This window comes from Spinacia oleracea, chromosome 2, assembly GCF_020520425.1.
Source record: "Spinacia oleracea cultivar Varoflay chromosome 2, BTI_SOV_V1, whole genome shotgun sequence".
NCBI classification, from domain to species: domain Eukaryota; kingdom Viridiplantae; phylum Streptophyta; class Magnoliopsida; order Caryophyllales; family Amaranthaceae; genus Spinacia; species Spinacia oleracea.
This window is the reverse complement of record NC_079488.1, coordinates 27,613,402-27,757,580: the sequence shown is the minus strand read 5'-3', so window position 1 is coordinate 27,757,580 and position 144,179 is coordinate 27,613,402. Positions and strand designations below refer to the sequence as shown.

Here is a 144,179-nt window from a genome sequence, read left to right as displayed (position 1 = left end):
ATCTAGACTTGGGCCTTAGTTTGTTGAATAACAAACACTAAGCTCCCACTGAGTTTAGCAACTCTTTAGATATATATAATTGAAAAGATATCCTGAAATTACTTTTCAATAGCTTTGACGAATTTGGTTTAGTTTGGTGGTAGTTGAGCATTTTGTTTTAGAAATTATAGGAAAAGTCTTTATGATTCATCATTGATCGAATCAAGTACTAATTGACTTCGATTATTCCAACTAAGATATGCCATATCTTATGGACCTAGATTGTGAAATTACAACACACAATCATTGATGATCATATTTGGTCTCAAGTAATCATCAACATGATCTAACCTAGATCTTTATGATTTCTTGCCAAGTGGATTTTATACTTCTGAATCTTTGAACTAGCCAAATAGATTCAACTTATATCATTTGAGTAAATAAACCTATATTCACTCAAATACATGTGAAATAATAAAGTCATAAAATCTTTCTTTAGCTTTGAACTCTATTGTCTAGGCGTTCTAACAATAGTTCATATCTTTTGTTACTTTCAACAAGTAAGACTAGTTGTCTTAAAATGATCTAGAAATCAATCAACTTTCAAAAGTCCATCAAAATAGAGCTTATGAATGTTAACTTGTTGATATGGTCTTAGCAACAATGCCAAAGATTAGTGGAACTCAAATCAAGGGGTTGATTTGAACCTAGTAAAGTTCTTTAAAGAGTTGTTTGTTTTAATCAAGCATATTGACTCAACCTATAATTGACCATTTCATTCAAATAAACAAACAAACATTGTTTTTTGTTTTCTTGAATGTGAGTCTTTCTGTGTTTGAAAACAGAAATTTAGGTATGTTGATTATGGAACAAAATAGCCATTAAGTTCCAGCCTTTGAAAGGACTTAAAACAAACTAGATGACCCTACAACTAATGTAGCATTGCCATGCTTCATTTCCCACTTGTAGGTCATTAGTGTAGCCTAGCTTCCATTGTTTGAGTTATTACCGAAGTAAGAACCTTAAGCGGTATATGATACCAAGGAAGTTTGATTGCTAGGTCACTTCTCTTTAAACATAAACTTATAGGTAGAAACAGAATCGTAAATTCCTTTCATTTGTTCCTCGTTTTCCTATTTCTTGTACCCTTTCTTATAATCTTAAGAATTGAATTCTTTAGTGTTGACTTTTATACTTTGTTAGACATGTCCAATGTCACCAACAAGGTTCTTTACCATTTTAATTTATGTTGAATATTTTGTTTCAACTAGATGATCTTACCAGAAGCTTCTAAAGTTCTCTAAGTATCGATCTATTCGAATGTCTAGGGACTAGACTCATTCGAGAATTAAATGGACAAAGATATTAGGTTGTTAACCATTGGTAAAGCTGAGCGTATTAGACTCAATGCTTTATGATCTCAAAACTACAGTGTATTTTGAATTCACAAGCACCAATTGGTTTGCCATTCGACTTTGATATTCGAAAACAACCATAAAAGTCGCTATAAGAAACGTACATTTTAAATTGCTCACTTTCTCTCATTTCCGTGAATCGTTCTTGGATTCACTACCAATCGAGGAAATTTACTGTTACCTTTCTAAAAGGATTTACTGCAGTGCAAGATATTTAATTATAAACAATAATTAAAACATTCATTGAAGCATGCAAAGTCTAAACATTTATCATGAATAATAACTTGAAATTAAAGCAACCATGCAATTCAAACAAGTCATTAGCATTTTATTCGAATTATGTGTTCCAGCAGGTGTGAATAAAATGATTCCAAGATCCTAAAATCATTGAAGAACTAAGCACAGTTTGTCGACTTAATCCTAAAACATCTTAGGTAAGCAAAAGCCTTTTGCTAATAGTCTAGAAACTATTCTTGGTTGATAGGTACGTCTAAGAACTTATTAGGTAAACCTATCGATTTTGCCACGACATAAAAGGACTCCTTACTTATATCGTTGAGTTTCACCAAAACTAACATGTACTCACAATTATTTGTGTACCTTGCCCCTTTAGGACCAATAAGTAACACCTCGCTGAGCGAAAACTATTACTAGATTGATGTAAAGGATATCCAAGCAAGTGTATATTTTGGCATGGCACCTTTTAACTCAATTTTTAAGTTTGGAACTTAAGGCTCTTACTATGTTGGTTAGATTTTAAGTGAACTAAAATCCTTAATCATGCAACATAATCAAGCCACAATCTTATGCATAATTAAGACATATTTAAAGAAATAAATAACTTAAAGCATGCATAAGATAAATATGATCTAGTATGGCCCGACTTCATTTTGAAGCTTTGACTTCAAATTCCGTCTTGAAAATCTCCGTGGGAGGCACCATTTTCTTCAAATAGGATAAGCTATAACTAATTACAACTATTTGATGGTACGCAGACCATATTTGAATTGAAAAATAACTTTGGTACTTTAGACCAATTACATTCAAATTAATGGTACGCAGACCATAATTTCTATCCTATTTGGGCCATACTAGTCACTTCATAACCTGCAAAACAGTACATATACAATATATACCATTCACCCATTCATTATCATGAATGGCCCACATAGCTGGTTAGTAAAACACATTATGCATCACGTAAACATTTGCAGCAATTAATCAAGGGCACCAATAATCTACCAATTATTCAGTCCTTATTAATTCTAATCAAGTTGTTTTAACCTTAAGGATTTGTAGACCTAATCAAGAGTTTATGACTAAAAGGGCTCCCACTTAAACCAATAAATTTATATGCTTTACTAATTTTAAACATAAAAATGTATTTCTAGTCTAACCGGAAACATACAAATTTAATTAAAATTTAAAGCTCATATGAATTTATAATTGAATCCAAAAAGTTTAATTTAATTTCAGTCGTATTTAAATTAATTCATGATTTTAATTTTAGTAAAATAATTAGAATAAATAAAATTTATTATAATTACAATATACAAAATTAAAATCCAAGAAAATAATTTAAATTATTAATTTTAAAATTAATTAAAATTACGTAAACTGAAAAATTTCAAATTAAACATTCAAAACGATCTAATCGCAACGCAAACACCCTACGCATCGCACGCCCATGGGCCGCACGCACACAGCCATCGCTGGCCATGTGCGCGCAGCCCATGCGCTCGTCGCATAGCTGCTGCATCTCCATCGCAAGCCATCGCACGCTGTGGTGCTTGCTGTGCGCGCGCCAGCGCTCGACGCACGCGAGCCATCGCTCGCTGTGCGCGCTCGCCAGCGCACGCTGCGCGCGCTCCATCGCTCGCTGTGCGCGCGAGCCATTGCTCGCTGTGCGCGCGAGCCATCGCTCGCTGTGCGCGAGCAATTGCGCGCGTTCAACGCTGGGCGCAGCGCTCGTGGCACGCGAGCTTGCGCTCGCTGCGCGCGAGGCTGCGCGCGCTTGCGCGAGGCAGTGCGCGTTGTGGCGCAGCTCGCTTGCTGCCCACACGCGACTGCCTTGGCTTGCCTTTCGCCCATGCCCATTTGTTCATAGCTCGTGACCCACGACACAAGGCAGGGCTGCTGCCTTGTGCTCGTGCACCACGCCCTTGCTCATTGCATTCGTGCCGCACGGGCGACGAGCTCCCTTGCTCGTTGTCGCATGCCCGCACTATACAACACCCCTTAAGGGTAACACGAAGCGTCCATTGCTTTGTGCGTGCAAGTTATATGAACGAATCGCATAGAAATTTAAAATTTATATTTAAAATTAATGACAAATTAATAAATAATATTAATTTCATAATTTTAGGGCGAAAAATCGAAAATTTATTATTCAATTGATTTCCGATTTACATGGATTCAAGTCTAGGTCATAAAAATTTAAAATTTATCATAAATTTACAATTTTTATGGTGGTTTTTAATCATAGGTTTCTAATTAAATTAAAATTAATTATGAAAATCAAATTAGTTCTAAATTATTCTAATTTTCAACAATTAATCATAATTACAAATTAGATTGCATAATTAACAAGGCTAGGCATTCAAACTTGTTAAACATATACAGTAGGTCAATCAAAAATTCAAGATTTATCAACAAGAATCGCAAATATTTAATTTAACATCTTAAATTTACGAAATTTTGCGTTCGAAAAACTAAAACCTTCGAAAAGTCATAGTTAGGCTTCGAATTTGAGAATTCTGGGTTCGGCAGAAAAAAAAAAAATTTGTCAAAATTTTAGAATGCCTTTTACATGCGGAATTGACACAAAAATCACTCGATTTGGATGAGTAACGAAGAAACTGCCGAAAAACTGCGTACGTATAATTAAATAAACGCAATTTGCAATTAATTAACAATTACGAAAATTAATCACCCCTTTTAATTCTTGCAAATTTGTAATATTTAACCATGTTCATGCAATTTAGATTATGAAAATAATAAGGGGCTCGTGATACCATTGTTAGGTTATGATACATATGATATTACATAAATCATGCGGAAACAACCATTAACCCAGGAATACATATTATTTACACATAATCATATAGCATAATTTAGATGCATACTCTTTGTTGCGTGCCTTCCCTAGCTGCGCCCGAACCGAACAAGAACAAGTCTTTAGGACTCCAAGTGTCGTCCCTCCGTAGATAGTCCACAGCACGTCCGGATCCGCCTTAAGATTGACCAACTAGAATCGCCCTTAAGGTACTAGAATTTTCGGCACTTTTGAGCAAGGAATGTGGCTGAATTTTTCTCTCAAAACTCACTTTGAATACTTGAATTAATCTCTGAAAATATGTGACCCTAGGCACGTATTTATAGAGTTATGGAAAGGGAATTGTAATCCTAGTAGGACACGAATTAATTAAACTTAGAATCCTACAAGAACTCTAATTAATTAATTTATCCTTTTAGGAATAGGAATTTAATCATATACTAACTCTAATAGTTTTAGGAATCATGCATGAACACAAACTCACACACACACGGCAGCCACAAGGGCCGCCCATGCGCGTGCGTGCGAGCAGCAGCCCACGCAGTGAGGCCCACGCAGCCGTACGTGGCCTTGGCGCGCGCTGGGCCTGCCTTGCGGTAGGCCTGGGCGCTGCCTTGGCTGGGCTTGTGGCGCGCGTTTGGCTTGCTGGGCGATGGCCCGGCTTCGTGCTGGGCCTTCGTCCGGCAGGCCTCGTCCGATGCTAATTCGTACGATACGCTTCCGATTAAATTCCCGGTTCCGGAATTCATTTCCGATACGAACAATATTTAATATTTCCGATTCCGTAATCAATTTCCGTTTCGAACAAATATTTAATATTTCCGTTTCCGGAATTATTTTCCGATTCCGATAATATTTCCGATTCTGACAATATTTCCGTTTCCGGCAATATTTCCGATTCTGGGAATATTTCCATTTCCGATAATATTTTCCGATACGTACCATGTTTCCGTTTCCGGCAACATCTACGACTTGGATAATATTTATATTTCCGATACGATCCATATTTCCGTTTCCGGCAATATCATCGTTTCCGGAGTATTCATTTCTTGCCTGTGACGATCTCAGCTCCCACTGAAACCAAGATCCGTCGATTCCGAATATCCATAGATGGAGTATCTAATGCCATTAAATACTTGATCCGTTTACGTACTATTTGTGTGACCCTACGGGTTCAGTCAAGAGTAAGCTGTGGATTAATATCATTAATTCCACTTGAATTGAAGCGGCCTCTAGCTAGGCATTCAGCTCACTTGATCTCACTGAATTATTAACTTGTTAATTAATACTGAACCGCATTTATTAGACTTAACATAGAATGCATACTTGGACCAAGGGCATTATTTCCTTCAATTACTCTAATAGTCATATAAAAACTTTTGATGTCATTTTGATACGAATCCAATTATTTTATTATCTATACACAAAGATATTGACTGTTTTATATCATATAGTAAATATTTCTATCGTATAAAAATAGTTATTCTTCTATATCATATAGTAACTCTTATAGTTACTATTGTATATCATTAATGTTATCAAAAAGAGTAACTATAAAAATAAAAAAAGAGTGATTATATATTCATTCTTGCAGACAAAAAGAGTGAATTATAGAACTATATGTTCAATAAAGTAACTATATCTTCAGAATAGTAAATATGAAAAAAAAATATATAGCCATTTCAATAAGAATAACTATACAATCCGAAAAGTAACTGTATAATATAAAAAATTAATTTTAACTATAGAACAATTAATATATTATAAAATAAACAATATGATATAGATGCTTTAGAGGTCATATAGTAACTTTTTTTGTTATATAGTTACTATTATATATCATATAATTTCTAAAATAAAAAAGAGTAAGTATATAAAAAATAAGAGTAATTATAACTCTTGAACAATAATTATGAAAAACATTAACTACGTAGTTAGTTGTTTTAGCTACGACATTCTAATTATTTGCATCTATTAAATAAACCACATTAAACCCCAAATATTTTTTTAACTAAAAAATATTAATCACCACGTCCACGTCCCTTCCTTCCACCAGCACGTCCTCTCCTTCCATGTCCGTGTTCTCTCCTTCCTCTACCGCGCCCTTGGTTTTCATTGTTGTCAGAATTTTCTTCTTCTTCTTCTCCTGCTTTTGTTTTCCTTGCAAAAGTTATTCTTTGCCCGACTTCAATTCTGAATGCATCATCTTTGTATTTTTGAATCAATAACATATAAACTAAGTTAATAATAACATAGTAACTATGTAAAACATATAGTAACTTTTAGAATTAATGATGGTAAGATACTCGCATACTCACATAATTGCAGATATAGTTATTGTTATAGTCATTTAGTTACTGTCATAATAATATAGTCATTCTTATTACTAATAACATTTTTTTTTTGACATAGGATAAAGTTACTTAATATGAACAACAATCACAAAACAAAAAGCTAATTAACCATGAGGCCTAACACTAAATGGTGAAGAGAATTGCAATCCTTCCTTTGCTGCCCTTTTTGCCAGGTCATGAGCAGAATGTATATCACTTCGATCTACCTTATTAATCATGCAACTCCTGAAATCTTTACCTATCTCGAGAATCGCATTCACCGTCCAACGAACACAGATATGGGACTTATCTTTTCCTTGCAAGAAAGAAACTAAGGTCGCTGAGTCAGTATATACTTCTATATCATTCAATGACGAAGTCAATGCCCATTGTAAAGCATGCAGACAAGCCATAGATTCCACATGTAAATCTGAATGCCCTAGACCATAGTCACAGCCCCCAATAATTCATGTCTCAACTTTTGTGGTTGTTGAAGGACCCAAGCCATTCCAGCTCTTGAAGTGATTTTGTCCCACGCTCCATCAATGTAAATAACCGTACCTGGCATATAAGCGATTTTCTTACCTATATTCGCGAAGAAAAACCATTGTGGGTAGAATTACATGTGCTCTGGGGGGGTAAAAAAAACCCAAATTTTCACTATCTTTCTGCCTGTAGATTGCATTCTGCTTCAAAGCTAAATTAACATGGTTTTGAACTGTTTGAATGTCCCCAATCTCATAACGAAATAGTCTTGCATTTCGCGTAACCCATAATGCTCACAAGATCCCTATGAAAGTAACTACTCGATCACCGTACTTGCCATCCTCGCTAATAAATAGCTGGATACAGTTAGAATCCATTGTTGAAGTGAATGATTCTCATTAAAATTTGAGTATATGCCTAGCATACTACTCCTCCACACATCTTGTGCCAATTTACAATGGCGAAACGTGTGTTGCGCATCCTCAGAAAAGTCATTGCATAAGTCACACGAAACATCTAACGAAATTCCTCTCCACTCCAGACTAGCTTTCATTGGCAGGCCTTCAACCATAATCTTCCAGATAAAAAGCTTCCACTTAGGAAGTATTTTAAGAGCCTAAAGTAATAATTTAAAAAATGGAACCAACCTATTTTGCCTAAAACCTAAACTAGCATCTTGGTCAATGAGTTGCTCTTGTAAAAAAGCATAACAAGTTTTGACTGTGAAATTCCCAGCATTGTATTTAGGCCAATATAGTCAATCTGGAACTGAACCAGAACCAGAACCAGAACCAGATGGAAGCTCAACCGACATGATAGAATTTACGTCATTATTTTCAAAGGAGTTTCTGATTAAAGCTGCATTCCATCGAAGTTCCGAAGCCTAAATAAAATGATGGACTCTCCACAACTTAGCATCTGTTAAACGAATATGGGAAGCAAAAACAGGAACCTTTCAATGAACCCAGTTATCCCTTCCTGCTATGATAATTCTTCCATCTCCAACCTTCCAAGCACAACCCTGAAGTAATAAGTTTTCTTCTCGGCAAAGTCCTCGCATTCCACATGAAATACGACCTTCACGTCCATTTGGCTTGCCTGTAGATAAAGCAAATTTCCCCTTTGCAGCATAAACTCTTGAAATGAGTAGCTGGGGCTTTTGTTGCATTTACCACACTTGTTCCATCAAGAAAGCCTCATTAAGCGTCGATAAATAACGAATATCTGTAGACACCTACTTTTGTCCCCATTCCCGAAAGGGAAGGTTCGATGATGAGAACATAAATCTCCACTTGGCAACGCATCTCCTATAAAATAACGAATCTCGATCACCCTTTTCATTTCAGCCGAACCTGCTATTTATAGAAACCTGCTAAAAATAGTAACTGCCGTAACGGGTAGTTGCTAAAAGTGGCAAGACATAAAAGATGGAAACCTGTCAGAATTAGGTGTTGCACTCCAACATAAATCTTAAAAGAGATAGAATTTGCAAGAGGAATCCTATTCCTAGTATAATTCGAAAATAAGAGTTACGTATTAATTAAAATCCTAACGAACCTAGAGTTCGTAACGGGCCCAGACGCATTCCGTCATAAAGTTAATACGCACTAAAAGACTCGGATAAGTCTCAAAGACTCCGTATTCCACGAATCCAAATCTGAAAGGAAATACGGCCCATACCCTATTTTCAACGCCTGGCTCTGGGCGCAGAAATCTTCGGCGCCCAGCCCCTGGGCGCTGAAATTACCTGGGTACGTGTTCTCTCCTAATTCTTCTTGGATTAGTGCTCTAAAATTCTATCTTTCCACGAACTCTTTTCTATAAATACAGCCCCAAATTCTACGTGAAACCGACACACAATTCATATTCGGAGTATTGACTCCAACCCCCTAAGCCTAAGCCTCACGCTGCGAAATTGATCCCGCATTCTGTCGCAATCGATCAAAAAATCGAACAGAACGTATCCTGACCCTTGTAGATGAATAATTAAGCCCGGATATTGGAACCTTGCCCGGAAACTTGAGATTCGTTAAATAAAAGGAGAAATAGCAAAGCCAAAGTGGTTAGTTTTCTGAGAACCGTGACGCACCTCTCAAGGGTGCGTCGTAATGTGTCCCTTTGCATGATTTAATCGCTTTCATCACCCTTTTATAAAACTGTTAAACTATTAAATCTGATTGTTCTATCACGCCTAATAAAGATAATATCCTGGACAATTGAACTATCATGCTAGGTCCCTTAAATCAATCTAAACAAGATAATCACGATCGATCTAGTATTATGTGTTGCATATTGCTAAAATCAATTCAGATTAGTTTAATAGTTAACGGATGTCCCTTCAATTATTTATGCTGAGCTAGTAAGGATATCCTGCCTCTGGAGTTATCGAAGAGCGAGTACTCCTCTCAGTAGTTACAGTGACCCGAATCCTCAATCTCTGCCATGCGGGTGTACGTTGAGGGGTCCCCACACCAGGGATCACAAGGGAACCTATGGTCGTCGTGGTCAAACATAATTGCACTCCCTTTATGTCACGATAAGCGGGTTTTGTCAGTTTTTCTCATTGTCGTTAAAAACTGAATGGCGACTCCTATATTACTAGTCACTTGGGTGTAAACTCGCAGGAAATCCAATTACACTTGATTTGACAAAAAGAAACGTCACGCCCACGAGGGACGAGGTCACGCATTAGCCTCGTGCTTTTTCGACCCCCTCACAGTGGCGACTCTACTGGGGCAAGTGAAGGAAATACTCGTGCTCGTAGGTAATCAAAATAGCCGAAGGGTGAAACGATCCTACCCCGCGTTTATTTCCCCATCAAGTTGGGACGACCTGAAAATCAGCATATTAATGTGAACGGGCAGAACCGCATAACGAATCTTGGCTCCCTTGGTATGTTTCATCTCGGGAGTTGGGACTAAGGATACCCATCGCCAACCGGGGGGTACATACGCTTCGAATGTTGTCCACTCGGAACTTGTCGCTAGTAGTACACCCGTCCCAAACCCAATCGCTCGCCCACTAGGTCCCTCTCATTGGTGCATGCCCCCTTGGCTTACATCGTGATTGGCCTCTTGGGCGAAATTCGTCTGTTGAAGGCACTACCTCGACCGGGGCATGTGTTGGATCTGCGATAGAAGCGGTACCAAGCCGGCGCAAATATTACCCATAGAAGCCTATCATAAACTACATGACATATTATTATTTTGCCTCATGTTGTAATGTTAGTTATGTGTAGCGAATTATGTGATTGTGTGTGCAAATAATGCTAGAAAACCAACGACCTTAAAAAATTTCCCAAACATTCATAACCACCAATTGGCCAAAGAGTTATACCAAAATACATGTTCCGCAACCCCGAACGATCGCCACAAAAACAAGCGACGCTTAGGATGGCCCGTAACGAATCCCACAACGCTGCATAACGCGTAAAGGACGTTATTAGGCAAACACGCAAAATTAAGTCGCATGTACAAAAAAGGATACGCGAATAGAAAATGAGTACCAGTCAGGGACGCATTTTCAGCGCCCCTAGCTGGGCGCCAATATTTTCCGACGCCCTACGCTGGGCGCAGAAGTTGCTGCCTGGCCTTTTGGTCAGGCGCAGCAGCCTCGGTGCCCGCGCATAAAGTATACGTAGCAATAAAAAATTCGTAACAAATCTGCTACGAGGACGTATGGAAAAAGGCACTCGATTCTAAGAACGACTTATAAAATAAACAACTCCTTGTGTCGTCATTAGGCCTCCTTTGACGACAATGTTCGACACCAAAACTGAGGATGCTAATTAAAATAACCTTGAATGTCACATGGGCAAAGTATTCAAAAAATAATGTTGAAATAGAGTTTTCAAAGAAAAATAATGTTCGAATAAAAAATAAAAAAATCCGAGTCTAGACTAGGCTATGCCAAAGTACAATCTAAAACCTAAGTCTTAGTTGTCTTATCCATAGAATCGGTACTAATGCTTGGTGTCGTTCTGCAAGTTAAAAGGTTAAACCATATTGAGTCTCCCTTCCTAACATTTAAAAGAAATCAATAAGCACCCATATGTAATTGTCATCCCTTGCTAAGAATCTACGGCCTCAATACTCTCTCTCACCAATAAAAAGAATATATTATGTAATTCAAGTATTTGCAAAATGGAAATAGTCACATTCTGAAAATCATTACTCCATAGTCGCACAACCCCCAAAGTGAGCCTAAGGTGTCAATACCATTGGCAAACAAAAAAAAATTATTGCCTCAAGGCTTATGATCACATTGGGTCACGACTATCATAGTCCTCTCGAGCCACTCGCTCCTTGAAATACTCCTAAGTACGGACTAAAAGATTTTCCATGAATGCAACATGACGAACCATGAAAATACCCAAATCGGCATGCCATAAGGCTACCATCGGGGTAAAGCAATATACACTAAGAGGGAAACCGCACTAATGATTCTAGTCTCGCAAAAAAGAAAATTCGATCTCCCCAACTAACTACTTTGCCAACATTAAGAAAAATGGCGCGTGACAAATGAACACCAAAGGGTTAAAATCTAAAGTGTCAACCAACGAAAGTTATGGTCCAATTAGCCTAAGTCTGAAAGTTGCTTGGTCAAGTATTATAGGCTTACGCCACGTCATTATTTTGAGTCTAGGTCACCTCCTTATATTCATACACGGGTTATAATCAGAAAGATTAATGAAAGTTCGAGTCTAAATCACAACTTCCAATTAAATCCCAGAAACTGGAGTCTAAAAAGAAACAAAAAATTATTTTCGATGTAATTCTTTCCTTAAATTTCAATAAAGTAAAAACAACATTTTGAATCTACGCTATTTTCACATTTTAAGAAACGACTAAATACGCTTACAAAGTAAGACAATTTAAAGGTCCACCCTAGGCCTACTAAAGCTAAAGGTCCACCCTAGGCCTACTAAAGTTAAAGGTCCACTATAGGCCTACCAAACGAGGCTCACTTAGTCTCGCCTCGTGACTCAAAGACCACAACCATCTACCTTTTAGCCCAAATAAAAAAAAATTGAAGGATTTATGTTGGGGAGAAATCCCAAGCAAAAAGAAAAAATAGAAAGAGAAAATGGAGAGCGAAAAGAACGAGCCATGAAATACTTAGCCCGTACCTCCCAAAGTGCGAAATTTACCCAAGTAAACGAAGGGAAAAGAATTGAGTCAACCAATCCAAATCATGCCACAAAAACTACATAAAGTTCTACGATGTCTACCCTTTCCAATGCTTATGTTCTTAGACGCCTTCGCTCTGGGGCCCCTGTTCAGCTCATTTAACCCATCCATGTTCTCATTGCCATAACCCAAGAAACCATTACCTTGACTCTTGTTCTTGAACTTGTTATCAACTGCAAACCACGTATGGCCATTGACACGTGTGTCATACCCATTATTTCCAAAGCCCAAACCTGCTCTTACACCACCATTAGCATAATGACCATATAACTTGTTTGGATACATCCTGTTGAAATACCCTTGAGCCGTCCCCATGCTACTCATTGGCCTTGGTTGATGTAAACTCATGACCCTAGCTTGAGGCTGCAAATTGTGAGTCTTAGCAGATGTAATCCTCATGCTTGACCAATACCTATACAAATTATCCTATCTCATTCAACCCATCTTTCAAGCCGTCTTGAGTCACAAATAAATAAATAAAGAGACAAATGAAAAGTACATTCTACGCTTAACGTAAAAAAAAGTATAAAAAATAAAATATAATAATACAAAAGAAACTTTGCAAAACACCTTTAAAGTTCGTCTAAAAAAAAAAGCATTTAGCGCACCAAAAAAGATCCGCCCAGAAATCATTTTCAGCGCCCAGAGCTGGGCGCCGAAATCTTTAACGCCCCAGCCTGGGCGCTGAATCTCTCTGCTTGCCAAATTTTGTCCAGAAGTGCTCGTCATTTTATCCGCACATGCACGGAAAAATAACGAACACTTGGAGGGGTGTAGACACCTACTTTTGTCCCCATTCCCGCAAGGGAAAGATTCGATGATGAAAGCATAAAAACTCCACTTGACAACACATCTCCTATAAAATAAACGAATCTCGATTCCCTATTTCATTTCACCCGAAACCTGCTATTTATGGAAACCTGCTAAAAATAGTAACTGCCGTAAAAGGTAGCTTCTAAAAGTGGCAAATCATAAAAGATAGAAACCTGTCAGAATTAGGTGTTGCATTCCAACATAAATCCTAAATGAGATAGAAAACCGCGAGAATCCTATTCCTAATAGGATTCGGAAATAAGAGTTACGTATTAATTAAAATCCTAGCGAGCCTAGAGTTCGTAACGGGCCCAGACGCATTCCGTCATGAAATTGATACGCGCTAAAAGACTCGAATTAAATCTCAAACTCTACGGATTTTAGGAGTCCGAATCTGACTAAAACAAAGCTGCCCAGACCCTATTTTCAACGCCCGGCTCTGGGCGCTGAAAATACCTAGGTACGTCTCTTTTCCTAATTCTTTGCGGATTAGAACTTTGCGATTCTATCTTTCCACGAACTCTTCCCTATAAATAGGCCCCTAGTTTTCGACGTGAAACAACAACACATAATATACTCTGAGTATTGACTCTAAACCCCTTAGCCTAAGCCTCTCGCTGCGAAACTGTTCACGCGTTCTGTCGCAATCGATCCATAAATCGAACAGAACGTATCCTGTCCCATAATCGAGATTCGTTAAATAAAAAGGAGAAATAGCAAAGTCAAAGTGGTTAGTTTTCTGAGAACCGTGACGCACCTCTCAAGGGTGCGTCGTAATATGTCCCTTTTCGATGATTTAACTGCTTTCCTCGCCCTTTTTATGAACTGTTAAACTAACCTAATATGATTGTTCTATCACGCCTAACAAATATAATATTTTTGGGAAATCGGATTATCATGCTAGGTCCCTTAATGTTATTTAAATCAGATAATCACGATCGGATTAGTATTGTATGTTGCATATTACTAAAATCAACTCAGATTAGTTTAATAGTTAACGCATGTCCCTTCAATTATTTATGCTAAGCTAGTAAGGATATCCTGCCTCTGGAGTTATCGACCAGCGAATTACTCCTCTCGGTAGTTACAGTCCCCCGAACCCTCAATCTCTACCTTGCGGGTGTATATTGAGAGATCCCCACACCAGGGATCACAAGGGAACCTACGACCGTCGTGGTCAAACATAATTGCACTCCCTTTATGTCACGATAACCGGGTTTTGTCAGTTTTTCTCATTGTCGTTAAAAACTGAATGGCGACTCCTATATTACTAGTCAATTGGGTGTATACTCACAGGAAATCCAATTACACTTGATTGAATAAAAAGAATCGTCACACCCACGAGGGACAAGGTCACGCATTAGCCTCGCGCTTTTTCGACCCCCTCACAGTGGCGACTCCATTGGGGATAGTGAAGGAAATACTCGTGCTTGTAGGTAATCAAAATAGCCGAAGGGTGAAACGATCCTACCCCGCGTTTATTTCCCCATCAAGTTGGGACGACCTGAAAATCAGCATATTAATGTGAACGGGCAGAACATCATAACGAATCTCGGCTCCCTCAGGGAGTTGGGACTAAGGATACCTTTTTCGCCAATAGGGGGGTGCATACGCCGCGCATGTTTCCCACTCGGTACTTGTGCAGGTAGTACACCTATCCCGAACCCAATCGCCCTCCCATTAGGTCCCTCTCGCCTGCATGCCCCCTTTGCTTGCACTTGCGGGTTGGCCTCTTGGGCGAAATTCGTCTGTTGAAGACACTACCTCGACCGGGGCATGTGTTGGATCTATGATAGAAGCGGTACCAAGCCAGGCGCAAATAAACTACCCATAGAAGCCTATCATGAACTATGTGGCATATTTAATTTTCAAATCCATGTTTTTAATGTAGTTATGTGTAGCGAAATATGTGATTGTGTGTGACAAACTATCCTAGAAAACCAATGACCTTAAAATTGCCCAAACATTCATAGACTAATTTGCCAAAGAGTTATACCGAAACACGTGTTCCGCAAACCCGAATGATCGCCACAAAATAAGCGACGCTCGGGATGGCCTATAACGAATCCCACAAACGCTGTTACGCGTAAAGGACGTTATTAGGCAAGCACGCAAATCGAAGTCGCATAAACAGAAAACAGAAAACGAGAACCAGGCAGGGACGCATTTTCAACGCCCCTGGCTGGGCGCCAAAATTTCTCACGCCCACTGCTGGGCGCTAAAGTTGCTGCTTGGCTTTCTGGTCAGGCGCAGCAGCCCCTGTGCCCAAGCAAAAAGAAAATACGAAGCAAAAAATATCCATAAAAAAGGAATTGCTACGAGGGCGTAAGAAAAGCACTCGATTTCAAAAGCGACTCGCGAAAATTAATAACTCTTTGCGTCGTTGTTAGGCCTCCTACGACGGTAATGCTCGACACTAAAAGTCGACCATGCAAATAATCATGAATGTCACACGGGCAGAGATTTTCAAAAACATAAAGAGTTCAGAGTGCACACATAACAGTCCAAATATACTAGTCCGACTTAAGGGTAGTCATAGAATGCCTAAAAAAAACCGACTCACGAAACAAACTAATGTGTCTCCTACTCCACAACAATAATGCAGGGCCCCTGAGTACTTGCCCGTGATAACCATCAAGAAACACGATGGAAGAAGCATATCCCGAACATCTGTACCTAGAGGTCGCACAAACCCAAGAGATGCATGCTCTGGGACACGACCCTTTACGTTCTCAAAGGCCACTCGCCCCAAAGAACCATGCTATGCCAAAAACGCTCCCCAACTCACATGCTTTCGGGCTATTGTTTGGGTTAGAAAAGAAAAAAGCGAAGAAAGAAACAGAAATTATGGCACTAGCTCTCCAAGATGAAGTGTTCGATCCTACTAAGTTGATCGCTCCATCACCCTCAAAAGATGACCAAATCCAACGAGGGTGGCGCAAGACTTTCAAATGGACTAATGCTCGTGGGATAAAGTTCAAGATATCTGCGGGAGAGGGTCCGATGTACGAAGAATTAGAGTCTGAATCCGAGTCTGACTCCGAGTCCGAACCTAGCAAAATTGTAACCCCTCCCAAAAATAGTTAGACCCGGAAATCTCTACTCCGGGAGATCTTTTTGATGTAATGCTTCATGACTTTAATAAGATAAACAAAACTTTTGAGTATGTGCATGCAGAATGTCTCGCCACTAATGAGCACGAAAAAGAGCCAGAAGAGGAATATACCGAACTAATAAAAGCTGTAAATGAACAAGAACTCAAAACTCCTATAATTGAAGACACGTAATCGGTAAATATTGGAACAGAAGAAAATCCTAAAATTATTAAAATTGGCCTCACCTTAACTCCCACTGAAAACGCCAATCTAATCTCCACTTTGCGGGAATTCGAGGGTGTCTTTGCTTGGTCCTACAAAGACATGCCGGGAATAGATCGAGAAATCGCTGAGCATAAAATTCCGCTAGATCCCAAAATGACGCCAGTAAAACAAAAGCTACGGCGGCTCAAACCAGAGATAACCTTGAAAATAAAAGAAGAAGTCACTAAACAATTAGACGCCGGCTTTATAAAAGTCTCCAACTACCCAGAATGGGTGGCCAATATTGTCCCCATAGCTAAAAAAGATGGACGAGTGCGAATGTGCGTAGACTTTCGAGACCTCAATAAAGCCAGTCCTAAAGATATTGTTACACTGTACCTCACATTGACATTGACATACTAGTAGACAACACCGCAGAACACGCGCTCCTCTCCTTTATGGACGGGTACGCCGGATATAACCAAATACTCATGGCAGAAGAAGACATGGAAAAAACAACTTTCATTACCCCTAAGGGAACATATTGTTACACTGTAATGCCCTTTGGTTTGAAAAACGCGGGGGCACCTATCAAAGAACAGCCACCACGTTACTCCATGACATGATACATAAAGAAATCGAGGTCTACGTGGACGACATGATCGTCAAATCTAAAGACCGGCGCGGTCACCTCCCGGCACTTAAAAAGTTCTTCACCCGAATCTTGAAATATAACATGAGACTAAACCCACAAAAATGTGTGTTCGGGTTAACCTCGGGAAAATTGCTAGGATATGTTGTTAGTACGCGAGGAATCGAGATTGACCCATCTAAGATCAAAGCCATTACCGAAATGCCCCCACCAAAAACTGAAAAAAAGATAAGGGGCTTCCTAGGAAAGCTGCAATACATTAGTAGGTTCATTTCCAAGCTTACTATGACTTGTGAGCCAATATTCAAAAAATTAAGAAAAGAAGAAAAAGCCGAATGGGATGAACAATGCCAAACTGCCTTCGATAAAATCAAAGAATACCTAAGCAAGCCACCCGTCCTCTCCCCACCTTTGCCTGGAATCCCTTTACGCCTATACCTAACCGTCACGGATACTGCAGCAGGAGCTATGCTCTCACAATGTGTACATGGATCCGAGTGAGCCATTTACTACTTGAGCAAGAAGTTCATACAGTACGAGATGAGATACACAGAACTTGAGAAAACCTATCTCGCCCTCGTCTGGGCATCCAAAAAACTCAGACATTACCTATTGGCCCACACTGTTCATATAGTGTCACAACTAGATCCCTTAAAATACGTGTTCGAAAAGCCCGCCCTGAGTGGTCGCCTGTCCAGGTGGCTAGTCACGCTCTCAGAATTCGACCTAAAATTCATGCCGGAAAAAACAATCAAAGGAAGAGCGGTAGCCGAATTCCTGGCCGAACATGCCACGAATGAGGAAACCCCGGAAGCTTACCTCCTCCCCGACGAGGAACTTCTGATGATACAAGACGACTATTGGACACTATACTTCGATGGCGCATCCAACCAAAAAGGATGCAGCGTCGGAGTTCTCCTAGTCAGTCCCGAAGGAGCCCATATACCAATTTCCGTCAAACTTGACTTCGAGGCCACAAACAATGCCGCCGAATACGAGGCCTGCATAGTTGGGCTAGAGGCCGCAGTTAGCCTCGGAGTCAAATACCTACAAGTCTTCGGGGATTCTTCCCTAATAATCAACCATATATCCAAAAGATGGAAGGTCCGAAGCACTAGTCTCTCAAAATATCAAGCTCACTTGGACCAAATAGTCGAGCAATTTGAAAAAATCGAGTATACGTACTTGCCAAGAGACGACAACCAATTCGCGGATGCACTAGCGAAGCTAGCTTCAATGCTCAACATCCCGAATGAATGGGACGGAATGACCCTTCGGGTCGAGCGAAGGAAAGAGCCGGCTTATTGTTGTGCCATAGACTCCGAACCTGAAAACACCGAGGAAGAACCATGGTACACGGACATCCTTCGTTACAAAACAAGTGGGGAATTCCCCCCAAACACTTCCCCGCGAGCACAAAAGGCCCTGCGCCTCCTCGCTTCACAATATAGCATAATTCTGGGAGAACTGTACAAATACACGCCGAATAAAATCAAGTTACTTTGTGTCCATCAAAACCAAGCCCAACGACTAATGGAAGAATACCATAACGGCGTGTGCGGACCCCATATGAACGGAAAAATGCTATCTCGAAAAATATCCCGCTCAGGGTACTATTGGACCACTATGGAAACCGATTGCCATCACTTTGTAAAAACTTGCCCAAAATGCCAAATCTTCAGTAACCTTAACCATTTACCTCCCTCAGAACTATACACCTTCACTTCTCCATGGCCCTTTTCCACCTGGGGTATAGATATAATCGGCAAGGTAACACCAACAGGCGTAGGGGGACACGAGTACGTTTTAGTTGCAATTGATTACTTCACTAAATGGGTAGAGGCAGTCTCCTATGCAAAGTTAATAGCCAAACATGTCGCCCGATTCCTAGAAAAGAACATATTCTGTCGATACGGGGTTCCACATGAAATCATAAGTGACCAAGGTTCCCACTTCAGGGCCGAAGTCCAAGACCTGCTCAAAAAATATCATGTCAAACACCATAAATCCTCTCCCTACAGGCCGCAAATGAACGGCGCGGTAGAGGCGGCCAACAAAAATATTAAAGTCATAATCGAAAAAATGGCCGAAAATTATAAGGATTGGCCCAACAAATTACACTTCGCATTATGGGGCTATCGAACCTCAATCCGCACCTCCATTGGAGTAACACCCTACTCCTTGGTATACGGAATGGAAGCAGTCCAACCGGTCGAGTTGGAGATTCCCTCCCTCCGGATCGTCCTAGAAAGCAAGCTACCCGAAGCTGATTGGGTTCAAGCTAGGTACGACGAACTCGTCCTTTTAGACGAACGGAGGTTGAGAGCTCTACATCACGTGCAAGTGTATCAAAAGCGCATCGCAAGGCAATTCAACAAAAGAGTCAAACCTCGAAACATCAAAGAAGGCGATTTTGTATTAAAAGAAGTCCGCGCACCTACTACGGACCCTCGAGGAAAATTCCTGCCTAAATGGACAGGACCATATTTTGTAAAGACCATCCTACCTGGCGGAGCAGTTCAACTAGCCGACATAGATGGAGCGGAATTCGCTAGCCTCACGAACTTAGACCAATTGAAAAAGTACTATATTTAATAAAATCCAGTCCGGAGTTAAGGCATCTAATAAAACACATTAAAACTCATAAGCAAACATTCTGCGCATTACTCTAAACAAACGGCATAAAACTCGATAAAGTAGAAAAAGCGAAGGACAAAACTTCAACGCCCAGGACTGGGCGCTGTTATTTCTAACGCCCAGGCCTGGGCGCCGATATTTCCTTCGCCCTAAATGGGGCGTTGTTCTCTCTTGCCACCTACCCTCCCGCTTCTACAAAGTGTTCGTACTCCTTTTTCTAACACTCAAAAGAACCACGAACACTTGGGGGGGAAGCAGACGAGTAATGAACACCCTTTCAAAAGTTTTTTTTAAAAAGCTAGAACTACGCGCGACCTGATTCTGACAAGATACGTAGGCAATCCTTCTCAAGGATTCGGTCCAATAAAAAATTATAAAATAATAAAGTCATGCAACGCATCAAGAAGGAAAGATATCGCAAAGGGCACTCTACCCTAACCCATGCACGGGCAAGACCAAATAAAATGAAAAAGCCACAAGAGTTTCCAGGAACAAGCCCAACAAAGGAGTATGACACGAGTCGGCAAAAAACAAAAATAGTGAACATGCATATGTAATACCCCAAGTAGTCGGTTAGTCTAAAAATATATGTGCACTCTTATATGAACTCATTATTTTTACGAAAGTCTTTTCCTTTTAAAAATTCGTCGTTGGTTTAGGAAGCTAATATTGCTATAATATGCTAAAACAAAGCCCACGGAAGGCTCAAAACATTCTTGCACCAAAAATCGCAAAAAAAATATATATATACATGCGGAACACAAGAATGAATATGTATAAAACAGGAGGTAAGCCTAAGACTCGTCATCGGCTCCATGTCTCCAAGCCTCGCCGGTCCATCCACTCCACTCCCCGTGGTATGAGGGACCCCAGCCAGAGTCACCCCAACAATGAGGTTGCGACTGCAACTCGGGGCTAAGCTCTCGGGCCACCGACACAGAACGCCGCCTACGCTCCGGCTCGGACCTCTCCCCGGAAGAACTCACCCCCGCGTCAGAACGGCGATGCCGTAGGGGCGAGTGCTGTGCTCTCTCTCTCTCGCGACGACCGTGTCCCCAGCCCGAGGGACCCGCGCCGTCGGCCCCAGCACGCCCAGTAGCCGTCTGCAAAAAGGGATAAAAAAAAGAGTGAATAACCGAAAGCAAAACCAAAGGTACAGATCAAAAGAAAAAAAGAGAGGGCACATTACCCGAGTAGAGTGAGGGCTCCTTCAAGAAAGTGCAGACCGAGCTCGAACCAACGCGGACTTCAACCGGTTGATCACCCCCACCATCGCATTGGCCGTACGGGCCGGAACCTAAAACAAGAATGTCAGTAAAAAAGAAAGAAAAAATATAAAGAAGAGTACACAAATGAAAGGTGCATACCGCCTCTACTCCCTCAGGGAGCGGAGCATGGAAAACCCGGTCTTCCGGGAAAGTCTCCACAATCTCGGATCCACTCTCTCCGGTATACGAGATCCGAGCATCGGGAAGCACCCATCCCCCCAACAAAGGGTCAGGACCCTCCTGCACAAAACACAGTAGGCATAAACACATGGGCACGAACATGAAAACACTAAAATCAATACAAAGAGAGGAGGCAACTTACAGCGCCAGGCTCCGGGAGACGAAGAGAATCCTGGATAAACTAGTAATAGCTAGCTCCCTCTATCTCCAACTCTGTCGCCGGCACACCAGTCCTCGAGTGGACCCTCCACGACTCGCCTATCAAGCGAGTAGACAGCATGGTCGCAGGCGGAGGCCTGGGCACCGAAAAAACCCCGACCGTCTGCATACGTACCCGCTCTCCCAGGTACCAAACAGGGTCCCGGCGGCCAACGAACAAGACCCGCATCTGGCTCATGGCATAACTCTCCCTGACCGAAGCATGGGCACCCCTAAAAGAGAGCCATGGGGTCCAAACCACCTGTTTTCGTACAAAACGCAGTCAGATCTCGCACATAAAAAGAATGACGAAATACGAGATAGAAGATAAGATTCTGTACATGCTCAGGGTTCCCGTCCCGGATAAGATCCCACACGGTATCGGGCGGCGGACGCACTGTCAGCTTCTTCTTCCAACCCCAACGGCGACCGGCAGGGAACTCCAAAGGCCTCTGCCCCTTTCGGGGAGCCAGCCAGGGTAAGTGCTCAAAGGCCCACAGCTGCAAAAGAAAAGGATAATAAAACGTTAAAAAAAAGGGGGGCCGGGTAAAAGCGAGAAAAACAAAAGAAAGTCTAGGCACATACCTCGATCAAACGCGGCACTCCCGCTAATGTAATCACAAAGTGACGTATACTCGGGTCCGAGACGCGCACCGACAAACTCATTTGGCCGACAAGCGTCGCATAGCCCAAATCGCCCCAGCGATAGTCACCCAGTGTAGACACGTCCTCCACCATGCCTATCCACCTCGGGTCAAAGGTGTCAGTCGGACCCGATAGAAAAGTGGAAGTAATAAAATGGAGGTAGAACAACCGAGCCTGTCTCGAAGGCGACTCCTCTACCCTGTGCTCCAAAGCCCACATCAGGTCAGCGAAAGGTATCCCACGAGGCTGGTACGAAGGTAACCTACTACCCATCCACGAGCCCAGGAGCCTGGTACCCTCAGCAACAGTCGGCGATGGGCCGTCCGACCTCAGACGAACGGGGTTCCCTGTAAAGGTCAAACCCGTCAAAGCTGTGTAGTCCTCAGGAGTGATCGTCATCTCGCCCCAAGGAAAATGGAAGGTGTTGGTGGTATCCCACCACCACCTCATGAACGACCGCAGAAAGGACAGGGAGATGTTGAGCCGCAGTATCTCCCAGAAGGTCTCAACCACCGGAAACAGTGAGCGCGCCCTCACCAAGGCCTGGGCGTCCGAGCTCAGATAGCTAAAAAGGGTCTCACTCGTCGGGGCGCCATAGCCGCGAACCGTAGTCTCTCTCCTCGAGTGAAGGCGGGAAGTCACATGGTGCTCTAGGTCGTAGTGCAGATCACGACCATCGTAAAGCTCAGGGCCCACCCATAGGGGACCCGGGCCAGTCGACTGACGCGTCATGCCACGCACCTCGTGGCCACCAGGAGGGGGTAACGACTCGTCAGACATGCTGATCAACAATACAACAAGGCATTATACCTTTGACAAAATCGGCACTCATACCGATCCCTAAAAAGAGTGCATTTCACTCATGAAATGGAGTCATACAATTTTTGTTCCCTAAAAAACATGATACTAAGTTCATACTTAGCAAAATTCCCTAAGTAAAAATTAACTCCAGCAAAATCAAAATTCTCCCATAATTTGTCATTCATGAATTATGAGGAACGCAAGCAATATACCAAGAACACCTACATTATAAGAAAATACTAGATTCGTAGGTATACTTGGGGGCTAGCATGAAAATGCCCAAATTCAACAAAAATCAACATACTTGCAAAAATTAACATGCACAAACTAATTAACATGTTATGTGGAACATTTCCAACTATCTAATTGGAGAAAAGGGGCACAAAATCAAAAACCCCCAAATCAATTTCATGCACGAAAATACTTGACAAAAATACTGAAATTGACAGAAAAGCTCAAAATTATTGAAAATTACTTACATTGGGAAGATTGGGAAGTAATTTGGAGTAGAATTCGTGAAGGAAAGTGAAGGAAACGAGCAAAAATCAGTAGAGAGAAGTGAAGAAGTTTGAGCGAAAATGGTGGAAATGGGAAAGGAAGGAGACGGTCCGCGAATTTAAAGACCAGCCCCCCCTTCGCATTTTCAACGCCCAGCTCTGGGCGTTAGAAATTCTCGCGCCCACTGCTGGGCGCTGAAAATGCTTCCTAGACAGCGAATATTCGTTGTCGGGCACGCGTACTCCCCTATTTTGTGTAAGATATCCGTTATCTTGATATTTCTATCCCAAAAAAAAAAGAAAAATATATAAACAAAAATATTGTTAAACAAAAAATACACAATGTGGACCCACTTATAGGACACATCTAATCAGGAAATATTACGGCCCACCAACAGGTTGTAATCACAAAAGCCCTTCTACATAGGCAAAATAAGAAATTCAAAATGGGCTCGCCCACCCTCAGCGGGCGGGGTCTGCGTCACTAGCCGCGCAGGTCCTCAGTTTTCGAAAAATAAAGTCTTCAAATTTAAAATAGGCTCGCCATCTTCAGCCGGCGGGGTCTACGGCGCAAACCACGTAGGTCCTTATTTTCAAAAAAAAAAACAAAAAAAAATTTCAAAACAGATTTGTCCACTTCTATCGGACGGGGGGTCCACCCTCAGCGGACAGGCTCGCCATCTTCAGCCGGCGGGGTCTACGTCACAAACCGCGTAGGTCCTTATTTTCAAAAACATCAAACATATTCGTCCACTTCTATCGGACGGGGGGTCCACCCTCAGCGGACAGGCTCGCCATCTTCAGCCGGCGGGGTCTACGTCACAAACCGCGTAGGTCCTTATTTTCAAAAACATCAAACAGATTCGTTCACTTCTATCGGACGGGGGGTCCACCCTCAGCGGACAGGCTCTCCCACCTTCAGCGGGCGGGGTCTGAGTCACTAACAGCGCAGGTCCTTAGTCTCAGCAGCGATAACTTTTATTGGTTTTCCCTTTTTCCAAAAATTAAAGGATTGGTTTGTTGGATTTTCCTTCGTTTTACGTCCTATAAAAACAAGGGGGTTTTCTCGTTTAGCTAGCCCTGAAAATGAGAATCTTTAAAAACGTTTTACCTCGTGATTGGGCTTGGCCAGTCCCAATTACACTTTACAGCTTTAATTTCAAAAACATCTGTAGTTACTCCCAATGACAAAGTGAGGGAGTTTCTACGCATGTTTAGATCCTTCCAGTGACAAAGTGAGGAAGTTTCTATACTATCAGTTGACAAATCCCAATGACGCGTGAGGGATATGACGACACTTCAAGTGATGACCCTTAAGTCAAATGTTATCACTCGGGGGCTCGTGAGACCCTCGCAAAACAGGTCACGTACACCATGGCTTGTGTGACGCACTCCGTCTAATACTTTGACCATCGTCTTACTCCAAGACTCAGTCAAAGTGGGGGCTAACTGTAGACACCTACTTTTGTCCCCATTCCCGCAAGGGCAAGGTTCGATGATGAAAGCATAAAAACTCCACTTGACAATGCATCTCCTATAAAATAAACGAATCTCGATTCCCTATTTCATTTCACTCGGAACCTGCTATTTATGGAAACCTGCTAAAAATAGTAACTGTCGTAAAAGGTAGCTTCTAAAAGTGGCAAATCATAAAAGATAGAAACCTGTCAGAATTAGGTGTTGCATTCCAACATAAATCCTAAATGAGATAGAAAACCGCGAGAATCCTATTCCTAATAGGATTCGGAAATAAGTGTTACGTATTAATTAAAATCCTAGCGAGCCTAGAGTTCGTAACGGGCCCAGACGCATTCCGTCATGAAATTGATACGCGCTAAAAGACTCGAATTAAATCTCAAACTCTACGGATTTTAGGAATCCGAATCTGACTAAAACAAAGCTGCCCAGACCCTATTTTCAACGCCCGGCTCTGGGCGCCGAAATCTTCGGCGCCAAGGCCTGGGCGCTGAAAATACCTGGGTACGTCTCTTTTCCTAATTCGTTGCGGATTAGAACTCTGCGATTCTATCTTTCCACGAACTCTTCCCTATAAATAGGCCCCTAGTTTTCGACGTGAAACAACAACACATAATATACTCTGAGTATTGACTCTAAACCCCTTAGCCTAAGCCTCTCGCTGCGAAACTGTTCACGCGTTCTGTCGCAATCGATCCATAAATCGAACAGAACGTATCCTGTCCCATAATCGAGATTCGTTAAATAAAAAGGAGAAATAGCAAAGTCAAAGTGGTTAGTTTTCTGAGAACCGTGACGCACCTCTCAAGGGTGCGTCGTAATGTGTCCCTTTTCGATGATTTAACTGCTTTCCTCGCCCTTTTTATGAACTGTTAAACTAACCTAATATGATTGTTCTATCACGCCTAACAAATATAATATTTATGGGAAATCGGATTATCATGCTAGGTCCCTTAATGTTATTTAAATCAGATAATCACGATCGAATTAGTATTGTATGTTGCATATTGCTAAAATCAACTCAGATTAGTTTAATAGTTAACGCATGTCCCTTCAATTATTTATGTTGAGCTAGTAAGGATATCCTGCCTCTGGAGTTATCGACGAGCGAATTACTCCTCTCGGTAGTTACAGTCCCCCGAACCCTCAATCTCTACCTTGCGGGTGTATATTGAAAGATCCCCACACCAGGGATCACAAGGGAACCTACGGCCGTCGTGGTCAAACATAATTGCACTCCCTTTATGTCACGATAACGAGGTTTTGTCAGTTTTTCTCATTGTCGTTAAAAACTGAATGGCGACTCCTATATTACTAGTCAATTGGGTGTATACTCACAGGAAATCCAATTACACTTGATTGAATAAAAAGAATCGTCACACCCACGAGGGACAAGGTCACGCATTAGCCTCGCGCTTTTTCGACCCCCTCACAAGGGGTACAACACGTATTCAGATATACGTACCAAAAAACACATGAAAAGATTTTTGTGCAAATACATGTACTTAAAAAATAAAACAAAATTTTGGCTTACGGCAAAGCAGCAATCAAATAATAATGAACTTCACTTATCTCATCCTATTTCAAACATTACTATTCCACCTCATAACGTACTTGTTTTAAATCGGCATTCTAAGAAACCATTTTCTGGCTAAGGACTACGCAAGACCTGATTCCAAATTAAATTTATTTAAGGCGCATACGTAGGAATCCATGATTCGGTCCAACCAATTTGCAAAAACGTTAAAGCCTATAGAATAACAAGAATAAGAAATAGAGTCCCTTATTGAAATTTAATTACTTGCAACCCAAGTCGAAAAAAAAATTTAAGTCAAAGGAAGAATCCAAGTCATCAAGATGCCAAAACGAGCACACATCGAAAAATAATAAGGGCACGTACCCTTGCCAGAAGGAGCACTCACACTCCTAGGCACTTAGCCAAGACTCAAAAGATCGCTTTGCCTCAATTGAATGGGGGCTAGCGCAAGCGTCCATGACCTCTAAAGTACTCGACTTAACCCTCCCTAAAGCAAAGTAACTCACTTAAAGACCTTCTTTCACCACTAGACACAGTCATAACCGCCAACAAGTAGTAAAGGCAGTAAGCTTGCAATAAAGAGGATTGTTCTACGGCATCGCCCCATCGTTCCTTCGAACTCAGGGCACCCGTTCATGGTAATTCGAATGCTTGCGAATCCCCTTTGAAAAAATCAGACATTGTCAATAGGACTTGGCACTTAACCAAGGCTCACCCTACTCAGACATATGACACGGGCATCTAAAATCGAAATCTGAAAGCATCATTAATGAGAAGACATAATAGCAACTGGGGGCTAAAGATTGAAATGAAAGAACTAGGGAAAGAACTAAGTATACCTTGACCTTTTGTACAGACATACACCAGGTAAATCTAAGTCAATTTGAAAGCGGTTTATATTCTCGCAATTCTGGAAATGATGGCCCTAAAAACCTAAAGCACGTGCCACACGGGCACAAGTAATATCTTGACGCCTGCACCCTGGCTTCCAGCAAATCCTTAGACAGCATTCCAAAAATCGTAACAGTATTTTGATTCACTCATGTAATCTGTACGAACCCTTCTATAATTCAACTTACTTAGGACACCTCGGATTGTACACAGTTGGACTCGGATAATTTTCAAAGACCTCTTCGAACATAATAAAGTGTCATTGGTTTAAGCTAAATATGCGTTTATCTCGATGTTGCAAGTGAGTCAAAGATATTTCTAAATATGATTATGGGTAAAAAAAGGCACCTAGCTTTTGGTCAAGGCACACTTCAACATGTGACTACCTTGACCATGGCAATGTCGCACAATACGATATTTACAAGAGAAGTAGAAAATCACTACTCGAACGTACCTCGCACTAAACGAGTCTGGTTCAAACTATTCATGATCCATGTCACCATGAACGCATAAAAACGTATGCCAAGCATTATAGCACCAAGCCAATCCCGTAGCTACAATTGGGGGCTTGAGAAAAACACTCTAAAAATGCTCGAAATGACGATTTTATCGCAAATTCTCGACGCTAATGCTATACACACGTCATAGGGGCATAATCCTAAGGTTTGATCGTGTAAATCGAAACTTAGAATGGCTACAACCCCTCCCAAATTCTAAGCGCTACTTAGAATATATAAAGTCACCCCACTAACAAGGGTAACTGAAAATCGCGAGTCACCAAAACTCCGATCAAACTACTGCACATAACGCTCGCCCTACAAGCGCCCGTTACACATTCTACGCCGTTCCAAAGCAAAAGCGAAAGAAAACTCAAGGATAAACAAAAAAAAGGAACATCTATGAATCCTCGCATCGAACGAAGTAATAAGCCGTGCACACCCACGCAGAAGGTGCTACACTTGTTCGAGGACCTGAACGAGGCGTGATGAAGTACTCCAATGCAAAAAATAATAATGATATCCCAACACTTGGAGGAATGTTCTAAGACACGCCGTTAGGCCACACAAGCCTACGTCGCACCATAAGTTCAACCGTCCCACGGTACAAGTCTAAAAAAAAAAAAAGAGTAAGGCATATCGCACTAATGCGGGCACGACCAAGAGCATGTGTAAAAGAGGCAAAGACTACTTATCGCCCAAATTCCAAATGCAAGCCACACGACTTCTACATTAAGGATTAAAGGTAGCAAATCATTACCTACCATGGAAGGGATAGCTCGCACCTACACGAGCGGAACCCCAAGGCATCTTTCTGGAAAGAACCTACAAAAATCGTACGCCAGAAGGAAGCGTCCCAACATGCATACTTGGGGGCTTCAAGCTACGAAACGACCATAGCAAAATAAAAAAAAAAAGGTCTTAAAACAAATGTTTGAACAATAAAAAAAGGGCACGATGCTTGAGCCCACTTCATGAATGGGCCTGAACCCTATCAAGCTTCTAAGCAAACTATTCAACATCAGTCATTGCTCAAAAAAAAAAATGATTCAAGCGAACTGATTAATGGACCGCACGCAACGGCCATTCTATGAACGCTCGTTCGCACATACATTCTAAGTATCGAACATTCACGAACACGTTCAAAAGAAAAAAAATATATACGTTCAAAATAACAACAAGAGCGATCAAAGTCTTACGCCTCAAGGTATGTTCCTCGGGCCATATAGACTCGCCCGACTATTGCAATAACTGTACGCCTTAAGAGCGACAAACACCGTAGTCCACCAATCGGCTACGGCTTCTCGAGAAATCATCACGAGAGAGTCCTCCCTGGGACGCACTTTCAACGCCAAGGACCAGGCGCCAGATATTCCGACGCCCAGCCCTGGGCGCTGAAAATCAGCTCAACTCATTGCGATCTCCAAAATTCTACGTTCCAAAAAAAAGGAAAAAAACAAAAGAGAAGAGAATACGTAGAATTTCCAAGTAAAAAAGAGGCCAACTGTGTCATCAAAAGACCAGCCCAAACAACATTTTCAACGCCCAACCTAGGGCGTGAATTATTTCAACGCCCAGGCCTGGGCGCCGAAAATGAACCCAGGCTCAAGAAAGGCCCTAACTTCTATAGGCCCCTGTCGTATCCATTCGACTCGAAAATTGCCGATTTCTTTACTGAAAGTCGCACCTCACGGCTTTGTTAAGAGTAGCACACCACTTCAAAGATCGCTCGCACTTACGAGCACGATCCCAAACACAATCAAGGACATTAGAAAATGCGTATCCCCAAAGAACCTCTTTGACAAGAACTGACCGTCAAGCACGAGTGCTTGGGGGCTCGAAAGAAAATATATATCTCAAAGGAGAGTATGCAAGGTTAAAACAATATTCCCAGACTATGCTGTACGAAGTCCCATGTTTGGATAATCTTAAAAAAATAAAACCGGATTACGACCTCAAGACAAAGGTCGCCGTTGATACTTATACATAGTTCCCTAATCAAGGACCCAGGTAGTGGAAAAATTGAGCCATAAAGACTAGCTCAAAACCATGAAAGATGATGACCACAAGACAATGGTCCGTCTAAGCCCGTTGTCAACCCACATTGAGGTTGCAACTAAGTCCGAGCATCCCTCGAAAGAATTCGCTCCTGCGAGAATGAATAAGAAAAGAAATTCTCAAAAGAAATCACGATGAACAAAAGAAATAGGAACTTGCCCATCTTCAGCGGGCAAGATCGGGTCACGAACCACGCAAGTTCCAAATCGAAAAAACGAATTCAGGGACGTCCACCCTCAGCTGACAGGGCTCGCCCACCTTCAGCGGGCGGGGTCTGCGTCACTAGCCGCGCAGGTCCTTAGTTTTCGAAAAAAAAATCTTCAAAACAAATTTCAAAATAGATTCGTCCACTTCTATCGGACGGGGTGTCCACCCTCAGCGGACAGGCTCGCCATCTTCAGCCGGCGGGGTCTACGTCACAAACCGCGTAGGTCCTTATTTTCAAAAAAAAGCACAAACAAATTTCAAAATAGATTCGTCCACTTCTATCGGACGGGGTGTCCACCCTCAGCGGACAGGCTCGCCATCTTTAGCCGGCGGGGTCTGCGCCACTAACCGCGCAGGTCCTTAGTCGCCGTAGCGATAAATTTTTTCAGTTTTCCCTTTTTCCAAAAATTAAAGGATCGGTTTTCCCTTTTTCCAAAAATTAAAGGATTGGTTTTCCGTTTTTCCAAAAAAGAACGATGTGCCGGATTTTCCTTCGTTTTACGTCCCATGAAAACAAGGGGGTTTTCTCGTTTAGCTAACCCTGAAAATGAGAATCTTTAAAAACATTTTTACCTCGTGATTGGGCTTGGCCAGGCCCAATTATACTTTATAGCTTTGATTTCGAAAACATCTGTAGCTACTTCCAATGACAAAGTGAGGGAGTTTCTACGCATCTTTAGATACTTCCAATGACAAAGTGAGGGAGTTTCTATACTATCCGTTGACAAATCCCAATGACACGTGAAGGATATGTCGACACTTCAAGTGATGACCCTTAAGTCAAATGTTATCACTCGGGGGCTCGTGAGACCCTCGCAAAACAAGTCATATACACTATGGCTTGTGTGACGCGCTCCGTCTAGTACTTTGACCATCGTCTCATCTCGAGACTCAGTCAAAGTGGGGGCTAACTGTAGACACCTACTTTTGTCCCCATTCCCGAAAGGGAAGGTTCGATGATGAGAACATAAATCTCCACTTGGCAACGCATCTCCTATAAAATAACGAATCTCGATCACCCTTTTCATTTCAGCCGAACCTGCTATTTATAGAAACCTGCTAAAAATAGTAACTGCCGTAACGGGTAGTTGCTAAAAGTGGCAAGACATAAAAGATGGAAACCTGTCAGAATTAGGTGTTGCACTCCAACATAAATCCTAAAAGAGATAGAATTTGCAAGAGGAATCCTATTCCTAGTATAATTCGAAAATAAGAGTTACGTATTAATTAAAATCCTAACGAACCTAGAGTTCGTAACGGGCCCAGACGCATTCCGTCATAAAGTTAATACGCACTAAAAGACTCGGATAAGTCTCAAAGACTCCGTATTCCACGAGTCCAAATCTGACAAGGAAATACGGCCCAGACCCTATTTTCAACGCTTGGCTCTGGGCGCCGAAATCTTCGGCGCCCAGCCCTGGGCGCTGAAATTACCTGGGTACGTGTTCTCTTCTAATTCTTCTTGGATTAGTGCTCTAAAATTCTATCTTTCCACGAACTCTTTTCTATAAATACAGCCCCGAATTCGACGTGAAACCGACACACAATTCATATTCGGAGTATTGACTCCAACCCCCTAAGCCTAAGCCTCACGTTGCGAAATTGATCCCGCGTTCTATCGCAATCGATCCAAAAATCGAACAGAACGTATCCTGACCCTTGTAGCTGAATAATTAAGCCCGGATACTGGAACCTTGCCCGAAAACTTGAGATTCGTTAAAAAAAAGGACAAATAACAAAGCCAAAGTGGTTAGTTTTCTGAGAACCGTGACGCACCTCTCAAGGGTGCGTCGTAATGTGTCCCTTCGCATGATTTAATCGCTTTCATCACCCTTTTATAAAACTGTTAAACTATTAAATCTGATTGTTCTATCACGCCTAATAAAGATAATATCCTGGACAATTGAACTATCATGCTAGGTCCCTTAAATCAATCTAAACAAGATAATCACGATCGATCTAGTATTATGTGTTGCATATTGCTAAAATTAATTCAGGTTAGTTTAATAGTTAACGCATGTCCCTTCAATTATTTATGCTGAGCTAGTAAGGATATCCTGCCTCCGGAGTTATCGAAGAGCGAGTACTCCTCTCGGTAGTTACAGTCCCCCGAACCCTCAATCTCTGCCCTGCGGGTGTACGTTGAGCGGTCCCCACACCAGGGATCACAAGGGAACCTATGGCCGTCGTGGTCAAACATAATTGCACTCCCTTTATGTCACGATAACCGGGTTTTGTCAGTTTTTCTCATTGTCGTTAAAAACTGAATGGCGACTCCTATATTACTAGTCAATTGAGTGTAAACTCACAGGAAATCCAATTACACTTGATTTGAGAAAAAGAAACGTCACGCCCACGAGGCACGAGGTCACGCATTAGCCTCGTGCTTTTTCGACCCCCTCACAATATCCAAGCCTCCCCTCCCTCGAGGAAAATGTAAAGTACTCTTACAGATCCAATGCATTCCATTATGACCTTGTTTTTCCCAGACAAAAGTAGCAATCATTGAATCAATTTTATTCGAAATTGATATAGGAATGTCCAAGCTCATCAACACATGAGAAACCGTTGCAACGATGATTGTATTAATTAAAACTAACTTTTGCGCCTGGGAAATCAACACTCCATTCCATGAGGTTAACAGATCAAACATCTTATCATTAAGTAATTAAAATGTGAACGTTTAGAACCCATACCATCAATAGGAACACCTAGATGTTGTCCAAAGTGTGCTACTTGAATTGTGGCATTCGTAAAATAGATTTGAAAAGTTGTTGTTGCGGGAGAGAAGTATTTGGACTGAAATTGATAAAATACTTAGCAAGATTAAGTTGTTGACCTGATATCCGATAGTAGCGATCAAGAATACTACCTATATTCTCGCAAGATTTTTTTGTTGCTCGAAAAAAGATCATAGCATCATCGGCAAAGAACAAATGCGAAATATTTGGCGCTTCCCTTGCAAGTTTAATCCCTTGAAATAACCTAATATCTTGACCAAACGATAACATTCTCCCTAGAATATCCATGTAGAAGAGGAATAAATACGGAGACAAAGGATCCCCTTTCCTTAAACCACACTTAGGTTTAAAAGGCGGCGAAGTTCTCCCATTAATAAGAACCTTGAAAGAAACAGTACGTTGAAATGCATTGGTATATTAGATGAATCTATTTAGGTGGGAAATCATAAGCTTTAAGAACACGCAACAGAAAACCCCAGTGTATTCAATCATAAATTTTGCTCATGTCAATCTTGGCTGCATCCAACTTTGGACCTGCAACCTTCCTTCCATTTATAAAATGAAGAATATCGTGGCTGAGTAATAAATTGTCACTCATGTAACGTCCCGGTATAAAGGCATGTTGGGCCGGGGTTCATCAATGAGTGCATTGAGATTAACCTTTAGACGATTAACCAGACATTTTGACGCACACTTGTAAATAGTGTTACACAAGCTAATGGGGCGGAGATGATTTGTCTCTTATGGGGAGGCGAGCTTTGGAATCATAACTAGCAGCGAATGATTCCATTCTGTTAACAATAAACCAATCCTGAAAAAACTTTGAATTCCTTCAATAACAGAGCCACCCACTGTCTGCCAATTTTTCTTGAAAAAATCAACTGACATTCCATCTGGTCCAGGAGATTTACAACCTTTCATATCAAACATAGATTTTGTAATCTGCACTGTTGAAAATGTAGTTGTAAGCCTAGATATATCATTTGTTGAGAGTTGAGGCAAATCCATTTCCCGAAGAACGTAATCCACTTCATCATAATCTATCTCTGGATCATCTGATTTGAAAACCATTTTAAGATTGTCGACCACTAATTGTTGAACATTGTCTTGTCCCTCCTTAAAAATCCCTTGGTTATCTTTCAAACGCAAAACTTCATTTCTTTTTTGTCTTTTTTTAACCTTGGAAAATAGCAGCTTTGACGGGCAATCCCCACTTTTTATCCATAATTCCTTCATTCTCAGAGACCAATATTGATAGCTTAGCTTTAATTGCTTGCTCATCTGTCTGTTGAATAATAGTATTGTAGTGGTTTCCTTTCTGTAAATTATCAACAGCAAGTCCTTCTGAAGCAAGTTTATCCGTAAAATGATGCCAATTAATACCCCATAATTTTTTATTTTCCAAACACCACTTTCGCAAAACCTTTCAAATAGTATTCTTCCTACGAGATAAGGAATACATTGGTGAACCCTAAATATGAAGGTTCCAGAAATACTGAATCGAACTTTTATCCTCTGGAAAAGAAAAACACCAATTTTCTAACTGATAAGGGTGATTCCTTGAAAAGGTAGGTTCCTCAGTTTATAAAATAATGGCAGCATGATCAGATACTAAAATTGGTTGATTGATAATCCTTGTATCTGGGTATTTTGTGAACCATGAGTATGTCATATAAGATCAGTCTAACCTTTTCATAATTAGGGATGTTGACTCTCTTTTGTTTGTCCAAGTGAAAGGTGATCCCGAAAAAGGAACCTCGGCTAAATTAGTATCTAATCTCCATTGTGAAACCACCTCCCAACCTTTAATAACTGAGGAACCTCCTAAATTATCAGAATAAAATTCAACTTTATTAAAATCTCTAATTAATAAACAAGTAGGGGATGACATCAATAGGTTTAAAATTTGATTCCATGCTTCTTCCCTATCTTCTACTATTGGAGCACCGTAAACAAACATTACTACCCATATATTTCCATTAGGTTCTAAAATTCTACAAAGAACAATATGTGAAGAAACAAAGAGACAACTAACATCAAATGATGTCCACCAAAAAGCTACTAAACCACCACTAGAGCCCACACTATCTATACTAAAAATACAAGTAGGGTTACAACCCCCTAACAAACTAGACACATTAGCAAAATATTCTTAGTTACTGAAACAAACAAAAACATTGGCAAAAAGGTTTTAACCAACCAAGTAGCATAGGGTCGAACTAACGATATAGGATTATTTACACCTCTACAATTCCACGAGATCACTTTCATTTAACACTCGGGAGCTGTGAGAGGCCAGCTGGCGAACCTGATTTGGATTGAGAAGAAGGTTTGCTAGAGAACCCAGGAGAGAAACCTGAACTGGTATCACTGTTGGTGGAAAGAAAGTCCCCTGCAAATAAACCAAGAGAACCAGACTGATTCTTTGGCCTTTTACCAGCTGAAAACAGATTATAATCATAATAATGCTTATTTCCTCTTTCTGTTTGTTGCATCTTAAAACTGACACCATATGCACCCTTACCACAATCATAAGGACTCTTAGAAGGACTAGAAAACTGAGCCTGAAATCTGGTTGGAATATGTTGCATAGAGTTTGTCCCATATGAAGACAACAACCCGAAATTATCAAAGCTTTTATGTCTCTTGTAAGTCCAAGAGCAACTTGAATAGCCTTGTTGTAGCATATTATCATAGGATCTTGAACGCGCGAAATGGTGTGGTTTTTTTTCGTTTCTTAGACACCAGTTGAGAAATTCTCTGAGTTGAAAAGACCATAGCTGGACAAGCAGTCAACTTAACATGTGTGTCATTGACATCCTTTGCAGACTGAAACTCGCAAACTGATGGCGTTGATGGATCAGTAGACAATTCATTAAGATCATCTCCAACAATTGATATACGTACCTAGAATTTTTAAACTAGGAGGAGGTTCTTTGAACAGCAGTAGAACGTTTCTGAAATGAATCTGAAAACCCTCGAGAAGGGATATAAGTCTTTGCACGATCAGAAGTTCCAAAATTCCCACCAGAAAAGGCTTCAACATTTCCCAACTCATCATCAATTGGCTGAGTAGAAGTCGAAGGCCTAGAATCTGGACCAAGAAAACCAAAGGGAGCAACTGATATAGTAGAAAACACATTATCCCTAAACACTTGTGGCTTGCCTTCAACAAATACTTCTGAATAATAAGACATAGCTGCCACTGAAACTGCTTGATCAGGTTGGTTCGAATGAGAAACCTGTTGAACTAAATGTGATGGCTCCCCTACTTCGACAGTGGAGTTTAAATCAGTCCTATTCAGCCTCAGAAATGTTGCTACCACTGCTATCACTACGCATTGAAGGAGCTCGCGTATGGAAACTGGGATTAAAATGTTGATTTTGAGAAGGATAATAGGGCTGGTATGGGTCACTAGGAAAAGTAGAGGGTGGTGTTGTGGGCCTGTGCACATTAAAATGCACTAGATGATGATAATTTACATGTGTAAGAGGATCTGACTCTTCAAGCATAAGACCACCATTCCCTAACTCAGCTTCATCATCTTCTTCAGTAGAAATTTCTTCTACACTAGCATGACTTTTCGAGCCAGAACTACCAACTAATACTTCTGTTGAATTATCCGACACAACTTGAAGAAATTCATCCTCAAGTGGACCATTCTGAGCCTCCCCCACGTTCATCTCATTGAACCCATCATGAACCTCATTGTGACCAGGACCATGTGGAAGGTTAACATCACCATTCTGATAGACTACATTCTGCAAATCACCCCCACCTCCATATTATTATCATCCAAAGAGTTACCACTATCTTGATTGTCATCACCAACATCAGGCTCTCCTCCATCATCCTCATCTTTATTCCCTAACTCCGTATCTAACCCAAGTAATAAAAAATTGACTCGGAAATTCCTATTCCTATATCTATCAGAAAGGCCTTCTATCATGTTCGAATATAATGGTGTTTCCATAGGACCATGAATCACAGTTAAACCAGCAGATTCAAAACCCTCTATTCTATCAGTATTAAACGAAAAGCATGGTAAGCTGTGTAATCACAATTACACATATAATGACCCACCAAACCACATTTCTTACAGAATTTGTAAACCCCCTCATAGCGAAAATAAACCCACACAAGATGCCCTTAGGAACAGGAACAAAACAACCAAGAATTAATGGTTTTGTCAAGTCTAACCATACCTTTGCTCTGAATTCTGGGATTGAGGGAAGAGCATCACCATCCTGCTCCATCATCTCTACATGACCAATGAGATTAAGGCATTTCAATGCCCATTCAGGGTCCAGCAACCCAAGAGGCAGGCGTACAATTCGAATCAATAGCCATGCTTTGCTGAAGTCAATATTAGGCAGAATGGTACTCACACTTCCTCTGCAAAAAGTGATGACTCTACCGTCGATTATGGTAGAATGGAGCTCAATTAGGGCTTTAACATCAGCTTGATGAGAGCAAACAAAAACATACTACTCCCCTGTACGGTAAACAATTATAATTTTTCTTTTCATCCATCTAGAATCCACCAGATGTTGAACCATGGATTGACTTGGAGGATTGGTATCAAAGAAATGACCCACGACTGACTTATCCCAACTTATTTCCTCCATATTAAATTCATGAGGAGGGTCAACACGAGGACCCATCCTATAGGTTTGCCAAGGATGTACTTGATGTTAGGTTATAATACATATGACAATACATAAATCATGCGGAAAAAACCATAAAGCCAGGAAAGCATATTATTTACACATAATCATTTAGCATAGTATAGATGCATACACTTTGTAGCGTGCCTTCCCTAGCTGCGCCCGAACCGAACAAGAACAAGTCTTTAGGACTCCAAGTGTCGTCCCTACGTAGATAGTCCATAGTACGTCCGGATCCGCCTCAAGATTGACCAACTAGAATCGCCCTTAAGGTGCTTAGGAATTTTCGGCTATTATTGTGCAAGAGTGTGGCTGAATTTTCTATCAAAACTTACCCTTTTGAATACTTCAATCGTGTTTATAAATTATGACCCTAGGCCCATATTTATAGAGGTTTGGAAAGGGAATTGGAATCCTAGTAGGATACGATTTAATTAAACTTAGAATCCTACAAGGACTCTAATTAATTAAATAATCCTAATAGGAATAGGAATTTAATCATACACCAAATCCTAATAGATTTAGGAATTGTGCATGGACACAAACACACACGCACGGAGCCACGAGGGCGCCCGCACGCGTGCTCTCGGCCCATGCAGCCCACGCTGGGCAGCCTTGCCTTGGCGCGCTGGGCCTGCCTTGCGGTGGGCCTGGCGCTGCCTTGGGCTCGGCGTTGGCGCGCGTCTTTGCTTGCTGGGCGATGGCCTGGCTTCGTGCTGGGCCTTCGTCCGGCAGGCCTCGTCCGATGCTTATTCGTACGATACGCTTCCGATTAAGTTACCGGTTCCGAAATTCATTTCCGATACGAACAATATTTAATATTTCCGAATCCGAAATTAATTTCCGTTTCGAACAAATATTTAATATTTCCGTTTCCGGAACTATTTTCCGTTTCCGATAATATTTCCAATTCTGACAATATTTCTGTTTCCGGCAATATTTCCGATTCCGGCAATATTTCCATTTCCGATAATATTTTCCGATACGTACCATGTTTCCGTTTCCGGCAACATCTACGACTTGGATAATATTTATATTTCCGATACGATCCATATTTCCGTTTCCGGCAATATCATCGTTTCCGGAGTATTCATTTCTTGCTTGTGACGATCTCAGCTCCCACTGAAACCAAGATCCGTCGATTCCGAATATCCATAGATAGAGTATTTAATGCCATTAAATAATTGATCCGTTTACGTACTATTTGTGTGACCCTACGGGTTCAGTCAAGAGTAAGCTTGTGGATTAATATCATTAATTCCACTTGAACTGAAGCGGCCTCTAGCTAGGCATTCAGCTCACTTGATCTCAATGAATTATTAACTTGTTAATTAATACTGAACCGCATTTATTAGACTTAACATTGAATGCATACTTGGACCAAGGGGACAAGTGTGCATTTCCTAATTCCTTTGTCACTCGATGCTTGCTCTTGAACATAAGGTAAGAGTTGTCATCCTTATTATGTACAGAGGTGTTTCTCGGTTTCAGAGTTCAACTGATCAAATAAAACAGATAAACATAGCCTATGATTCATCTGAGAACGGCCATGCATTTTACAGTTTCTAGCTCTCCGAGTGGCCTTGTACAACTTTCAGCATCTCATCCCGATTTATGGGAGGACAATCCCAATCTTGCGATCTTGAGATTAGACTTCGTTTGATAGGTCATTACCTGAGCGTTGCCTTTATAGCCTCCTTTTACGGTGCGACGGTTGGTCAACGTCAAAGTAACCAGTTCTCAAACAAGTAATCTCAAATCACTCAGGTATTGAGGATTTAGTGTTTAATAATTTTAATGAAATTTACTTATGACAGATTTACATCTCTTACAGTAAAGTTTCATAGGTCTGTCCGATACTAGTCTTCCCAAAGTAAGTATCTATGCAAATGATTACGACATTGCCATGTCCACATAGTTCAAGAAACAGAACTACTAGTCATCTTGCATTCTAGTCGTCTAACGTTTTCTATGCGTCCAATTTTATAGAAAACTCCGACCAGGGACCATTTTCAACCTTTGACATTCAAGTTCACTTGATAGACATTTCTTAGTCACAGGACTGGTCCTGACAGTCTATCTTGAATATATCGTCAAATTGAAGGGACTCATCATTTAATACTAAACCAAGATTAAATGGAATATGAAATAACATTTCATATATGATAAATGTTCAACCCCAATGTTTTACAACCATGGGCCTCAAACCCATCTTTAAAACAGTTCATGGAATTCAAAGCTATGCTTGATTTCCAGTGCTACGATGTGAGTGTTGCTTTTCACTTGTTTCATAGGTTTAGTTATCATGCTTTGCCAATCTTAATATCCTTTTCATCGAATTTCTTTTCGAGATAGGATGATAAGATCTTTCGAGTGTGTTTAGTTTGTGATCTATTCTTTCTAGCTACAAGAGTGGTTCTACGCATTTTGCAATGAAGAACTATCAAGTCAGCAGACATATGATCCACCCAAGTTCAGTAAAGAACTCTTTAACATAAACAACCCTGTTTTATTGCTTTCTTAGGCAATAAGTACTTTTACTTCAACTGTTTAGGTTGCTAGTGATGCTTTGTTTGGATTTACTTATCCAAGTAGTTCACAGATATGTGGAAGTCTTTCCAGCTGTATCTTTAGAACATAGAAATTAATATTTAATTTCTCACGCAACAACTCATGGTCTCCAATCCATGTTGCCATTTCAAAACACGATGCTCTATAGCTCGTCCTTGTCAATGGTTAACTCCAAAGGGATCTTGCTTGATCCTTTGCCAGTGTTTTATGCGTGTAGCATCAAAGATTAGCATATCTTTATTTCCTTGAATCAAGAACTAATCCTATGTACCTTTTCAAGTACCATAAGTTTTTCTTGATCTCAATTCTAGTTGATCTTTACTTAGGCCAATAGAGATTGGTATATGTTCGTCATGCCTAAAGTCATACGATACGTTTTTGGCGATACTCATATTATATCATACATGATAAATTCTTTTGCAGAATAATTCCCAATTGAATTCTATTCATGTAACTTTAGCTCATTCATTTTCAATAGATACTGAATCCAGCTAAATTCTTTGACATATAATATAGGTGAAGAATCTCATTAAATTCTTTGATGTTAACTTAGTAAATGCTTATACATAGTTCAAACATTCTTTTACTTAGATTTATTCACATGGGTCAAATATCTCCAATGGAGTATTTCGTGTTTGATTTAGTAAATGCCATTACTTAATCCAAAACAATATTAGGTTGTTAACCATTGGTAAAGCTCAGTGTTTAAACTCAATGCTTTATGATCTCAAAACTACATTGTATTTTGAATTCACAAGCACCAATCGGTTTGCCATTCGACTTTGGTACTCGAAAACAACCATAAAAGTCGCTATAAGAAATGTACATTTAAATTGCTCATTTTCTCTCTTTTCCGTGAATCGTTCTTGGATTCACTACCAATCGAGGAAATTTACTGTTACCTTTCTAAAAGGATTTACTGCAGTGCAAGATATTTAATTATAAGCAATAATTAAAACATACATTGAAGCATGCAAAGTCTAAACATTTATCATGAGTAATAACTTGAAAATTAAAGCAATCATGCAATTTGAACAAGTTATTGGCATTTTATTCGAATTTATTGTTCCGGCAGGTGTGAATAAAATGATTCCAAGACCCTAAAACCATTGAAGAATTAAGCACAGTTTGTTGACTCAATCCTAAAACATTTTAGGTAAGCAAAAACCTTTTGCTAATAGTTTAAAAACTACTCTTGGTTGATAGATACGTCTAAGAACTTATTAGGTAAACCTATCGATTTTGCCACGACATAAAAGGACTCCTTACTTATATCGTTGAGTTTCACCAAAACTAACGTGTACTCGCAATTATTTGTGTACCTTGCCCCTTTAGGACCAATAAGTAACACCTCGCTGAGAGAAAACTATTACTAGATTGATGTAAAGGATATCCAAGCTAAGAAAGTGTATATTTTGGCATGGCACCTTTTAACTCAATTTTTAAGTTTGGAACTTAAGGCTCTTACTATGTTGGTTAGATTTTAAGTGAACTAAAATCCTTAATCATGCAACATAATCAAGCCACAATCTCATGCATAATTAAGACATATTTAAAGCAATAAATAACTTAAAGCATGCATAAGATAAATGTGATCTAGTATGGCCCGACTTCATCTTGAAGCTTCAACTTCAAAGTCCGTCTCGAAAATTCCGTGGGAGGCACCATTTTCTTCAAATAGGATAAGCTATAATTAAACTAATTACAACTATTTGATGGTACGCAGACCATATTTGAATTGAAAAACAATTTTGGTACTTTAGACCAATTACATTCAAATTAATGGTACGCATACCATATTTTCTATCCTATTTGGGCCATACTAGTCACTTCATAACCTGCAAAACAGTACATATACAATATATACCATTCACCCATTCATTATCATGAATGGCCCACATAGCTGGTTAGTAAAACACGTTATGCATCACATAAATATTTGCAGCAATTAATCAAGGGCACCAATAATCTACAAATTATTCAGTCCTTATTAATTCTAATCAAGTTGTTTTAACCTTAAGGATTTGTAGACCTAATCAAGAGTTTTATGACTAAAAGGGCTCCCACTTAAACCAATAAATTCATATGCTTTACTAATTTTAAACATAAAAATGTATTTCTAGTCTAACCGGAAACATACAAATTTAATTAAAATTTAAAGCTCATATAAATTTATAATTGAATCCACATATTTAATTTATTTTCAGTCGTATTTAAATTAATTCATGATTTTAATTTTAGTAAAATAATTAGAATAAATGAAATTTATTATAATTATAATATTCAAAATTAAAATCCAAGAAAATAATTTAAATTATTAATTTTAAAATTAATTAAAATTACGTAAACAGAAATTTTCAAATTAAAATTTTAAAACGATCTAATCGTAACTCAAGGCACGCAACATCACCACGCAACGCACAGCCATAGGCCACACGCACGCAGCCATCGCTGGCCATGTGCGCGCAGCCTATGTGCTGCGTCGCATCTGCTGCTGCTCACCATCGCAAGGCATCATCGAAGCACGCTCGCTGCTCACCATCGCTGGGCGCGCGCCAGCGCTCGTCGCACGCGAGCCAGCGCTCGCTGCGCACGATGCTTCGATGCAGTCGTAGCGCTCGTCGCACGCGAGCCAGCGCTCGCTGCGCGCGAGGCTTCGATCACTGCGCGAGGCAGTGTGCATTGCACGCGACTGCTCGCTGCCTTGCTCTCGCCCTTGCCCACTCGCCCAACGCACACAGCACACGACACAAGGCAGGGCTGCTGCCTTGTGCTCGTGCACCATAGCCTTGCTCATTGCATTCGTACCGCATGGGCGACGAGCTCCCTTGCTCGTCGTCGCATGCCCGCACTATACAACACCCCTTAAGGGTAACACGTAGCGTCCATTGCTTTGTGCGTGCAAGTTATATGAGCGAATCGCATAAAAATTAAAAATTTTATTTTCAAAATTAATGACAAATTAATAAATCATATTAATTTTATAATTTTAGGGCGAAAAATCAAAAATTTATTAATTAATTGATTTCCGATTAACATGGATTCAAGTCTAGGTCATAAAAATTTAAAATTTAACACAAATTTACAATTTTTATGGTGGTTTTTAATCATAGGTATCTAATTAAATTATTAACTAATTATGAAAATCAAATTAATTCTAAATTATTCCAATTTTCAACAAATTAATCATAATTACAAATTAGATTGCATAATTAACAAGGCTAGGCATTCAAACTTGTTAAACATATACTGTAGGTCAATCAAAAATTCAAGATTTAACAACAAGAATCGCAAATATTTAATTTAACATCTTAAATTTACGAAATTTTGCGTTCGAAAAACTAAAACCTCCGAAAAGTCATAATTAGGCTTCGAATTTGAGAATTCTGGGTTCGGCCGAAAATTACTATTTTTGTCAAAAATTTAGAATGCCTTTTACATGCGGAATTGACACAAAATTCACTCCATTTGGATGAGTAACGAAGAAACTGCCGAAAAACTGCGTACATATAATTAAATAAACGCAATTTGCAATTAATTAACAATTACGAAAATTAATCACCCCTTTTAATTCTTGCAAATTTGTAATATTTAACCATGTTTATGCAATTTAGATAATGAAAATAATAAGAGGCTCTTGATACCACTGTTAGGTTATGATACATATGACAATACATAAATCATGCGGAAAAAACCATAAAGCCAGGAAAGCATATTATTTACACATAATCATTTAGCATTGTATAGATGCATACACTTTGTAGCGTGCCTTCCCTAGCTGCGCCCGAACCGAACAAGAACAAGTCTTTAGGACTCCAAGTGTCGTCCCTCCGTAGATAGTCCACAGTACGTCCGGATCCGCCTCAAGATTGACCAACTAGAATCGCCCTTAAGGTGCTTAGGAATTTTCGGCTATTATTGTGCAAGAGTGTGGCTGAATTTTCTTTCAAAACTTACCCTTTTGAATACTTCAATCGTATTTATAAATTATGACCCTAGGCCCTTATTTATAGAGGTTTGGAAAGGGAATTGGAATCCTAGTAGGATACGATTTAATTAAACTTAGAATCCTACAAGGACTCTAATTAATTAAATAATCCTAATAGGAATAGGAATTTAATCATACACCAAATCCTAATAGATTTAGGAATTGTGCATGGACACAAACACACACGCACGGAGCCACGAGGGCGCCCGCACGCGTGCGCTCGGCCCACGCAGCCCACGCTGGGCAGCCTTGCCTTGGCGCGCTGGGCCTGCCTTGCGGTGGGCCTGGCGCTGCCTTGGGCTGGGGGTTGGCGCGCGTCTTTGCTTGCTGGGCGATGGCCTGGCTTCGTGCTGGGCCTTCGTCCGGCAGGCCTCGTCCGATGCTTATTTGTACGATACGCTTCCGATTAAGTTCCCGGTTCCGGAATTCATTTCCGATACGAACAATATTTAATATTTCCGATTCCGGAATTAATTTCCGTTTCGAACAAATATTTAATATTTCCGTTTCCGGAACTATTTTCCGATTCCGATAATATTTCCGATTCTGACAATATTTCCGTTTCCGGCAATATTTCCGATTCCGGCAATATTTCCATTTCCGATAATATTTTCCGATACGTACCATGTTTCCGTTTCCGGCAACATCTACGACTTGGATAATATTTATATTTCCGATACGATCCATATTTCCGTTTCCGGCAATATCATCGTTTCCGGAGTATTCATTTCTTGCTTGTGACGATCTCAGCTCCCACTGAAACCAAGATCCGTCGATTCCGAATATCCATAGATAGAGTATTTAATGCCATTAAATACTTGATCCGTTTACGTACTATTTGTGTGACCCTACGGGTTCAGTCAAGAGTAAGCTTGTGGATTAATATCATTAATTCCACTTGAACTGAAGCGGCCTCTAGCTAGGCATTCAGCTCACTTGATCTCACTGAATTATTAACTTGTTAATTAATACTGAACCGCATTTATTAGACTTAACATTGAATGCATACTTGGACCAAGGGCATTATTTCCTTCACTTGATTCATGAAGGAACAAACAATAACATAGAGGACAACAAAAAACATAAAAAGAACATTATAATATACATAATAAGTATACCAAACATATAGTTACTACTTTATAGTACCTATAAATATTATTGATGGTCATTTAGTCACAGAGTGGCAGACATAGTTGGTGTGATAATAATATAGTAACTCTATCACTAAAAATATATAATAGCATAAAAAACATGCACAGAACATAATAAAGTAACATATTAACTATTTCAAACATATAGTAATTTAGCAACTGGGGAATTTGTAGGCCCAATCCTTTTCCGAATTCTTGCATCGATTTGTAGAAGAGCACAAACCTTCTGGATTATAGTCACATAATCATGAAATTTATATTCAAATATAGTCGATAAATCATTATAACATATGATAAGCAAATGTTATAGTTAAATCGCATAGAAACTCTAAAAATCACATAGTACCTCTTTAAACCATAAAGTTACTATTTAAAATCGTGAAATCACTGATCAAATTCGCGAAGTGAAAACGATATTTCAGCAAAACACAATCGTTAATTAATTTCTCCAAAACAACAAATATTTTCAATTTTAAACAAAAATATACTTAAAATATTTTGAGAAACAATGAACCGAGATATGATCTCTCAAATTTCTTTCGATGATTTGTAGACGAGTGCAAATTCTTTGATTCGGTTTTGGTAACGACGAATTGAACCTCCTTCTTGATCTACAACTTCCTCCATTTTTTCCTTATCTAATAGATCCAATTATTAGAATTAGAAGATAATTACGAAGAAAATCGAACAAAATTGAACAAACCCTAGAAATTTGGGCAAAAATCTGAAAAGTATAGAGAGAAATAAAGAAAAAGAAATGAACAGACACTACAAAAAAAACCTTATATAGAGGGATTTATAGAGACGGATTTATACCCGTTTCTAATTTAGAGACGGAATACTCATCATCCGTCTCTAAAATTATTTAGAGACGGATATTGTAAATCCGTCGTTACTTTTATCAAGGGATTTATAAATCCATCTCTAAGTTAGGGACGGATTTCAAAATTCGTCTCTAAATTAGTAACGGATTTTAAAATCCGTCTCTAAATTAGGGGCGGATTTTAAAATCCGTCCCTAATGTTTTTTAGCAATTTCTCTTACACTCTTCGTAGAAAGTTAGATCTAAATTAGATACAGAATTTTAAATCCGTCCCTAATGTGTTTTAGCAATTTCTCTAAATTAGAGACGGAATTTTAAATATGTCTAAATTAGGGACGGAATTTTAAATCTGTCCCTGATTCTAGATTTGTTTCTAATATTTCTTTTAACTAGTTTTGGACCGTGCGCTAGCGCGCACGATCCCCCAAGGTTTACAAAATTATTTTGTAGAAATATTGCGTAAAAGATCGATATTTACAAAATTATGGTAAATTCTATAAAAAAAAAAAAGTTTGATTTGCATATAATTGATAATACAAAATCATAATATGTTTACAATAAACATTAGCAACGTGTTTCTAAGGAAAAATTTATGAGTACATTGTGTTAATCAAACTATTCAATGAGAAAGGCCATAAATTTTACAACTGGTCAAATGAAAACTAAAAATAAGTCGAAAAATCATGTGATTATAGTAATAAGATCGCGTCCTTGAGTGTGGTACACCAAAATTTAAGCGGCTACCATTTCTCAAAAGAAAGTGGAAATACTATAGCTCTGAGAAGATGGAGGTAAAACACCATTGTTTGTACGAGCATGCCTTTGAGAAGAAGTCCATGGTCTTGCTTTAGCATGGGAATTATTTTCTTCACGGGCATCAGCAATCTCAAAATCCAAGGATTGCATTTGAATCTTGCTGTCATCCACAGATTGTGCTAATGCTACCTTCTGCCAAAATATTTTGGTCAAGAAACCTAATTATTAACAAAGTTTTAACAATCAATGGAAAAGTAATTTGAACAATGTTCACATTACCTTGATATTGTATACACACTGTATTTTATTCCACATCAGTTATCATTTATTTCTATGTCCCAAACATTAACCATCATTGAATAAAAAAAAAAACTCCTGAATCATTTTATGAAAATATCATTGTAATACAGAGCATAAGCACGAGAAAAACAATGCCCATGTTTTCTGAAATTTGATAACAAGTCCATGCCATAAACATATCCCGAGACCTGAGCCAAACAAAGAATCAGGCCTGCGAATCGTATCCACACTCTATAATCATGTTTTCCAAAAGTCTTAACACATTTTAGAAAAGTCAAATATAATAAACACAGTTTATGTTGTTACCCCTAGAATTAAAAAAAATATTATAATTTGTGAAATGCAATAGATGAGGGCTTGGTTTGAAAATGAAAGGGGTTGAGGAGGTGAATATCTCATCTGATCATCCCAAAGAAAGAGAAAAACGTGTCAACATCAATAAGCCAAAAGTTATAAACGTAAGTACACTATTCTTAAGGAAAAGACAAAAAAATAAATATGAAGGAAATTGAGGGCAATACAGGTAATTCACTATTGTGTGAATAGTAATTAAAGTGTGAAGCTTTATAAGTGTTAGGATTATTATCAATTTCACACATAGAACTATAGAAGCATACAAGTTATACTTGGTGTAGTTGACTGGAGTTTCTTCTTGTGACTTTGAGGTCAAAAGTTTGATTCCCCTTATCCTTTCCCCCTGCAAAACTGGACCGGGTTGACCTAAGAGAGATTCTGAACCAGTAATGGGACCCATTGAACTGAACATCTAAAAATAGGTAGCAACTATTTTTAGTTGCTAAATTTAGAGGCGGATTCAAAAATCCGTTCCTAAATTCTAGAGACGGATTCAAAAATCCGTCCGTAAATATTAAATACGGATTTTATGGAATCAGTCCCTAACTTGAATTAGCGGTAAGGTTTTTAATAACGGATGTAATCCGTCCCTAAATCCGTCGCTAAATCCGTCCCTAAGCACATACAACGACGGGTTTGGTCAATTTAGAGACGGATTTGGTCCGTCGCTATATGAGTTTTTTTTTTTAGTGAGAATACGGATGTTAAATTTTGAAAAATATAAAAAGTAAATAAAATAGGCTAGACACAAATCGCATATGAGTTGTACAAAATATATAGTAACTCTTTAAAACACATAGTTACTGTAATACGCATATAGTTACTATTTAAAAATACTCTACTACCAATTAACACCTATTAAATAATAAGTCAATTCAAATGTCTTAAACTCCGTACCGAGTATTGAGGGATGGGGAGTAAGAGATAGCTCCACATTAATAATCGGGTACCATCAAGTCTATGAAGAAAAATAGGTGTCGAAACTCAATTTGGTATCAACATCACAATCGACAATCTTATGTCGACACGTGTTAGACTAAAATAGATGAGGCAATCACCAGATTTTAACCAACCAAATCTGTCGTTAAAATTCATAAACTTTCTCTGTTTTTGTAACTAGTATAAATAAACGAAAAAACAAAAACAAAAAGAACAAACAAATCTGCTGCCACATTTTCATTTTCTCATCTCCAAATAAATTAGCTCACCAAAGACGCGAAAAACAGAAACACCAAAATATCGCTCATATACTCCGTAGTTGAGGAGAGAGAAAGAAAATCCTCCGTAGATTCAACATTCCGTTGACTCATCGCCGGAAAACGAGAAATGTTCCGGCGAAAAATCCGATCATATTGAAAGCAGAGTTAGGGAGAGATGAGCCGCAGAGTAGTTAATCGAAGAGAGAGAATCGGGCAAGTTTCGATGATGACGGCAATAGGGATAGAGAAGAAGGCGGAGAAGAGATTAAAGAAGTACGAGGAGTTGCCGGAGTATTTAAAGGATAATGAGTTTATATTAGATTATTATCGCTGTGAATGGCCGTTGAAAGATACGTTTCTTAGCGTTTTTGCTTGGCACAATGAAACGCTCAACATTTGGACGTTAGTAACTAATTTCGTTTCTATTTCAATCATTTTTTTTTTGCAATTATAATTGAATTTTGATTGAATTTTTTTTGGCGATTTTTTTGATTGAGTGATGATATGAAACAGGCATTTAGGAGGCTTTTTGATATTTGCGATAATGGCGGTGGCGAGTATGACGGAGAACGCAAAGGGCCAGAAGTCCGCTAGATCGAGAGTAAGACATGCCGGGAATAGATCGAGAAATCGCTGAGCATAAAATTCCGCTAGATCCCAAAATGACGCCAGTAAAACAAAAGCTACGGCGGCTCAAACCAGAGATAACCTTGAAAATAAAAGAAGAAGTCACTAAACAATTAGACGCCGGCTTTATAAAAGTCTCCAACTACCCAGAATGGGTGGCCAATATTGTCCCCATAGCTAAAAAAGATGGACGAGTGCGAATGTGCGTAGACTTTCGAGACCTCAATAAAGCCAGTCCTAAAGATGACTTCCCTCTACCTCACATTGACATACTAGTAGACAACACCGCAGAACACGCGCTCCTCTCCTTTATGGACGGGTACGCCGGATATAACCAAATACTCATGGCAGAAGAAGACATGGAAAAAACAACTTTCATTACCCCTAAGGGAACATATTGTTACACTGTAATGCCCTTTGGTTTGAAAAACGCGGGGGCACCTATCAAAGAACAGCCACCACGTTACTCCATGACATGATACATAAAGAAATCGAGGTCTACGTGGACGACATGATCGTCAAATCTAAAGACCGGCGCGGTCACCTCCCGGCACTTAAAAAGTTCTTCACCCGAATCTTGAAATATAACATGAGACTAAACCCACAAAAATGTGTGTTCGGGGTAACCTCGGGAAAATTGCTAGGATATGTTGTTAGTACGCGAGGAATCGAGATTGACCCATCTAAGATCAAAGCCATTACCGAAATGCCCCCACCAAAAACTGAAAAAAAGATAAGGGGCTTCCTAGGAAAACTGCAATACATTAGTAGGTTCATTTCCAAGCTTACTATGACTTGTGAGCCAATATTCAAAAAATTAAGAAAAGAAGAAAAAGCCGAATGGGATGAACAATGCCAAACTGCCTTCGATAAAATCAAAGAATACCTAAGCAAGCCACCCGTCCTCTCCCCACCTTTGCCTGGAATCCCTTTACGCCTATACCTAACCGTCACGGATACTGCAGCAGGAGCTATGCTCTCACAATGTGTACATGGATCCGAGTGAGCCATTTACTACTTGAGCAAGAAGTTCATACAGTACGAGATGAGATACACAGAACTTGAGAAAACCTATCTCGCCCTCGTCTGGGCATCCAAAAAACTCAGACATTACCTATTGGCCCACACTGTTCATATAGTGTCACAACTAGATCCCTTAAAATACGTGTTCGAAAAGCCCGCCCTGAGTGGTCGCCTGTCCAGGTGGCTAGTCACGCTCTCAGAATTCGACCTAAAATTCATGCCGGAAAAAACAATCAAAGGAAGAGCGGTAGCCGAATTCCTGGCCGAACATGCCACGAATGAGGAAACCCCGGAAGCTTACCTCCTCCCCGACGAGGAACTTCTGATGATACAAGACGACTATTGGACACTATACTTCGATGGCGCATCCAACCAAAAAGGATGCAGCGTCGGAGTTCTCCTAGTCAGTCCCGAAGGAGCCCATATACCAATTTCCGTCAAACTTGACTTCGAGGCCACAAACAATGCCGCCGAATACGAGGCCTGCATAGTTGGGCTAGAGGCCGCAGTTAGCCTCGGAGTCAAATACCTACAAGTCTTCGGGGATTCTTCCCTAATAATCAACCATATATCCAAAAGATGGAAGGTCCGAAGCACTAGTCTCTCAAAATATCAAGCTCACTTGGACCAAATAGTCGAGCAATTTGAAAAAATCGAGTATACGTACTTGCCAAGAGACGACAACCAATTCGCGGATGCACTAGCGAAGCTAGCTTCAATGCTCAACATCCCGAATGAATGGGACGGAATGACCCTTCGGGTCGAGCGAAGGAAAGAGCCGGCTTATTGTTGTGCCATAGACTCCGAACCTGAAAACACCGAGGAAGAACCATGGTACACGGACATCCTTCGTTACAAAACAAGTGGGGAATTCCCCCCAAACACTTCCCCGCGAGCACAAAAGGCCCTGCGCCTCCTCGCTTCACAATATAGCATAATTCTGGGAGAACTGTACAAATACACGCCGAATAAAATCAAGTTACTTTGTGTCCATCAAAACCAAGCCCAACGACTAATGGAAGAATACCATAACGGCGTGTGCGGACCCCATATGAACGGAAAAATGCTATCTCGAAAAATATCCCGCTCAGGGTACTATTGGACCACTATGGAAACCGATTGCCATCACTTTGTAAAAACTTGCCCAAAATGCCAAATCTTCAGTAACCTTAACCATTTACCTCCCTCAGAACTATACACCTTCACTTCTCCATGGCCCTTTTCCACCTGGGGTATAGATATAATCGGCAAGGTAACACCAACAGGCGTAGGGGGACACGAGTACGTTTTAGTTGCAATTGATTACTTCACTAAATGGGTAGAGGCAGTCTCCTATGCAAAGTTAATAGCCAAACATGTCGCCCGATTCCTAGAAAAGAACATATTCTGTCGATACGGGGTTCCACATGAAATCATAAGTGACCAAGGTTCCCACTTCAGGGCCGAAGTCCAAGACCTGCTCAAAAAATATCATGTCAAACACCATAAATCCTCTCCCTACAGGCCGCAAATGAACGGCGCGGTAGAGGCGGCCAACAAAAATATTAAAGTCATAATCGAAAAAATGGCCGAAAATTATAAGGATTGGCCCAACAAATTACACTTCGCATTATGGGGCTATCGAACCTCAATCCGCACCTCCATTGGAGTAACACCCTACTCCTTGGTATACGGAATGGAAGCAGTCCAACCGGTCGAGTTGGAGATTCCCTCCCTCCGGATCGTCCTAGAAAGCAAGCTACCCGAAGCTGATTGGGTTCAAGCTAGGTACGACGAACTCGTCCTTTTAGACGAACGGAGGTTGAGAGCTCTACATCACGTGCAAGTGTATCAAAAGCGCATCGCAAGGCAATTCAACAAAAGAGTCAAACCTCGAAACATCAAAGAAGGCGATTTTGTATTAAAAGAAGTCCGCGCACCTACTACGGACCCTCGAAGAAAATTCCTGCCTAAATGGACAGGACCATATTTTGTAAAGACCATCCTACCTGGCGGAGCAGTTCAACTAGCCGACATAGATGGAGCGGAATTCGCTAGCCTCACGAACTTAGACCAATTGAAAAAGTACTATATTTAATAAAATCCAGTCCGGAGTTAAGGCATCTAATAAAACACATTAAAACTCATAAGCAAACATTCTGCGCATTACTCTAAACAAACGGCATAAAACTCGATAAAGTAGAAAAAGCGAAGGACAAAACTTCAACGCCCAGGACTGGGCGCTGTTATTTCTAACGCCCAGGCCTGGGCGCCGATATTTCCTTCGCCCTAAATGGGGCGTTGTTCTCTCTTGCCACCTACCCTCCCGCTTCTACAAAGTGTTCGTACTCCTTTTTCTAACACTCAAAAGAACCACGAACACTTGGGGGGGAAGCAGACGAGTAATGAACACCCTTTCAAAAGTTTTTTTTAAAAAGCTAGAACTACGCGCGACCTGATTCTGACAAGATACGTAGGCAATCCTTCTCAAGGATTCGGTCCAATAAAAAATTATAAAATAATAAAGTCATGCAACGCATCAAGAAGGAAAGATATCGCAAAGGGCACTCTACCCTAACCCATGCACGGGCAAGACCAAATAAAATGAAAAAGCCACAAGAGTTTCCAGGAACAAGCCCAACAAAGGAGTATGACACGAGTCGGCAAAAAACAAAAATAGTGAACATGCATATGTAATACCCCAAGTAGTCGGTTAGTCTAAAAATATATGTGCACTCTTATATGAACTCATTATTTTTACGAAAGTCTTTTCCTTTTAAAAATTCGTCGTTGGTTTAGGAAGCTAATATTGCTATAATATGCTAAAACAAAGCCCACGGAAGGCTCAAAACATTCTTGCACCAAAAATCGCAAAAAAAATATATATATACATGCGGAACACAAGAATGAATATGTATAAAACAGGAGGTAAGCCTAAGACTCGTCATCGGCTCCATGTCTCCAAGCCTCGCCGGTCCATCCACTCCAATCCCCGTGGTATGAGGGACCCCAGCCAGAGTCACCCCAACAATGAGGTTGCGACTGCAACTCGGGGCTAAGCTCTCGGGCCACCGACACAGAACGCCGCCTACGCTCCGGCTCGGACCTCTCCCCGGAAGAACTCACCCCCGCGTCAGAACGGCGATGCCGTAGGGGCGAGTGCTGTGCTCTCTCTCTCTCGCGACGACCGTGTCCCCAGCCCGAGGGACCCGCGCCGTCGGCCCCAGCACGCCCAGTAGCCGTCTGCAAAAAGGGATAAAAAAAAAGAGTGAATAACCGAAAGCAAAACCAAAGGTACAGATCAAAAGAAAAAAAGAGAGGGCACATTACCCGAGTAGAGTGAGGGCTCCTTCAAGAAAGTGCAGACCGAGCTCGAACCAACGCGGACTTCAACCGGTTGATCACCCCCACCATCGCATTGGCCGTACGGGCCGGAACCTAAAACAAGAATGTCAGTAAAAAAGAAAGAAAAAATATAAAGAAGAGTACACAAATGAAAGGTGCATACCGCCTCTACTCCCTCAGGGAGCGGAGCATGGAAAACCCGGTCTTCCGGGAAAGTCTCCACAATCTCGGATCCACTCTCTCCGGTATACGAGATCCGAGCATCGGGAAGCACCCATCCCCCCAACAAAGGGTCAGGACCCTCCTGCACAAAACACAGTAGGCATAAACACATGGGCACGAACATGAAAACACTAAAATCAATACAAAGAGAGGAGGCAACTTACAGCGCCAGGCTCCGGGAGACGAAGAGAATCCTGGATAAACTAGTAATAGCTAGCTCCCTCTATCTCCAACTCTGTCGCCGGCACACCAGTCCTCGAGTGGACCCTCCACGACTCGCCTATCAAGCGAGTAGACAGCATGGTCGCAGGCGGAGGCCTGGGCACCGAAAAAACCCCGACCGTCTGCATACGTACCCGCTCTCCCAGGTACCAGACAGGGTCCCGGCGGCCAACGAACAAGACCCGCATCTGGCTCATGGCATAACTCTCCCTGACCGAAGCATGGGCACCCCTAAAAGAGAGCCATGGGGTCCAAACCACCTGTTTTCGTACAAAACGCAGTCAGATCTCGCACATAAAAAGAATGACGAAATACGAGATAGAAGATAAGATTCTGTACATGCTCAGGGTTCCCGTCCCGGATAAGATCCCACACGGTATCGGGCGGCGGACGCACTGTCAGCTTCTTCTTCCAACCCCAACGGCGACCGGCAGGGAACTCCAAAGGCCTCTGCCCCTTTCGGGGAGCCAGCCAGGGTAAGTGCTCAAAGGCCCACAGCTGCAAAAGAAAAGGATAATAAAACGTTAAAAAAAAGGGGGGCCGGGTAAAAGCGAGAAAAACAAAAGAAAGTCTAGGCACATACCTCGATCAAACGCGGCACTCCCGCTAATGTAATCACAAAGTGACGTATACTCGGGTCCGAGACGCGCACCGACAAACTCATTTGGCCGACAAGCGTCGCATAGCCCAAATCGCCCCAGCGATAGTCACCCAGTGTAGACACGTCCTCCACCATGCCTATCCACCTCGGGTCAAAGGTGTCAGTCGGACCCGATAGAAAAGTGGAAGTAATAAAATGGAGGTAGAACAACCGAGCCTGTCTCGAAGGCGACTCCTCTACCCTGTGCTCCAAAGCCCACATCAGGTCAGCGAAAGGTATCCCACGAGGCTGGTACGAAGGTAACCTACTACCCATCTGAAGGAAATAATGCCCTTGGTCCAAGTATGCATTCTATGTTAAGTCTAATAAATGCGGTTCAGTATTAATTAACAAGTTAATAATTCAGTGAGATCAAGTGAGCTGAATGCCTAGCTAGAGGCCGCTTCAGTTCAAGTGGAATTAATGATATTAATCCACAGCTTACTCTTGACTGAACCCGTAGGGTCACACAAATAGTACGTAAACGGATCAAGTATTTAATGGCATTAAATACTCCATCTATGAATATTCGGAACCGACGGATCTTGGTTTCAGTGGGAGCTAAGATCGTCACAGGCAAGAAATGAATACTCCGGAAACGATGATATTGCCGGAAACGGAAATATGGATCGTATCGGAAATATGAATATTATCCAAGTCGTAGATGTTGCCGGAAACGGAAACATGGTACGTATCGGAAAATATTGTTGGAAATGGAAATATTACCAGAATCGGAAATATTGCCGGAAACGGAAATATTGTCAGAATCGGAAATATTACCGGAATCGGAAAATAATTCCGGAAACGGAAATATTAAATATTTGTTCGAAACGGAAATTAATTCCGGAATCGGAAATATTGAATATTGTTCGTATCGGAAATAGATTCCGGAAATGGAATTTTAATCGGAAGCGTATCGTACGAATTAGCATCGGACGAGGCCTGCCGGACGAAGGCCCAGCACGAAGCCAGGCCATCGCCCAGCAAGCACGCACGCCACAGCCCAGCGCGCACAAGGCCACGCATGCGTGGGCCGCGCTGCGTGGGCTGCTGCTCGCATGCGTGGGCAGCCCTTGTGGCTGCCGTGTGTGTGTGAGTTTGAGCTCATGCGAGATTCCTGAATCTGCAAGAGTCAGTGTATGATTAAATGTCTATTCCTATTGGATAAATTGATTAAGTAGAATTCATGTAGAATTCTAATTCCAATTAATTCGCATCCTACTAGGATTACGATTCCTTTTCCATAACTCTATAAATAAAGGCCTAGGGGTCATAATTTATACACAAGTTTCAAAGTATTCAAAAGTGAGTTTTTTGAGAGAAAATTCAAACACCCATCTTGCCCCAAAAGTGCCGAATTTTCTGAGTACCTTAAGGGCGATTCTAGTTGGTCAATCTTAAGGCGGATCCGGACGTGCTGTGGACTTTCTACGGAGGGACGACACTTGGAGTCCTAAAAAGACTTGTTCTTGTTCGGTTCGGGCGCAGCTAGGGAAGGCACGCAACAAAGAGTATGCATCTAAACTATGCTAAATGATTATGTGTAAATAATATGTTTCCTGGGTTAATGGTTGTTTCCGCATGATCTATGTAAATGTCATATGTATCATAACCTAACAGTGGTATCACGAGCCCCTTATTATTTTCATAATCTAAATTGCATGAACATGGTTAAATATTACAAATTTGCAAGAATTAAAAGGGGTGATTAATTTTCGTAATTGTTAATTAGTTGCAAATTGCGTTTATTTAATTATACGTACGTAGTTTTTCGGCAGTTTCTTCATTACTCATCCGAATTGAGTGATTTTTGTGTCAATTCCGCATGTAAAAGGCATTCTAAAATTTTGAAGCCTAACTATGACTTTTCGAAGGTTTTAGTTTTTCGAATGCAAAATTTCGTAAATTTAAGATGTTAAATTAAATATTTGCGATTCTTGTTGATAAATCTTGAATTTTTGATTGACCTATTGCATATGTTTAACAAGTTTGAATGCCTAGTCTTGTTAATTATGCAATCTAATTTGTAATTATGATTAATTTGTTGAAAATTAGAATAATTTAGAATTAATTTGATTTTCATAATTAATTGTAATTTAATTAGAAACCTATGATTAAAAACCACCATAAAAATTGTAAATTTACGATAAATTTTAAATTTTTATGACCTAGACTTGAATCCATATCAATCGGAAATCAATTGGATAATAAATTTTCGATTTTTCGCCCTAAAATTATGAAATTAATATTATTTATTAATTTGTCATTAATTTTAAATATAAATTTTAAATTTTATGCGATTCGTTCAAATAACTTGCACGCGCGAAGCAATGGACGCTTCGTGTTACCCTTAAGGGGTGTTGTATAATGCGGGCATGCGACGACGAGCAAGGGAGCTCGTCGCCCGTGCGGCACGAATGCAATGAGCAAGGCCGTAGTGCACGAGCACAAGGCAGCAGCCCTGCCTTGTGTCGTGTGCCATGAGCAATGAACGTATGGGCATGGGCGAGGGGGCGAGCCAAGGCAGTCGCGTGTGGGCAGCAAGCGAGCTGCGCCACAGCGCGCGCTGCCTCGCACAACAGCGCGCAGCCTCGTGCGCAGCGAGCGCAAGCTCGCGTGCCACGAGCGCTGCGCCCAGCATCACTCGCGCGCACCAGCGAGCGATCTCGCGCGCCAGCGCGCGATCTCGCGCGCCAGCGAGCGATGCAGCGCCCCAGCGAGCGATGGCTCGCGCGCACCAGCGAGCGATCTCGCGCGCCAGCGAGCGATGCAGCGCCCCAGCGAGCGATGGCTCGCGCGCACCAGCGAGCGATCTCGCGCACCAGCGAGCGCGGTAACGCGCGCGCGCTGCGAGCGATAGCTCGCGTGCGGTGGGCGCTGTGCGGAGGCTTGCGTATGGGACAGCAGCAGCTATGCAACGAGCGCATGGGCTGCGCGCACATGGCCAGCAATGGCTGTGTGCGTACAGCCCATGGGCGTGCAACGCGTAGGGTGTTTGCGTTACGATTAGATCGTTTTGAATGTTTAATTTGAAAATTTCAGTTCACGTAATTTTTTAATTGATTTTAAAATTAATAATTTGAATTAATTTCTTGGATTTTAATTTTGAATATTATAATTATAATAAATGGCATTTATTCTAATTATTTTACTAAAATTAAAATCATAAATTAATTTAAATGTGACTGAAATTGAAATTAAATTTTGGATTCAATTATAAATTTATATGGGCTTTAAATTTTAATTAAATTTGTATGTTTCCGGTTAGACTAGAAATACAATTTTATGTTTAAAATTAGTAAAGCATATGAATTTATTGGTTTGAGTGGGAGTGCTTTTAGTCATAAACTCTTGATTAGGTCTACAAATCCTTAAGGTTAAAACAACTCGATTAGAATTAATAAGGACTGAATAATTGGTAGATTATTGGTGCCCTTGATTAATTGCTGCAAATGTTTACGTGATGCATAATGTGTTTAACTAACCAGCTATGTGGGCCATTCATGATAATGAATGGGTGAATGGTATATATTGTATATGTACTGTTTTGTAGGTTATGAAGTGACTAGTATGGCCCAAATAGGATAGAAAATATGGTCTGCGTACCATTAATTTGAATGTAATTGGTCTAAAGTACCAAAGTTGTTTTTCAATTCAAATATGGTCTGCGTACCATCAAATAGTTGTAATTAGTTATAACTTATCCTATTTGAAGAAAATGGTGCCTCCCACGGAGATTTTCAAGACGGACTTTGAAGTCAAAGCTTCAAGATGAAGTCGGGCCATACTAGATCACAAATATCTTATGCATGTTTTAAGTTATTTATTGCTTTAAATATGTCTTAAAATGCATGAGATCAAAAGCTTGATTATGTTGCATGATTAAGGATTTTAGTTCATTTAAAATCTAACCAACATAGTAAGAGCCTTAAGTTCCAAACTTAAAAATTGAGTTAAAAGGTGCCATGCCAAAATATACACTTGCTTGGATATCCTTTACATCAATCTAGTAATAGTTTTCGCTCAGCGAGGTGTTACTTATTGGTCCTAAAGGGGCAAGGTACACAAATAATTGTGAGTACATGTTAGTTTTGGTGAAACTCAACGATATAAGTAAGGAGTCCTTTTATGTCGTGGCAAATTCGATAGGTTTACCTAATAAGTTCTTAGACGTACCTATCAACCAAGAATAGTTTCTAGACTATTAGCAAAAGGCTTTTGCTTACCTAAGATGTTCTAGGATTAAGTCGACAAACTGTGCTTAGTTCTTCAATGATTTTAGGATCTTGGAATCATTTTATTCACACCTGCCGGAACACATAACTTGAATAAAATGCTTAATAAACATTGAATTATGCATGTATGCTAGAATTTAAGTTTATTAAGAGAAACTGTGAATGGTTATTTATTTGTTTATTCTTTTCAATTGTAGTTTTTAATATGGCAAACAACAATTCATTCAACATTCGATCAATTCTCGAAAAGGAGAAGTTGAACGGGAAAAACTTCCTTGACTGGCAAAGGAACTTGCAAATAGTTCTTATGCAGGAAGAAAAGGAGTATGTCCTAGATGAGGCGATGCCCGAAGCTCCAGGCGACGGGATCACTCAGGCAGCCCTCAATCGTTGGATTGATGCCAACAAGGATGTGAAATGTCTAATGCTCGCCACCATGAGTGCGGATCTGCAGAAAACGTTCATCAACTCAGATGCTTTCACAATCATCAGTGAGTTGAAGAACATGTTCCAAGATCTGGCTCGAGTCGAAAGATTCGAGACTCATAGGCAAATTCTTGAGACCAAGCTTAAGAAAGGCGAGCCCGTAAGTCCACATGTTCTCAAAATGATTGGACTCATTGAGAATATGAGTCGGCTGGATCAGCAATTTTCTCAGGAAATGGCTATAGACACCATCCTCCATTCTCTTCATAGCGGGTATGATCAGTTCAAACTGAACTACAGTATGAATAGTCTGGACAAAACGCTCACTGAGCTTCACGGTATGCTGAAGACCGCTGAAAAGACGCTCAAAAGTGATAAGCAGGATGTGCTTATGGTGCGTGGGGGCAAGTTCAAGAAATCTGGAAAGAAGAGGAATGCTAAGAAAGGTGGCAACAAAGCCAGCCCAACTAAGCAAACTGGCGCCAAATCTGCAAAGAGGAAGGTCAGTCAACCCACTTCTGAATCCGAATGCTTCTACTGCAAGAAGAAGGGGCATTGGAAGAGAGATTGCTTGAAGCTAAAGGAAGATCAGAAGAACGGAACAGTCGTTCCATCTTCAGGTATTTTCGTTATAGACTGTATACTTGCTAATTCAACTTCTTGGGTATTAGATACAGGTTGTGGCTCACACTTATGTTCCAATCCACAGGGACTAAGAAGAAGTAGAAAGTTAAGCAAGGGTGAAGTCGACCTACGAGTGGGAAATGGAGCACGGATTGCTGCATTAGCTGTAGGAACATACTATTTGTCGTTGCCCTCCGGGCTAGTTTTGGAACTGGAAGAATGTTTCCATGTTCCAAGTCTTACTAAAAACATCATTTCAGTTTCTTGCTTAGATGCTAAGGGATTTTCCTTTATAATAAAAGACAATAGTTGTTCGTTTTATTTTAAAGAGATGTTTTATGGATCTGCTAGATTAGTCAATGGACTTTATTTATTAGATCACGACAAACAAGTATATAACATAAATACCAAAAAGGCCAAAAAGGATGATTCAGATCTCACCTATCTGTGGCATTGTCGATTAGGCCATATAAACTTGAAACGCTTAGAAAGACTTCAAAGGGAAGGAATTCTAGAACCATTTGACTTAGAGGATTATGGTAAATGCGAATCATGTTTACTTGGCAAAATGACAAAGCAACCTTTCTCTAAAGTTGGAGAAAGAGCAAATGAACTATTGGGTTTAATCCATACAGATGTATGTGGACCAATGAGTACAAATGCTAGAGGTGGTTTCAGCTACTTTATCACTTTCACTGATGACTTCAGTAGGTATGGTTATGTCTACCTAATGAGGCATAAGTCTGAATCCTTTGACAAATTCAAGGAATTTCAGAGTGAAGTAGAGAATCAATTAGGCAAGAAGATCAAGGCACTGCGGTCTGATAGAGGCGGTGAATATCTGAGCTATGAATTTGATGACCATCTGAAAGAATGTGGAATTCTATCAGAATTGACTCCTCCTGGAACACCACAATGGAACGGTGTGTCAGAACGGAGGAACAGAACCTTGCTAGACATGGTCAGGTCAATGATGGGTCAGGCCGAACTTCCATTAGAATTTTGGGGACATGCACTAAATACAGCTGCACTCACTATAAATAGAGCTCCGTCTAAAGCTGTCGAAAAGACTCCATACGAATTATGGTTTGGAAAGCCTCCAAATGTGTCTTTTCTTAAGATTTGGGGATGTGAAGTTTACGTCAAACGATTAATTTCAGACAAACTTCATCCAAAATCTGACAAATGTATCCTTGTGGGCTATCCAAAGGAAACAAAGGGGTATTACTTCTACAATACATCTGAGAACAAAGTGTTTGTTGCTCGAGATGGTGTCTTTTTGGAGAAGGATCATATTTCCAAAATGACAAGTGGGAGAAAAGTAGACCTCGAAGAAATTCGAGTCGAACAACAAACTCTAGAGAATGCTCAAGATGACATTCAGGATGAAACTCAGAGACCTTTAGAAGAATCTGGTGAGAATCATGGTCAATCTAGAAATGTTACCCCGCGTAGATCGCAAAGATATAGATCTCAACCGGAAAGGTACTTAGGTATTTTGACGAACGAGAGCTATGACGTTCTATTACTTGAAAGTGATGAACCTGCGACTTACAAGCAAGCTATGACGAGCCCTAGCTCCAAGCAATGGCAAGAAGCCATGCAATCTGAATTAGACTCCATGTCTGAAAACCAAGTATGGGATTTGGTCGATTTGCCAGATGGCTACCAAGCCATTGGAAGCAAATGGGTTTTCAAACTGAAAAAGGACAAGGATGGGAAACTTGAAGTTTTCAAAGCTAGATTGGTTGCGAAAGGTTACAGGCAAGTCCACGGTGTGGATTACGATGAAACCTTTTCACCAGTTGCAATGCTAAAGTCTATTCGAATAATGTTAGCAATCGCTGCATATTACGATTACGAAATATGGCAGATGGATGTCAAAACTGCTTTCTTAAACGGCGTTTTAACAGAAACTGTGTTTATGACACAGCCTGAAGGTTTTGAGGATCCAAAGAATGCTAAAAAGGTATGCAAGCTAAAGAAGTCAATCTACGGATTGAAGCAGGCATCCAGGAGCTGGAATATACGTTTTGATGAAGCAGTCAGTGACTTTGGTTTCATCAAGAACGCGGACGAATCTTGTGTATACAAGAAGGTCAGTGGGAGCAAAATTGCTTTCCTAGTATTATATGTCGACGACATATTGCTTATCGGAAATGACATTCCTATGTTGAACTCTGTCAAGATTTGGCTTGGGAAATGTTTTTCGATGAAGGATCTAGGAGAAGCACAGTACATATTGGGCATCAAGATTTACAGAGATAGATCTAAAAGGATGATTGGACTTAGTCAAAGCACTTATATCAATAAGGTGCTTGATAGGTTCAAGATGGCGGACTCCAAGCGAGGCTACCTACCCATGTCTCATGGAATGACTCTAAGCAAGACTCAGTGCCCAAAAACACTTGATGAGCGTAGACGAATGAATGGGATTCCATATGCATCATTGATTGGTTCAATAATGTATGCTATGATATGTACACGCCCGGATGTTGCGTACGCACTCAGTGCTACGAGCAGATACCAGTCAGACCCAGGAGAGGCGCATTGGACTGCTGCCAAGAATATTCTGAAGTACCTGAAAAGGCACAAAGATGACTTCCTGGTCTATGGTGGAGATGATGAATTAATTGTTAAAGGCTATACGGACGCAAGTTTCCAAACCGACAAAGATGATTTCAGATCACAGTCTGGGTTTGTCTTCTGCCTCAACGGAGGAGCAGTAAGCTGGAAAAGTGCTAAGCAAAGCACCATTGCGGATTCTACAACTGAAGCGGAGTACATTGCTGCACATGAAGCAGCAAAGGAAGCTATATGGCTAAGGAAGTTCATAGGAGAACTTGGTGTAGTCCCCTCCATTAAAGGACCAATAGCCCTGTATTGTGATAATAACGGAGCTATTGCACAGGCAAAAGAGCCTAGACACCACCAGAGAGTCAAGCATGTACTTCGTAGATTTCACCTTCTACGAGAGTTCGTTGAAAGAAAAGAAGTCGAGATAAGCAAAATTGGAACTGATGACAACATATCAGATCCATTAACTAAACCTCTGCCGCAAGCGAAGCACAACTCGCACACTGCAGCTATGGGAATCAAGCATATTGGAGAATGGCTTTGATGTCTCTGTTTAATGTTTTAAAGTTTTAGAGTTTAAATCTTTGTAAAACATTATTGGTTAATCATTCACAATAAATGAAAGGAATTCATTTTTCCATTTAATTTGTGGTTTATTAAATGATGAGTCCCTTGAACTTGACGATATATTCAAGATAGACTGTCAGGACCAGTCCTGTGACTAAGAAATGTCTATCAAGTGAACTTGAATGTCAAAGGTTGAAAATGGTCCCTAGTCGGAGTTTTCTATAAAATTGGACGCATAGAAAACGTTAGACGATTAGAATGCAAGATGACTAGTAGTTCTGTTTCTTGAACTATGTGGACATGGCAATGTCATAATCATTTGCATAGATACTTACTTTGGGAAGACTAGTATCGGACAAGACCTATGAAACTTTACTGTAAGAGATGAAAGTCTGTCATAAGTAAATTTCATTAAATTATTAGACACTAAATCCTCAATACCTGAGTGATTTGAGATTACTTGTTTGAGAACTGGTTGCTTTGACGTTGACCAACCGTCGCACCGTAAAAGGAGGCTATAAAGGCAACGCTCAGGTAATCACCTATCAAACGAAGTCTAATCTCAAGATCGCAAGATTGGGATTGTCCTCCCATAAATCGGGATGAGATGCTTAAAAGTTGTACAAGGCCACTCGGAGAGCTAGAAACTGTGAAATGCATGGCCGTGCTCGGATGAATCATAGGCTGTGATTATCTGTTTATTTGATCAGTTGAACTCTGAAACCGAGGAACACCTCTGGACATAATAAGGATGACAACTCTTACCTTATGTTCAAGAGCAAGCATCGAGCGACAAAGGAATTAGGAAATGCACACTTGTCCCTAAGGACAAGTGGGAGACTGAAGGAAATAATGCCCTTGGTCCAAGTATGCATTCTATGTTAAGTCTAATAAATGCGGTTCAGTATTAATTAACAAGTTAATAATTCAGTGAGATCAAGTGAGCTGAATGCCTAGCTAGAGGCCGCTTCAGTTCAAGTGGAATTAATGATATTAATCCACAGCTTACTCTTGACTGAACCCGTAGGGTCACACAAATAGTACGTAAACGGATCAAGTATTTAATGGCATTAAATACTCCATCTATGAATATTCGGAACCGACGGATCTTGGTTTCAGTGGGAGCTAAGATCGTCACAGGCAAGAAATGAATACTCCGGAAACGATGATATTGCCGGAAACGGAAATATGGATCGTATCGGAAATATGAATATTATCCAAGTCGTAGATGTTGCCGGAAACGGAAACATGGTACGTATCGGAAAATATTGTTGGAAATGGAAATATTACCAGAATCGGAAATATTGCCGGAAACGGAAATATTGTCAGAATCGGAAATATTACCGGAATCGGAAAATAATTCCGGAAACGGAAATATTAAATATTTGTTCGAAACGGAAATTAATTCCGGAATCGGAAATATTGAATATTGTTCGTATCGGAAATAGATTCCGGAAATGGAATTTTAATCGGAAGCGTATCGTACGAATTAGCATCGGACGAGGCCTGCCGGACGAAGGCCCAGCACGAAGCCAGGCCATCGCCCAGCAAGCACGCACGCCACAGCCCAGCGCGCACAAGGCCACGCATGCGTGGGCCGCGCTGCGTGGGCTGCTGCTCGCATGCGTGGGCAGCCCTTGTGGCTGCCGTGTGTGTGTGAGTTTGAGCTCATGCGAGATTCCTGAATCTGCAAGAGTCAGTGTATGATTAAATGTCTATTCCTATTGGATAAATTGATTAAGTAGAATTCATGTAGAATTCTAATTCCAATTAATTCGCATCCTACTAGGATTACGATTCCTTTTCCATAACTCTATAAATAAAGGCCTAGGGGTCATAATTTATACACAAGTTTCAAAGTATTCAAAAGTGAGTTTTTTGAGAGAAAATTCAAACACCCATCTTGCCCCAAAAGTGCCGAATTTTCTGAGTACCTTAAGGGCGATTCTAGTTGGTCAATCTTAAGGCGGATCCGGACGTGCTGTGGACTTTCTACGGAGGGACGACACTTGGAGTCCTAAAAAGACTTGTTCTTGTTCGGTTCGGGCGCAGCTAGGGAAGGCACGCAACAAAGAGTATGCATCTAAACTATGCTAAATGATTATGTGTAAATAATATGTTTCCTGGGTTAATGGTTGTTTCCGCATGATCTATGTAAATGTCATATGTATCATAACCTAACACCATCCACGAGCCCAGGAGCCTGGTACCCTCAGCAACAGTCGGCGATGGGCCGTCCGACCTCAGACGAACGGGGTTCCCTGTAAAGGTCAAACCCGTCAAAGCTGTGTAGTCCTCAGGAGTGATCGTCATCTCGCCCCAAGGAAAATGGAAGGTGTTGGTGGTATCCCACCACCACCTCATGAACGACCGCAGAAAGGACAGGGAGATGTTGAGCCGCAGTATCTCCCAGAAGGTCTCAACCACCGGAAACAGTGAGCGCGCCCTCACCAAGGCCTGGGCGTCCGAGCTCAGATAGCTAAAAAGGGTCTCACTCGTCGGGGCGCCATAGCCGCGAACCGTAGTCTCTCTCCTCGAGTGAAGGCGGGAAGTCACATGGTGCTCTAGGTCGTAGTGCAGATCACGACCATCGTAAAGCTCAGGGCCCACCCATAGGGGACCCGGGCCAGTCGACTGACGCGTCATGCCACGCACCTCGTGGCCACCAGGAGGGGGTAACGACTCGTCAGACATGCTGATCAACAATACAACAAGGCATTATACCTTTGACAAAATCGGCACTCATACCGATCCCTAAAAAGAGTGCATTTCACTCATGAAATGGAGTCATACAATTTTTGTTCCCTAAAAAACATGATACTAAGTTCATACTTAGCAAAATTCCCTAAGTAAAAATTAACTCCAGCAAAATCAAAATTCTCCCATAATTTGTCATTCATGAATTATGAGGAACGCAAGCAATATACCAAGAACACCTACATTATAAGAAAATACTAGATTCGTAGGTATACTTGGGGGCTAGCATGAAAATGCCCAAATTCAACAAAAATCAACATACTTGCAAAAATTAACATGCACAAACTAATTAACATGTTATGTGGAACATTTCCAACTATCTAATTGGAGAAAAGGGGCACAAAATCAAAAACCCCCAAATCAATTTCATGCACGAAAATACTTGACAAAAATACTGAAATTGACAGAAAAGCTCAAAATTATTGAAAATTACTTACATTGGGAAGATTGGGAAGTAATTTGGAGTAGAATTCGTGAAGGAAAGTGAAGGAAACGAGCAAAAATCAGTAGAGAGAAGTGAAGAAGTTTGAGCGAAAATGGTGGAAATGGGAAAGGAAGGAGACGGTCCGCGAATTTAAAGACCAGCCCCCCCTTCGCATTTTCAACGCCCAGCTCTGGGCGTTAGAAATTCTCGCGCCCACTGCTGGGCGCTGAAAATGCTTCCTAGACAGCGAATATTCGTTGTCGGGCACGCGTACTCCCCTATTTTGTGTAAGATATCCGTTATCTTGATATTTCTATCCCAAAAAAAAAAGAAAAATATATAAACAAAAATATTGTTAAACAAAAAATACACAATGTGGACCCACTTATAGGACACATCTAATCAGGAAATATTACGGCCCACCAACAGGTTGTAATCACAAAAGCCCTTCTACATAGGCAAAATAAGAAATTCAAAATGGGCTCGCCCACCCTCAGCGGGCGGGGTCTGCGTCACTAGCCGCGCAGGTCCTCAGTTTTCGAAAAATAAAGTCTTCAAATTTAAAATAGGCTCGCCATCTTCAGCCGGCGGGGTCTACGGCGCAAACCACGTAGGTCCTTATTTTCAAAAAAAAAAACAAAAAAAAATTTCAAAACAGATTTGTCCACTTCTATCGGACGGGGGGTCCACCCTCAGCGGACAGGCTCGCCATCTTCAGCCGGCGGGGTCTACGTCACAAACCGCGTAGGTCCTTATTTTCAAAAACATCAAACATATTCGTCCACTTCTATCGGACGGGGGGTCCACCCTCAGCGGACAGGCTCGCCATCTTCAGCCGGCGGGGTCTACGTCACAAACCGCGTAGGTCCTTATTTTCAAAAACATCAAACAGATTCGTTCACTTCTATCGGACGGGGGGTCCACCCTCAGCGGACAGGCTCTCCCACCTTCAGCGGGCGGGGTCTGAGTCACTAACAGCGCAGGTCCTTAGTCTCAGCAGCGATAACTTTTATTGGTTTTCCCTTTTTCCAAAAATTAAAGGATTGGTTTGTTGGATTTTCCTTCGTTTTACGTCCTATAAAAACAAGGGGGTTTTCTCGTTTAGCTAGCCCTGAAAATGAGAATCTTTAAAAACGTTTTACCTCGTGATTGGGCTTGGCCAGTCCCAATTACACTTTACAGCTTTAATTTCAAAAACATCTGTAGTTACTCCCAATGACAAAGTGAGGGAGTTTCTACGCATGTTTAGATCCTTCCAGTGACAAAGTGAGGAAGTTTCTATACTATCAGTTGACAAATCCCAATGACGCGTGAGGGATATGACGACACTTCAAGTGATGACCCTTAAGTCAAATGTTATCACTCGGGGGCTCGTGAGACCCTCGCAAAACAGGTCACGTACACCATGGCTTGTGTGACGCACTCCGTCTAATACTTTGACCATCGTCTTACTCCAAGACTCAGTCAAAGTGGGGGCTAACTGTAGACACCTACTTTTGTCCCCATTCCCGCAAGGGCAAGGTTCGATGATGAAAGCATAAAAACTCCACTTGACAATGCATCTCCTATAAAATAAACGAATCTCGATTCCCTATTTCATTTCACTCGGAACCTGCTATTTATGGAAACCTGCTAAAAATAGTAACTGCCGTAAAAGGTAGCTTCTAAAAGTGGCAAATCATAAAAGATAGAAACCTGTCAGAATTAGGTGTTGCATTCCAACATAAATCCTAAATGAGATAGAAAACCGCGAGAATCCTATTCCTAATAGGATTCGGAAATAAGTGTTACGTATTAATTAAAATCCTAGCGAGCCTAGAGTTCGTAACGGGCCCAGACGCATTCCGTCATGAAATTGATACGCGCTAAAAGACTCGAATTAAATCTCAAACTCTACGGATTTTAGGAATCCGAATCTGACTAAAACAAAGCTGCCCAGACCCTATTTTCAACGCCCGGCTCTGGGCGCCGAAATCTTCGGCGCCAAGGCCTGGGCGCTGAAAATACCTGGGTACGTCTCTTTTCCTAATTCGTTGCGGATTAGAACTCTGCGATTCTATCTTTCCACGAACTCTTCCCTATAAATAGGCCCCTAGTTTTCGACGTGAAACAACAACACATAATATACTCTGAGTATTGACTCTAAACCCCTTAGCCTAAGCCTCTCGCTGCGAAACTGTTCACGCGTTCTGTCGCAATCGATCCATAAATCGAACAGAACGTATCCTGTCCCATAATCGAGATTCGTTAAATAAAAAGGAGAAATAGCAAAGTCAAAGTGGTTAGTTTTCTGAGAACCGTGACGCACCTCTCAAGGGTGCGTCGTAATGTGTCCCTTTTCGATGATTTAACTGCTTTCCTCGCCCTTTTTATGAACTGTTAAACTAACCTAATATGATTGTTCTATCACGCCTAACAAATATAATATTTATGGGAAATCGGATTATCATGCTAGGTCCCTTAATGTTATTTAAATCAGATAATCACGATCGAATTAGTATTGTATGTTGCATATTGCTAAAATCAACTCAGATTAGTTTAATAGTTAACGCATGTCCCTTCAATTATTTATGCTGAGCTAGTAAGGATATCCTGCCTCTGGAGTTATCGACGAGCGAATTACTCCTCTCGGTAGTTACAGTCCCCCGAACCCTCAATCTCTACCTTGCGGGTGTATATTGAAAGATCCCCACACCAGGGATCACAAGGGAACCTACGGCCGTCGTGGTCAAACATAATTGCACTCCCTTTATGTCACGATAACGAGGTTTTGTCAGTTTTTCTCATTGTCGTTAAAAACTGAATGGCGACTCCTATATTACTAGTCAATTGGGTGTATACTCACAGGAAATCCAATTACACTTGATTGAATAAAAAGAATCGTCACACCCACGAGGGACAAGGTCACGCATTAGCCTCGCGCTTTTTCGACCCCCTCACAAGGGGTACAACACGTATTCAGATATACGTACCAAAAAACACATGAAAAGATTTTTGTGCAAATACATGTACTTAAAAAATAAAACAAAATTTTGGCTTACGGCAAAGCAGCAATCAAATAATAATGAACTTCACTTATCTCATCCTATTTCAAACATTACTATTCCACCTCATAACGTACTTGTTTTAAATCGGCATTCTAAGAAACCATTTTCTGGCTAAGGACTACGCAAGACCTGATTCCAAATTAAATTTATTTAAGGCGCATACGTAGGAATCCATGATTCGGTCCAACCAATTTGCAAAAACGTTAAAGCCTATAGAATAACAAGAATAAGAAATAGAGTCCCTTATTGAAATTTAATTACTTGCAACCCAAGTCGAAAAAAAAATTTAAGTCAAAGGAAGAATCCAAGTCATCAAGATGCCAAAACGAGCACACATCGAAAAATAATAAGGGCACGTACCCTTGCCAGAAGGAGCACTCACACTCCTAGGCACTTAGCCAAGACTCAAAAGATCGCTTTGCCTCAATTGAATGGGGGCTAGCGCAAGCGTCCATGACCTCTAAAGTACTCGACTTAACCCTCCCTAAAGCAAAGTAACTCACTTAAAGACCTTCTTTCACCACTAGACACAGTCATAACCGCCAACAAGTAGTAAAGGCAGTAAGCTTGCAATAAAGAGGATTGTTCTACGGCATCGCCCCATCGTTCCTTCGAACTCAGGGCACCCGTTCATGGTAATTCGAATGCTTGCGAATCCCCTTTGAAAAAATCAGACATTGTCAATAGGACTTGGCACTTAACCAAGGCTCACCCTACTCAGACATATGACACGGGCATCTAAAATCGAAATCTGAAAGCATCATTAATGAGAAGACATAATAGCAACTGGGGGCTAAAGATTGAAATGAAAGAACTAGGGAAAGAACTAAGTATACCTTGACCTTTTGTACAGACATACACCAGGTAAATCTAAGTCAATTTGAAAGCGGTTTATATTCTCGCAATTCTGGAAATGATGGCCCTAAAAACCTAAAGCACGTGCCACACGGGCACAAGTAATATCTTGACGCCTGCACCCTGGCTTCCAGCAAATCCTTAGACAGCATTCCAAAAATCGTAACAGTATTTTGATTCACTCATGTAATCTGTACGAACCCTTCTATAATTCAACTTACTTAGGACACCTCGGATTGTACACAGTTGGACTCGGATAATTTTCAAAGACCTCTTCGAACATAATAAAGTGTCATTGGTTTAAGCTAAATATGCGTTTATCTCGATGTTGCAAGTGAGTCAAAGATATTTCTAAATATGATTATGGGTAAAAAAAGGCACCTAGCTTTTGGTCAAGGCACACTTCAACATGTGACTACCTTGACCATGGCAATGTCGCACAATACGATATTTACAAGAGAAGTAGAAAATCACTACTCGAACGTACCTCGCACTAAACGAGTCTGGTTCAAACTATTCATGATCCATGTCACCATGAACGCATAAAAACGTATGCCAAGCATTATAGCACCAAGCCAATCCCGTAGCTACAATTGGGGGCTTGAGAAAAACACTCTAAAAATGCTCGAAATGACGATTTTATCGCAAATTCTCGACGCTAATGCTATACACACGTCATAGGGGCATAATCCTAAGGTTTGATCGTGTAAATCGAAACTTAGAATGGCTACAACCCCTCCCAAATTCTAAGCGCTACTTAGAATATATAAAGTCACCCCACTAACAAGGGTAACTGAAAATCGCGAGTCACCAAAACTCCGATCAAACTACTGCACATAACGCTCGCCCTACAAGCGCCCGTTACACATTCTACGCCGTTCCAAAGCAAAAGCGAAAGAAAACTCAAGGATAAACAAAAAAAAGGAACATCTATGAATCCTCGCATCGAACGAAGTAATAAGCCGTGCACACCCACGCAGAAGGTGCTACACTTGTTCGAGGACCTGAACGAGGCGTGATGAAGTACTCCAATGCAAAAAATAATAATGATATCCCAACACTTGGAGGAATGTTCTAAGACACGCCGTTAGGCCACACAAGCCTACGTCGCACCATAAGTTCAACCGTCCCACGGTACAAGTCTAAAAAAAAAAAAGAGTAAGGCATATCGCACTAATGCGGGCACGACCAAGAGCATGTGTAAAAGAGGCAAAGACTACTTATCGCCCAAATTCCAAATGCAAGCCACACGACTTCTACATTAAGGATTAAAGGTAGCAAATCATTACCTACCATGGAAGGGATAGCTCGCACCTACACGAGCGGAACCCCAAGGCATCTTTCTGGAAAGAACCTACAAAAATCGTACGCCAGAAGGAAGCGTCCCAACATGCATACTTGGGGGCTTCAAGCTACGAAACGACCATAGCAAAATAAAAAAAAAAGGTCTTAAAACAAATGTTTGAACAATAAAAAAAGGGCACGATGCTTGAGCCCACTTCATGAATGGGCCTGAACCCTATCAAGCTTCTAAGCAAACTATTCAACATCAGTCATTGCTCAAAAAAAAATGATTCAAGCGAACTGATTAATGGACCGCACGCAACGGCCATTCTATGAACGCTCGTTCGCACATACATTCTAAGTATCGAACATTCACGAACACGTTCAAAAGAAAAAAAATATATACGTTCAAAATAACAACAAGAGCGATCAAAGTCTTACGCCTCAAGGTATGTTCCTCGGGCCATATAGACTCGCCCGACTATTGCAATAACTGTACGCCTTAAGAGCGACAAACACCGTAGTCCACCAATCGGCTACGGCTTCTCGAGAAATCATCACGAGAGAGTCCTCCCTGGGACGCACTTTCAACGCCAAGGACCAGGCGCCAGATATTCCGACGCCCAGCCCTGGGCGCTGAAAATCAGCTCAACTCATTGCGATCTCCAAAATTCTACGTTCCAAAAAAAAGGAAAAAAACAAAAGAGAAGAGAATACGTAGAATTTCCAAGTAAAAAAGAGGCCAACTGTGTCATCAAAAGACCAGCCCAAACAACATTTTCAACGCCCAACCTAGGGCGTGAATTATTTCAACGCCCAGGCCTGGGCGCCGAAAATGAACCCAGGCTCAAGAAAGGCCCTAACTTCTATAGGCCCCTGTCGTATCCATTCGACTCGAAAATTGCCGATTTCTTTACTGAAAGTCGCACCTCACGGCTTTGTTAAGAGTAGCACACCACTTCAAAGATCGCTCGCACTTACGAGCACGATCCCAAACACAATCAAGGACATTAGAAAATGCGTATCCCCAAAGAACCTCTTTGACAAGAACTGACCGTCAAGCACGAGTGCTTGGGGGCTCGAAAGAAAATATATATCTCAAAGGAGAGTATGCAAGGTTAAAACAATATTCCCAGACTATGCTGTACGAAGTCCCATGTTTGGATAATCTTAAAAAAATAAAACCGGATTACGACCTCAAGACAAAGGTCGCCGTTGATACTTATACATAGTTCCCTAATCAAGGACCCAGGTAGTGGAAAAATTGAGCCATAAAGACTAGCTCAAAACCATGAAAGATGATGACCACAAGACAATGGTCCGTCTAAGCCCGTTGTCAACCCACATTGAGGTTGCAACTAAGTCCGAGCATCCCTCGAAAGAATTCGCTCCTGCGAGAATGAATAAGAAAAGAAATTCTCAAAAGAAATCACGATGAACAAAAGAAATAGGAACTTGCCCATCTTCAGCGGGCAAGATCGGGTCACGAACCACGCAAGTTCCAAATCGAAAAAACGAATTCAGGGACGTCCACCCTCAGCGGACAGGGCTCGCCCACCTTCAGCGGGCGGGGTCTGCGTCACTAGCCGCGCAGGTCCTTAGTTTTCGAAAAAAAAATCTTCAAAACAAATTTCAAAATAGATTCGTCCACTTCTATCGGACGGGGTGTCCACCCTCAGCGGACAGGCTCGCCATCTTCAGCCGGCGGGGTCTACGTCACAAACCGCGTAGGTCCTTATTTTCAAAAAAAAGCACAAAAAAATTTCAAAATAGATTCGTCCACTTCTATCGGACGGGGTGTCCACCCTCAGCGGACAGGCTCGCCATCTTTAGCCGGCGGGGTCTGCGCCACTAACCGCGCAGGTCCTTAGTCGCCGTAGCGATAAATTTTTTCAGTTTTCCCTTTTTCCAAAAATTAAAGGATCGGTTTTCCCTTTTTCCAAAAATTAAAGGATTGGTTTTCCGTTTTTCCAAAAAAGAACGATGTGCCGGATTTTCCTTCGTTTTACGTCCCATGAAAACAAGGGGGTTTTCTCGTTTAGCTAACCCTGAAAATGAGAATCTTTAAAAACATTTTTACCTCGTGATTGGGCTTGGCCAGGCCCAATTATACTTTATAGCTTTGATTTCGAAAACATCTGTAGCTACTTCCAATGACAAAGTGAGGGAGTTTCTACGCATCTTTAGATACTTCCAATGACAAAGTGAGGGAGTTTCTATACTATCCGTTGACAAATCCCAATGACACGTGAAGGATATGTCGACACTTCAAGTGATGACCCTTAAGTCAAATGTTATCACTCGGGGGCTCGTGAGACCCTCGCAAAACAAGTCATATACACTATGGCTTGTGTGACGCGCTCCGTCTAGTACTTTGACCATCGTCTCATCTCGAGACTCAGTCAAAGTGGGGGCTAACTGTAGACACCTACTTTTGTCCCCATTCCCGAAAGGGAAGGTTCGATGATGAGAACATAAATCTCCACTTGGCAACGCATCTCCTATAAAATAACGAATCTCGATCACCCTTTTCATTTCAGCCGAACCTGCTATTTATAGAAACCTGCTAAAAATAGTAACTGCCGTAACGGGTAGTTGCTAAAAGTGGCAAGACATAAAAGATGGAAACCTGTCAGAATTAGGTGTTGCACTCCAACATAAATCCTAAAAGAGATAGAATTTGCAAGAGGAATCCTATTCCTAGTATAATTCGAAAATAAGAGTTACGTATTAATTAAAATCCTAACGAACCTAGAGTTCGTAACGGGCCCAGACGCATTCCGTCATAAAGTTAATACGCACTAAAAGACTCGGATAAGTCTCAAAGACTCCGTATTCCACGAGTCCAAATCTGACAAGGAAATACGGCCCAGACCCTATTTTCAACGCTTGGCTCTGGGCGCCGAAATCTTCGGCGCCCAGCCCTGGGCGCTGAAATTACCTGGGTACGTGTTCTCTTCTAATTCTTCTTGGATTAGTGCTCTAAAATTCTATCTTTCCACGAACTCTTTTCTATAAATACAGCCCCGAATTCGACGTGAAACCGACACACAATTCATATTCGGAGTATTGACTCCAACCCCCTAAGCCTAAGCCTCACGTTGCGAAATTGATCCCGCGTTCTATCGCAATCGATCCAAAAATCGAACAGAACGTATCCTGACCCTTGTAGCTGAATAATTAAGCCCGGATACTGGAACCTTGCCCGAAAACTTGAGATTCGTTAAAAAAAAGGACAAATAACAAAGCCAAAGTGGTTAGTTTTCTGAGAACCGTGACGCACCTCTCAAGGGTGCGTCGTAATGTGTCCCTTCGCATGATTTAATCGCTTTCATCACCCTTTTATAAAACTGTTAAACTATTAAATCTGATTGTTCTATCACGCCTAATAAAGATAATATCCTGGACAATTGAACTATCATGCTAGGTCCCTTAAATCAATCTAAACAAGATAATCACGATCGATCTAGTATTATGTGTTGCATATTGCTAAAATCAATTCAGGTTAGTTTAATAGTTAACGCATGTCCCTTCAATTATTTATGCTGAGCTAGTAAGGATATCCTGCCTCCGGAGTTATCGAAGAGCGAGTACTCCTCTCGGTAGTTACAGTCCCCCGAACCCTCAATCTCTGCCCTGCGGGTGTACGTTGAGCGGTCCCCACACCAGGGATCACAAGGGAACCTATGGCCGTCGTGGTCAAACATAATTGCACTCCCTTTATGTCACGATAACCGGGTTTTGTCAGTTTTTCTCATTGTCGTTAAAAACTGAATGGCGACTCCTATATTACTAGTCAATTGAGTGTAAACTCACAGGAAATCCAATTACACTTGATTTGAGAAAAAGAAACGTCACGCCCACGAGGCACGAGGTCACGCATTAGCCTCGTGCTTTTTCGACCCCCTCACAATATCCAAGCCTCCCCTCCCTCGAGGAAAATGTAAAGTACTCTTACAGATCCAATGCATTCCATTATGACCTTGTTTTTCCCAGACAAAAGTAGCAATCATTGAATCAATTTTATTCGAAATTGATATAGGAATGTCCAAGCTCATCAACACATGAGAAACCGTTGCAACGATGATTGTATTAATTAAAACTAACTTTTGCGCCTGGGAAATCAACACTCCATTCCATGAGGTTAACAGATCAAACATCTTATCATTAAGTAATTAAAATGTGAACGTTTAGAACCCATACCATCAATAGGAACACCTAGATGTTGTCCAAAGTGTGCTACTTGAATTGTGGCATTCGTAAAATAGATTTGAAAAGTTGTTGTTGCGGGAGAGAAGTATTTGGACTGAAATTGATAAAATACTTAGCAAGATTAAGTTGTTGACCTGATATCCGATAGTAGCGATCAAGAATACTACCTATATTCTCGCAAGATTTTTTTGTTGCTCGAAAAAAGATCATAGCATCATCGGCAAAGAACAAATGCGAAATATTTGGCGCTTCCCTTGCAAGTTTAATCCCTTGAAATAACCTAATATCTTGACCAAACGATAACATTCTCCCTAGAATATCCATGTAGAAGAGGAATAAATACGGAGACAAAGGATCCCCTTTCCTTAAACCACACTTAGGTTTAAAAGGCGGCGAAGTTCTCCCATTAATAAGAACCTTGAAAGAAACAGTACGTTGAAATGCATTGGTATATTAGATGAATCTATTTAGGTGGGAAATCATAAGCTTTAAGAACACGCAACAGAAAACCCCAGTGTATTCAATCATAAATTTTGCTCATGTCAATCTTGGCTGCATCCAACTTTGGACCTGCAACCTTCCTTCCATTTATAAAATGAAGAATATCGTGGCTGAGTAATAAATTGTCACTCATGTAACGTCCCGGTATAAAGGCATGTTGGGCCGGGGTTCATCAATGAGTGCATTGAGATTAACCTTTAGACGATTAACCAGACATTTTGACGCACACTTGTAAATAGTGTTACACAAGCTAATGGGGCGGAGATGATTTGTCTCTTATGGGGAGGCGAGCTTTGGAATCATAACTAGCAGCGAATGATTCCATTCTGTTAACAATAAACCAATCCTGAAAAAACTTTGAATTCCTTCAATAACAGAGCCACCCACTGTCTGCCAATTTTTCTTGAAAAAATCAACTGACATTCCATCTGGTCCAGGAGATTTACAACCTTTCATATCAAACATAGATTTTGTAATCTGCACTGTTGAAAATGTAGTTGTAAGCCTAGATATATCATTTGTTGAGAGTTGAGGCAAATCCATTTCCCGAAGAACGTAATCCACTTCATCATAATCTATCTCTGGATCATCTGATTTGAAAACCATTTTAAGATTGTCGACCACTAATTGTTGAACATTGTCTTGTCCCTCCTTAAAAATCCCTTGGTTATCTTTCAAACGCAAAACTTCATTTCTTTTTTGTCTTTTTTAACCTTGGAAAATAGCAGCTTTGACGGGCAATCCCCACTTTTTATCCATAATTCCTTCATTCTCAGAGACCAATATTGATAGCTTAGCTTTAATTGCTTGCTCATCTGTCTGTTGAATAATAGTATTGTAGTGGTTTCCTTTCTGTAAATTATCAACAGCAAGTCCTTCTGAAGCAAGTTTATCCGTAAAATGATGCCAATTAATACCCCATAATTTTTTATTTTCCAAACACCACTTTCGCAAAACCTTTCAAATAGTATTCTTCCTACGAGATAAGGAATACATTGGTGAACCCTAAATATGAAGGTTCCAGAAATCCTGAATCGAACTTTTATCCTCTGGAAAAGAAAAACACCAATTTTCTAACTGATAAGGGTGATTCCTTGAAAAGGTAGGTTCCTCAGTTTATAAAATAATGGCAGCATGATCAGATACTAAAATTGGTTGATTGATAATCCTTGTATCTGGGTATTTTGTGAACCATGAGTATGTCATATAAGATCAGTCTAACCTTTTCATAATTAGGGATGTTGACTCTCTTTTGTTTGTCCAAGTGAAAGGTGATCCCGAAAAAGGAACCTCGGCTAAATTAGTATCTAATCTCCATTGTGAAACCACCTCCCAACCTTTAATAACTGAGGAACCTCCTAAATTATCAGAATAAAATTCAACTTTATTAAAATCTCTAATTAATAAACAAGTAGGGGATGACATCAATAGGTTTAAAATTTGATTCCATGCTTCTTCCCTATCTTCTACTATTGGAGCACCGTAAACAAACATTACTACCCATATATTTCCATTAGGTTCTAAAATTCTACAAAGAACAATATGTGAAGAAACAAAGAGACAACTAACATCAAATGATGTCCACCAAAAAGCTACTAAACCACCACTAGAGCCCACACTATCTATACTAAAAATACAAGTAGGGTTACAACCCCCTAACAAACTAGACACATTAGCAAAATATTCTTAGTTACTGAAACAAACAAAAACATTGGCAAAAAGGTTTTAACCAACCAAGTAGCATAGGGTCGAACTAACGATATAGGATTATTTACACCTCTACAATTCCACGAGATCACTTTCATTTAACACTCGGGAGCTGTGAGAGGCCAGCTGGCGAACCTGATTTGGATTGAGAAGAAGGTTTGCTAGAGAACCCAGGAGAGAAACCTGAACTGGTATCACTGTTGGTGGAAAGAAAGTCCCCTGCAAATAAACCAAGAGAACCAGACTGATTCTTTGGCCTTTTACCAGCTGAAAACAGATTATAATCATAATAATGCTTATTTCCTCTTTCTGTTTGTTGCATCTTAAAACTGACACCATATGCACCCTTACCACAATCATAAGGACTCTTAGAAGGACTAGAAAACTGAGCCTGAAATCTGGTTGGAATATGTTGCATAGAGTTTGTCCCATATGAAGACAACAACCCGAAATTATCAAAGCTTTTATGTCTCTTGTAAGTCCAAGAGCAACTTGAATAGCCTTGTTGTAGCATATTATCATAGGATCTTGAACGCGCGAAATGGTGTGGTTTTTTTTCGTTTCTTAGACACCAGTTGAGAAATTCTCTGAGTTGAAAAGACCATAGCTGGACAAGCAGTCAACTTAACATGTGTGTCATTGACATCCTTTGCAGACTGAAACTCGCAAACTGATGGCGTTGATGGATCAGTAGACAATTCATTAAGATCATCTCCAACAATTGATATACGTACCTAGAATTTTTAAACTAGGAGGAGGTTCTTTGAACAGCAGTAGAACGTTTCTGAAATGAATCTGAAAACCCTCGAGAAGGGATATAAGTCTTTGCACGATCAGAAGTTCCAAAATTCCCACCAGAAAAGGCTTCAACATTTCCCAACTCATCATCAATTGGCTGAGTAGAAGTCGAAGGCCTAGAATCTGGACCAAGAAAACCAAAGGGAGCAACTGGTATAGTAGAAAACACATTATCCCTAAACACTTGTGGCTTGCCTTCAACAAATACTTCTGAATAATAAGACATAGCTGCCACTGAAACTGCTTGATCAGGTTGGTTCGAATGAGAAACCTGTTGAACTAAATGTGATGGCTCCCCTACTTCGACAGTGGAGTTTAAATCAGTCCTATTCAGCCTCAGAAATGTTGCTACCACTGCTATCACTACGCATTGAAGGAGCTCGCGTATGGAAACTGGGATTAAAATGTTGATTTTGAGAAGGATAATAGGGCTGGTATGGGTCACTAGGAAAAGTAGAGGGTGGTGTTGTGGGCCTGTGCACATTAAAATGCACTAGATGATGATAATTTACATGTGTAAGAGGATCTGACTCTTCAAGCATAAGACCACCATTCCCTAACTCAGCTTCATCATCTTCTTCAGTAGAAATTTCTTCTACACTAGCATGACTTTTCGAGCCAGAACTACCAACTAATACTTCTGTTGAATTATCCGACACAACTTGAAGAAATTCATCCTCAAGTGGACCATTCTGAGCCTCCCCCACGTTCATCTCATTGAACCCATCATGAACCTCATTGTGACCAGGACCATGTGGAAGGTTAACATCACCATTCTGATAGACTACATTCTGCAAATCACCCCCACCTCCATATTATTATCATCCAAAGAGTTACCACTATCTTGATTGTCATCACCAACATCAGGCTCTCCTCCATCATCCTCATCTTTATTCCCTAACTCCGTATCTAACCCAAGTAATAAAAAATTGACTCGGAAATTCCTATTCCTATATCTATCAGAAAGGCCTTCTATCATGTTCGAATATAATGGTGTTTCCATAGGACCATGAATCACAGTTAAACCAGCAGATTCAAAACCCTCTATTCTATCAGTATTAAACGAAAAGCATGGTAAGCTGTGTAATCACAATTACACATATAATGACCCACCAAACCACATTTCTTACAGAATTTGTAAACCCCCTCATAGCGAAAATAAACCCACACAAGATGCCCTTAGGAACAGGAACAAAACAACCAAGAATTAATGGTTTTGTCAAGTCTAACCATACCTTTGCTCTGAATTCTGGGATTGAGGGAAGAGCATCACCATCCTGCTCCATCATCTCTACATGACCAATGAGATTAAGGCATTTCAATGCCCATTCAGGGTCCAGCAACCCAAGAGGCAGGCGTACAATTCGAATCAATAGCCATGCTTTGCTGAAGTCAATATTAGGCAGAATGGTACTCACACTGCCTCTGCAAAAAGTGATGACTCTACCGTCGATTATGGTAGAATGGAGCTCAATTAGGGCTTTAACATCAGCTTGATGAGAGCAAACAAAAACATACTACTCCCCTGTACGGTAAACAATTATAATTTTTCTTTTCATCCATCTAGAATCCACCAGATGTTGAACCATGGATTGACTTGGAGGATTGGTATCAAAGAAATGACCCACGACTGACTTATCCCAACTTATTTCCTCCATATTAAATTCATGAGGAGGGTCAACACGAGGACCCATCCTATAGGTTTGCCAAGGATGTACTTGATGTTAGGTTATAATACATATGACAATACATAAATCATGCGGAAAAAACCATAAAGCCAGGAAAGCATATTATTTACACATAATCATTTAGCATAGTATAGATGCATACACTTTGTAGCGTGCCTTCCCTAGCTGCGCCCGAACCGAACAAGAACAAGTCTTTAGGACTCCAAGTGTCGTCCCTACGTAGATAGTCCATAGTACGTCCGGATCCGCCTCAAGATTGACCAACTAGAATCGCCCTTAAGGTGCTTAGGAATTTTCGGCTATTATTGTGCAAGAGTGTGGCTGAATTTTCTATCAAAACTTACCCTTTTGAATACTTCAATCGTGTTTATAAATTATGACCCTAGGCCCATATTTATAGAGGTTTGGAAAGGGAATTGGAATCCTAGTAGGATACGATTTAATTAAACTTAGAATCCTACAAGGACTCTAATTAATTAAATAATCCTAATAGGAATAGGAATTTAATCATACACCAAATCCTAATAGATTTAGGAATTGTGCATGGACACAAACACACACGCACGGAGCCACGAGGGCGCCCGCACGCGTGCTCTCGGCCCATGCAGCCCACGCTGGGCAGCCTTGCCTTGGCGCGCTGGGCCTGCCTTGCGGTGGGCCTGGCGCTGCCTTGGGCTGGGCGTTGGCGCGCGTCTTTGCTTGCTGGGCGATGGCCTGGCTTCGTGCTGGGCCTTCGTCCGGCAGGCCTCGTCCGATGCTTATTCGTACGATACGCTTCCGATTAAGTTACCGGTTCCGAAATTCATTTCCGATACGAACAATATTTAATATTTCCGAATCCGAAATTAATTTCCGTTTCGAACAAATATTTAATATTTCCGTTTCCGGAACTATTTTCCGTTTCCGATAATATTTCCAATTCTGACAATATTTCTGTTTCCGGCAATATTTCCGATTCCGGCAATATTTCCATTTCCGATAATATTTTCCGATACGTACCATGTTTCCGTTTCCGGCAACATCTACGACTTGGATAATATTTATATTTCCGATACGATCCATATTTCCGTTTCCGGCAATATCATCGTTTCCGGAGTATTCATTTCTTGCTTGTGACGATCTCAGCTCCCACTGAAACCAAGATCCGTCGATTCCGAATATCCATAGATAGAGTATTTAATGCCATTAAATAATTGATCCGTTTACGTACTATTTGTGTGACCCTACGGGTTCAGTCAAGAGTAAGCTTGTGGATTAATATCATTAATTCCACTTGAACTGAAGCGGCCTCTAGCTAGGCATTCAGCTTACTTGATCTCACTGAATTATTAACTTGTTAATTAATACTGAACCGCATTTATTAGACTTAACATTGAATGCATACTTGGACCAAGGGGACAAGTGTGCATTTCCTAATTCCTTTGTCACTCGATGCTTGCTCTTGAACATAAGGTAAGAGTTGTCATCCTTATTATGTACAGAGGTGTTTCTCGGTTTCAGAGTTCAACTGATCAAATAAAACAGATAAACATAGCCTATGATTCATCTGAGAACGGCCATGCATTTTACAGTTTCTAGCTCTCCGAGTGGCCTTGTACAACTTTCAGCATCTCATCCCGATTTATGGGAGGACAATCCCAATCTTGCGATCTTGAGATTAGACTTCGTTTGATAGGTCATTACCTGAGCGTTGCCTTTATAGCCTCCTTTTACGGTGCGACGGTTGGTCAACGTCAAAGTAACCAGTTCTCAAACAAGTAATCTCAAATCACTCAGGTATTGAGGATTTAGTGTTTAATAATTTTAATGAAATTTACTTATGACAGATTTACATCTCTTACAGTAAAGTTTCATAGGTCTGTCCGATACTAGTCTTCCCAAAGTAAGTATCTATGCAAATGATTACGACATTGCCATGTCCACATAGTTCAAGAAACAGAACTACTAGTCATCTTGCATTCTAGTCGTCTAACGTTTTCTATGCGTCCAATTTTATAGAAAACTCCGACCAGGGACCATTTTCAACCTTTGACATTCAAGTTCACTTGATAGACATTTCTTAGTCACAGGACTGGTCCTGACAGTCTATCTTGAATATATCGTCAAATTGAAGGGACTCATCATTTAATACTAAACCAAGATTAAATGGAATATGAAATAACATTTCATATATGATAAATGTTCAACCCCAATGTTTTACAACCATGGGCCTCAAACCCATCTTTAAAACAGTTCATGGAATTCAAAGCTATGCTTGATTTCCAGTGCTACGATGTGAGTGTTGCTTTTCACTTGTTTCATAGGTTTAGTTATCATGCTTTGCCAATCTTAATATCCTTTTCATCGAATTTCTTTTCGAGATAGGATGATAAGATCTTTCGAGTGTGTTTAGTTTGTGATCTATTCTTTCTAGCTACAAGAGTGGTTCTACGCATTTTGCAATGAAGAACTATCAAGTCAGCAGACATATGATCCACCCAAGTTCAGTAAAGAACTCTTTAACATAAACAACCCTGTTTTATTGCTTTCTTAGGCAATAAGTACTTTTACTTCAACTGTTTAGGTTGCTAGTGATGCTTTGTTTGGATTTACTTATCCAAGTAGTTCACAGATATGTGGAAGTCTTTCCAGCTGTATCTTTAGAACATAGAAATTAATATTTAATTTCTCACGCAACAACTCATGGTCTCCAATCCATGTTGCCATTTCAAAACACGATGCTCTATAGCTCGTCCTTGTCAATGGTTAACTCCAAAGGGATCTTGCTTGATCCTTTGCCAGTGTTTTATGCGTGTAGCATCAAAGTTTAGCATATCTTTATTTCCTTGAATCAAGAACTAATCCTATGTACCTTTTCAAGTACCATAAGTTTTTCTTGATCTCAATTCTAGTTGATCTTTACTTAGGCCAATAGAGATTGGTATATGTTCGTCATGCCTAAAGTCATACGATACGTTTTTGGCGATACTCATATTATATCATACATGATAAATTCTTTTGCAGAATAATTCCCAATTGAATTCTATTCATGTAACTTTAGCTCATTCAATTTCAATAGATACTGAATCCAGCTAAATTCTTTGACATATAATATAGGTGAAGAATCTCATTAAATTCTTTGATGTTAACTTAGTAAATGCTTATACATAGTTCAAACATTCTTTTACTTAGATTTATTCACATGGGTCAAATATCTCCAATGGAGTATTTCGTGTTTGATTTAGTAAATGCCATTACTTAATCCAAAACAATATTAGGTTGTTAACCATTGGTAAAGCTCAGTGTTTAAACTCAATGCTTTATGATCTCAAAACTACATTGTATTTTGAATTCACAAGCACCAATCGGTTTGCCATTCGACTTTGGTACTCGAAAACAACCATAAAAGTCGCTATAAGAAATGTACATTTAAATTGCTCATTTTCTCTCTTTTCCGTGAATCGTTCTTGGATTCACTACCAATCGAGGAAATTTACTGTTACCTTTCTAAAAGGATTTACTGCAGTGCAAGATATTTAATTATAAACAATAATTAAAACATACATTGAAGCATGCAAAGTCTAAACATTTATCATGAGTAATAACTTGAAAATTAAAGCAATCATGCAATTTGAACAAGTTATTGGCATTTTATTCGAATTTATTGTTCCGGCAGGTGTGAATAAAATGATTCCAAGACCCTAAAACCATTGAAGAATTAAGCACAGTTTGTTGACTCAATCCTAAAACATTTTAGGTAAGCAAAAACCTTTTGCTAATAGTTTAAAAACTACTCTTGGTTGATAGATACGTCTAAGAACTTATTAGGTAAACCTATCGATTTTGCCACGACATAAAAGGACTCCTTACTTATATCGTTGAGTTTCACCAAAACTAACGTGTACTCGCAATTATTTGTGTACCTTGCCCCTTTAGGACCAATAAGTAACACCTCGCTGAGAGAAAACTATTACTAGATTGATGTAAAGGATATCCAAGCTAAGAAAGTGTATATTTTGGCATGGCACCTTTTAACTCAATTTTTAAGTTTGGAACTTAAGGCTCTTACTATGTTGGTTAGATTTTAAGTGAACTAAAATCCTTAATCATGCAACATAATCAAGCCACAATCTCATGCATAATTAAGACATATTTAAAGCAATAAATAACTTAAAGCATGCATAAGATAAATGTGATCTAGTATGGCCCGACTTCATCTTGAAGCTTCAACTTCAAAGTCCGTCTCGAAAATTCCGTGGGAGGCACCATTTTCTTCAAATAGGATAAGCTATAATTAAACTAATTACAACTATTTGATGGTACGCAGACCATATTTGAATTGAAAAACAATTTTGGTACTTTAGACCAATTACATTCAAATTAATGGTACGCATACCATATTTTCTATCCTATTTGGGCCATACTAGTCACTTCATAACCTGCAAAACAGTACATATACAATATATACCATTCACCCATTCATTATCATGAATGGCCCACATAGCTGGTTAGTAAAACACGTTATGCATCACATAAATATTTGCAGCAATTAATCAAGGGCACCAATAATCTACAAATTATTCAGTCCTTATTAATTCTAATCAAGTTGTTTTAACCTTAAGGATTTGTAGACCTAATCAAGAGTTTTATGACTAAAAGGGCTCCCACTTAAACCAATAAATTCATATGCTTTACTAATTTTAAACATAAAAATGTATTTCTAGTCTAACCGGAAACATACAAATTTAATTAAAATTTAAAGCTCATATAAATTTATAATTGAATCCACATATTTAATTTATTTTCAGTCGTATTTAAATTAATTCATGATTTTAATTTTAGTAAAATAATTAGAATAAATGAAATTTATTATAATTATAATATTCAAAATTAAAATCCAAGAAAATAATTTAAATTATTAATTTTAAAATTAATTAAAATTACGTAAACAGAAATTTTCAAATTAAAATTTTAAAACGATCTAATCGTAACTCAAGGCACGCAACATCACCACGCAACGCACAGCCATAGGCCACACGCACGCAGCCATCGCTGGCCATGTGCGCGCAGCCTATGTGCTGCGTCGCATCTGCTGCTGCTCACCATCGCAAGGCATCATCGAAGCACGCTCGCTGCTCACCATCGCTGGGCGCGCGCCAGCGCTCGTCGCACGCGAGCCAGCGCTCGCTGCGCACGATGCTTCGATGCAGTCGTAGCGCTCGTCGCACGCGAGCCAGCGCTCGCTGCGCGCGAGGCTTCGATCACTGCGCGAGGCAGTGTGCATTGCACGCGACTGCTCGCTGCCTTGCTCTCGCCCTTGCCCACTCGCCCAACGCACACAGCACACGACACAAGGCAGGGCTGCTGCCTTGTGCTCGTGCACCATAGCCTTGCTCATTGCATTCGTACCGCATGGGCGACGAGCTCCCTTGCTCGTCGTCGCATGCCCGCACTATACAACACCCCTTAAGGGTAACACGTAGCGTCCATTGCTTTGTGCGTGCAAGTTATATGAGCGAATCGCATAAAAATTAAAAATTTTATTTTCAAAATTAATGACAAATTAATAAATCATATTAATTTTATAATTTTAGGGCGAAAAATCAAAAATTTATTAATTAATTGATTTCCGATTAACATGGATTCAAGTCTAGGTCATAAAAATTTAAAATTTAACACAAATTTACAATTTTTATGGTGGTTTTTAATCATAGGTATCTAATTAAATTATTAACTAATTATGAAAATCAAATTAATTCTAAATTATTCCAATTTTCAACAAATTAATCATAATTACAAATTAGATTGCATAATTAACAAGGCTAGGCATTCAAACTTGTTAAACATATACTGTAGGTCAATCAAAAATTCAAGATTTAACAACAAGAATCGCAAATATTTAATTTAACATCTTAAATTTACGAAATTTTGCGTTCGAAAAACTAAAACCTCCGAAAAGTCATAATTAGGCTTCGAATTTGAGAATTCTGGGTTCGGCCGAAAATTACTATTTTTGTCAAAAATTTAGAATGCCTTTTACATGCGGAATTGACACAAAATTCACTCCATTTGGATGAGTAACGAAGAAACTGCCGAAAAACTGCGTACATATAATTAAATAAACGCAATTTGCAATTAATTAACAATTACGAAAATTAATCACCCCTTTTAATTCTTGCAAATTTGTAATATTTAACCATGTTTATGCAATTTAGATAATGAAAATAATAAGAGGCTCTTGATACCACTGTTAGGTTATGATACATATGACAATACATAAATCATGCGGAAAAAACCATAAAGCCAGGAAAGCATATTATTTACACATAATCATTTAGCATTGTATAGATGCATACACTTTGTAGCGTGCCTTCCCTAGCTGCGCCCGAACCGAACAAGAACAAGTCTTTAGGACTCCAAGTGTCGTCCCTCCGTAGATAGTCCACAGTACGTCCGGATCCGCCTCAAGATTGACCAACTAGAATCGCCCTTAAGGTGCTTAGGAATTTTCGGCTATTATTGTGCAAGAGTGTGGCTGAATTTTCTTTCAAAACTTACCCTTTTGAATACTTCAATCGTATTTATAAATTATGACCCTAGGCCCTTATTTATAGAGGTTTGGAAAGGGAATTGGAATCCTAGTAGGATACGATTTAATTAAACTTAGAATCCTACAAGGACTCTAATTAATTAAATAATCCTAATAGGAATAGGAATTTAATCATACACCAAATCCTAATAGATTTAGGAATTGTGCATGGACACAAACACACACGCACGGAGCCACGAGGGCGCCCGCACGCGTGCGCTCGGCCCACGCAGCCCACGCTGGGCAGCCTTGCCTTGGCGCGCTGGGCCTGCCTTGCGGTGGGCCTGGCACTGCCTTGGGCTGGGGGTTGGCGCGCGTCTTTGCTTGCTGGGCGATGGCCTGGCTTCGTGCTGGGCCTTCGTCCGGCAGGCCTCGTCCGATGCTTATTTGTACGATACGCTTCCGATTAAGTTCCCGGTTCCGGAATTCATTTCCGATACGAACAATATTTAATATTTCCGATTCCGGAATTAATTTCCGTTTCGAACAAATATTTAATATTTCCGTTTCCGGAACTATTTTCCGATTCCGATAATATTTCCGATTCTGACAATATTTCCGTTTCCGGCAATATTTCCGATTCCGGCAATATTTCCATTTCCGATAATATTTTCCGATACGTACCATGTTTCCGTTTCCGGCAACATCTACGACTTGGATAATATTTATATTTCCGATACGATCCATATTTCCGTTTCCGGCAATATCATCGTTTCCGGAGTATTCATTTCTTGCTTGTGACGATCTCAGCTCCCACTGAAACCAAGATCCGTCGATTCCGAATATCCATAGATAGAGTATTTAATGCCATTAAATACTTGATCCGTTTACGTACTATTTGTGTGACCCTACGGGTTCAGTCAAGAGTAAGCTTGTGGATTAATATCATTAATTCCACTTGAACTGAAGCGGCCTCTAGCTAGGCATTCAGCTCACTTGATCTCACTGAATTATTAACTTGTTAATTAATACTGAACCGCATTTATTAGACTTAACATTGAATGCATACTTGGACCAAGGGCATTATTTCCTTCACTTGATTCATGAAGGAACAAACAATAACATAGAGGACAACAAAAAACATAAAAAGAACATTATAATATACATAATAAGTATACCAAACATATAGTTACTACTTTATAGTACCTATAAATATTATTGATGGTCATTTAGTCACAGAGTGGCAGACATAGTTGGTGTGATAATAATATAGTAACTCTATCACTAAAAATATATAATAGCATAAAAAACATGCACAGAACATAATAAAGTAACATATTAACTATTTCAAACATATAGTAATTTAGCAACTGGGGAATTTGTAGGCCCAATCCTTTTCCGAATTCTTGCATCGATTTGTAGAAGAGCACAAACCTTCTGGATTATAGTCACATAATCATGAAATTTATATTCAAATATAGTCGATAAATCATTATAACATATGATAAGCAAATGTTATAGTTAAATCGCATAGAAACTCTAAAAATCACATAGTACCTCTTTAAACCATAAAGTTACTATTTAAAATCGTGAAATCACTGATCAAATTCGCGAAGTGAAAACGATATTTCAGCAAAACACAATCGTTAATTAATTTCTCCAAAACAACAAATATTTTCAATTTTAAACAAAAATATACTTAAAATATTTTGAGAAACAATGAACCGAGATATGATCTCTCAAATTTCTTTCGATGATTTGTAGACGAGTGCAAATTCTTTGATTCGGTTTTGGTAACGACGAATTGAACCTCCTTCTTGATCTACAACTTCCTCCATTTTTTCCTTATCTAATAGATCCAATTATTAGAATTAGAAGATAATTACGAAGAAAATCGAACAAAATTGAACAAACCCTAGAAATTTGGGCAAAAATCTGAAAAGTATAGAGAGAAATAAAGAAAAAGAAATGAACAGACACTACAAAAAAAACCTTATATAGAGGGATTTATAGAGACGGATTTATACCCGTTTCTAATTTAGAGACGGAATACTCATCATCCGTCTCTAAAATTATTTAGAGACGGATATTGTAAATCCGTCGTTACTTTTATCAAGGGATTTATAAATCCATCTCTAAGTTAGGGACGGATTTCAAAATTCGTCTCTAAATTAGTAACGGATTTTAAAATCCGTCTCTAAATTAGGGGCGGATTTTAAAATCCGTCCCTAATGTTTTTTAGCAATTTCTCTTACACTCTTCGTAGAAAGTTAGATCTAAATTAGATACAGAATTTTAAATCCGTCCCTAATGTGTTTTAGCAATTTCTCTAAATTAGAGACGGAATTTTAAATATGTCTAAATTAGGGACGGAATTTTAAATCTGTCCCTGATTCTAGATTTGTTTCTAATATTTCTTTTAACTAGTTTTGGACCGTGCGCTAGCGCGCACGATCCCCCAAGGTTTACAAAATTATTTTGTAGAAATATTGCGTAAAAGATCGATATTTACAAAATTATGGTAAATTCTATAAAAAAATAAAAGTTTGATTTGCATATAATTGATAATACAAAATCATAATATGTTTACAATAAACATTAGCAACGTGTTTCTAAGGAAAAATTTATGAGTACATTGTGTTAATCAAACTATTCAATGAGAAAGGCCATAAATTTTACAACTGGTCAAATGAAAACTAAAAATAAGTCGAAAAATCATGTGATTATAGTAATAAGATCGCGTCCTTGAGTGTGGTACACCAAAATTTAAGCGGCTACCATTTCTCAAAAGAAAGTGGAAATACTATAGCTCTGAGAAGATGGAGGTAAAACACCATTGTTTGTACGAGCATGCCTTTGAGAAGAAGTCCATGGTCTTGCTTTAGCATGGGAATTATTTTCTTCACGGGCATCAGCAATCTCAAAATCCAAGGATTGCATTTGAATCTTGCTGTCATCCACAGATTGTGCTAATGCTACCTTCTGCCAAAATATTTTGGTCAAGAAACCTAATTATTAACAAAGTTTTAACAATCAATGGAAAAGTAATTTGAACAATGTTCACATTACCTTGATATTGTATACACACTGTATTTTATTCCACATCAGTTATCATTTATTTCTATGTCCCAAACATTAACCATCATTGAATAAAAAAAAAAACTCCTGAATCATTTTATGAAAATATCATTGTAATACAGAGCATAAGCACGAGAAAAACAATGCCCATGTTTTCTGAAATTTGATAACAAGTCCATGCCATAAACATATCCCGAGACCTGAGCCAAACAAAGAATCAGGCCTGCGAATCGTATCCACACTCTATAATCATGTTTTCCAAAAGTCTTAACACATTTTAGAAAAGTCAAATATAATAAACACAGTTTATGTTGTTACCCCTAGAATTAAAAAAAATATTATAATTTGTGAAATGCAATAGATGAGGGCTTGGTTTGAAAATGAAAGGGGTTGAGGAGGTGAATATCTCATCTGATCATCCCAAAGAAAGAGAAAAACGTGTCAACATCAATAAGCCAAAAGTTATAAACGTAAGTACACTATTCTTAAGGAAAAGACAAAAAAATAAATATGAAGGAAATTGAGGGCAATACAGGTAATTCACTATTGTGTGAATAGTAATTAAAGTGTGAAGCTTTATAAGTGTTAGGATTATTATCAATTTCACACATAGAACTATAGAAGCATACAAGTTATACTTGGTGTAGTTGACTGGAGTTTCTTCTTGTGACTTTGAGGTCAAAAGTTTGATTCCCCTTATCCTTTCCCCCTGCAAAACTGGACCGGGTTGACCTAAGAGAGATTCTGAACCAGTAATGGGACCCATTGAACTGAACATCTAAAAATAGGTAGCAACTATTTTTAGTTGCTAAATTTAGAGGCGGATTCAAAAATCCGTTCCTAAATTCTAGAGACGGATTCAAAAATCCGTCCGTAAATATTAAATACGGATTTTATGGAATCAGTCCCTAACTTGAATTAGCGGTAAGGTTTTTAATAACGGATGTAATCCGTCCCTAAATCCGTCGCTAAATCCGTCCCTAAGCACATACAACGACGGGTTTGGTCAATTTAGAGACGGATTTGGTCCGTCGCTATATGAGTTTTTTTTTTTAGTGAGAATACGGATGTTAAATTTTGAAAAATATAAAAAGTAAATAAAATAGGCTAGACACAAATCGCATATGAGTTGTACAAAATATATAGTAACTCTTTAAAACACATAGTTACTGTAATACGCATATAGTTACTATTTAAAAATACTCTACTACCAATTAACACCTATTAAATAATAAGTCAATTCAAATGTCTTAAACTCCGTACCGAGTATTGAGGGATGGGGAGTAAGAGATAGCTCCACATTAATAATCGGGTACCATCAAGTCTATGAAGAAAAATAGGTGTCGAAACTCAATTTGGTATCAACATCACAATCGACAATCTTATGTCGACACGTGTTAGACTAAAATAGATGAGGCAATCACCAGATTTTAACCAACCAAATCTGTCGTTAAAATTCATAAACTTTCTCTGTTTTTGTAACTAGTATAAATAAACGAAAAAACAAAAACAAAAAGAACAAACAAATCTGCTGCCACATTTTCATTTTCTCATCTCCAAATAAATTAGCTCACCAAAGACGCGAAAAACAGAAACACCAAAATATCGCTCATATACTCCGTAGTTGAGGAGAGAGAAAGAAAATCCTCCGTAGATTCAACATTCCGTTGACTCATCGCCGGAAAACGAGAAATGTTCCGGCGAAAAATCCGATCATATTGAAAGCAGAGTTAGGGAGAGATGAGCCGCAGAGTAGTTAATCGAAGAGAGAGAATCGGGCAAGTTTCGATGATGACGGCAATAGGGATAGAGAAGAAGGCGGAGAAGAGATTAAAGAAGTACGAGGAGTTGCCGGAGTATTTAAAGGATAATGAGTTTATATTAGATTATTATCGCTGTGAATGGCCGTTGAAAGATACGTTTCTTAGCGTTTTTGCTTGGCACAATGAAACGCTCAACATTTGGACGTTAGTAACTAATTTCGTTTCTATTTCAATCATTTTTTTTTTGCAATTATAATTGAATTTTGATTGAATTTTTTTTGGCGATTTTTTTGATTGAGTGATGATATGAAACAGGCATTTAGGAGGCTTTTTGATATTTGCGATAATGGCGGTGGCGAGTATGACGGAGAACGCAAAGGGCGATGGACCTGTTTCCAGTATTTTAAGGTACCTTTTTTAAAAAATAAATTCAGATATTCATTTTCTAATTTTAGTTGTCAAATTTTTTTTTTTTTTTTTTTCTTCTTCTTTTCATTCTCGTAAATTGAAATTCCATACTAGAAAAAGTTAAACAAAGTTGAATTCGAACTTGTAACCTGTAATATACAGATTATGGGGTGTTTGCCGTTATAAGTCGAGAGACGAAGACCTCATTGGTAAAAGTAGTTCAAATGTGGAAATATAGATAATCAACTCTACCAATGATATTTTGGTATAATGATTAAGACAACATGTGTGCGGTAGTTGTTAGGTACGAATCAATGCATGATAAAAGCACGCATGATAAAAGCATGCATCAGTCAGTATTGTTAAGGCTTAATTAACTATATGCTTAATATTTTTACTTTGGACGATCTCCTTAGCAACAACTTCAACTCGTGTCCTATTAGACATTCTATACTTATTTGAATGATGTGGCATGTGGTGACAATTATAAAACTGATCGGATGATGATCGTTTATGAAAATTTCTACGAAATCTAAAGACGTACTGCTAAGTAATTAAGTTTGTAAGGCCAAATGTTGTATGTCATGCATTAGTTTCAGAATTGCGAAGTAATAGGTGTCGCAACTTGTGACAAATTATTTGTGTTGTATAATTTTTTTTTTTTGATAATTTTCAACTTTATTTATATAGTTGCCTGATTGGTTACAACTAAAATTGAAAAATTGAAAGAGCAGTTACAAGATACTACATCCAGGGCAGCAGACCTTGTTTTACAAGGCAATCAGCTACAACATTACATAACAATACATTGTACGGAGTAATTTTTAATTTTAATTTACAAGAGATAAACAGAAATATATATGCTATAACTATAATAAAATTTGTTTCCTTTTTTACTTTTGATGAACTACATTATTTAAATATTTTTATAGTAAAAATAATTTGATTAATCGCGGCTTATGTGACACTTTTGTGATAGTACAAATTAAAGAGTTACATAAAGAATGGGGCTTACTATTTACCGCCCCATATTACTCAAAACCGCCCCATTCATTTACTCATATACCCTTCTTTATTTACCCCCTCATTCAACATTTACTCATATACCCGCCCCAAATCTAACCACCACTCCCGGCCACCATCGCCGGCCACTACCATCACGTCGTAGGCGACAAAATGGCTGAGTCTTCACAAGATTTTTTTTTTTGTCCGGAATTTATTTTAGAAACTTATGCATTTTTAGCTTGTACCATGGCACATACTTATGAATTTTAAGCTTGTACCATGGTACAGGCTTTTGAGTTTTAAGCTTCGGCCATGGTATTGAATTATGCAGTTTAAGCTTGTACCATGGAAGGAGCTAAAAATTCATAAATTTGTACCATGACACAAGCTAAATATTCATAAGTCTAATTGTGACTCTAATTATCGCAACTTACGACCTTCAAAATATGACAACTAAAATGTGTCAAAAAGTAAATAACATGACATTCATATACTATGTTATGGGAGCTTAGCTGAGATTCTTCTGTAGTCAGTTAGTCTAAACTAGTTATATAGGTTGTTAGCAAAGTTAGTTTAGTTTGGTTGTTGTATAAATAAGTTGGATATCAGATTGTAATATTCATTCAAGAATTAATACAAACATCTTCATCTTATTCTCTATTCTCTCTCTAAAGCATTCTAATTCTTCTTCTGATCTTCTTCTATATTCTGCCTTCTTCTTCTACATTCTATCATCTCTTTCAGAGAATTATCAGCAGTGACTTAGTGTCATGCATCATTGGTATCAGAGCCGTTCTTTCCTCAGACTATTTTCCGTTCTTGAGAAATTCTGCTTGCACACAACCTGTTCGATTAAATTCTCAGCCAAGAAGCTTTGAGTTCTTGACGTTTTTCCAATCATATTTGAACCAGAATCTTGTTCTAGCACATTGCAAAATGGGGCTTGATGATTTTTACAACAACCTTCAACCAGAAGAACCAATCATTCCACAACTTGAAGTTGCTCAACAGAAAAAGGTAATAAAATCATTCAAAAAGCTTTTGAAGAGTGAATGTTTTGATAGTTGGAATAAAGGATTTTGTGAATGGTGTGATGAACCATTACTTCCAGTACATGAGTGCAGCCATAGTGGTGATAATTGGGATTTTGTTGTGGTATATGATGAAGAAGGTGATTATGTGATTGCATTGGAGTTCAATAATAGGGATGCACCAAAGGTGTTTGATTAATTGTCAAGCAGAACTACCGTTCAAGAAGAAGTAAGTTCTGCAGTAGCCAAGAACAAGGTTCTTGATGCAGAAGAACCATTGAAATATTCAATGGTTAGTACTCAATATTCTGTGTCAATTCCCTCTCCAGAATTAGTACAAGCCGATACTTGCCTTCCTAATTCTAAGCAATTCTTTCAGCCTACACCATCATATGTTAATCAACAAGCAATCGTGGCCAAATGTGAACCAAGTTGTCTTGGAAAAGTGGCTAATGTTTCATTATGTCTTCAAACTGAAATAGGGTTGCATTACTATGATGGTCAACAAGGTGATGTGGGTCATAAGTTTAGTCATGAGGAACGGGATCAATGTATCATACTCTCTGTGGCAGTACTAATCAACATGAGGGCACAAACTAGGCTGAAACAACAAGCTGATCAACATAGATCAGATAGGCCTCTTCCTTGGCCTCCTCCTCCACATCCTCTTTAATGGCAAACTATATGTCAGCAGAAGCAATCAAAGAAGAAATATGCTAGCCTAATTAGTTTAAATGTCAGTTGTTTGGTGCATTCAATAGAGAAAATAAGGAGGTGGGTCCAGAATTTCGATGGATTTCCTGGTTACCTTGATGACATCAATCCATCATGAGTGAGTTTCATCAGTCGGTTTTGCTGGCTCCTTACAACAAGTTCTACTGTATAAGGAGGGAGGAATGTTAGGGGAGCTTAGCCGAGATTCTTCTATAGTCAGTTAGTCTAAACTAGTTATATAGGTTGTTAGCAAAGTTAGTTTAGTTTGGTTGTTGTATAAATAAGTTGGATATCAGATTGTAATATTCATTCAAGAATTACAACAACCTTCTTCAATTAACAGAAGGTTGTTGTAATTCTTGAATGAATATTACAATCTGATACATTAATATTAGAATTTTAGATACAGTTGGTGGGAAATTAATTTGTTTTAAAGACACTTTCGTTGTATGACAAAAAAAGGCAAAGAGAGTTGTCTACACTAATTGGTAGGTAGAAAACAACAAATTGTTTTTGGTATTTCGAAAATACCAAATTACGGTGATAAGATCAAGAAACATCCGAAATCAAATTATAGTGACTATATTTGATGCAATGCAATTCAGCACTTACCAAATCGCTTGTACTTAGAAAATTGCCACGCACATCGCTTAATTTTTGTTGTACAAAAAGTGCTTCAATTCTAAGAGAATTGGGACCAATGATCTTTTTCGAACATGGTCTGTTCTATAGGATCGTACCACGAGAGTAGGAAACAAAGAAAAACATGTACTTGGATAATCCACCGCCATCTAAGTGATAAATAATAGACGGCCAAGTATAGTACTTGTTTAGGTGATTACCGCTCCTCCCGTCAGGCCGCCACCCCGAAGGCCACACTCATCAGTACTTATTGTGTATTCTGATGAATATTTATTGAGAATCTACTACGTAATAAACATGGAGAATTATTTCAATATAAATGTACAAGTAAGATATTTGAACTTTATGCTATTTGGATTTGAACTATATGTTCATTGTTATATGTTCTTTGAATATAAACAATATGTTATTTGTATTTGAACTATTTATTCATTTAAAAACAGGATGCACAGTGACTCAGTGAACATTGTCCACCCGGATACATAAACCATATTTTGCTCACTCACACGTGCCATGCATGCCACACGAGTGTATACATTGACACGATGAGCCCTGATCTAATATGTGCATAATGCTTCGTGGTATCGGATCGGATCCTATATAAGATGTTTGTTTTCCTTCATTTAAAAATGAAAAAGTACAAAGAGAATATCTCGTTATCAGCGTACGTAGACACGTAGTACACCTTAAAAAAAGATGTCATTAAATTACGGAGTTGTTCATTATATATTACTCCTGTGATTATTCAAATAGTCAATCATTTTATATGCAACTAGTGTGTAGCCCGGGCGATGCCCCGGTTACTACATTCAATACTTAAAATTTTAGATTTTTCTTGAGCTCAAAATTTGACCAAAGTACATGTATTTCATAAAGTGAAAACATCCATGAAGTTCGTCAATTACAAAGACACACTACGTCATTTATCATGCTAAGTAATTTTTCAATTAGATCATTTTACCATTTGTATAATTTTTTTTTCTAGTGGAACTAAGTTCTTCAAATTATTAAACACCAAATTATATATATATAAAGTTTACGTCAACATGTTTTTCTTGTTTTAATGCTATAATTATTATTAATTTTTTCAAAATAGTCCAAAGAAAATAAAATGTCATGTAAAAATTTAGTTGTGTTTAGACTTATGTTAACATTTATTTATAAATTAATGTGAATAAATAAACAACAATTAGTGGTTGGTTAAGATGGTAATGAAACTTATCATCTACACATGAGGTCTTGTGTTCGAATCTCATTGCATTAGTTTTGGTTGTCTATGACATGGCATAACACTCGGTGAGTGGATGATGTGGCGTAAAGAAGGAGTACTACGTGCCACATATACATTTTTCACAACGCCTTTTAATATATTATATATAGATAAGTACAATATAATACTTCTACGATAGGGAATCTAAGTACTTGTATTTGTTTGCGCACCCCCCAGGAATACTATAGTCGTGAAACCATTAATGACAATGTTGACGATGGACTGGAACAACAATGGCTCGAGGAATATTACTCCGGTGAGTTTTACTCATTTCATCTCATTTTTTTTACTTCAGATTATTTCCTTTAAAAAACAATCACTTATGCAAATTCGAGATATTAAGAGTCAGTCAAGTCATCGTGTGTTATGGAGTGTAAAAGTTAACATGATTCAATATTCAAAGAACGGGTATTTTTCTTTTACATTAATACTCCTCCGTTTTATAAAAATCTTTATGGTTACTATTTGCACAAATATTGAGACAAAAGTTAAAAAGTTGGTTGAATATAATAAAAGGATGGATAAAGTAAGAGAAATGTATAAAAATGTGGTTGGGTGATAGAGCATAAAACTAATATTAGGGCTTCAACCATCTGCTTAAGTTTTTAGTTGGGTTGGTTCTTTGACATCGAGTGTAAGAAAAAATGAATAAAATAAATGAAATTTTAAATATTATTAGGTTAAAAGGGTGATGTAGTAAATTTTTATGTACGGAAATAAAATAAAACAAAGTGTAAAAAATATTATAAAACGAAATGAAACGAAAAGTAGTATAGAGTTGTGTCATTTGATGGTCAATGAACATCGGGGGCTTGCGTCAATAGTGCAGATTCTAGATTTTATCGCCTAGACTCATCCGGTATGGAGGAAGTCTTTGCGCATATCAGATATGTATGGGCAAATACATATCAGAACAAAAGACAAAATAGGCAAAAGGACAAAAATGAAATTAAATGGTACTTATTTAAACAAAAATGGTACTTTTTTTTACAGAATGGTACTTTTTTAATATGAATGGTACTTCCTTTTTTGTCTTTTAGCTATTTGTTTTTTAGTTGATATGTGTGTTGCCACACATATCTGATATGCGAAAAAACAACCTCATCCGGTATGTCCGACACTCCTACGGGTCCTACCCAACATGTGGCTGGGTGGATATTGACCCACGAAGATACAAAAAACGAAAATGTGGGCTCTTGATTTTGACAGCATCTTTTGTAAATTCCTGCTTTCTACCTGTTCTACACGTGAGGCACTAAGGCTCTTGTTTACATGATTTGGACAGCATGTATGTTCATTATACGAGTAGTTATGCACATCAACTAATAGAATTCTATACATACCGTTTACTTCTCAACGGTTGGACTTGTAAAGAGAAGTATTAATTATCATTTATCAATATTGTCAATTTGTCATAATCACGAATGTGATGGGATCCTATTAATCAACATAAATGAAGAAAAACAAGTCATAGAGTTTATAATTTAGTAAACTTCTTCAAGATTGTGACTTATGGAGAATTTCTCAGTTAGAAACTTAAATGTTTAGTATTCAGTTGTTATCGTTTTATCAATCAACACTGAAATAATGATCACTATCACCCTTGGTAGATTCAGAGATTAAAATATATGTAAAACAATGTTCTGTGTTATATGTAACATATGAACCATAAAAGCTAGCCGAACCCATCATATTGTCAAATTGGTATATAAAAATAAGTGTTTCTGTCATTGGGTTTTGGACTTTTGCCTTCATGACTTCATCATCAACACATTCTGGAGTTTGAATTGATTATGACCTTGACTTTTTAAATTACTTTGGGTCGAAACATTCAAGATTTTAAAAGTTGTTCAGTCTTGAACTGAAGTGTTGTTAAATGCTAATGCTTATTTTTCCTGCAGGGTGCACATTACAGACACTTCTCAGAATCCTCACCATTGAACACCAGCAAAGAAGGCACTGAACCCATACCAATGTGGCCATGGTTCCTCTTTTTAGCAGGCGCAATGTGTTGCTTAGTTTTCAGCTCAATCTCTCACCTCCTCGCCTGCCATTCAAAGCGTCTAACCCTCTTCTTCTGGCGTTTAGACTACGCAGGAATCTCAGTCATGATAGTCTGCTCCTTCTATGCACCAGTTTACTACTCCTTCTATTGCCAACCTTTGTTTAGCCTCTTCTACCTCACTTCCATAACCATTCTAGGGATTCTTGCTACCACTACTCTCATCACTCCCTCTCTTTGTTCCCCACGTTTCCGGGCTTTTCGGGCCACCCTTTTCCTTGGCATGGGTTTCTTCGGGCTGATCCCTGCTCTTCATGCAGCTGCACTCCATTGGGATCATCCACAGATGTTAATAGCCCTTGTGTATGAGGTACTTATGGGTATCTTGTATGCAACTGGAGCTTGGTTTTATGTTAGTAGGGTCCCTGAACGTTGGAAACCAGGTGTTTTTGATCTTGCTGGTCACAGTCATCAGATTTTTCATATGTTTGTTGTTGGTGGTGCTCTCACTCACAGTGCAGCTATTATGATTATTCTGCACTGGAGACAGGGAATGGCTACTTGTTTTTAGGTGTTGTTTGGTTGACATGAAAAAACATGGGAAGTGTAACTTCTTCATAGGAAGTGGAAGGTTGTAGTGTTGTTTGGTTTGCGAAAATATGGGAAGTCAGACTTTCTAGGAACTTCTAGTTTCCACAAAATTGAGGAAGTTGCTTACCTAGATCCTTATAGGTAAGTGGAACTTCCCATGTTCAACCAAACATTTTCTACTTCCTAGGAAACGTTAATACATTTACTTCCTATGGTCAACCAAACATTACTTTAGTTGCAAACAACGGATAACAGAAGCGGAAAATTCCAGCTGTTTCGACTGGAATCAGATACTTGTAGCAGAGTTATCCAACATTCTTAACAGAATGGAGAAAGATTCTTGTACTGTTTCTATTGTCACACGAGATCGTAAACTTAAGGCGGAGAAGGAAATGTAATAGATTGTGTAATTGTTTGATTGACGTGCTCTTGAACAGACGACTGTGGATATATTTGATTCAAGAAACATCACTTGGTTGTAGGTTTTAACTCTCGAGCTTCCTTTTGGTGTGTGCATATTGCATAATGTAAAATTCAGAGCTCAATGCAAATTCAGAGAAAACGTTTTGTTCAACTGCATGCACGTAAGCCTGGTTATTGGGAGGGTTGGAACGGGTCAATAGCGGGGCGGGTCACTTAAATGTGTTAATGATAGTGTCAGGGTCAGGTAGGGATGTCAGTGGGGCGGGTTTCATGGGAGACCCGCCCCGCATCCGCCCTAAGTAGGCGGGGATGGAGGTAGGTTTGGCGGGTGATGGGGCGGGGATGGGTATAAAAATCGTACCCGTCATGGGTGATGGGGCGGGTGTGGATTTTGTGTTGAACCCGCCCCATCCCCGCCCTCCCCGCCCCATCCCCACTCGCCCCGCTTCATACCCACTATGGGTGATGGAGTTAGTTTGGATTTATTTGCATGTTTAGGTGATAATATGAATTTAGGTGAGATTTCTGAGTTTTTTATTTTGATTTTTTTTTTTTGTAATGATGGGTATTTTTTCCGATTACATACGATACTTTAGTCATAAGATTTTTTTTTCTAAAGTTAACTTTCATTACTCGGTATATATGGAAAATGTTTGCTAAATAAGAAAAATTAGGCGGGTATTGGCGCGGGTATGGGGCGGGGATAAGACGGGGATGGATACCCAGTTGGGTGATGGGGCGGGGATAAGACGGGGATGGATACCCAGTTGGGCGGGGATGGATTTTAGTTTATACTCGTTGGGGCGGGGATGGGGATGAATTTTGTACCCGCCATGGGTGATGGGGCGGGAATGGGGATGAAAATTTTAGGTGGGGATGGGGATGGAGGGACCTACATCCGCATCCGCCCCGCCCCATTGACATCCCTAGGGTCAGGGTCAAGACCAAATTTAAAAGGGTAATTAATAGGCTTTTATCTTAAGCTTTTTTCTTTGGTAAATACATTAAATTCAAAGATGGAATTTTGATGGAAAATGCTCATGGCTTCCTGCCTTGGAAAAATGCTCCTGCACAAACAATAGAAAAAAAAAATGTAAAATTCAGAGATCAATGTAAGTTTCATAGATGTAGACGATCATAGAAAACGTTTTGGTCAATTGAAAGCACAGCATTGCTTATTATTACTGTTAAGAGGTCTTTCACAGAGGCTCAAAAAGGGAAGAAAAATAAATAATCAATGCAAAATTGCAAAAAAAAGAAAAAAGAAAAAAGAAAAAAAAAAAAAAAAACTCTATCCCAGCTCTATCTTGTTCTCTACTTGTACGTTAAACAATCTCTATCAACAAAATATTACACGAATGGTACTACATTGAATAATTTGTATTAACTAGCATAAATATGGCGCGGTCCATAGTCCCATAGCCGCCATGGTTGAACCTCCATTGCAAGCATGCATGCTCATTAACTTGAAACACTTGGTATACACTATACACTACTTTGAGTATAAGTCAAAAGCAGCTGTATTAATGTATGCTTTACATAATCAAGTCAGATCTGAACCAAAAGCATACTGCTTTGTCAAAATATGCTCCTATTGATTCACTCACCTGTTAGACGGCTGCTGCACATCACGGAGCTGTTGAATGTGGTGGCAGAATTCCTCTATCAACAAACCTATCTCGTTCAACTAGTAACCTCAACAATTTCAACTTGGTTGTCACTGTTATCTCCCAAAGTTTTACTGGATTTTTCCTCAACTATATCAGATAGAGCTGCTTCTGCAACAGGAGACTCTTCAGTCGCAGTTGTACCATTCACATCTGCTGTTTTTTCTTGTTCTCCTTGCTTATCAGAGGCAGTTGTTTCGAGTGAAGAGTTCTCTGAATATTCTTCAGTCACAACCTGGTCTTTTGTTTCAGCAGCAGTTCCTAACAAAGTGTTTTCTGACTTTTCTTCAGTCACAACCTGATCGACGTTTTCAACAGCAGTTTCTGACGAAGAGTACTCCAACTTTTCTTCAGTCATAACCTGAATATTGACTTCGGCAGCAGTTTCTATCGGAGAGTTCTTTGATATTTCTTGAGTCACAATCTGATCATTGTTTTGAGCAACAGCTGCAGCATCAGCAGACTCCAGGGAACCATCAGGAGATCCTGGGAACCCATGTTGAGCCTCTGGAATGCCATTTAAGGAGGGCAGGTAACCGTTAGGTGATGTAGCAACACCATTTGGAGACATAGTAGCATAACCATTTGGGGACATTGGCATCCCATTTGGTGGAACCATATAACCATTTGAGGTTACCGGGTATCCATTCGGAAGCCACGATGGAACAGGAACAAACTCTGTCGCATGTGGGTTCATGATTAAAGCAGGATTGAAGTGGTTTACATCCCCAATATGTTCTCCGTTGTGAATTCCAGGTTTGAGGCGGACACCCCTGTTCCCAGACCTGTTATAACTTCCAGATAACCGTGGACCATAAGGAACTCTTGCAGTAGCTGATTGATGGGGTGATCTACGGACAGGACTAACTGCCATCATAGATGTTATATTTACAGGTGGAGGTAGTAATCCAACATGGTCTTTGAAACCTTGTACTGGAACAGACCCAAAAACTGGTATTATTGATGGATTATACGGGGGAGCTGATGCAGAAAGTTTCTTGGTTGATTCCTTCCCACCTTCTTCTCCTTCATGTTTCTCCCCTTCTGTTGGAGAAGGAATTCCACTGCTTTCCACTGTCAATTCAGCATCCTTTCCACTTGATTCCGAGACTTGGATAGTTTCAGTTTCTCTCTTTTCCACAACTTCACCATCCTTCAGATCTGAGGTCAATAAGGTACTCAAACTTCCAACTTCAGCACTTGTTTGGATCTCAGTCTTTGTTGTATCCTTGATCGGACTGGTTTTAACTTCATTTGGTAGTACCTTTTCTGGCTCATCTCCAGATTTTCTTTCTTCATTACTGGTAGTTTCTTCCAATTTCTCATCCTTCGGTTTCTGAGTTGTTTCTTTCTCTGAAACCTTAACTGGTGCTTTTTCTTCAGATTGAGCTGATTCTGAACTAGTGTTTTCCTCCTTAGTTGATTGTTCTGCAACTGCCTTCACGATTGTTCCAGGTGGGGCAAGAGCAACCTCTTTGTAGGAGAACATCTTTCCAGCTGTCTGAACATTAACTGAACTTGCAAGAGGAGATGACTTGGGAACTTGCTCAACCAAAGCTGGACTAGTTGGTGCAGACTTGATATTCACTACTTTCTCAGTTGTTGCAGCAGCTGAGGTGGTTGTGGTGTTATTCTGCTTTGGACTAAAGCTTGTACTCTTGGAAAACTTTTTCGGGACTGATGGACTAATAACAGTAGACTCATTTGATGGAGTTCGTGGGGATGTAAAATTTGCAGCCTTCCCTCGGTATCGTGGCTGTTGTTGGTTCACGAAATTTGTATTGAGTTTTGCTAGGCTTGGCCTCCTTGAAGTAGAAGGCTTGCGGCCTGTGGCTGACCGGCCTTTAGGAACAGCTTCTTGCCATCCTTCATCTGAATTGTCATCTTGTGATAGATCACCGTTCAGGACGGTGACTGTTTGGACACTCAAATTATCTTCTTTCTCATGTGCAGGCTCAACAAGAATAGGTTCAGATTTGTTTTCTTTGTCACTGATGCTCTCAGGTTTATAGCTCGTTGATATATTTTCATCCTTGGGCGATTCATCTTCAACCGTTTCGCAGGTTTGCTCAGTTTTGTTCTTGACCTATAAATATACTTACTCATCAATATCTAACTTCAATCTAGAGAAATCTTTGCTGGGAACAAGTAGTACTTAAATTAGCTATCGTCACCTTTGCACGAGCTAGTTTCCTTTGGGCTTCTCTTGCTCTTAGTTCTTCTTCTGGGGTTATATAGTCCAGAAGATCTGATACACTGTTTTGGAAGTTCGTAAAGCCAAATATGAGTATTTAGTTATGAAAACATAAGCCACAAATTATTTGTTGTTACAAACAGTTCAATATCTAGCAGTCATACTGGTTGTGCCCCGTGAGATTACAAAACAACTTCCTCCCCTCTTTTATAGAATATCATTTATCAAGAATTGAAACAAAATTGCATATTATATTCTTCTCGATACAAGATTTACCTATTCGCCAAGCAACAAGTAGTACAGGCAGGTTAAAAGTTAAAAAGGGGCCTAATGGCCTACTATTTGGGACGTACTAAAATATTAATGTCGCCTATTATTCAGGGATGGAACCATCGAGGGAGTATCAGATTAGTAATGAAGGCGAATAGCATTAAACTGGAAACAACTTGCAACCATTCTTCATCAATATGTTTTAGAAGGCAATGTCAGGGGACAAATAATGTGAAGACTGCTGCTTGCTATTAGTTTTGAGACATGATGCTAGAAAATAAGGGCTCGTTGAAATTTTAGATACCTCAAGTGGCCTTTGCTGGAAATGGAGGCATCTGGCTTTGGGGTGCCATTGCGAGCAGCTTCTTGCTGCTCTAGTGCCTTAGATTCAAAATATTCAAGCCAGGCGGCCGCATCCTGCAAAATTGTCATGGATTGAGTCAAATACTCTGAGAAGCTGTGATGACTGATGACAAATCTTGGGAGTTCAAAATATTCACCTGAGTTCTTAAGTCTTCTGATCCGAGTTTTGCCTGCAGAATTTGCAGAGTGGTCTGCTCATGCTGAACACTTAAGGAGTAAGCTTCCATCAAAGATAGAGCAATTGCAATGGCATGATAACTCGCTGCAGTCTGCATGAGAAAGATGGAAAATTTAGATTTAGAGTCACTAGGGGTGTTCATCTGTCCAAGACCCGGAGACAGGACCGGTTATGCTTGGACCGGACAAGGACCGGACCGGAAAATCGGTCCAATACCCGGACCGGACCGGTTGTAGACCTATTTATTTATATTTATTTTTTATTTTTTCTACAAAATACGGTAGAAAAGAAAATTTACATATAAAAAACTATTTATTTGAAGCCATTTTTTGAAGCTAAAATAAAATATCTCACAATATAATAATATTTACAGCATAATAAAGGAGAAAATTAACCTTTTAAATAGTTTATATTATATTTTTCTAAGGAAAAACTGATCCTGTCCGAAACCCGGTTTTAAAGGGTTTTGGACCGAAAATTAATATTTCTCGACCCAAAGACCGGACCGATTGTCTACGGTCTGGTCCGAGGTCGGTCCGGTCCGGTCCATTTTTCCGTCCGGATCGGTTTCAAAAGTTGACGACTGATGAATGATGATGGGAACGAGAAGGGGGTGATGAGAAAGATGACCTGGATATGATCAGCTCCAAGCAGTCTCTGGTTGCACTTTAGAGCCTCATGAAGATATCTCAATGCAACATGAACGTTCCCCAAACCTTCTTCCATCATTGCCACATTAATATATGTGGCAGCAGTGTTTGGATGAGAAGGACCACAAGTTAGATGCAAGAGATATAGTGCACGATTGACATACCTGGGTCAGCAAGTGTAATCTTTAATTTTCAGCAAAAGCTAATATTGTAGAAGGCAACAGATGACATCCTAGCTATTTAGGCTTAATTATAGTTTTCGGGGTTAAGTCTCAGAATGGTCTGAAATGTTATTATTCCTATATGCACCAGACTCAAACTGACTCGACGAGAAGAAGAAAAACAACACTTCGGACTATCTTGAGAAAGTGCCCAAAAAACTTGACATTATCCCTGAATAATATCAGAAAATTGGTAAAACTTGAGATTTTTCCTTTGGACATCCTGAAAATATAGGAAGGCATATGCCAAGTCAATCATGAAACCCATAAGGGCCATGGTTGATTAGTTGTTGACCCAGAATCAATAGGACTAGGAAACTAACTCAGGCTTTACCACAGATCACAGCGGTTTTCAGCATTCTTGCAGTTAAATTTTCATAGAAATATCCAATATTCTTCTCTTTCTTTAAGGAAATAATAAATTAAGAAATGCTTTGCAGCAAATCATTATTTTGTAACATTGCAAAAAATAGCCTCACTTGAAAAAAATTGAATGCTCACTTTAGGGCCAGTTCTGTATGCTGAAGACGATAATAGAACACGGCCAAATCTCCATAACTCTTCATTGTGTCAGGATGATCAAGTCCAAGCTCTCTTTCATTGATGTCCAATGCCTTTTGCTGGTAAATGGTAGCCTAAAAGATATCATGTAGATTAAGTAAGCCAATTATTGATAGTGCTAAAATGGGAGATGGTTTGGCATCAATTTTATTTTATTTTGGGTACTAGGAATAACATTCACAGGAATTGTTCAGATTCCTATTATCATTTAGCAAATGCTTCACTGCTTCATGCTGAATCAGTCAGAACTGAGAAGAAACGACGAATAATCTAAAGTGTTTTTTGATACATTCAAGTTTCACAACTTGTTGTCCGACTCCAGAACTACAGACTTAATTCAAGCAGGAACGACAAACTTGGATTTGGAAAGAATCTAATATTTTGGTAATACGAAGAGGAAATTGCCCCAAAAGTTGGACGAGGGTCAACACTCACCACAAGTCCACAAGTAAACCACTGATGGCTCACTCAATTTGTTTTACAAAGTATATATATTAAGTTCCTTAACAATAAAGACTTTAGTTCACAAGTCAGTTACCTGATTGAAATCTCCTGTATGGTAGAGCACTACAGCTAAAAGACTATATGCTCCGGCTGTCATGCGATGATAAGGACCACAAACGGAAACAAGCTTGGAGAGTGCCTTCATATAAAAACAGAAATTAGCTTTAGTATAAGCTTTTCTTAACATAATTTGCATGGGAAAGAAAATGTTTGAAACCTTAGTCCCGTAGTTGACAGCATCTTCCAATTTGCCTTTGTCCAAGGAAGTTTTTGATGACTCTAAGAGTGTACGCCCATCAGCAGAAGAACAAGCGACATGCTGCAGAATCAAACTTATATGTAAACATTACAGAAGGATAGCTAAAAAAATCTGATCAGTTTTTGTGCACCTCATTGTACCTTATAAACTGGAATCATGCTTATGATGTCCGACTTCCGAAATGGACAGGTGGTGTCCACTTCATAGTCTCTTGGAATGAGCTCAAGTCCAACCTGCAAAAGATAACTCCAAAAGTTCAGAGAAATAGAGCACAAGAGAAAATCAATGGCAAACTTATAATATGTTTTAGAGGGTAAGCTGATGCCAACAATTCTCTCCAAAAAAAGTTGTCCTCTTTTCCTAAAATAAAAATGATTTATGATTGGGTTTCCTAATATGCCCTACTTAAATTTAAGGATGGGGAAATCATATCTTAAATGTAAAGAAATTTTTTGTAAAATTATGTCATATCCTCGCTTATGACAGGTTGGTAGTTTGGAACATTGTGACTATTAATTCAGGATGGAGGTAGTTAACAAAAGGAACCTTATGGCTAATCCCGCGGAGGATGGCAAACTTTCTAAGATCTTGGCAGATTTCTTGTTTCCACTGCCAACCAAACCTCTTCAAAAGAAATGTTTCCAGCCATTTCTGTTTCAGGTTATCATCATTGACAGTTTCTTCATCAGCATTCTCAGATGATGGTGATCCAAGCAACACATTTAAGCATGCTGCTATTGCACCCGACAATTCAGCAGCATCATTCACTGCCGCAACCACAGCTTGCAATACATGCTTATAGGCTCGAATAATCATTTCATGCACACACAATGACTGTACATGTGGGAGTTTGTCGGCAAGTTCAACCTGGAAAGGGAGGCAAAAACAGTGAGATATGGACTCTAGAACTATGCTGATCATAAAGCATAAAGTAATTGAGAAGAATGTAACGAAGAAATTAAAAAGATAACCCTTGCACTATTATCTTCCATGGCAGGTCCATCCAGAAATTAAATTACACATATGCTTTAATTCCATAACAGGTAGGTTAGTAGGATCACTCCCTGTCTATTTTTCTGTACACTTCAGGTAATATCTTAAGTGTCAGTCTGCAGACAAATTTTCTAAAACTCACCTTTGTCAACATGTTATATGTAAACCAAGGTAACTGATTTGGCGCACCTTAGATTGATTTTGGCACTCCTTGTGAGTTGAGCTCAAAAAGTTGTGCTCTCACAGTGGGTGTGCCAAAATTGTATGATATAAATGCAAAGTTCCAAACTAATTCCGTTCTGGGTTTTGATGTTGATGCTAAAATCCAAGCAAATCATGCCTTAATTAAGCACTTGGGAAAGATTAAACCACGGTGACACTTTCAATGCCCTAAATGCAAGCTTCCTGGAGATTTCTGAAGCATTGGGATCAAAACTAACTAGCTGTATAACAGTCAAGCACCAGAGCAACACTGGATCAAGTAACTTCTCCAGGACAACTTCTAATCCTCCCTAGAAAACTTAGTGGTGTATTTGATTTCTTAGAATATTACAATAAATCTTCAACTTCTATCCATGGCATAATGGAAGCAATTTTAAACACAGCATTCCTAAACACGAGGATAACAAATAACTGGAAAAGTATGAAAGAATTACCACTTGTCCTAAAGAACACATCTTCAGGCCCCTTGTATGCATAAAATCAGTTAGTGTCCTTCCATCGACTGGAGAAAGTTCCAGAGAGGCAAAATCTGACACCTAAACAAATGGAAGTCATAATTCACATCATATACTTAGACCATGCGGAAGTAGAGAAACAACCAAGAGAGAAGGACCAACCAGTTTCGGGAGGGCTGTATCAGCATAGTATTTATGTGCCATTTCAATAAGTTCATCAGGGGCCTGACAGTGTAAATAGTATAACATCAGTATGGATCATCACCACGCTAGTCTTTCAGGTTATCAACTGAGTCAATTGAACATGAGAATCTCCTATGAACTTAAAGCAACACGACAAAGAAACGAACTGAAAACTTTTAATAGAGAATTCATAGGGAGATGACCTTTAAATGAAGACCAGTTTCTGATTCTTTCAAACGTAAATAAGCTGCTTCAGATATTAACTTCCTCCATAGGCTTTCTCTCTCCGCATCAAGTTTCTCTAGCTCCTTTGGATCAGCTGCATCTGATTTCTTACTCATGTCTAGTCCATTATCTGTACCAACTTCTTTACCGTGCTTTTCATCAATTCTCTTTTTAATTTCCTTCAGTAGTCCTCCTTGCTTCCCAAGACCCTTTACAGCTGGCTCAACCTTAGCCTCCTCAGCATTCTTGGACTCTGCTTTTCCTGAAGCCTGATTTTGCAAATGTTGTACCCAACAAGCACCAAGCTCCCACCTTATGGGCTTCACAGATTTAGTATTTTCTGCCTCTAACTTCAATATACTCTCAGCAATCACTTTCCTGACCAAAGACCTACCAGAACGCAGTTCTTCAAGGTCGGTACTTTGTGATCGTGGAGCAGAAGTAGATGGTGAAGATAATGGCTTGTGCAACAGCATTCTCAAACTGGTAAAACAGCCAATTAGAGAATGATTTATTAACCATCCAACCACGGATGTTGAGATGTTGGAAGAAATATAGCTAATGTGCAATAACTAAATGCACTAACCTATTTACATTCAAAGCATTGGCACCACCTTCAGGTTGGTCCTCAATCTCGATGTCTTGGGGAATAGGTTTTCCTTCCCAGTTTACCTCACCAGAAGCTTTCACAACAGCTGTGTAGCCACAATGTCTAACAACCACAACAGCCAGTGTAGGAGTGTCCTGACATGATAAAAGACTTATAATTTGATCATTCAAGAACTTCTATGAGAAAAACAATGAAATGCTTTAATCGGATCATCATAGCTATACAGACGATAGGAAGTTACTTACATGAACTGTAGCACTTTCATCAGCAGTTATTCCCTTAATTAAATTTCTACGGGCAAGCTCCACTTGGGGCAATCCAAGAACTTGGCTACCATCATTCTTGCAGTCCAACTTCTTACTAGCATCAGCTACATCTTTTGTTACCGTAATTAGCAAATCTCCAATTTGTTCCTCATGTACCTCAACAGGAGAGCTGGGATTGCTTTGGATGATATTCTTAATAGCAGCAACAGCTTTAAAGACGGAAACGTCGACAAATAAACTATGGAGGAGGAAAGCTTTCCTGTCTCGTACTTGCCTCTCCTCTGCTGTTTTGCAAGGCATTGCTGCCAAGATTGCAAACTCTCTTGCCCATTTTCTGCGGTCATGCTTACCATCTCTTCCTTGGCCACCTCCATTTCCTCCCCAGTTCTCATCTTCCACAGGAAGAGGTGGGAAAACAGAAGGGTTATCATTAACCACTGGAGGGACAACCCATGTGTTTGCGCGAAAACCATAAGGTAGGTTGCCAAACTGAAAGGAGAGATACAAATTATACATTCATCTCCTCTTAATTTCTATCTTCGGCAATTATATTGAAAGTCTAATTACCTTGTTATGTTCCGTAAAAGCTTTCATAAGAGCCTTGTATGCCTGCATAAATGGCAAAAATAGAGGTAACCTGGTAAAGAGCTTGACAGTGCAACCAAACAACATGATGTCAGACTAAGGAGGTAACATCACATTACCGCATCAAACACGCGGCTAATTTGCTGCAGTAGGCCAATCAATGAGTGACAACGGAGTTGTCGGCGCCCTGAAGGATAGAATCCTTCTCTTGAGGCGACAATTGTCATAGGCTTTCCACTACAAACCCGGACCTTAAGATATACATCACACATAAATAAACTCACCTATATTAGGCTAAAAAGAAACTCTTAATGAAAGACAGGAAGAAACCTGCAGGTATTTCAATAAACAGTAGAGACTAATTAGAAAAATTCTTACATCGATTTGAAAAAAATCATCTTCTGTTTTGTCCTCAAGGAATGGGCGATTAGATCTTCTAATATCTACAGGATATAAAAAGTACATATTATAGAGACCTTCAAGAGATGTCTAAATAAGGAAAAGCTAGACAATAAAATGATAGTAAAGTGGAAAGTAAATCAATAATCCAGTAGAAAAAACACAGCTAATAACAACATATTAGAACAATGTTGATAGAAAATAAGCTGAAAGAAGTTGTTTGACATTTATTTGGAGGCACACGAATGTAAACTTAATTAAAAGATTGTTATCACTTGCTCATCCTGCTAATAATAAATGATTAGCACTCTTTTCTTGTTTCTTCTTGATCAGTGGCTTCGTAGGTAAGCAAGGATCAAACATGCACCCTAACACCCAAACGAAACAACGAAAAGATTGGTGTTTGAGTACGTTGATGGCAGTGGCGGTGCCAGGATTCCTTGACTAAGGGTTCGAAATTCTCAGATAAATATAATAAAATCAATCATCATAATCCAAAAAAAAAAATTACATCTAATAACGCTGGTGCATATATGCTATTATAATAACATTAAAAGAAATTACCGTTGAACACATGAAAGGGTATCTTAGTTTAAAGTCTTCATCTTATACGTAGTATTATCCTATTCAAAATCATAAGTTTCAATAAAGAAACAAATAAATTATAACTCTAAACTAAAATCTAACATTCTATTGTTCAAATTACTAACAAAATAATTCGATTGAACAAATTTGCAAAAAGTAATTACAAATTAAAAATCAAGAAAAGTAGTGGAGAGATTTTATATGTTTTGGTTTTTAAATGTAAAGATTTTAAAAAAATAACAAAAGAGAAAAAATTGATAATTGGAAATCAAAATAATTAACATTTTCCATCGACTGCCACCAAAGCACCGGATAATTAGTGTTACATTCCGCGTTTACTTATCTCTTCATTTTCTGCTGTTAACTTGTCAATTTTTCACGAAACTAGTAAGGGTTCAGTTGAACCCACTCAACCCTTACTAGTGCCACCACTGGTTGATGGGCATTCCTATGGTTGTCTTGAGGCTCTCTTTAGCAAATTACGGCCTATGCCACTCTTAAACCTCACATTTCATTTCCAATAACACTTCACCAAAAGTAAGTTGTTTGCAACCCTACACAAGTTATTCACTTATTCGCCTGCCTCCCAAAAGGCCAAAATACAGATTCAGCTCAACTATTTAACGTCTATTTAAAGTAATAATTTGCGAACTAAGTACACAATTAGTAACAGTTTGGGGTTTTCAGCTTGTTTTCAGTTAACTTTCTGTAATTTCTAAACTTTATTACAGTTTTCAAAATCACATAGCAGGTAAAAGCAGCAACAATGATTCATATCAACAAACCATTTTATGGCGATTGCACTGACATTGAGCTAGTCTATTGACTTCCATATTTTATGATTCCTAATTCCTAAGAAGAGTCTAAGACTAGAAAATGATTAATCTCAAATGATCAAACCTTGCATGATTTTGTTCCAAAATCGACCATGCTTAGAGTGCGTTCTATTCACCTGATTCGACTAATCATAACCATATTATTTTATGTTGATTGACCTAGAGTAGCTCTTTCTACAACATACCTAAACTTATTGCCATTGGTATTCATTTGAACTTCTTGTCTGAAATCCTACTTAGTATAGCTATCTATAAGAAGCTAAAAGTCATTACTCGTACTTTTTTAAGCATTAATCAAACATTTAAAAAGCAAATGTGACGATTTTCATGCATACTTAAGTAATTAACACCGATTAATGAAAAAACGCAGCCATTTGATCATAATAGTTAATTAAAAAAATCGAAAAAAAGAGGAGAGAGAAAAGAGAACTGACATTGAATAGGAGGAGTCAAATTAGCGAAAGAGAAGAAGTCGTAAAACTGCCCCAACTGCGGTGGCGGACACATATTAACCTCTCCCTTCTCTCCTCCCGCCGCCGCTGCCGCCACCTCATATTTCTTCTCACTTTCCGATTCTCCCTCATCTTTCGTCGAGCCGGGTTCTTTCCGGGCCAGTTTCGGCCCAAACGCTGTGGTGCATGCCACAATGTCCAGCAGCCGCCTGACATGTACGACGGCGTCGTTTTCGGTGTAGTCCTCTGCTGTTTGATTTTTGGGAAAGGCAAAAGAAAGTGTAATCAGGTGTGACGCAGGTGCACAGTATGAGTTGAGATATGAACCGTTAGATCAAAGAATACCTTCACAGATGGTGAGATGGCAAGGCTTGAGGGAAAAGATCTCCACCGTATCTTTGAGCTTTGGTCCCCTCACCTGTTTTTTTTTTTAATGTTTTTAAAAGTTAGTTCATTAAACTCTAACAAGAATTTTAAATTTCCGTTGGAATTGATTGTAAACTAGGTACACCCGAGTGTATAATAAATGGTCCACAATATTTAGTGTAAGCTTTCGTTAGAAATATTTAATTGATAAGTTTCCATTCAATTTTTTTTCCCTAGTTTTCTGTTTTTATAAAACTAAAACCAAAATATGAAAATCATACAAAGTTGTTTCCAGTTTTTGTTGCCATTTTTCAAAATCAACATGATTAATATAGGTACAATTATCTTTTAGTTCATGATTCAATCTAATTCATATGACTTATAAAACCTAAAAGCTAAAAATTGAAGACGGACCGTTACCGAACGAGCCATTACCTCTCCTCAAGCAGGGATGTCAATGGGGAGAGGCAGATGCGGATGTAGGTTCCTCCATCCCCATCCCCATCTAAAATTTACATTCTCATCCCCGCCCCATCACCCATGGCAGGTACAAAATTCATCCTCATCCCCGCCCCAACGGGTACAAACAAAAATTTATCACCGCCCCACCACCCGCCTTGTTATACATCCCCTCTCATCCCCGACCCATATCCGCGCCAAGACCCACCTAGTTTTTCTTGTTTAGCAAACATTGTGGTAAAAAGTAACTTCCATAACAAAAAAATTCAAACAAACAAAATTAAAAGTTTTGCCTTAATTTATATTATGACATACTACAAACAAATCCAAACGCGTAAAAAAAGTTGTTCAACTTTTTATCTTTTTTAAAAATTTTAATTCACATTGAAAATGATACTCGAGTAGGTCAGACGAGTATCAAGCAAGGCGGTTGGGGATGGGGTGGGTACACAAAATTCACACCCGCTCCATCACCCATGATGAGTATGATTTTTATACCCATCCCCCCATTACCTGCCAAACCTCCCTCAAACCTCGCCTATTTGGGGCGGATGCGGGACAGGGTCTCCCATAAAGCCCGCCCCACTGACATCCCTATCCTCAAGGATGGGTCTCGTGACAGAAAAAGAAAAAAATGACTATTCTATGAGGTGAAAGAAATATATTTACCAACAATTTTTGTTTTGTGCAAAGGACAAAAAGACTTCGAATGTGAGGCATTACATTTATTTTAAAGTTATTTTCCGAATTTAACTACTCCATTAATAATGATTTTTTTTTTAAAGTTAGACAAAATGCAATCATAAATGTCAAATGTTGTCTTCATTTTGAAATACAACTTCTTGCAAAAGATCTTTTGGCACTTGTTAAACTATCAGACCGCATTTCATGTCACTCATTTCCTACCTACCTTGCATACTATTAGACACAATATAAGAGTTACCTAAGTGTTAAACGGCCTAATAGCATACTGACTCATTTTGAAATAAATGGAGTTAAATAGTTCAACATAATTGCATTTACTTCACTTCTGTCATTATAAATTTATAGTATGAAGTAATAGATAAAAATAAGATAATTTTACATGAAGCTAAATTCATTAAAAAAAATGGAGCTAAATGGTTAATCATCGGTGCTTTATTAACAAACAACTCACTTTTGACGTTTTGTATCATATTTAAGCATTCAATTAATAATGTGATTGTACCAATAAATTGAGAAAAAAAGAAATCTATAAAACTAAGATGGTACTCCGTACTTTTTTTTGTTATTATGACATTGGCACAGTGATAGCTACGAGGTTATACGGTTGTTACTACATTTAAATCTTTTCTTCATACAATTTTTAAATACATAAAAAGAGTATACTACGCATTATGTATCCGTGCTCCAAATTACATAAAATATTAACTTCGCAAAGAGGGACTTTTATCTAATTTGGGATAATTAATCATATTGCTAATAAAAATATATAAAAGAGTATACTATGTAGGTTCACGCTTCAAATTACATAAAAGTTAACTTATTGACTTTTATCTAATTTCAGATCATTAATCATGTTTTTAATCAAAAATATTAAAAGACTATACTAGACTTTATATATTCATGCTTCAAATTACATTAAAGTTAACTTCGCAAAGAGTAACTTCTATCTAATTCGGGATAATTAAACATGTTGTTAATCCATCAATAATCACCATATCATTTATTAATTTTGATGTATCCCATTAATAAAGAACGAACAAAAGAAGAAAGGAGGGTCCAATAAGGAGAATGTAAAGAGAAGAAACAAACGAACCTCGTGAGATAGAGAATAATTGGTCAAATGACATGTCTCAAAATGCACAGCCAACAACTTTCTCACATCCAAAATCTTATCAGTAGATATCCCCTACATCCAAAAGTGCCCACACATTACTTAGCGAAAATCTCATCCCCAATAACAACACAACCATTTCATCCTTTCCAAATTTCCGGCATATTTTGTATACAATAGGTTTATTGTAATGTAATGTAATTCAGAACAAAGAGGTACAGTTACGTGCATACCTTAAGAGTAACTCGACCGTCGTTTGGTGTGTCAACCGTTACTTCAATTACTGTTGGTAAAACTGTAAAAACAAATCAAAATTAAGTTAAAAAACCATATATGTATAGTATAGTAATCCCAAATGGACGTAGAACAAAGTCTACTCTGTTTCAACTATAACAAAATGAGACTTTTTTAGAATAATATATTGACATATATTTCTTACGTGACGTAACCAATTACCTTTCAACGCATATACATTTTAGCAAATTTTTAATCTAAATTTCCACGACCTTTGAATTTTCTGGGGTTGTAAAAGAGGATTACAACATTACAGACGTGGTATAACCGTTGTGTTATTATGAACTTTTTTCCGATGATGATGAACATATATACTTCATCAAAGAAAATAAACAATGATGATGAATTGATGAGTTGAATATACCTTTTTCCTCCTTCTTCTTCTTCTCTCCTTTAACCTTGTTTTGCTTAGCCTTACTAGCCTTTGGAGCCATTTCTTAACCACCTTTTTATTTCTTCAAACTCTCACAAAGTCACAATATATAATTCAATCAATAATTAATGAACTAAAAGAATACTTATTTGTTTGGAAATTACAAACAAAAACCTTGCATGAAACTCTAGTTCATTCAAATTATGTAGAGGATATATAAATGTATACTTGAAAAGAAGTGATGAAAAGGCGGTAGTCGAATCGACACGAGACGAGGAAAGATAGGAGGATAGGAGGATAAGGTGACACAAGAGAAGTGTTAAGAGGTTTGAAGGAAAGACAAAGAAAACAAATAGAATAGAAAGAAGGGAGAGCTAGCTAGAAGGCAAGTTATTATAGACCATTCAATAAATAAATAAAATTAAAATTACATGAAAAATAGATGATAGAAACTTAAGACAACATTCACATTCTATCTTTTTAATTTTGCTTGGGTTTCTCTTTCAAGGATTGTTGGATGGGTCACAGTTTTCTCTGTGTGAAGAAGTTTTTGTCCATTTTTGGTTTGGGTGATTGGGTTCTTGGGAGCCGCGGCTTATCAAAAAGGATTTTCTCGAATTGTTTCTAGCATGTAGTCTCCTATGTGTGAATGCCACGTGGCTATCAAAATATAATTTTATTAGTGGTGGTGAAATTAGGATAACTAACTAGTATAGTACCCGTGCGATGCACGGTTTATAATCTTGATATTAATTTTGCAAGAAATCTAAACTATAATTATAAACAATAATTATCAGAATAGAGTTTACAAATATTCTTCTAATTAAATTTAATCATGGATAGACATGTTATTATTGCCCCATTATCTGTCGTATCTATCTAAAACAATAAAACAGACATGCGTACGTAAATAAAATTAATTTCATCCCCGTTTATCAACCGTGTCATACATAAAGTTATATTTATCCAACCTTTACTTCAATAGTCATATCCACCATTTAATTACTCGATCACTAACACCTACTGAGTACTCAACCATCCACTTTATTCGGTTAAAGACGACTTCAAGGCAGGGCGGGTGCGAGATGGTCTCTACACGTCTGTACCCACCTAAAATTTTATCTCCATCCTTGCTAAATACGAGGGGTATGGTACTCATCCCTATCTAAATCTCTGCTTGGCAAGGTACAAAATAAAATACATTCTCGTTCCATCACCCACCTCAAACCCACCCCTAAACCCGATGATTTTTATTGTAAGAGCTTAGAATTGTAGAGCTTTATGATAGAGTATTTGACAATTCGGTTGTCTGGTCAGATTAATTAAGAAAATAAACAAATCATTATAATATATAGGTTAATTGAAAAAAAAAAATGTTGATATATACATAATCCCTTAGATGAAAGAACAGTTACGCGCACGGGTCCAATCTAAAATCCTTCATCGCCCAGTCACCCGCGGTGAATACATTTTATCTCCGTCATCCACCAAACTTTTCTCCATTCCCTCCCGCTTGGGATGGATGTAGTGGGGGTCTTTCACAAACCCCCACCACTGACAATCTGACATCCCTATATTTCATTAATAATCTACCTTATCTTTTCGATTAATATTTTGTATATATTGATATAAATTTATTTTTAAAATCTATTTTATTATTAGCTATAATGTTGGTATTTTTTTTTAAAAGTGACTATATGTATTAGGATGGGGAGAATGTTTTTAAAGTCAATAAATTCAAACACGCTCCATCACCAAGTTAGGTACACGTACTGCTATCCTTATACCCGTCCACCAACATCAATTCTCTATTTATTATTCAACATTATCCAACTATCTATGTTTATTTTCGTTTTCAACCGAATCTAAAATCCAAAGCAACCCCATCACCAAGGTGATCTACGATTTATGTACCAAAATGTTAGCTTTGGATTAAACTTTATATAAAAGTGATCTTAAAAGCTTTTACATTAACATATTAACAATATATTTAGTTACAATTTTATTTATAATAACTCGTTATAAATCTTTATAAGATACTTATATACTATTATAAAGTCTTTTGTGGAGTACCAAATTTTAAATTATCACTGCCCCACTACCTCAAGAAGTCCACCCAATGTGTCCGACCAAAGATTCGTTTTACCTATCACCTTTTAACTTATAGGTGCGTAAATATGTATAAGGTGAGTATGGAACCTTAAACTCAATCTTCACATGCATACAACCATATTGAGTTCTTTTTTCCTTATTTTTCTGCGCTATCCATCTAGCTAGGATGGATGTGAGACAAACATAAATACAATTTTTATACCGTGCATATATATATATATATATATATATATATATATATATATATATATATATATATATATATATATATATAATATATATATGTATATATATGTATATTACGAAATTATTTTATACCTTGCATATCTTATTTTTGTACCGTGAACATCTTGTAAGCATGGCGTGAAAAAACACAACTATACATAGCTTGTAAGCATAGTTGTGTTTTTTGCAATAGTCTAATTTATTACTCTAACCAATAGTCGGTAAACATCTTGTAAGCATGGCGTGAAAAAACACATAGCGACGCTTTGGGAGAGGGTCGCTATTTTCATTGCCGCTATTTACCGACGCTTTAGAGCGTCACAATTTGCAAAATATCGACATATTTCTCCGTCGCTATTTGGGATATAGTGACTCTTTAGAGAGTCGCAATATTTAGACTGTATAAAGCGTCACTATTTGCACGTGTATAGACACATTTTTCCGCCACTATAAACCACATAGAGACGCTTTAGACACCCGAAATATATAGACTCTTATTAGAGTCACTATATGTTCACTTTCGTGCGAGGTCCCCCCATTCCCTCCAAAATAATTTAGACCCTTTGGAGCGTCACAATTTGCATCATATTATTTTTCATATATACATAATAATTTAGACGCTTTGGAGCGTCACAATTTGCATCATATTTTTTTCATATATATATATATATATATATATATATATATATATATATATATATATATATATATATATATATATATATATATATATATATATAAATCTAAAATCATGAATTATCTATAAAAATATATATCGACCATAGATAATTAATCATAATCAAATACATTAACTTACTACGTACGTACACTATATATCTTAAAGCAACATATTAACTTGCTATGATTCATATATACTTAAGTAGTTAATTTAGGAAAAGTGATAAAAATCATCTATACATTAAATTAATTCGCAGAGTCTAGTCAAACTGAAATAAAAGCGATATTTTAAAACAAATAACTTTCTAACTAGCATTATCATTTTTTCTACAAGATAGTCCAAAACTAAATAAAAACAACTTCCTGACTACGAACAAGTAAACATATCGTTATGCTAGCTTAGCTTCAAGATAACTTGTTCATCTCTTGATCTACATTTACTATTACCACTTGAATCATCAATAATCTGCAAAGAAAATTTAATGTCAAATATAGTATGATGAACATTCCATAAAATCAAGGGAAAATTAACAGTAATCCTAACCAGCTTGATCCTAACTACTAGTCGTCTTCTCAAAATAATATCAACTATTAATCAAGGGAAAAATGCATGACTATTAGAAATATAGACATGAACAATGAATATATATATATATATATATATATATTTATATATATATATATATATATATATATATATATATATATATATATATATATATATATATATATATTATTGGTAAATTAGTTAACTTAATTACCAAAGGTAGAAACCCAAACAACAACCAACAGAAAACAACAAGGGAAACAAAAGCTAAGGGAGCACAGCCCGCACCCAAGCAAAAACAAAAAACACTAAAACATTCTACAACGACACCAGCCAAACTCGCAAAATTTGAGTTATAAAAGGTCATTTTTTACAAATTTGCAATGCTTGTATAATAACACTTTAAACATTAACATTTGATTTTTGCCTTGTTTTTTCCCTGTATGAATTAAAGGTTAGTTCCTACTTCCTAATCAATGGCGAAGAGACAAAAGTTAAAAGTGCTAAGTGTACTTGACGTAGCAAAGACACAATGGTACCACTTGAAAGTTTTCATGATTCTTGGTATGGGCTTCTTTACTAATGTCTATGAGCTTTTCTCCATATCTGTGGTGACCAAAATCTTAGGCCGTCTCTATTACACTGAGCCAAATCCAACTAGCCCAGGGTTTATACCCATGAATGTGGCCTTGTGTGGTACCTTTGCTGGGCAACTCATCTTTGGGTGGTTAGGTGACAAGTTAGGAAGGAAAAAGGTATATAGTCTTACCTTAGTCATAATGGCTTTCTTATCCTTAGCCTCTGATGTTCATTAACTTGCTGCTTAAACTGTGACTTTCTTTAATTATCACGCTTGCCCATTTGAAAACCAAAAAAAAAAACAAGACACCAGCCCAACAAGCTACACAGCAGAACCAGACTGAACAACACAAGGTTTGCACAAAAGAACTGCACAACAGCAAGCCAGCCTGAGCAGAACAGTATGCCTGACTGACTGCAAACCTGCAAAACTACGCAACACCAAGACTGAGCAGTAGCAGCAGCTACAACAGCAGGACCTCAAGAACTTTCAGTTTTCAGATTCAGTAACAGTAGCAGGACCTCAACATCAGGACCTCAACAACAGTAGCAGTAGCAGCAGATTCAGTTTTCTCATGTTATCAAAGCTGTAGATTCTTAATCTTTCGAGTTTAGTTCCTCTTGTCAGTTATAGATTTAGATTAAGACCCCAAGAACTTTCTTTTTTCCTTTGATATAATATTCAGGCGTGATGAGAAGCAAAGCAAGTGATGCTTACAAGTACAATAGCTAAAGAATTTGTACTTGGTATTCATTTATTGGTAATTGGTATTCATTTCTTATGATTTTCTTTTTACTGGTGATTTTAGATGGATGAGGAAATGCTAGAGGAGGAAGTTGGGGAAACAGAAGAAGAGACAAGTACCAAGAATATGTGGGAAAGTGTGGAAACTCTCACTAAATATTATAAGGAGGCTGTTTAACTGGGGATTATCAGACCATTACAGAATAGAGATCGCTGTTTACCGACTAGAAACAGAAAAGAACGAGTTGGTTGAGAAATTATCAACTTTGACAGAAGAGATAACTTCTGGAAAGGATAGATTTATCCGCCTGCAAGCTGACTTTGATAACTTTAGAAGGAGATCAGGTAAAGAGAGACTATCAGTTCGAAGCGATGCACAGGGAGAAGTAATTGAGAGTCTTCTTCCAATGGTGGACAACTTTGAGAGGGCGAAGCAACAGTTACAACCAGAAACGGATAAGGAAAAACAGATTGATACGATTTTTCTAAGATAGTACTATGAGTGAACAGACCAAAAACGAAACAGACTATAGAAGTCAATCAAACAGAAAACAAGCTTATACTATGAGCAATTTCTATGGCAACTAAAACTTTTTATAGTAGTTGATTTCAGACTTATCTCTCACTCATGGTCAGAGTTTGAATGAGGTTTTATTAGGAGAGTAAGTCGGAGTCGCTGCTGTCTTGGATTGACATTTAACACTGTGTTTTCTTTACGCGTTACAGAAGGAGCATCATAAATTAACTAACAGAAACCATAGTTTGTTAACAACCCAGACCTAACACCAAACTCGTGTTTCAGCTAATATCAACATAATACCTTATTATGATAATACTAAATCTAAACATCTACCTTCTAATCTCACCATCATCCATAAATAATCGACAACTATAAAGCTTGTTTCAGCTATAAGTTTATCTATAAAGCATGAAATGCAGTTAATTAATTCCATATGAAATTACCTTGCATTTGGCAATAGTGTCAAAGTCTCATTTCTCGGCCTGGTTGTCACCATTGCCACCAGAATCATCAGTAATCTACAAAAAGCATTTTAATATGTAAATTAGATATGCCACATTTCAGGTAATGATACATGATGCTCAATCAGAATAATTTCCAGAAATAACTAACCATATTTATTGCTGATTCCGCACCATCTAAAAGGTTCGATGAAACATTCCCTTTGCGTACTTCCTTCAAAACTTGTCCCAAAAAAGAAGCAATCATTTTAAATGATTGTGTTGTTTCTTCAAACTTGGTGTTTAGAACTTGATTTTGTTGCGCAAGGTCCTCATTTTGCTTCTTGACAACTGATATTTCACCTTTCATGTTCTCCACTTCCATAGCATTGTTGTTAACATAGCTTGACCCTTCTTTCCTCAGCAAACCTTCCACTCCAAAGATGTCGCTTTGCTTCACTCCAAATCCATAATTCAGAGGACGTTTAGGTACTTCACCTTTATACATGAGCTCATTAAAGACTGCATTCTCAATTTCAATTACGGGCTTTGAAGAAGAGGAACTCGCAAGATTTTCTTGGACCTTTTTGTTGGCATCCTCCTGTTATATAATATGAAAAGATCACTCAAAATCTATTAACCAAGAATACTATGTACAAGCAAAGAAAAAAATAAATAGACTTCAAGAGACAAGATTGATTTATAGAATTAGCTCAATGCAATGATACCACAAATTGATGAGGAAGTGTGCCCTCTTTAAAGCTTCCATCTTCTTTGGCGTAAACTGATTTGAAAAATGCCAATTCGCTAAACACTCCTTTCTTCTCTTTCTGCAATTTCAGGAAAAAAATAAATTGAAAACTGAAATTTTGAAGTTCTTAAACCGACTATCACTATATTTGTTTAACACTTTGAGTTGTTATCCCCGTAGTAGGGTTGCTGGGTGCATTGCCACTTTGCAAGGGGTGACAGAGTCGGCAACAGAGGCAGTGACATCAGCAAGCTCTCTGCTAATTGTGTCAGGCTAAGGGGAATTCAGGAGTACGTTTCCGTGTAGATGCAGGGAAGATAATAAACAGAAGAAATATCAGCCAATAGTTGCTTTATACCTGTATTCAGTTTGTTTTGTTTCTGTAACAAGTGGCAAATATTAGTTCTAGTTATTAAGATATTAGGTAAATAAGTTTTTGCAAACTTGTTTGCAGGTACATTTTCTTTGCATTGTTTTTAGTTTATCTTACATGATCCAATAATTAAAATCAATATGGACATTGATGAATCCCATGATCCCAGCTGGCCTCTATGCTTTTGACAGAGGACTAACAGATAATCTATCGATTCTTATAATCTGATAATGTAAACATTGACAGATAATTTGACTACTAAGTGAGTAAATAAAATGAAAACCCAGACCAATTGGACGACTTCGACGCTGTCCCACGGGCACCATAGGGTTCCGATTTCCCCTCATAAGAAGGAGAAGGAGAAGGAAAAGCCTAACTCTTTGAAGGTTGTGAGGGCAGCGCCGAAGGCAGAGTCGAATACCGATGCTAAGAGTGGAGTTCAGAAGTTTAGGGTCAAGCTGTTGCCTGAAAGTGGTGGCCAAGAGTGTCATGGATGTTCTCTGTATGGTATGTTGTTCTTGCAGCCGTTTACATACGTTTTATTCTGTTATTGTTGTGTTTATTGATTTTGGCTTCTGTATATCCTTTAGCGAGCTTGGATTTCCTGTTGGTTTTCAGTTCTAGAACAATGTATTGTCATCATGAAGGGGATTAGAATTTCCTGGAACATATATGGTTTCCTGAATGAATACTTTATTGGTTTCGAGTCAGATGTTTGGGAAAGAACCGGATTAGTTGGTTGTTAACTTTTTATGTCAGCTAGAATTTAGCTAAATTAGTGAGTTTTAGTGCTGAATGGCTTGATCAATTATCAAAAGTTCTAGAACAATGTATGTCATCATGAAGGGGATTAGAATTTCCTGGAACATATATGGTTTGCTGAATGAATACTTAATTGGTTTCGAGTGAGATGTTTAGGAAAGAACCATATTAGTTAGTTGGTTGTTAACTTTTGATGTCAGCTAGAATTTAGCTAAATTAGTGAGTTTTAGTGCTGAATGGCTTGACCAATTATCAAAAACTCATTTTAAAGGATCAAAGACATTATTTCGGGAATAAATTATATGGTGGACTGGTGGTGGTGAGGTGAAGCTTTGTTATTTTGGTTGAAATGTTAATAGAGAAAGGAATGTTGTTGGTTGTTTGTTGATTGGATAGGTTTGAATTTGTGTAATTGATTTACTCTTGAATTAGTCATGTTTAGGCTGTTGTGCTTGATTAATCTCAAATTAGAAATAATAATGGTGTTGATTTGCAACATTTGCAGCTCACAAGGCCGCACTTCACATCATCTCTAATTTTATTTACATTATGCTATGCTCTTATTAATGCTGGTTTTGATGTCTCAGCCTTACTTCAATAGCTGGGAATATCATCAACTGAAACAAGTGAGAAAGTTGGGACATTTTCACTTGCATATGCAGCTCACAAGGCCGCATCTCCGATAAAGTTTCTGCCTACAGTTGCCCTAACTCCATTGTTGCTTCCTGGATTTCAAGAAAGTAGATAAAGATAACTAATCCCAGAATATATGACTACTCTGTATATGACTTTTCTTCCATTTGTGTAATACCAGAATATGTTATTGGATACGTAGCAGAATCAACTCTTTGTCATTTCATTGTGAATTTGCATTTTAGTGTGTTCAGAGCAAATGCAAGAACCATTAATTGCTGGCCTATCTCAAACATAGATCTCCATAACAATTTATCTGTTAACAGCTACTTACTTGATCTGTTCTCACTAAGACCAACAATGTAATTTACAGGCTACACCTACAGACTAACAGCTAAACATGTTTCGTTCACAATTAATTGATTATCATTGCAGGGTTTTTGTTGTAAAAATGCAGATCGAATAATGATTAGTTATGCTTAATTATGCATAATTTTTATTCTTTGTTATTGACTTTTAGTTAGAACTTTGTGAACAATTTTTTATCGCCTTAAGTTTATGGGGATAATGTAATAGAATGAAATACTGCCTTTGTTGTTTAAATTGAATAGTTTTTGCAGCTTCATGCACTGACAGTAATAGTTGACTCTATTTGACAGTAATAGTGTCAGGTAACCCCGTTTCCTGATCCTAAAAGCTCTAAGTTCATGAGAATCTAGGACAACTATCTCCAAAACGTTTGAAGAGTCACATAATGTATACTTCTGCAACATGGTTTATAACAGAAACGGAAAGTAGGAAGATTTTCCCAGCTGCTGCTTTCAATTCCATTTGCCCGCATAGCCAACTTTTCTACATTTCTCTACTTTAACATTAGAAAACTAAAGAATGTCCTTATGTGTGAGATTAGATATGCATATACGAGTAAATATTACTCTTATTTGTTTATGAATTTTAGACTTTTATATCACTCTTATTTGTTTATGAATTTTAGACTTAGCACCTATAGCAATTGAAATGCTACAAACCAAATAGCTAGGTTGAAAAGCATACCATATCAACTCTTCGATTAGCAAAGCTTGTAGCACCACTGTTGTGCTTATTGCCTTGTAAAGCTCGAGCATTTTTTCCCATTTCAGATTTTTCCTAGTTTCATGAAACCAATGTTAGCATATATAGGTGAAACAAATAAAACTTACTAAATTTAGGATATTTTGGGGTCACAAACCATGGCCTCTGGTAAAAGCCAATAATCTACCAATTCCGTCCAACTCCTAGTGGACACTCCATCAGGCACGTTGGCATAGTTCTCTTCTCGAGATTTATTCACTGGATCGAAAAAATCCCTCTTCAATTTGTATCGATGATTGTTCCATGGTTTGTCAATACGCATCACTAGTGCCTTGTTAACTAGAGGTCCATCAGGTAACACAAAATGTTTCTTCAAAAAAAAAAAAAGGAAAAATTAAGTTACAATGTTAACAAAATAATTTGCCTAGCTAGTTCTGATCAGATCAGATCAGACTGATCTGTCTGATCTGATCAGCACTGATCTGATCAGAACTAGCTAGGTGAACTTAGTGATTCTGCAGAAACTTAACCCGGGGTCGGAACCCCCATGACCAAATAAAAACCTGAAAAACGGGCAACTGATTGATGAACACAGATGGAAACAGAATAAATTTAAAGCTAATTACACAGTTAACCAAGCTAAAATAAAACTACAATTAACATAAGTGTTAAGAACAATAAATCCACATACCGGAATCATTGTAACAACATTAGTTTTTAACTGATTGTTCACAGCACGCCAACTTGGGACTCCCACTGGACAAAGTGAATCATTTTTTGCAATATCTCCAAGGAAGCTCACAAGGATCTTCCCACCTTTTCGAATAGGTTGGTTGAATTCATTGAGCTTGACAATGTATCTGAACCCCTTTGCATCATGCCAAACGTCTCGAGGCAGAACTGGTCCCTTTACCAGATGTCGTATTCCATCAGCATCTGTCACAGGAGCTAAATCAGACTAAAAAATCACCAAGATCGATAATTTACAGTTTGCATATTTGATGTAGAGACATGTTTACCTATAGCTATAGCCTCCACCTTCTCATCAAACTCCCTCGATTCTGGCCAATTTGGAATAATGATTCGATGTCGAAGTGTTGCTTTCTTCACAGCAGTATCACTTCCTTCTCCTTGATCAAATTCATTTTCACTCTCAGAAGCCGATTCTTCAAATTCGTCCCAGTTGTAGTTTGGCATAACTTCACTCTCAACCTGATTGGATGGAGGAGATCGCAGAGGTTGAAATGCATTCTCACTCACATGCATGTATGTTGGAGGCAACTGACCTTCTTGCTTCCCGGTTCTCTTTTTCATTGCCATGGTGTCTGGTGGTGTAGGAGATTGTGACATCACATGTTTTGTTGCTCCCAAAGGTGCAACAAATGCTCTTTTCTCTAAATGTGGTTTGACACTTGTAAAAGAAGATACCGGCTGTTGTGTAGCTTTTTGAGGCTGTTGTGTAGCTTTGTGAAGCTGATGGGTAGTTTTTTGAGGCTGATTGGTAGCTGTTTGAGGCTGTTGGGAAGCTTTGAAAGGCTGCAAAGAAGGCTGCAAGGTAGCTTTGAAAGGCTGCAACACAGGCTGCATAGTAGGCTGGTGTGGATTCGGTGTTGACGCTTTTTGTGTTGCAATTTCAGTCAGATTGGGAAACGTAGGTCCTTTATACCATCTACTTTGTGTTGTTCCTGTAAGAGTGGGCGGAATTGGTTGTTGTAATGGGTTAGAGGATGGTTTTGTCTGGGTAAAGGATGGTTTTGATAATGCCTTCAGTTGTGGCTTTGAAACCATGGAAGTAGGCCGAGGCAAGGATGATTGTGGTGCAACCATGGTTTTTTTAGCAGCTACTGGTTGCTTAATGGGTTGTGATACCGTCCCAAATGTCTGTGACACTCCAAGTGTTGGAGGACTGAACGGTCCCCAGTTTTGGGTGGATGGATCAGAAGATTTTGGGGACTTGGATGCAGCAATGCTCGACCCTTCGTCAATAGCTACCAATGTTCTTTTAGTCCTGTAACTCATATTTTAGTTCCTGTTCAGAAAGTAAGAAACACAACCAGCCATGAATAAAAAGGTCATTAAACCAACTCAATTGCTACAAGAATGAATCACTAAATAGGATAATAGGTATTCACTCAAAGTGACAATCATACACGTTAAATCAGTTTAACATTTTCACATAAACAAGAATTACAATGAGCAGAAAACTCCGTAAATATAGAAGCAAAGTGCAAATCTGATTGAGAAAAAGAAATTCATCCTGGCTCTAATTGGTCGTTAGCTCACTAAGTGATCTAGAGTCTAGAATATACAAGTCATAGACTCAAAAGTCTGAAACCTTCAAGGAACTTGAAAACTTTATATTGGAAGGCCTTTTGCTCCGTTCATCCCTTTATTAAGTTTCATTATAACCTGTCACATTACAAGCATAAGCACGAAACAAGATAGAGAAGGCAAACCAGAAAGGAAACAACTAACGGAAATGCACTGAAGATATTATCAGAAAGTGAAGATATTAGCACTATGGAAACAACCAACCTCCAGGTGGCTACCAAATCTCCCTGGAGGTCGAATTAGCACTATGGCCCCTACGAATGTGGATGCGAATGAGTGTGTAGCAGCTTGGTGGAATGAGGAGGGTGATGGATGGCATTTGGAGGGATTGATCTCACATCTTTGGGTGCACGAACAGGAAGCTATCAAGATAATGAGGGTAGCAAGAATTTTGTTTATCTCCCTTGAACTCAAATTATCCCTTTATTGGTTTTAACATGTATTTTGTTTCTGCAGAGATACTTGAAATTTGAAGAATCTGCAGGTGACCCTGCGCGTGTTCAGATTCTATATGAACGTGCTATCACTGAGTTTCCTATATCTAGTGATTTGTGGACTGACTATGCACGCTATATAGAAAAGAAGCTCAAGGTACTTTCTCAATTTCTGATTTTAACTGTTTTGGTTGAGAAATCTGCTAGCTAGCTTATTGTCAGTTGCCAAAAAACAATTTTTTCAGTTCTGATGGATCAAAGAGATGATCTCATAGCTGGCACACTTCCTTTTTTTTTGGTGTAGTTTAGACTGAAGTTATAAGCAATATTTTAGTTGGCCTACACTCATTTACTACACTTTTGCTCTACAGTTATGAGGGAAAGGGCAAGATGAACCTGCTACACGCTCCTTTTCTGAGATTCAGACTACAGTGAAAACTCTCAATTTTTATATTATCATGGCACCAGGAAAAAGCTAAAGAACAATCTAAAACAAGTCATCAAACAAATCAGGAAGCTGTGAACCAGCAAAACAACATCAAGCAACAGTTGCATGTCTGACATGTATTAACAAAATGATTTGGCTACCTTATTAGTTATTCCCCATTCTGTTTTGAAAAGAAAGGAGGGGAACCATACCTAGAATAAAGATCTTTGCTGCTTGATTCAGAGAGCCTAAATCAGTAATATCCTGAGCCTGTAGTTTTAAGAAAATGATTATCAAGAGAGTTATACATTCCATAGGAGAGAAAACAGGCGATAAAAGGATCAATATTACAATACAAATGAGCTTAGAGAAGCTTGAAAAAAGCTAGCTATAATTATATAAAGTCGGTGGTCACATATGATTCTCAAAGTCAAAAGACATAGAAAGAGGATCCAATGGGTGATCCAGCAGCTTAGTATAGTAGTAAATGGCAGCTTTGAAGAGGTGGATGCACATTGTTAATTGTTAACATGAATGCAGAACACAAACATCTAAGGGAGAATCAAGCCTAAATTGCAGAACTCGAAACAGACAGAAACATAAATGAAGAAGTAAAGAGGTAACGTGTTGATACTTGTGTAATATTGGAAACTACTGGAGTGATGTTTACTGTTATAAACAATGAAATCTAGTGAATTGTTTTTAGCAATATTTTACATTGGAGTCATTTCATGATTAACTCATAGCATTTCACTAATCTTACAGATTCAAAACCGGTTTGTCTGTGTGGTTCTCCTTAGATAGCCAGGCATAATATTTTGGCAACTCTGACAGATACGCTTTGTCAAAGGGGGGTAAAACTTTCAGAACCAAGACAGATGCATACAAACAAGAATCAATCTTTTCCCAATAAACCTTATTGTTTAGTTATAATGGACCAACCCACCCCTGACACACATTTTCTTGTGTACCACAGGCGCAACAAAAAAGGGAAGAAAAGCAACAACAACACTGCAACAACAATGAACCAAATCAAATACAAAAGGGGGAAATCACAAAAAATAAAGATAAATTGCCCCCTTTTCACGGAATAACGGTATAAAAATATCTGTATCACCATCAAAGAAACTAGTAGTAGGGTACTTGGACATTAGTAGACAATAAAATAAGTGAGTATAGATTAAGTATATAACTCATTATTCAACCAGATTAAACAATATGACTCACAATGTCATGAACAAATACAAATCCAAAGCAAAACAATAAAAAATAAGCATGATCAATTGGTCCCACCCTCTTCCTCTACTGGTAAAGAATCCCCTAAATCAAACACATCTCTAGGCTTGTTCTTAACAACATGCAACCATCCCTTTTGTATCTCATCTTCTATGTAAAAAACTTGTTTTGCTTGAGATGAGAATACAAATGGATCATCTTGCAACAATCGTCCAGAATGCATCAATTTAGAGAAATTGACACATACTCCGCCATTTGGATATGCTTTTACACCCCTATGAATGTCTACCCAATCACAACGAAACAATACAACTTTGTAATCTCCGTAATAATCTAATTCATAGATATGTTTCACTTTTCCATAGTAGGCATCTCCATCCGCTTCGACCATAATTCCAGAATTTTGTGTCAAAAGACGAGAATCGCGATCCGTGGAAAGGAATTTGTATCCATTGATTATGTATCCTTTTAATTTTCTACCATAAGAATGCAAACCACCCGCCAAAGCTTTTCTTAGTTTCCCATCTTCGGTGGTTGCATCTATGTAATGTACCTACGATGATACATCATTAAATCAAATACATTTTTTTTAAAAGAAGTATGTATTCACATTAAAAGAACTTAAGTAACCTTATTTTGCAGCCACCCTCCAAACTCATTGATGATCCAGTTACTTTCATCACTCTCCGTGACAGGATTTTGTAAGTTCATTTGACGTTTCTCGGTTAAAAATTCACTTCATGGAAGAAGAACAAAATTAAAAATCATCTATTATAACAATTGATAATTCAAAAGAAAACCAACATAATACTTACTCCAGATCCCCTTTTATCTCATCAGAGTGAAGCAAAATGTAGCGATGAGCTTGTTTTAAGCTTTTGTCATCAAGGCGAATGCTGACCTCCTTCCCAATAACTCGACCACCAGAATTAAACAAGTAATCATTGGGATTTGGAATGTCATCATCCATCCTTTTAGGTATGTTGAAAATGGTCTTAACACCTTGAAGATATCTCGAACAAAACCTAATTGTCTCCTCTAAAAGGAAGCCTTCTGCAATAGATCCTTCAGGTTGGGCTTTATTGGTTACATGTGATTTCAAATGGGACAAGTACCTTTCAAATAAAACATTTGTACTTAATATATGATAAATGTGAAATATTAAATAAAAAGAATATAATTTAGACGTGTAAGATATTAACCTTTCAATGGGATACATCCATCTGTATTGCACTGGTCCACCAAGTTTAACCTCCTCCACTAAGTGAATCAACAAATGGACCATGATTGTGAAAAATGAAGGCAGAAACTCCTTTTCCAACTCACAAAGAGTTAAAATAATTTCATTTTGAAGACCATCTAAATCATCTGGATCAATAGTTGTAGAGCACAACTTCTTGAAAAAGGAAGACAATCTAGCCAACAAGTCAATTACTTTTGTAGCTTTAGAGGCCCTTAAGGCAACGGGAAGGATATCCTGCATTAGAACATGGTTGTCATGACTTTTGAGGTTAATCAACTTCCTTTGCTTCATATTCACACAACTAGAAAGGTTGGATCCATATCCATCAGGAACTTTAATTTTCTGCAAAACATTTAGGAACCTCTCCTTCTCCTCCGTAGACATAGAATAGGAAGCCGGAGGCATGCATTCACCTCCGTTAGGATTAGTACTCAGCCAAAGGTGAGACTTTATTCTCCATGCTTCAAGGGCTTCTCGATCATTCCTACTATCTCTACTCTTATCCATGCTAAGAAGAGTTCCCAAAATATTCTCAGACACGTTTTTCTCAATGTGCATCACATCTAAATTATGCCTTAGAAGATTATGCTCCCAATACACCAAATCAAAGAATATGCTTCTCTTGGTACCAAAGTCACTTTCATCTTGGACATCATCGTCATCATCGTGTCCTCTTTGCCTCTTTTTCGGTGGTGCCTTCGACTTTCCGTAAACATGCTTCACCTTTTCTTGCTGCCTCAATATATCAGTGCCGCTAGGACGAGATGGGGCTTTACCCCACTCATTAGTTCCAAACTTCTCACAAAACTTGTCACCTTGACATCGATATGGGTGATCTGCAGGTAACCATTTTCTATAGCTACAATAGCAAATCTTGCTCCCAAATCTATCAGAAGGCGTGGAATCTAAGCATATAGGACATGCATTGTAACCTTTTGTGCTCAAACCAGAGAGCATTGCATAGCCGGGAAAGTCATTAATAGTCCAAAGCAAAGCCGCACGCAAATTAAATTTCTCTCCGGCAAAAGCATCAAAAGCTTCAACCCCTGTCCACAGCAATTTCAATTCATGCACTAATGGCTGCAGATAAACGTCAATATCATTTCCGGGACCTGATTTTCCAGGAATAAGCGTGGACAGAATGAAAGAAGACGGTTTCATACATAACCATGGTGGAAGATTATAAGGAATCAACATCACTGGCCACGTACTATAAGTGGTGTTCATTAAACGGTAAGGATTAAAACCATCACTCGCAAGACCTAATCGAACACTACGAGGGTCTAATGCAAAATCACTGTGACGCTCATCAAATTCCTTCCATGCTAAGCCATCTGAAGGATGCCTTAAAATCTTCTTATCATCTTCACCCAATCGCTCTGTATCATGCCATCTCATATCTTCTGCTGTTGATGATGACATGTAGATTCTTTTTAGTCTCGGTATAAGAGGAAAATATCGCATTACCTTAGCTGGCACACCTTTCTTACAAGTATCCGTACCTTGATCACTTACAACGTTGCCCCTATCCTTAGTTTTCTTCCACCTCGATGTACCACAAACATGACACTTGTCTTTCTTTAAAAATTCACCCCAATACAACATGCAATTATTCGGACAAGCATCAATCTTTTCATACCCAAGGCCCAAGTCTTTTATCATTTTCTTACTGTAATAATAAGATGAGGGAAAATCAAGTATTTGAGGAAATGCATCTAGAATTAGCTTCAACAACATATTGAAAGATTCTATGGACCAGTGATTCATACACTTCAAGTGAAACAAGTGTAACAGAAAAGATAACTTTGAAAAATTGATACACCCCTCGTACAATTTCTCCTCAGAAGCTTCAAGCAACTTCTTATATGTCACATCTTCTTCTATTGTAGAATAATCATATTCTACATCTGTGTCATAGGCCAAGGGCTCCTCAATCCATTCATCATCCTCTCGTGCTTCTAAATTTGGGCAATTGGGAGGCATATTAACACTAAATGCTGATCTTAATAGCCCTCCCATATTATCTCGACCTACAAACCCACTTTGGTTATCAAGGGATCCTTCACTAGTAATCCCTCCATCACTCTCAAACATACGCTGAAACGTATCCCCTTTACCATGAAAAATCCAATCCTTATATGGCTTATAAAATCCCTTAAACAAAATATGCCTCTCCACTTCATTTACGGAGAACCATTTCTCTACCTTACAGTTCTTACATGGACATCTAATTTTTCCTTCGACTAGATCTTGCTTGGCAAACTCAATAAATTCCATACAACCGTCGATATATTCATGATGACCAGTGGGTAGATCGATCCAACTTTTATCCATATCTATACGAAATTAGTTGAGTAATTAGTAATATACGTCGGTCGCAGAATAGGAAATTTTTATATGTACTTATTAAAATATTATAATCATTCTTAGAACCTTGATATATAACACGAGATTAATTTAAGTCACATAACACCTCCGTACACAACTCTTCTTAATTCATACCATAACTTATGGTTTTTTGTTTAATCATTCTTCCTTAGTGACTAATATTTGTGATCTATCTTCATCTTCTAAAAGTTATTACCCTATATCACTTCCATATTATATTTTCTTTTTGCGTACAAGATCATACTTTCAACTTCACATGAATTTGCAAGGAAAATAAAGCATGTGATTTTAGCGCACAAGGTGATATTTTCAACTTCACACGAAGACAACAATATAAATCCATTTTTTAAAAAGAGTAAGAGTACCTTAAGTAACGTGGCATCACATAATCAGAATTTATGGTAAAATTTCTTGGATTAAATGTAATTAAGCTAAGCAAAATTATGTAGTGGGGATAATGTAATTAGACAAACAATACCAACACAAAATGCCAAAGCTAACAAAAATACGTACTTACAAATTTGAAGCTATTATATCAAAACATTTGAAATTAAATCAACAGGAATACAATAGAAAGATCCAACTTTTGCATGATTGACGTAAGTTATGATAGCACAATAAACGTCGGTATATGCTCATTGTATATATATTGGACATCGAGGAAATGTAAAGCCACGGAAATTATATTCTAACACTTAACAAACCTAACTTGCAGAGTTGTAGCCCACCCTTGTCCATACAAAATTAGGGAAATAACAATTGTCCAATAAAAAACCTAAAAGGGACTTTATAGTATACATACCTCTAGTATCAAAGAGCATATGCAACGTACGAACCGATGCAGAACCTACGAACAACGCTAAAGACTTGCAGGAAACCTTGAACCGGTGTAGCAACGCACGAACTGATGCACGAACCTACGAACAACGCTAAAGAATCACAGGAAACCTTGAACCGGTGTGGTCGGCGAAACCTGATAATGTTGATAAATTATGGTCAAAATATAAGGACAACAACATTATCAGGAATTTAAAATCTAAAAAATATAGTAGATGAAGTTATCAACTTAAACAGAAAACACTACAAACATATCAATTCATGACCATGAATGCTCCATGAAAATGAACAAATGTAGGGAAGCAATGTGCTAAGCGCAGGTCAAAGAAGGGTGTTTTTTCTACATGGAAAGTAAAAGCAAATATTATCTGCAATCTACTCCGCGATAAGGGGATCAAGCAATTGAGTTTACGAAAGTCGTTATTGTGGGGCGACAAAAATACCAGAGGAGAGAGAAAGGAGATAGTGGTGAACGTAGAGGGACAGGAGAAGAAGTGAACTGATCAGAAGTGAACTGATCAGAAGTGAACTGATCAGAAGTGAACTGATCAGAAGTGAACTGATCAGAAATGAACTGATCAGAAGTGAACTGATCAGAAGTGAACTGATCAGAAGTGAACTGATCAGGACTGATCAGGATTGATCAGTAAGGACTGTTCAGAACTGATCTGATCAGGACTGATCTGGACTGATCTGATCAGGACTGATCTGATCAGGACTGATCTATTTTCTATGTCGTCTGAGAGTGCAAGTGTCACCGTCCATAGAAAGCTAGCTATTCCATTTATTACTCAAAAGTGATCACCATACTCCGTATTAAGCAGCCATATTATCTCATATTCAAGGAAGTTGACAGAACACAACACATAATTAAAAAGACTCCCAAAAGTTTTATAATAATATTAATCCTACCTTGTTATGTCTAATCTAAATATTAGTCATTATAGATTACTCTTCTATTATGACTCATCAATTCCACGATCAATTATTTATAACTTGTACACCGTAGCAATCAGTATGTATTACTCCACTTCTTAAGCTCTTAGCTAGTGTTTGTTTGAATAATGAAATAAGAATAGTAATCACAATTTTGGATTAGATTCTATTAATTTGTTAAGAATAGAGTTATTCAAATAGAACGATAATCTCATGATTGAGCTTGAACTGATTTAGTGAAACACTCCTATCCGGTGCAATTGCATAGCCTCTAAAATGTTTTCTGTTAATGTTTCCCATTTTTTCCCGGTTATGCGCAACACATGATGTATATAGTTAAGGTTCGATAGTTATATTAGCAAACCAACATAAATTGGGATGTTTTCCAATTCCAATTACATTATTTATGTGTGGGATAAAGTAATTAAACCTAAACAACACCAACACAAATCAGGAGAAGAAGTGAACTGATCAGAAGTGAACTTATCAGAACTGATCAGGATGGATCAGTAAGGATTGATCAGGACTGATTTGATCAGGAATGATCCGATCAGGACTGATCTGATCAGGATTGATCAGAGCAGGACTGATCTATTTTCTATGTCGTAAATAGCCTAGGACTGATCTATTGTCATGTAATGCATGATCTATTGTCATGTAATGCATGATCTATTTTCTAAAATCAATAGAGATAAAAAGTTCAGGTATGTAATAAAAAATACTCTAAACAACTCTATAGAGAAGCACTAAAAAAAGCTAGGTAACGACTCTTTACTATAATTCCATAAACCCTTACTCGCAAGTTCAAAATAATTCAACAGAAGAATACAATGTCGTTCTTTCTAACAATAGAACCTAAAGTGTAGCCAAACCATCCATCTCAAAAATTTGCTACTGTTACTTTTAACTCGATACATGTTGAAACTAACTGATATGTTATTATCAAAGCTCGTAGTCATAAAAACCATTTATGCATGCTGTAGTTTATCGGGGCAAAGATGGGGGCCTCAGGACTACAAATACAAACAGAAAGTGGCCTAATTAGCATCCCTAGTAATATCTGATGTGTTGTTGTGAAATATCTTCCTAGAGGTGCCCTAAAGAAATACCTCATTGATAATCGAAGGAAGAAGCTAGCTTTTAAGGTTGTCCACCAGTTGGCGCTTGATCTTTCTAGAGTGACAAATAATTTTGCAAACTCAGATAAATAATACCGGATGATAAGCTATAGTTCAAAGCTACTCTCAACTTGGCATGATAAACCCAGATAAACAATAAGCTAGTGCTGATAAGATAATATTTGGTTAGCTATGACAGTTCAAAACCGGATGATAGAAACTCAGAAATGGTTATCTGAGTTTATCATCCCAGCTATGACAGTTCAAAAATCAAAACCGGATGTTCTATCCCTTAACTCAGTTAAGCTATAGTTCAAAGCTACTCTCACTTCTCTGTGTTTTGAACTGCATATATTCAGATTAGGGTGCTTACTGCATAGGTTTATTCCTTACTCCATACAACTGGTAGTCAAACCTATATTTGGTGCCAACTAAAGCAGGGAAAGGCAAAGAAATTTATAATAAAGACAAGCAAAGTGCTGATAAGATAAGATATTTAACACTGCGATACACTGCCACTACCTAATACTACAGTTATGACATATAGAAAGCATGCAGTAGCTTAACATAACGATGACAGACAGACAATGAGCTTATCAGTCGCCTAATACTAAGTTCTGCTTTGTAAAGCTCAGTTCTGTTTTGTGCAAAGTTTGTTCAGTTCTTTTCTACTTACAGTCAGTCCATCGGTCACACATTTCACATAATCAGTCACAGAAAACAGTGTAGCCTCAAAAGAAGTTATAGATAACAGTAGAAAATGCTAAGTGAAAGGGTTCAAATAATTAGTATAAGTTCTATAGCGACAAATAATTTTGCAAACTCATCCAACATGCTCATTTGATGCACCAAGTTTCTCACTAAAGACAACCTAAACTAACCAAGTACAGCTAGGTGTCTTAAAGATTGACAACAGATTTTTCATACTAAGTACCAGATATCTTGGTCAGAGATTATCACCTAAATCTCACTAAATGTCTGTGTGTCTTTATACAAAGCATTGCCATGTATCCAAATTTCAAAGATTCTAGGCCAACTAAAAGTTGCAAATTTAAAACTATGAAAATTAGAAATAGATAGACAATACCTACAGTAGTAACAACACGGAAGAAGAAGTCAGACGTTCACCACTTTCCAACTATCGTCCAAATTACCAACTATCTGCAATTGAAAACTAAAATAAATGAAATAGCAAACACTCTGTAAGCGGTATATAGAAAATCACAGAAACTAAGAAGACCCATTCTAGTTTTTTTCTTGAATTAAGGATGCAATATAACATGGAAAACTTAAAGGCATATGATTGACATTAGAAATTGACATGAAAAAACGTGAATTAACAATATATGACGGAAATTAAAATAGTGAATCAAACCTAAACATTGTTATATGATAAAAATCAAATAGTGAAGGCGTGAAGCAGACCAAAAATACCTGGCGAATATATCCGGCAACACCGAGGATGAAGCAGCAATTAAGAAACCAGAGTATGCTTGAATTTCTCCAATTAAAAACCAGAGAGAGCAACGAATTTATCTTGAATTTGTTGAGCGAATTGTGAATTCAATAATTGGGCTTTTTCATGAATTTATAGGATGAGGAGTGAGATAGCTTATACTGGGAGATTTGACTTTGCTAACGTAAAGGTTGAAGACGGAATTCATGGAATTCGTTAATGGCCGGTGCTGAAGGTGAGGAGGAGAGATACGAATTCATCGGAAATCTGACGAGGGTGGTTAGTTTCAGCAAGGTATGTCGGTGGGAGGAGGTTGAGAGAAACGTGGGAGGTGGGTTGAGAGTTAGGCGGGATTCTGCGAAAAAAACAGAGAGTTAGGCGGGATTTTTTGCCCAAAAATTCAGTTGCATTGTTGCCTCACAAACACGTGCAACACACGTGTCTTTTTTTTTGTAAATAGCGACGCTTTAGAACGTCGAAATATTTTGCGGCTCTCTAAAGCGTCGCAATTTACAAATTAATATTCGCGCCCCAATTTCCTTGCGACTCTTTGTTAGACCGTCACAATAATTCCGTCTCAATATCGATCAATAAAGTTATACATTTATTATCAATCGTGGTAAAATGAAAACATTGAGCTCTAATTTCGTCAAAATCGCAATAGTCTATCACCTATCACCTTTTAACTTATAGGTGGGTAAATATGTATAAGGTGAGTATGGAACCTTAAACTCAATCTTCACATGCATACAACCATATTGAGTTCTTTTTTCCTTATTTTTCTGCGCTATCCATCTAGCTAGGATGGATGTGAGACAAACATAAATACAATTTTTATACCGTGCATATATATATATATATATATATATATATATATATATATATATATATATATATATATATATAAATATATATATATATATATATATTTATATATATATATATATATATATATATATTACGAAATTATTTTATACCTTACATATCTTATTTTTGTACCGTGAACATCTTGTAAGCATGGCGTGAAAAAACACAACTATACATAGCTAGGTTTTTTTATATATTTTTTCACTTACTCATAAAACTGTTGTAACTTGTTTTATATGTAGTGTTATAAGTTTAAAATTTTCTAGAAAATAGTATAAATTTGATAGTGAAATACATAGTACAGTTAAACAATATATAGATTAAATTAACTTTTCTTTTCCCGGAAGCTACGTAGAATTATCGAATGTAATAAAATATCATATTTAATAGTTGTAATATTACTCGAATCTATTTATTAATATGTTAGTCCAATATATGAGATAATGTACATCTATACTAATATATTAAAAGGCGTTGTGAAAAATGTATATGTGTCACGTAGTACTCTCCTCAAGCCACATCATCCACTCACCAAATATTATGTAATAGACAACCAAAAATCAATACGATGAGGTTTGAACACCAGACCTCAAGTGTGGATGATAGTTCTCATTACCATCTTAACCAACCACCTTTTGTGGTTTATCTCTTCACATTAATTTATAAATAAATGTTCACATGAAGTCTAAAACAAATAAATTTTTATGTGACTTTTTAATGTCTATGGACTATTTTGAAAAGAAAAAAAAAATTAAAGCATTAAGACAACCATGAAGAAACACAATGTCTTAAGTCTCATAAAAATCAACTATAGGATTGCCTTAAGTCTCATAAGAATCAACTATAGGATTGCCTTACATAGTTGCATATATATATATTTAATTTGGTGTTTATTAATTTGACGCACTTAGTTCCACGAGAAAACAAATTATACAAATTGTAAGATGATATGATTGAAAACTTACTTGCCATGAAAAATGACTTTGCATGTCTGTGTTTGACGAACTTAACAGATATTTTTCATTCTATAGAACACAAGTATTTTGGTCAATTATGAGCTCAAGAAAAATCTAAAACTTTAGTTATTCAATGTAGCAACCGGGGCATCGCCCGGGCCACACACTAGTTCTTAGTTATATTTGGTCTCTTTTAGTATAGTATAAATTTGCTAGTTACGTAGTACAATCAAATAGTATATAGATTAATTCGCTTTTGTTTTCTAGGAATCTACGTAGAATTATCGATTGTAATAGAATATTAGATTTAATAATTGTAATATCGAATCTAATTTATTAATATGTTAGTTAGTCCAATATATGAGACAAAGCACATACTTAGTTATATTTGGTCTCGTTTAGTATGGTATAAATTTGCGAGTGGAATACGTAGTACAATTAAATAGTACTCGGTATATAGATTAAATTAGCTTTTCTTTTTCTGGAAGTTATGTAGAATTATCGAATGTAATAGAATATCACATTTAAAAGTTGTAATATTAGTCTAATCTATTTATTAATATGTTAGTCCAATATATGAGATAATATACATACTTAGTTATATTTGGTCTCTTTTAGTATGGTATAAATTTGCTAGTGGAATACGTAGTACAGTTAAATAGTACTCCCTCCGTCCCGGAATACTCGACCCGGTTTGACCGGCACAGAGTTTAAGGGACTTGAATTGACTTATTTAATTTAATAAGTAGTAGTTGATAGTGGGGTATTATTTTAATGTAGTTAGTGGGAAATGTGTAAAGGGGTGGGGTTGGGGAAGAGTAGAGGTTGAATTTTTAATTATTTATTGTCATACTTAATTATTTTCTTTTAGTAGTTTAGGTGATTCTGAGGTTAGTTAGGGAATAATGTGTAAAAATAGGGAATGTTTTATGTGAGTTACTCACCCTAAGTTATCCCTAGTTTGGAAGGGAGTCTAAAAGGGAGTTTGGAGCTAGACTCGTGGGATATGTGGTAAAAGAGTACAACAAGTTAGGAAGTGGGTTTGAAAATCTAAAACTCACTTAAAACTCTACTTTTTTCTCCGACCAAATAAAATCATGTTATATTATCACACTTTATCGTATCGTGAATTGTGATCATAAAGGGTTCGACTTCTCATCCTCTCAAAGAGGCCAAGTTTAGTAGAGTTCTGATATTATTGTTGCTTGTTAGAGTACTCAATGGAGTGGTGTTAATAGTGTAAGACTAAACTTTAAATTGTGGATATATTGGTGGCTTATTTTTTATACAATTGTGCAATACATGATTTCAAGGAAGTATACTCACATATCACGAGTCTAAGTTTATCATTGATTTGTTAACCCGTAGCCCGTAGGAGTGGAACTTGACACATTTTATTTTAGATGATAAGTGAGGGATTCCCATTACATTTGAATCATATTACCTTAGTACTACACATTAAAGAATGTCCTTGAATTACCATGAAATTTGTTACTTGAATTACCTTGAAATTAAATTGAGCACTTGTTTTGCCTCTTGAAAGTGGAGATGAGTTGGATATGTCATCTTGTAATGGTCCATGTCTACATATGTAAGGTTAATAAAGTTTTCACATTATAGTGATTATCACTTCCTTTCCAACTGTTCAGAATATGGTAGCTAGAGTTAAGCAAAATGTTAGAGATCGAATTTTGGTTGTTTTACCTAAACATGTATCTAGGAGAGATAGCTTGTGGTTTGCTACTCTGTAAGATAGCTTTCTGTTTCTAGCTCTTTGATGGAATGGTCCAACCTAGTTGGTTTGTTTCATCCTTGAGTTAGTTTAGGTTGTAAATCTGTTTTGAGTTTAATATTATTCGATCTTGCTTGCCTAGCAAAAAAAAAAAGACAAGGTTATCTTTCTTAACATCAAGGTTTTTAGTAACCACAAGAATTAAGCTATCTTATTTAGCTTGAAGGATCGAGCAAATGAGATGGTAAAGAAAATTTAACCTTATCTAAACAAAGGTTACCATTATGGTCACAAATGATAAACCCTAGAGCACTTTATCATCATCTTTTTTAAACCATCAGAGTTGAATTTGTAAGTTTGTAACCATCTAGAGACTCATATATATGGATGATTGTAGGAATGTGATAAATCATAAACCCTTTTAAAAGCAAGAACTCATGTTTTGGAACAGTAAAATTACGACCTTGTCCCTAAAATCCTTCTTTGAAAACACTAAGTTTTTCTTAGGAATAGTGTTTTTACTTATTTAGCCTTATATACTCCAACTAGTTAGTGCCCCGGGCGATGCCCCGGATAGTAGAAGAATTGATCAATTAGATTATTATATAACTAGTTTTGAGTCTAATTTAATTTGTTAGAATACAATTGTATATTGCTTTGAGTATGTTTTGTTAAATTTTTATCATGTAAGGATTAGTAACTCGTAAAAGTAATGATTACTTAGTGATGCGAGAATATTAGAAATTAATCAAATCACTTTTCTAATTATATTGATTTAATATAATTTTGGACGTATAAGAAACAATAAAATGAGTTGTGGCATAGTGGTTAAAAACTGTGAGTCTCAAATAACAGGTCATAGGTTCAAAACCTACAACTACCATTTTTTCATGATTAAGAAAATTCTATGACCGAGTTTCCATGTCAAAAATGACTATGCGCCATATAGGAAGCGACATGTGGCGAGATGACATTCTTTGCTTTGGAGTTTTAATAATAGTATAGATTACAATCTAGCCCTCTTTCTTTAGCCAATTTTGTGTAAGTTATAGTTTTTGTAGCTTTTAGACTAGATTTTGTTATATTTTTATAAGCGAGATAATTTTACGCTTTGTATTTGATTATTGTTTTCGTATTTATCCCTCCATCCCTTTTTATTTTTCTGTAATCCGTTTTTAGTGCTCTATTTTAATTTTTACGTTTGGAAAATTTCATTTTATATTATAACATAAAATATACTCCGCACCTCGTATAGTTTTTTAACTAGGGTTTGTCATCTTTTAAAAAGAAATGGTAACATTTTACGCTTCGTACTTGATATTTTCCAGATAAGGAGTACAAGTTAAATTCTACATTCCCTCCGTCCCCTTTTCATTCTTTACGTAATCCGTTTTGATTTTTCTATTTTAGTCTTTGTATTTGAAATATTTTCTTTTATACAAAGTATGTAAAAAATCTTTCCCCCAATATTATGTCAAAAATCGTGTCAGTTATTATTTAATCAACGAAATTCATTAATTAGCGCATTAAATCTATCACATTTACCTATTAAGGTATTAGATCTATCTCAGTTTTCCAATGTTAGACTTTGGATAAAAGTGAAAACAATATTAATAAACGTAATTTGCATTATTTAAGTAAATAAAAAAATAATCTTCATCCATATTAATTATTTGTTAAATCACGTGCATGATAGTGTACTACCAATTGCAAAGAATAAAAATCAACAAAGGAAGTAGTTTTTAATGGTCTGGACCCTCTAGAGTTTTAATAAAATTCTACAAGTAGAGTTGTATCTAAACCATACATTTTAAAATCAATGACTCATATTAGTGGGAAGACAAATCAGGGGGTGGATATTGAGGAGAAAAAATAGGGGAAATTTTGAAAAGATAATATATGAGCCATTGATTTTTCATTCAATGGTTGATATTGCTCAACTCTATCTTTTAGCGTTATTTTAGAACTCTACAGGATCTAAACACGGTTTTTAAATGGGCTATTTTTGTATACTTTATTCTTTTTCTTCGTCTTTTTCTTTGTTGCATCGTGTTTAATTTGAAAATTAAGATTTATCGTTTTTTTGGCAGGCATTCGCGCGCGATAGCGCGCGACTTGAAATCTAGTGTATGACAATAGCAAAGTAAAACTAGGTGCAAACTTCTATTGGCAGCGTATAAAAGATGAAAAGGTACGGAATATATGCTTTTTCTTCTTATAATACCGTACTATTTCGATTGTTATTTATAACTTGTCAATTTTTGGTTAATTTTACTAACCAAATTACTCGCTACGCGCGTTTCGTAATACTCGCACCGTTTTGATTGTGTACGCTTGTCTGTTAGGTTATGACAAATATAAAGCATATATATTTCATGCGGAAAAACCATAAAGCCAGGAATCCAAATTAATTGCCACATAACAATTAGCATAATTTAGGATACATACTTAATTATGTAGCGTGCCCTCCCTAGCTGCTCCCGAACCGAACAAGAACAAGTTTAGGACTCCAAGTGTAGTCCCTCCGTAGATATTCCACAACACGTTTGGATCCGCCTTAGATTTAATTAACTAGAATTCAACCTAAAGTTTTAAGTTATTCGAAAATAATTTGTGGCAAATTATTAACTTTAGTTTTAACCTTAAAACTATATGAATACTTGAATTGATTGATTATAAATTGTGAATGTCATCACCTATTTATAGGGTAGGATTATCGGAACTAGAAACCTACTAGGATTCAATTAATCTAATCTTTTTAGAATTAGATATTAATTAAAACTATTAAGTTAATGTTTAATTCAACAACTAACTCTAGTAGTTTTAGGAAATTAATCTTTAATCTAATCCTAATCGCTTAAGGATTCGATGCATGCACGAACTCAACGCACACACGCACGCACAGCCCACGAGGGGAGCTGGGCGCGCGCGCGCGGA

The 144,179-nt window shown here is 38.4% G+C and overlaps 5 protein-coding genes and 1 long non-coding RNA gene across 7 annotated transcripts; 3 read left to right on the top strand and 3 right to left on the bottom strand.

The window, feature by feature from the left end:
- The first annotated feature begins 48,583 nt into the window (after positions 1–48,583).
- LOC130466845 (heptahelical transmembrane protein 2-like) lies at positions 48,584–49,316 on the top strand. The gene is made up of 2 exons (XM_056835417.1): positions 48,584–49,066; positions 49,178–49,316. Exons 1-2 carry the CDS (start codon positions 48,840–48,842, stop codon positions 49,299–49,301), a joined length of 351 nt encoding a protein of 116 aa, XP_056691395.1. The 5' UTR covers positions 48,584–48,839; the 3' UTR covers positions 49,302–49,316.
- A 42,183-nt stretch (positions 49,317–91,499) lies between these two features.
- Positions 91,500–100,008, top strand: LOC110777095 (heptahelical transmembrane protein 2). Its single transcript, XM_021981709.2, has 4 exons — positions 91,500–91,977; positions 92,089–92,181; positions 97,021–97,099; positions 98,745–100,008. The coding sequence occupies exons 1-4, from the start codon at positions 91,751–91,753 to the stop codon at positions 99,414–99,416; spliced, it is 1,071 nt and encodes a 356-aa protein (XP_021837401.1). The 5' UTR covers positions 91,500–91,750; the 3' UTR covers positions 99,417–100,008.
- Positions 100,009–100,997: 989 nt separating this feature from the next.
- Positions 100,998–116,393, bottom strand: LOC110791011 (protein REDUCED CHLOROPLAST COVERAGE 2). 2 transcript variants are annotated; one of them, XM_021995770.2, is made up of 23 exons: positions 115,837–116,393; positions 115,412–115,473; positions 115,161–115,253; positions 112,883–112,955; positions 112,520–112,786; positions 110,644–110,708; positions 110,385–110,516; positions 110,248–110,289; positions 109,660–110,169; positions 109,391–109,548; positions 108,783–109,287; positions 108,559–108,621; positions 108,376–108,477; positions 107,273–107,593; positions 106,867–106,959; positions 106,685–106,786; positions 106,502–106,606; positions 105,904–106,037; positions 105,162–105,345; positions 104,491–104,622; positions 104,295–104,407; positions 103,701–103,782; positions 100,998–103,612 (listed from the first exon to the last, which is right to left on the bottom strand). In XM_021995770.2, exons 1-23 carry the CDS (start codon positions 115,904–115,906, stop codon positions 101,543–101,545), a joined length of 5,478 nt encoding a protein of 1,825 aa, XP_021851462.2. In that variant the 5' UTR covers positions 115,907–116,393; the 3' UTR covers positions 100,998–101,542. The 2 variants fall into 2 exon arrangements, with proteins under 2 accessions (XP_021851462.2, XP_021851463.2); XM_021995771.2 differs by having other exon boundaries at positions 112,520–112,783.
- Positions 116,394–119,187: 2,794 nt separating this feature from the next.
- LOC130467787 (uncharacterized) lies at positions 119,188–138,085 on the bottom strand. The gene is made up of 9 exons (XM_056836613.1): positions 137,666–138,085; positions 137,319–137,392; positions 134,143–134,313; positions 125,439–125,651; positions 125,264–125,356; positions 122,420–122,521; positions 121,864–122,292; positions 121,695–121,769; positions 119,188–119,326 (listed from the first exon to the last, which is right to left on the bottom strand). Exons 4-8 carry the CDS (start codon positions 125,601–125,603, stop codon positions 121,722–121,724), a joined length of 837 nt encoding a protein of 278 aa, XP_056692591.1. The 5' UTR covers positions 125,604–125,651; positions 134,143–134,313; positions 137,319–137,392; positions 137,666–138,085; the 3' UTR covers positions 119,188–119,326; positions 121,695–121,721.
- On the top strand, positions 119,596–124,436 carry LOC110781726 (uncharacterized). The gene is made up of 2 exons (XR_008927630.1): positions 119,596–123,322; positions 124,165–124,436. It is a non-coding gene; the product is annotated as an uncharacterized lncRNA (long non-coding RNA).
- LOC110781115 (uncharacterized) lies at positions 129,415–131,984 on the bottom strand. Its single transcript, XM_056836612.1, has 3 exons — positions 130,525–131,984; positions 130,340–130,445; positions 129,415–130,262 (listed from the first exon to the last, which is right to left on the bottom strand). The coding sequence occupies exons 1-3, from the start codon at positions 131,907–131,909 to the stop codon at positions 129,753–129,755; spliced, it is 2,001 nt and encodes a 666-aa protein (XP_056692590.1). The 5' UTR covers positions 131,910–131,984; the 3' UTR covers positions 129,415–129,752.
- Positions 138,086–144,179: the final 6,094 nt, after the last annotated feature.

Excerpts from the sequence above, each read along its gene's own strand:
- LOC110781115 (XM_056836612.1), bottom strand. The coding sequence starts at position 131,909 with ATGCTCTCTGGTTTGAGCACAAAAGGTTACAATGCATGTCCTATATGC. Across the intron at positions 130,446-130,524 it reads GAGATAAAAGGGGATCTGGA|TGAATTTTTAACCGAGAAAC; the intron begins GTAAGTATTATG and ends TCTTCCATGAAG. Across the intron at positions 130,263-130,339 it reads GAGGGTGGCTGCAAAATAAG|GTACATTACATAGATGCAAC; the intron begins GTTACTTAAGTT and ends GTATCATCGTAG.
- LOC130466845 (XM_056835417.1), top strand. The coding sequence starts at position 48,840 with ATGAGCCGCAGAGTAGTTAATCGAAGAGAGAGAATCGGGCAAGTTTCG. Across the intron at positions 49,067-49,177 it reads GAAACGCTCAACATTTGGAC|GCATTTAGGAGGCTTTTTGA; the intron begins GTTAGTAACTAA and ends GATATGAAACAG.
- LOC130467787 (XM_056836613.1), bottom strand. The coding sequence starts at position 125,603 with ATGCGTATTGACAAACCATGGAACAATCATCGATACAAATTGAAGAGG. Across the intron at positions 122,522-125,263 it reads CTAATCGAAGAGTTGATATG|AAAGAGAAGAAAGGAGTGTT; the intron begins GTATGCTTTTCA and ends CTGAAATTGCAG. Across the intron at positions 121,770-121,863 it reads CGGAATCAGCAATAAATATG|ATTACTGATGATTCTGGTGG; the intron begins GTTAGTTATTTC and ends TGCTTTTTGTAG.
- LOC110777095 (XM_021981709.2), top strand. The coding sequence starts at position 91,751 with ATGAGCCGCAGAGTAGTTAATCGAAGAGAGAGAATCGGGCAAGTTTCG. Across the intron at positions 91,978-92,088 it reads GAAACGCTCAACATTTGGAC|GCATTTAGGAGGCTTTTTGA; the intron begins GTTAGTAACTAA and ends GATATGAAACAG. Across the intron at positions 97,100-98,744 it reads GCTCGAGGAATATTACTCCG|GGTGCACATTACAGACACTT; the intron begins GTGAGTTTTACT and ends TTTTTCCTGCAG.
- LOC110791011 (XM_021995770.2), bottom strand. The coding sequence starts at position 115,906 with ATGGCTCCAAAGGCTAGTAAGGCTAAGCAAAACAAGGTTAAAGGAGAG. Across the intron at positions 109,549-109,659 it reads ATGAAAGTGCTACAGTTCAT|GACACTCCTACACTGGCTGT; the intron begins GTAAGTAACTTC and ends TTATCATGTCAG. Across the intron at positions 105,346-105,903 it reads CATACAGAACTGGCCCTAAA|GTATGTCAATCGTGCACTAT; the intron begins GTGAGCATTCAA and ends TTGCTGACCCAG.